Source organism: Eubalaena glacialis, chromosome 4 (genome assembly GCF_028564815.1).
Source record: "Eubalaena glacialis isolate mEubGla1 chromosome 4, mEubGla1.1.hap2.+ XY, whole genome shotgun sequence".
Lineage (NCBI taxonomy): Eukaryota > Metazoa > Chordata > Mammalia > Artiodactyla > Balaenidae > Eubalaena > Eubalaena glacialis.
In genome coordinates, this window is record NC_083719.1 from 181273449 (window position 1) to 181395344 (window position 121896).

Genomic DNA, 121896 nt, shown 5'->3' on the forward strand with positions numbered 1-121896 from the left:
ATAATTTCCAGCCAAGATGCGGTACCAGCTCCTGGTTGAAGTAAGTGAGAAACTGGACAAAGTAAATGAAAGAATTATTTTCAGTTTCTGGAGATAAGTGTAATGCAGTGGTCCTTGAAAGGGGAGAAACAAGGTGAGCCCTACAATTGGCCCAGCTGACTGCCTGGAAGGAGTTTCCAGTTTGCAGTGCAGGGAAGGTAAACCCAAGCAGAGCTCTGAGTTCTCACTGGCTTAAGGAGATAGAGTTGGTAATTCAGGCAGGCTGGAAAGGCTAGAATTCAACAGACAGAGTCCCAAGAAGAGAGAACTGAATAGAGAGAGCTCTAAGAATCTGCTGACGGTCCCCATTCAATCTTTTTTTTGGTGGGGGGGGCGCTGCATTGGGTTGTCATTGCTGTGCTTGGGCTTTCTCTAGTTGCGGCGAGCGGGGGCTACTCTTCTTGTGGTGCGCGGGCTTCTCATTGTGGTGGCTTCTCTTGTTGCGGAGCACAGACTCTAGGTGCGCGGGCTTCAGTAGTTGCGGCACGCGGACCCTAGAATGCAAGGACTTCAGTAGTTGTGGCTCATGGGCTCTAGAGCTCAGGCTCAGTAGTTGTGATGCACGGGCTTAGTTGCTCCGCAGCATGTGGGATCTTCCCGGACCAGGGACTGAACCACGTCCCCTGCATTGGCAGGTGGATTCTTAACCACTGCGCCACCAGGGGAGTCCCCCCCCATTCAATCTTTGGTGGAGTTTTGATTGGTACATGCATGGGGAGAAATTATATGAGGCCAAGAAAGAACCACTCAAGAGCTTTAGAAGGAACGATACCCCAGACTCACATATGGCTGGGAATATCAGAAGCCCACCCTCACAGACCTGTCATATAAGCAAGCAATACCTTTTGTTGTTCTAAGCTGTTTTGGGATTGTTTGTTACTGCAATGCAACCTAAGCTGACTGATGCATGTTCCTGGGTGTACCAGCCCCCACACATCCAATGCCCAGCATCTGAGACACTTGGCCACCTAAAGACTTTTCCTGACCATCAGAGTCCTCCCTGCCCACGCCACGTACAAGGCAGCCAGGAATGCCCAAGAATGATGATGCCACCACATCTCCAATGACTGATCAGAGTTAATGGTTAAATACTCTAGCTCACTTATCCTTCTGGAAGGAGGACTCTGAGGCAAAGTCTTCAGCCTCAGTTGCCCACCATCATTACTTCCTTATTAACATCCTCATTATTTGTTCCCTTCCCTTCCATTTCTCACATCCGCACTGCCTTTGTCATGCTTCCCAGGGTCATGTCCCAAATAAATTACACCTGAGTCTCTACCTTGGAGCTCAGCTGGTGGAGAAACCACTAAAGGCACAAACTCAATAGAAACTTTGCATTGAGATAAAAGTTATGAGTTAAAGAAGTGCTGGATGCATTTATTTATTTTACTCTGTACTTTGAAATGATTTTAAGACTTACAAGAGAAGTTGGGGAAAATACACAAGTTCCTAAATACTCTTCATCCACCTTCCTCCAGGGTTAACATCTTATGGACCACAGTATAATGATCAAACCAGGGAACATCACATTGATACACTATTATTAACCCAACTACAGACCTTATTCGGTCCTTTTCCTGGCTCAGGATGTCACAAAGCATTTAATTGTCATTCTTTAGTTTCCTCCAGTCTGTGAGGGTTTAGTCTTGTCCTGTCTTTCATGCTCTTGACATTTTTGATGAGTGATGGTCAATTTTTCTGTAGACTGTCCCTCAGATTGAGTTTATCTGGTGTGTTTTTTTTTCTCTTGATTAGATTGAGGTTATCCTTTTTGGCAAAAATACCACAGAAGTGGTGTTGCATACTTCCCAGTGCCTCATCTCAAAGGTTACGTAATGTCGCTATGTCTATTATTGTTGGCGTTAATCGCAGTTATCTGGTTAAGGTGGTGCCCACCAGCTTACTCCATTGCAACGTGAGTCTTTTCCTCTTTGTAATGAATAAATATCTTGCGAGGAGATAACGTTGGGAGTTAGAAAATATTCCCTTTGTCATCAAACTTTTATCCACTAATTTTGGTATCTTGTGGTTTAGGTGTGCTTTGATATTGCTGGGTCCATTGTTCTAGGTCTTCTTGGGAGACAGAGCTCGGAAACACATGCGTGTGTACAAATAGGCATACATAGACATACTATATGTCTGTATTTCTGTATCTACTTATCTGTACACATATATTAAAAACCATGAGTTCAAAGCAGGTTGCAATTACAGTGCTCCGTTTTCGTGGAAGTACTGACATAATCCTGCTGAAAGAAAATCTGTGTTGATCATTTTTGATTTTGCCTTTTATGGGGGTAAAATCATGGCAGATCGACATGAACATTTCTGAGATAGCCTTAGCTCTGCAAATCACTTGGCTCTGGTATTGAAGTGACTGAGGGTGTTAATGTATTATTAAAATTATGCAAGGGCTTCCCTGGTGGCGTAGTGGTTGAGAATCTGCCTGCCAATGCAGGGGACATGGGTTTGAGCCCTGGTCTGGGAAGATCCCACATGCCGCGGAGCAACTAGGCCCGTGAGCCACAATTACTGAGCCTGCACATCTGGAGCCTGTGCTCCGCAACAAGAGAGGCCGCGATAGTGAGAGGCCCGCGCACCGTGATGAAGAGTGGTCCCCACTTGCCGCAACTAGAGAAAGCCCTCGCACAGAAATGAAGACCCAACACAGCCATAAATAAATAAATAAATTTTAAAAGAATTTAAAAAAAATTATGCAAGAAAAAAAAAACAAACCATGAGTTCATATTGATACCCTACTTGTAGTCCAACATCACAGAGTTCATTCTGGTCTTCCTCCTCCCCCACCCCTTTTATTTTGGCTTCACCACACGGCTTGTGGGGTCTTAGTTCCCTGACCAGGGATCGAACCCATGACCCCTGCAGTGGAAGCTCAGAGTCTTAACCACTGGACTGCCAGGGAAGTCCCTAGCCTTTCCCCTTTCCTTATTTGTAACACCTTTTCTCCAACTGTGAGAAATGTGGTTCTCATTAACCATAATATATTTGCTTATTTGTTCAGCCAGAGGAAGGAGTTTCAGAATTTCTTTTTTCTTCTGCAAAAAAAAAAAAAAAAAAAAAAATTATTTTTATTTTTTATTTATTTATTTTTTAAAAAAATTTTTATTGCATTTTAATTTATTTATTTATTTAATATTTATTTTTGGCTGTGTTGGGTCTTCGTCTCTGTGCTAGGGCTTTCTCTAGTTGCGGCAAGTGGGGGCCACTCTTCATCACGGTGCACGGGCCTCTCACTATCGCGGCCTCTCTCGTTGCGGAGCACAGGCTCCAGACGCGCAGGCTCAGTAGTTGTGGCGCACGGGCCCAGTTGCTCCGCGGCATGTGGGATCTTCCCAGACCAGGGCTCGAACCCATGTCCCCTGCATTGGCAGGCAGATTCTCAACCACTGCGCCACCAGGGAAGCCCTATTTTAATTTTTTATACAATTTTTCTGGTAACGTCTTTAATGTTTTCTGTGTATGGTATCATGTCATCAGCAAACAGTGACAGTTTTACTATGTCTTTTCCAATTTGGATTCCTTTCATTTCTTTTTCTTCTCTGATTGCTGTGGCTAGGACTTCCAAAACTATGTTGAATAAAAGTGACAAGAGTGGGCATCCTTGTCTTGTTCCTGATCTTAGAGGAAATGCTTTCAGCTTTTCACCATTGAGTATGATGTTAGCTGTGGATTTGTATTTTTTATACAAATTTTAATGGTTACTTCCCATTGATAATTATTGCAAAATATTAGATATTTTCCCTGTGTTGTACAATATATCCCTGTAACCTATCTTACATCCAATAGTTTGTACCTCCCACTCCCCCACCCTTATATTGCCCCTCCCCTTCCTCTCCCCACTGGTAACCACTAGTTCTCTATATTGTGAGTCTGTTTCTTTTTTTGTTGTATTCACTAATTTGTTGTATTTTTTAGATTCCACATATAAGTGATATCATACAGTGTTTGTCTTTCTCGGTCTGACTTATTTCACTTAGCATAATGCCCTCCAAGTCCATCCATGTAGCTGCAAATGGCAAAATTTCATTCTTTTTTATGGTTGAGTAGTATTCCATTGTGTGTGTGTACGTATGTATATATATATTTGTATATATATATATATATGTATATATATATGGCACATCTTCTTTATCCATTCATCTTTTGATGGACACTTAGGTTGCTTCCATGTCTTGACAATTGTAAATAATACTGTTATGAACATTGGGGTGCATATATCTTTTTGAATCAATGTTTTTTTCTTTTCAGATAAATACCCAGGAGTGGAATTGCTGGGTCATATCGCAATTCTATTTTTAGTTTTTTGAGAAACCTCTGGACTGTTTTCCACAGTGGTTGCACCAATTTACAAATTTCTAATTCATGCCTCTATGAGAAAAAAATCATCCCATTGTTGGATGAAGGGAATCCTCTCAGAGATTCTTCAAGAAAGGCTAGTGGGTACAGAGTTCCTTATTTCTTGTACGTATTTGAAGGACAGCTGGGCTGGATATCGAATCCTTGGTTCACACTTTCATTCACTGAGTTCTTTTTTTTAATGCTCCTCCATTGTTGTCTTGCTTTGAACATTAGTTTTGAAAGTCTGATACCAGTCTAATTCTTATGACTTTGTAAATTATTTGATCTGGAAGGCTTAAGGATTTTATCTTAATCTTTGAAATCAAGTAGCTTGACTGGAATATGTCTCAGAGTTGACCATCTGGGTTAATTTTCCCAAGTACCTGGCCAGCCCTCTCAGTGTGTACTTTCAGGTGATTTTCTATTTTCGGAAAGTTTTTGGATTATGATTTTAAATATCAGCTCTGTTTTCTTGTTTTGTTTTCCTTCTTCAAGGACCACAATAATGCATGTATTACTCCTTCAGTGTCTGAAATTCCACTTCTGTTCATTTCCCCTTGATCCCTTTTCACTTCTTTCTTCATGTCATTGTCACTTTCTTTTCTTTTCTTTGCTTTCTGTTTTTTTTGGGCCGTGCCATGCAGCATGCAGGATCTTAGTTCCCTGACCAGGGATTGAATCTGTGCCCCCTGCATTGGGAGTGTGGAGTCTTAACCACTGGACCACCAGGGAAGTCCCCATTGTCACTTTCTTAGTTGTTTTTCTGCTTTTATCCAATGCTCTTTATTACACTTTCATCTGAGTTTATTCTCTCTTGGGTACCTTATAATTTATTCTGCATTTCTGAAATAATTTTTTCTTTTTCTTCCACTTATTTCCTGAGTTGATTCAAATCTCTCTTCATCTACCCCTGTTTTTCTTTTCTGCCCACATCAGTACTTGGTTCTTTAGTTTTTGAATTTTTGATGTAAGATGATTTTTCATATCCTCAAATGCTTGTTTGATTATATTTAATTCTCTTTAAAGTGTTGACTTACGGTTTTCTCTTACTTCCTGATTCCTTTTCTGGGGGACTTTTTCCTCAGCTGATTTGTGTGAATTTTCATTTTGTGAATCTTTTCAATTACTCTCTCTGAATTTACTATTTTCCTTTTGTTCATATGTGTCATGTATTGGGGATGTTTTATGAGATAGGCAGCTCAATGTCACCTGCTTATGTCAATGCAGCAAAATCGACTTACTTTAGTGGATTTTGTTTTGGTTTGTTTTGTTGGTGGCAGGAATAGGTGGCGAGACCTGCAATTTTAAAAAAATTTTTATTAGAGTATTTTGGTTTACAATGTTCTGTTAGTTTCTGCTCTACAGAAAAGTGAATCAGTTATACATATACATATATCCAGTCTTTTTCGATTCTTTTCCCATATAGGTCATTACAGAGTATTGAGTAGAGTTCCCTGTACTATACAGTAGGTCCTTATTAGTTATCTATTTTATATATAATAATGTGTATATGCCAATCCCAATCTCCCAGTTTATCCCTCCCCCGACCCTGCTTCCCCCTGTGGTAACCATAAGTTTGTTTTCTACATCTGTGATTCTATTTCTGTTTTGTAAATAAGTTCATTTGTACCATTTTTTTTATTCCACCTGTAAGTGATATATGATATTTGCCTTTTTCTGACTTCACTCAGTATGACAATCTCTAGGTCCATCCATGTTGCTGCAAATGGTGTTATTTCATTCTTTTTTATGGCTGAGTAATATTCTATTGTATATATGTACCACATCTTCTTTATCCATTCATCTGTTGATAGACATATAGGTTGTTTCCATGTCCTGGCTATTGTAAACTGTGCTGCTATGAACCTTGGGGTGCATGTGTCCTTTCAAATTATGGTTTTCTCTGGATATATGCCCAGGAGTGGGATTGCTGGATCATATGGTAGCTCTACATTTAGTTTTTTAAGGAACCTCCATGTGGTTCTCCATAATGGTTGTACCAATTTACATTCCCACAAACAGTGCATGAGGGTTCCCTTTTCTCCACACCCTCTCCAGCATTTACTGTTTGTAGACTTTTTGATGATGGCCATTCTGACTGGTGTAAGGTGATACCTCATTGTAGTTTTGATTTGCATTTCTCTAATAATTAGTGACATTGAGCATCTTTTCATGCACCTCTTGGCCATCTATATGTCTTCTTTGGAGAAATGTCTATTTAGATCTTCCGCCCATTTTTTGATTAGGTTGTTTTAATTAATTAATTATTGTCTGCTTTGGGTCTTCGTTGCTGCACGTGGGCTTTCTCTAGTTCCGGCGAGTGGGGGCTACTCTTTGTTGTGGTGCACGGGTTTCTCATTGCAGTGGCTTCTTTTGTTGCGGAGCATAGGCTTTAGGCATGCAGGCTTCAGTAGCTGTGGCACGCCGTGCTCTAGAGCACAGGCTCAGTAGTTGTGGCGCATGGGGTTAGTTGCTCTGAGGCATGTGGGATCTTCCAGACCAGGGCTCGAACCCGTGTCCCCTGAATTGGCAGGCAGATTCTTAACCGCTGCACCACCAGGGAAGACCCTGTTTGTTTGTTTTTGATATTGAGCTGCATGAACTGTTTGTATATTTTAGAGATTAATCCCTTGTCGGTTGATTCATTTGCAAATATTTTCTCCCATTCTGTGAGTTGTCTTTCTGTTTTGTTTATTGTTTCCTTTGCTGTGTACAAGCTTTTAAGTTTAATTAGGTCCCATTTGTTTACTTTCGTTTTTATTTTCATTACTCTAGGTGGGAGACCTACAATTTTGTCTTGAAGGCCCTACATTTCCCCCCTTTGCTTCTGTTCCTTTTTTGCTTCTGTTCTTCCTCAGAAGAAACCAACCCTGCTGACACCTTGATCTTGGACTTCCAGCCTCCAGATCCAAGAAAATTAATTTCTGTTGTTTAAGCCCCCCAGTGTGTGGTACTTTGTTATGGCAGCCTGAAAAAACTAATACAAATGAAACAGGAGGGAAGGGGACAGGGCACAACCTTTAAAGGAATGACATAGCTCGAGGACATGACATAAACTGATTAGAACCAAATAGGTCCAAGATGGCAGATGAGTCAACTTCCACTAGACCTTGAGCTTCAGTATACGCTCATTGTAACACATCAGTAAGCTAAATGACAAACCCACAGGCATCATGACAGTTCCAAGGCTGACCATAAAGGTCAAAAAGTGGGCGGTGGCCCAATTTCTGGAAATCCCCACCCCTTCCCCAAAATAGCTGGAATTCTCCTCCCATTCATTAGCCTTTGAAATTACCCACCTCTACAAAAACTGACAACCCCATACCCTGGTGCCACTCTCGCACTCTGAGATGATCCACACTCTGTGTGTGGAGAGTGTTTCTCTCTAAATAAATCCACTTCCTACCTATCATTTTGTCTCACTGAATTCTTTCTGCGATGAGACATCAAGAACCTGAACTTCGTTAAGTCCTGAAACCAGGTGTGTGTTCTCAGTTAAATGACTGTGGGTTCAAGTCCCAATCTGGGTTTGGGCTGGGTTTGAATCCCAGCGTGTGGGTTCAAATCCCAATATGAGTTACAGGGTTTCACAATGACTAAATATAGTGTGGAATCCTGGATGCAATCCTATAACAGAAAAAGGACATTGGTGGAAAAACATGAAATCTAATGAAGCCTGGAGTTTAGTTAATAGTATTGTACCGGTAAGAGTTTTCTCGCCGTGACAAATGTATGACGGTAACGTGAGACGTTATTGACAGAGAAAGCTGGGTAAAGGGTACACCAAACTCTCTGTATTGTGGTAGCAACTCATCTGTGATTCTAAAATTATTTCCAAATTAAGTTTCTTTAAAAAGACTCAAAAAAGTCTATTTAAGATTCTACTTATATGAAGTACTTAGAAGAGTCAAATTCATAGAGACAGGAAGTAGAATGGTGATTGTCAGGGGCTGGAGGAGGGGGATGGAAAGTGAGTGTTTAATGGGGACAGAGTGTCTGTTGGGGATGATGGAAAATTTCTGGAGATGGATGGTGGGGATGGTTGCACGACAATGTGAATGTACTTAATGCCACTGAACTGTTCATTTAAAAATGGTTAAAATGACAACATTGTGAATCAACTCTACTTCAGTTTTTAAAAAATAAATAAAATGGTAGATTTTTATGTCATGCATATTTTACCACAATAAAACAATTTTATCAAAAAATCTATTTTTGATAGGATTTTAATTGGGATAGCATTGAATTTATAAATTCATTTAGGGAGAATTAAACTCTTTAAAATACTGAGTGTTCTTTTGGGGAACTCACTTTTTGTCTTGATTTGTTCAGACACATTCTTAGGAGAACAACAGCTTTATTCATAGTCTTGTTATGATTATTCTTTAACGTTCAAGGGATTTTCGTATATTAGGTAGAGGATTTGTTTCTTATTTTCCAATGTTCACTGCTAGAACATAGAAACTTGCTCCCTTATACATTAATCTTGGTGAGTCCTTTAATTAGTCCAGAAGTTAAGTCCCTAGGACTTTCTGGAAATAGGATCACTGTTAACATTCACCCTTCCTTTCCAATATTTTTAGGTCTTATTTACTATCGCACTGGGAAAATAGCAAGACGGGCATCCTTATTTTGTTCTTGATTTTACCAAAAATGTTCTTCATAATTCACAAGTAAGACATTTCTGTGGGTTCCTGGAAATTGACACTTATCAAATGAAGGAAGTTCTATCCTGTTCTTTGTTTACTTCAGCATTTGTTTTCTTGTGTTTATCTTTTTTTTTTAAGATGAGGAATGAGTGTTAAATAGATATATTTCATAATTGCAATGTGGAGGGGACAAAAATAAATTGTGGAAGGATGTAGACCACATGGTACCGTTTTTTTGTTTTTGTTTTTTATAAATTTATTTATTTATTTATTTTTGGCTGTGTTGGATCTTCGTTTCCGTGCGAGGGCTTTCTCTAGTTGCGACAAGTGGGGGCCACTCTTCATCGCAGTGCGCGGGCCTCTCACTATCGCGGCCTCTCTTGTTGCGGAGCACAGGCTCCAGACGCGCAGGCTCAGTAGTTGTGGCTCATGGGCCCAGTTGCTCCGCGGCATGTGGGATCTTCCCAGACCAGGGCTCGAACCCGTGTCCCCTGCATTGGCAGGCGGATTCTTAACCACTGCGCCACCAGGGAAGCCCCATGGTACCGTTTAGGTAAAGCTTCCAGATGTGCAAAACAACTCCATATATTGTCTAAATGCACACATAATTCAGATAGGTTTTAATAGAATAAACACCAAGTTCGGGAGGGCTTTTTCCTTGGGAAAGGAAGGAGAGAAATAAGACCAGAGGGGGCATATAGGGCTATCAGCTATAATTTATTTACTTTTAAGAAGATCTCAAAAACACGAAGAAGTCAAAACCTGATAAAGCTGAGTGAAAGGCATGCGGGTTTTCATGTTTTTCTCTGGCATACCTTTGTGCGTGCTTAATAAATAAAGCACGCCCAAAGCAAAGCCAAAACTAACAGCAGCAACCGAAGCATAAGATACCCTTTGCACTGAGCTGGGTTCCCTGGTGAGTAGTGAGCTTCCTGTCTCTGGAGAGAATGGAAATCACAGAGTGGTCTTGGTCTTGGGACTGAATCCCGTGACTTTCACCTTCCTCCCATACTAGTCCAAACCCCTTGTCTCCACGATTCAAGTCCTTGTATGATCTGGCCCCAGCTGGCACCCCAGCCTCAGACTCCTACCCCTGAATTAGTCTCAGCTTCTCTGAAGAGTCGTAGGCCCTCTCTCCTCCCAATCTTTACAAGTGTTAATATCATGCTAGGAACACTCTTTCATCCTCCAGAATAATTCTGCCTTTTTCTCCAGGCATCACCTCCTCCCGGAAGTCCTCCAGGATCCTCCAGGCTGGGTCAGATGCCTCTAGGGGTCCTTATAGTCCCCTGTGCCTCCCAGACTCATCACGTGGTTTTAAAGTGCCTGGTCAGGTGACCTAAATGGGAAGGAAATCCAAAAATGAGGGGATATATGCATACGTGTAGCGGATTCACTTTGCTGTACAGTAGAGACTAACACAATATTGTAAAGCAACTATACTCCAAAAAAAATTAATTTAAAATTCATTTATAAAAAAATGGTATTCTAAAGTCCCTGGTCACATGTTTCCCACCTCCCTGCTCCCCGCCCCCCCGCCCTCCCCCCCAATTGGGTCTCCCTTCCCTGGAGTGGGCCAGGGCTAAAGGTTAGAGGGCTGTGACCAGGCTTGTGCCTGGGACCTCCCTTTCCCTTTAATTTCCCCTGTGACAAATTCTGGGCACAAGACAGGGAGAGGACAGCCTTCTGGTTGCCTGGCAACACTGGACATCTCCCCCGACCTCCCCAAGGCATCTTCAGCTACAGGTATATACAAGAGAGACCCATGTTCCTGCCTCCTTGCCTTTGGCTTGGCTGTGTCCTCTGCCTGGTAGACCCTTCCTTTTTCTGTCAACAGTGCACAAGTCCTTGATGGCCCAGTTCCCGTGCTACCTCTTTCAGAAAACCTCTTCTCATGCCCCCAAACAAATTCATTGTTTCTCCTCCATATGGGCTGATGAATCCTTTCCATCTAGATCCTTTCCTAAGAACATATTCTGGTGAGATTGTGCAACACTTGTGGATTTTTTTTTTTCTTCCATTTCCTCCCACTGAGCCCTCATCCCTCCTGAGTACTGCTGTCCTGGAGAGCCCCAGGAGGAGGGTGTGCCCTCCCTGAAGGTCTTGCCCCACTGTAACCTCCTGCTGGTAAGGCAGCTGTCAGCCCCTGTTGATTCAGGTTCCATTTCTGATGACAAAAGCAAGATGGATCTTGTGTTCCGGAACCAGAGGACTTCTAGGAGGAGGAGCGGGACCCTCCCATTTTGTGGGCAATAACTTTCCTCAGCCCTGCATTGGTCTCTGAGTACTGCTGACTTTTAATGTCTAACCATTCTTCCCCACTCTGTACTACAGGCAGCCTCTCTGACTGAGGCAGGAGATAGATGGGCTCCAGATTAGGTATTTACAACTGGCCTCCTGTTTGCACTTTGAGATGGAAATAACAACAGAAACAGGGTAAATAGCCAGGCTTTGTCCCCTGAGGACACTTTAAGATAACAGTCATGGCAGGAACAGAGAGGGGCTAAACCCTGCTTGAGGAAAAGATCAAGAGGTCATATATGTCCCTTCCTTGGGGCAAGGGAGACACTGCACCTGTGCAGAAGAGCTCCTTGGGGGTCAAAAAAGAGGGGGCACCACCCCATGATAGGTGATGTCAAGGCCCCCCCATAGGCCTCTAGGCTGGAATCCATCTTGGAAAAAAGTTGTGCATGCGTGTTGGGGAGGGTCCTAGGGCAGGTCAGGTGTGGAAAAAGAAACCAGGTAATTGGCCAGAGGTAAACAGAGACCCGGAAGAACTGCCCTATATAAATGATGGAACAGCCTCTTAACTGCACTTCTTCTCATTAGGGAGGATGCCCACACCCTTTTCTCTACAGGTGTGTATCTCTGCCTTGCTTCTGTCTTCACTAAACAAACTGTCTATGTGCTCTCCCACTTGTGCTGTGCTGTGTCTCTAATAATAAACTTTGTGCCTGTTTTTACAGTTTTTGCCTCCTTGAGAAATGCATTTTTCAATGGGAGTAAGAGCCAGGGGAAATTTGCTTCTAGTCTCTAGCCCTCGCTGGCCTAGTGGCTAGGAGTCCTGGTTTTCATCCAGGCTACCCAGGTTCAATTCCTGGGCAGGGAACTAAGATCTCACTTCAAGCCACCGCTCACTGCCGCTGCCTCTCCAAGATCATGACGTGGGCGATACACATCCTTACACACTTGGTGTGATTGTGTGTGTAAGTTACAGAAATGTCCTGGCGCTATGCATCTCAAGTGGTTTCTGCTTCTTGCCATCCTAGGTTACTGGGATCTAGACCACGGCTGCTTCTGCAACTAGTTTATTACTTGTTTGTTTCAGAGTGCGTGCCCACCAAGTTTTACTTATTCACTAGTGAAGTTCTATAAATTAATAAGGAAAAAAAAAGAAAAAGAAAAAGAAAAAGATGGGTAAAAGGGTACAATTTATAGAAAATCAAACCAGAAGAGTGAATCAATATATACTGATACTCAAAATCTCCAGGAGTCAGGGAACACAATCAAAAGCCACAATGAGATTCAGTGAGAAGGAGCAAAAGGAATTAAAACATAAACAGTGATAAAAACGTAAAGACTCTTTTTTAACTAAGGGGGAGAAAAGAGAGAGAGAGAGAAGGTGGGGAAGGGGGGGATAACAAGGGATTGAAAATGAAGCCACTAAGGATTTCACTTGACAAATCAGGTTTTTTTAATAGAATTTTAATTTTTTAAATAAATGTATTGTATTTATTTATTTTTGGCTGCGTTGGGTCTTTGTTGCTGCGCGGGGGCTTTCTCTAGTCGTGGCAAGTGGGGACTACTCTTCGTTGCGGTGCGCGGGCTTCTCACTGCGGTGGCTTCTCTTGTTGCGGAGCACGGGCTCTAGGCACGCGGGCTCAGTAGTTGTGGCTTGTGGGCTCTAGAGCGCAGGCTCAGTAGTTGTGGCACAAGGGCTCAGTTGCTCCGCAGCATGTGGGATCTTCCCGGACCAGGGCTCGAACCCGTGTCCCCTGCATTGGCAGGCGGATTCTTAACCCCCAGGGAAGTCCCTGTGAGTCTGTTTCTAAGAAATCCTTTCTACCGGATATTTTCCCCAAAGTTTGGCTTTGCAAATATTTAGATTTAGATCCAGCTGGGCTGGGGTTGATTGTCTTATTTGCCATGACATGGCCTTCAACAGGGGATGGCACATAGTAGGAACTCAAGAAATATTTGTTAAATGAATGCATAAGAGGCCATAGTAGGCAGTCATTAAATATCTGTTCAATGAATTTGTGTGAAATTTAAGATGAGGAGTTCCTGCCATGGTGGGTACCTGGTCTGTATCTCAGCCCACATGTCCCTTGGAGAGACTATAATCGTCCTCCTGCAAAGGACTGCATTGCCTTGTGGGTATCTGGACCCAAAAGGCTGCCCATCTCATTGGTCAGACCCTGGAGACCAGTCTTCAACAGCGCCACTGTGTGGTTTGGAGAGGAACTGCAAGAATGGTCTGATTCAGACCCAGTCTCCACTTGGGGTGGAAACCTTTCTGCTCCCTCTCCTCGCACACTTGGTTTTTAGGGTCCCTAAAGATTCTTGGACAATTCAAGAGAAAGGAAGGAAAACCTGAGCTGCTTGCGAATCAGGAAAGTAAGAGAGAAAGCCATTGATTAGAAAAAGAAATGAGTTTATGGAACATTTTGTTTTAGTAACATAGTCATTGGAATTCTTGGTTTAATGTGTGACTTCTACAAGGGCAGAAATTGCAGCTGCTTCTTTGCAATATCCACAGCCGTTGGACTGTGTCTGGTACCTAGGAGGTGTTGAATAAATGTCTATTAAATAAATGAGAGTAAATCTCTGAGCCTTTGCACCTGCTAATTTTCTTTGGCTGGAGTGTGCTTCCTCCAATATGTTCATGGCTATTCCCTTGTTTCATTTGGATCTCTGCTTAAATGTTGCCCCTTGCTTCCTTCACTCCTTCCTTCCTTCCTTCCCTCTCTCTCCCTATCTTCCTGGTTTTATTGAAATATAGTTCACACACCATATAATTCACCCTTACAATGCAATGGTTTTTATTATATTCACACAGTTGTGCATCTATCACCACAACCAATGTAAGAACTTTTTATAATCCTGAAAAGAAACCCCATAGCCCGTAACCATTACCCTCCAGTTTCCCCCATCACTCCTGGCCTTAGACAATAACTAATCTACTTTCTGCCTTTATAGATTGGCCTATTCTGGACATTTCTTATACATGGAATCATACAATATGTGGTCTTCTATATCTGATTTCTTTCATTTAGCATAATGTTTTCAAGGTTCGTCCACGTCATAGCATGTATTGGGACTTTGTTCTTTTTTTTAAGACTGTATGATATTTCATCATTTGGATGTACCCCATCGTGTTTATCCATTCATCAGTTAATGGACATTTGGCTTAGTTCCACTTCTTCATGATTATGAATCACACTGCTATAAGCATTCATGTACAAGTTTTTGTGTGGATGTAAGTTTTCATTTTTCTTGGGTACATACCTATGTGTGGAATTGCTGGGTCACATGGTAATTCTATGCTTAACTGACTGAAGAACTGTCAAACCATTTTCCAAAGAATATTGCATTTTCAGAAAGACCTTTCCTGATCATCCTAAAACAGCTGCCCCAAATCACTCACTATCTCCGTACACTACTTCAAACAAATCACCCTACAACTTGGGGCTTAAAACTCACAACTCCATGGGTTTACCCAGCGGCTCCTTTCCTGGTCTAGCCTAGAATCGGTGGCATTGTTGCGCTGGGATGGCAGCTGGAATGGCTGGAAGAGCCAAGAGGATCTTTGCTGCTGGCCGCCAGCTGGACTGCTTTCCCCTCCACGTGGCCTCTCATCCTCACGGATCAAAGCCAGGCTCTCTAACAAGGAGACCTGTAGCATCCCAGGAGCTCGTGTGTGGAAGCCGCAAAGCACCCTGGGGCCCAGACCCGGAAGTCACGTGGTGGCTCTTCTGCACACCCACTTTTGAAAGCAAGCCACGTGGATAGTTCAGATTCTGAGTGAGAGGAAATTGATTCCACGTGATGTGAGGAGTAACAAAGTCACGTCGCAGAGAGGCTTGTGTAGGAGATGGGTGGGATTTGGCTGGGATCTTTCAGTCTCCCACAATAACTAAGAGAATTGTCTCTGTGGCGGAGGAACATGGCTTTGGGTCAGGGCACCAACACCTCTTGGTTGGGTAGCCTTGGGCAAGCCACCTGTCCTGTATGAGCTCCGGATTCCTTCCCGTGAAGTAGAAGCAATCCAGTTTTATCATCACCTGACAATCCTCCTTATAGTATACCACCAGGAAAACAGGCTACAAATCAGCAATTCTAAGATCTTTTCTGGCAGACTCTCTCCATGAACCTGGACAATTCATTTAACTAGAGGTCCCAGTTGATGTTGGATGGCAACCATGGAAAGATCATAATATCAACAGCAAAAATAATAGCAGCTACCTCTTATGGAGCCCTGCCAGGCTGAGTGTATTACTCTGCTGGTCTGTAGAAACGGCCAAGGAGTCTTTGGGTCACCCCGGAAGCAGAGCCTGAGATAAGGATTTGAGGACTTGTAGTTTACCTGGGCGGTGGTTCTAGAAGCCCCTGGAGGAATGTAGGGAAGTGGGAGAGGGAAGGGAAGGAGCCAATACAGGATGTGCTCAGGAGCTGAATCCCACTGGGGACCTTGGGAAGACGGTGCAGAACACGTGACTCTGAGTTATACTAATGAGTGTCTTCCTTTTTTAAAAAAAAAATTCTCGTCTTTTCATTTTATTTGATCATATATGTCTCTCTCATGCCTTCCTGAAACAAGGCAAGAGAATAGGCATCGAATAAAATTTCTAAACACAAAGTGGATATGGTTTGTTATTTCTGAGGGTTGTTGAGAGGATGCCAGAAGGTGTGTGTAGGCATTTACAAGGGGGGCTGCAATGCAAGAAGTGCTCCTTACAAAAAAACAAAAATAAAAACGTTTTTCCTTCTCAGTGAGCCCAACCCTGGCCACCCTACTTGCTGGTCACTGCCCCAGCCCAGCACTCCAGGGTCCTTTATCCAACTTGACTTGTCTTCCTTTAATTTTTTTTTTTTCGTAGCACTTGTGACTTTTTAATACACAATATTAGAGGTCTCATCCTCAGCATATGAACACTGGGGACTGATCAGTCTTTGCTTGTGGGGGCCTGTCCTGTGCATTGTAGGATGTTGAGTAGCATCCTGAGTCTCCAACCCACTAGATGCCAGTAGCACACCCACCAACTGTGACGAGCACAAATGTCTCCTGACATGCTCTATATCCCCTGGGGAGATTAATTGCCCTCAGTTGAGAGCCACCATGCTATTCAACTTACCTTTTATTTTTTATTTTATTTTATCTGAACTTAAAATGCTTTATTTTTTTACCAGCAAATGGTAACACTTTGACATATGCCAGGCTGGTGGCTTGGGTTTTCCTCAAGATTTGTTGTTGTTACACTTATTCATTTGGTTTTTTGGTTTTTTTTTTTTTTAATGTTTATTTATTTATTTATTTATTTTCTTATTAGTCATCCATTTTATAAACATCAGTGCATATATGTCAGTCCCAATCACCCAATTCATCACACCACCATCACCACCACCCCCGCCGCTTTCCCCCCTTGGTGTCCATACGTTTGTTCTCTACGTCTGTGTCTCAATTTCTGCTCTGCAAACTGGTTCATCTATACCATTTTCTAGGTTCCACATATATGCGTTAATATACGATATTTGTTTTTCTCTTTCTGACTTACTTCACTCTGTATGACAGTCTCTAGATCCATCCACGTCTCAACAAATGACCTAATTTCGTTCCTTTTTATGGCTGAGTAATATTCCATTGTATATATGTACCACATCTTCTTTATCCATTCGTCTGTCGATGGGCATTTAGGTTGCTTTTAGGGAGTGTTCTAATTTCATTCTTTTACATGTAGCTGTCCAGTTTTCCCAGCACCACTTATTGAAAAGACTGTCTTTTCTCCATTGTATATCCTTGCCTCCTTTGTCAGAGATTAGTTGACCATAGGTGCGTGGGTTTATCTCTGGGCTTTCTATCCTGTTCCGTTGATCTATATTTCTGTTTTTGTGCCAGTACCATATTGTCTTCATTACTGTAGCTTTGTAGTATCGCCTGAAGTCAGGGAGTCTGATTCCTCCAACTCCAATTTTTTCCCTCAAGACTGCTTTGTGTATTTGGGGTCTTTTGTGTCTCCATACAAATTTTAACATTTTTTGTCCTTGTTCTGTAAAAAATGCCATTGGTAATTTGATAGGGATTGCATTGAATCTGTAGATTGCTTTGGGTAGTATAGTCATTTTAACAATATTGATTCTTCCCATCCAAGAACATGGTATATCTCTCCATCTGTTGGTATCATCTTTAATTTCTTTCATCAGTGTCTTATAGTTTTCTGAATACAGGTCTTTTGTCTCCCTAGGTAGGTTTATTCGTAGGTATTTTATTCTTTTTGTTGCAGTGGTAAGTGGGAGTGTTTCCTTAATTTCTCTTTCAGATTTTTCATTATTCGTGTATAGGAATGCAAGAGATTTCTGTGCATTAATTTTGTATCCTGCAACTTTACCAAATTCATTGATTAGCTCTAGTAGTTTTCTGGTGGCATCTTTAGGATTCTCTATGTATAGTATCATGTCATCTGCAAACAGTGACAGTTTTACTTCTTCTTTTCCAATTTGTATTCCTTTTATTTCTTTTTCTTCCTTGATTGCCGTGGCTAGGACTTCCAAAACTATGTTGCATAATAGTGGTGAGAGTGGACATCCTTGTCTTCTTCCTGATCTTAGAGGAAATGCTGTCAGTTTTTCACCATTGAGAATGATGTTTGCTGTGGGTTTGTAGTATATGACCTTTATTATGTTGAAGTAGGTTCCCTCTATGCCCACTTTCTGGAGAGTTTGTATCATAAATCGGTGTTGAGTTTTGTCAAAAGCTTTTTCTGCATCTATTTAGATGATCATATGGTTTTTATTCTTCAGTTTGTTAATATTGTGTATCACATTGATTGATTTGCATATATTGAAGAATCCTTGCATCCCTGGGATTAATCCCACTTGATCATGGTGTATGATCCTTTAAATGTGTTGTTGGATTCTGTTTGCTAGTATTTTGTTGAGGATTTTTGCATCTATATTCATCAGTGATATTGGTCTGTAATTTTCTTTTCTTGTAGTATCTTTGCCTGGTTTTGGTATCAGGGTGATTGTGGCCTCATAGAATGAGTTTGAGAGTTTTCCTTCCTCTGCAATTTTTTGGAAGAGTTTGAGAAGGATGTGTGTTAGCTCTTCTCTAAATGTTTGATAGAATTCACCTGTGAAGCCATCTGGTCCTGGACTTTTGTTTGTTGGAAGATTTTAAATCACAGTTTCAATTTCATTCCTTGTGATTGGTATGTTCATATTTTCTATTTCTTCCTGGTTCAGTCTTGGAAGGTTATACCTTTCTAAGAATTTGTCCATTTCTTCCAGGTTGTCCATTTTATTGGCATAGAGTTTCTTGTAGTAGTCTCTTAGGTTGCTTTGTATTTCTGTGGTGTCTGTTGTAACTTCTCCTTTTTCATTTCAGATTTTACTGATTTGAGTCCTCTCCCTCTTTTTCTTGATGAGTCTGGCTAATGGCTTATCAATTTTGTTTATCTTCTCAAAGAACCAGCTTTTAGTTTTATTGATCTTTGCTATTGTTTTCTTTGTTTCTATTTCATTTATTTCTGCTCTGATCTTTATGATTTCTTTCCTTCTGCTAACTTTGGGTTTTGTTTGTTCTTCTTTCTCTAGTTCCTTTAGGTGTAAGGTTAGATTTTTTATTTGAGATTGTTCTTGTTTCTTGAGGTAGGCTTGTATAGCTATAAACTTCCCTCTTAGAACTGCTTTTGCTGCATCCCATAGGTTTTAGATCGTTGTGTTTTCATTGTCATTTGTCTCTAAGTATTTTTTGATTTCTTCAGTGATCTCTTGGTTATTTAGTAACATATTGTTTAGCATCCATGTGTTTGTGTTTTTTACGTTTTTTTCCCTTGTAATTGATTTCTAATCTCATAACGTTGTGGTCAGAAAAGATGCTTGATATGATTTCAATTTTCTTAAATTTACTGAGGCTTGATTTGTGACCCAAGATGTGATCTATCCTGGAGAATGTTCCATGCACACTTGAAAAGAAAGTGTAATCTGCTGTTTTTGGATGGAATGTCCTATAAATATCAATCAAATCTATCTGGTCTGTTGTGTCATTTAAAGCTTGTGTTTCCTTATTAATTTTCTGTTTGGATGATCTGTCCATTGGTGTAAGTGAGGTATTAAACTCCCCCACTATTATTGTGTTACTGTCGATTTCCTCTTTTATAGCTGTTAGCAGTTGCCTTATGTATTGAGGTGCTCCTATGTTGGGTGCATATATATTTAGAATTGTTATATCTTCTTCTTGGATTGATCCCTTGATCATTACGTAGTGTCCTTCCTTGTCTCTTGTAACATTCTTTATTTTAAAGTCTATTTTATCTGATATGAGTATTGCTACTCCAGCTTTCTTTTGATTTCCATTTGCATGGAATAACTTTTTCCATCCCTTCACTTTCAGTCTGTATGTGTCCCTAGGTCTGAAGTGGGTCTCTTGTAGACAGCATATATATGGGTCTTGTTTTTGTATCCATTCAGCGAGCCTGTGTCTTTTGGTTGGAACATTTAATCCATTCACTTTTAAGGTAATTATCATTATGTATGTTCCTATGACCATTTTCTTAATTGTTTTGGGTTTGTTTTTGTAGGTCCTTTTCTTCTCTTGTGTTTCCCACTTAGAGAAGTTCCTTTAGCATTTGTTGTAGAGCTGGTTTGGTGGTGTTGAATTCTCTTAGCTTTTGCTTGTCTGTAAAGCTTTTGATTTCTCCATCGAATCTGAATGAGATCCTTGCCGGGCAGAGTAATCTTGGTTGTAGGTTCTTCCCTTTCATCACTTTAAGTATATCATGCCACTCCCTTCTGGCTTGTAGAGTTTCTGCTGAGAAATCAGCTGTTAACCTTATGGGAGTTCCCTTGTATGTTATTTGTCGTTTTTCCCTTGTTGTTTTCAATAATTTTTCTTTGTCTTTAATTTTTGCCAATTTGATTACTATGTGTCTCAGCATGTTTCTCCTTGGCCTTATCCTGTATGGGACTCTCTGTGCTTCCTGGATTTGTTTGGCTACTTCCTTTCCCATGTTAGGGAAATTTTCGACTATAATTTCTTCAAATACTTTCTCGGGTCCTTTTTCTCTCTCTTCTCCTTCTGGGACCCCTATAACGTGAATGTTGTTTCATTTAATGTTGTCCCAGAGGTCTCTTAGGCTGTCTTCATTTCTTTTCATTCTTTTTCCTTTATTCTGTTCTGCAGCAGTGAATTCCACCATTCTGTCTTCTAGGTCACTTATCCGTTCTTCTGCCTCAGTTATTCTGCTATTGATTCCTTCTAGTGTAGTTTTCATTTCAGTTATTGTATTGCTCATCTCTGTTTGTTTGTTCTTTAATTCTTCTAGATCTTTGTTAAACATTTCTTGCATCTTCTCGATCTTTGCCTCCGTTCTTTTTCCGAGGTCCTAGATCATCTTCACTATCATTATTCTGAATCCTTTTTTTGGAAGGTTGCCTATCTCCACTTCATTTAGTTGTTTTTCTGGGGTTTTATCTTGTTCCTTCATCTGGTACATAGCCCTCTGCCTTTTCATCTTGTCTATCGTTCTGTGAATGTGGTTTTTGTCCCACAGGCTGCAGGATTGTAGTTCTTCTTGCTTCTGTTGTCTGCCCTCTGGTGGATGAGGCTATCTAAGAGGCTTGTGGGAGTTTCCTGATGGGAGGGACTAGTGGTGGGTAGAGCTGGCTGTTGCTCTGGTGGGCAGACCTCAGTAAAACTTTAATCCACTTGTCTGCTGATGGGTGGGGCTGGGTCCCCTCCCTGTTGGTTGTTTGGCCTGAGGCGACCCAACACTGGAGCCTACCCGGGCTCTTTGGTGGGGCTAATGGCGGACTCTGGGAGGGCTCACGCCAAGGAGTACTTCCCAGAACTTCTGCTGCCAGTGTCTTTGTCCCTTGGTGAGCCACAGCTGCCCCCCACCTCTGCAGGAGACCCTCCAACACTAGCAGGTAGGTCTGGTCAGTCTCCTATGGGGTCACTGCTCCTTCCCCTGGGTCCAGATGCACACATTACTTTGTATGTGCCCTCCAAGAGTGGAGTCTCTGTTTCTCCCAGTCCTGTCGAAGTCCTGCAATCAAATCCCGCTAGCCTTCAAAGTCTGATTCTCTAGGAATTCCTCCTCCTGTTGCCAGACCCCCAGGTTGGGAAGCCTGACGTGTGGCTCAGAACCTTCACTCCAGTGGGTGGACTTCTGTGGTATAAGTGTTCTCCAGTTTTGAGTCACCCACCCAGCAGTTATGGGATTTGATTTTATTGTGATAGCGCCCCTCCTACTGTCTCATTGCGGCTTCTCCTTTGTCTTTGCATGTGGGGTATAATTTTTGGTGAGTTCCAGTGTCCTCCTGTCGATGATTGTTCAGCAGTCAGTTGTGATTCCGGTGTTCTCAAAAGAGGGAGTAAGAGCATGTCCGTGTACTCTGCCATCTTGAAGCAATCTCCAACTTACCTTTTAATTATGTTCATTATTGGCTGTCTGTCTCTCCCTACCCCCTACTGGAATGTTAACTCCAAGAAAAAAGGAGTTTTCTTCTTTAGTTCATTGATGTATGCTCAGTTCCTTGATCGATGCCTGGCATGTGGTAGGTGTCCAATGTTAGTTGAGAGAATGAATGACATTTGGACGGTTTTGTGCTTGGGGATGGTGCCAAGGCTTGCCGTGCATAACCTCATTTCCTGATCACAGCATCCCTTGGAGGGAGGCCTTGTCACTGTCTCCCCTTGCACAGAGGAGAAAAACAGAGGCTTCTAGAAGCTGCATATGGACACCCTACACACACACCCAATAGTAGAGTCCAGAAGCTTAGCTGGCCTCCATGCAACAACCGGCTGTGTTCTCCCTTCTAGTCGAAGAGGACTGAATAAAGGTCAGGGTCGAAGGTAGCTTCTGGCAGGCACCTGCAGGGGAGTTGAGGAGCCATGAGCAGCTGGCGTGGGGTTGGAGGGGGCACACCTGAAGGGGCTTCCTCAGGTACCCGCAGGGAGCTGCCTTGAACTTGGCTGGGTTCATCCTGTCCCTCTCAGGAGGAAGGCCAACGCCAGACCTATAAGAGATGCAGACCGAGCTCCAAAGTGAAGCCCCAGCAGAGCCTGGAAATTGTTGCTGGAGCACGTGCCTGGTGATGGTGGGGGCTGGGGATGAGCGCCCAAGAGGCTGGGACTACACGCACACACATCCACACCCACACCCACACACACACACACACACACACACACACTTCACTCCTCCCACTCCTTCTACCCTCCCTCAACCCCCCTCAACTCCCCACTTCCCCTCCCCACCCCACCCTTACTGCAGTCCAGCCCAGCTCAGCCCAGCCCAGCCCAGAAAGGGCCCATCGCTGTGATTGGTCAGTGGTTCTCTGTACCAGGAATTGAGACACAGGAGATGGGAAGGAAGGAAGAGGGTGGGTGGGGCGGAGAGAGGGATGGGGTTACTTTTGTGTCTACTCCCAGAGCTGGGTGCCTGCTCACCATGGACACTGTCGGTTACAGCAAGTGGGACGGCAGGCTGGAGGAGGTCCACGGAGGTATGAGCAATGGGGCTGCCTCCCAGGTCCCCTTGGGTCCCTCTCTGACCAGTGGTTTGGGGTTTGATGGGAGAATGGAGAGGATCAGCCAAGAGAGGGCTTAAGTAGTGAGTGCAGGAGAGACACCACAGGCCCTAGAGCCAGCTGGACCTGGATTCAAATTTCAACTCTGCCACTTAGGGGCTGTGTGACCACAGGCAAGTTACCGTACCTCTCTGAATCTCAGTTTCCTGGGAGGAACCCAAGCATCCAGGGCTCAGTCCTCAGGGCCCAGGGATCCAGGGTGGTCCTGGTACCGGAGGAACTCAGGAGTCCATCCGTGTTATCCCAGGGCACTGGGGACGCTGGGGACAGAGACCCCTCCTCCTGGCCCTGGCTCTCTTGGTGGTCACAATCCTGTGGGCCCTCGTTCTGAGTGTCCTGTTTTCCAAGGGTGAGTGACTGGATGATGGGGGAGGTCGTGTCCAGCCCCCCTGGGGACATAGACCTTTTCTCCGTCCCTGAACACACCAGCCAGGTCCCAGGCCCTTGCCTGGGTCTGAGTGTGAACACCTCGGAACAGAGTTTGTGTGCACCCACGTGTGTGCATATGTGCCTGTGAATGTGTTTGTCCTTTGTCGGTGTGTGTGCACATCACGTGTTCTGCACGCCTGTCCACCCACTCTGTGCGTCCGGTGATCGGGGTCCCCGCACCACTCGGGCCGCGGGGAGAGTTCCCGAGTCCCCCTCTCTCCGCAGCCTCCACAGAGCGCGGGGCGCTGCTCGGCCAACAGGATCTGCTGAGGACAAACTGTACGTGCAGAACAGGGGCTCTTGGGTCCCCAAAGTTCGGGGGCGGAAGGGTCTTGGACCCTGGCGTCGGGGTAGTGGGTGGGTCGGTGGGGATCTCACAGTCTGCAAGGCGGGCCCTGGAGTTGGGCAGGGTCCTGTGAGTCCCCGAGGGTGACCTGGAGTGTGTGGGGCGGACGGGGGATCGTTCCAGCCTCGAAGCAGACGGCGGTGCTGGGTGTCTTGAAGGAGGAGGTCCGAGCCTGCAATAGCTGCTGTGAGACTGGTGGACCGAGGGGGCGGGGCTTGTGGCCGGGATTGGAGGAGGCGAGTGGGAGCGGGGCTCCTGGCGCGTAGTGGGGGCGGCGGGCTGGTCTCAGATGTCCCGCCCCCATCCTCGCCCCCCTTCCCAGGCCTGGGGACTCAGGCGCAGCTGCAGACCGTGCGCACCAAGCTTAGAGAGGCACAGTCGAAGCTGATCCAGCAGGAGAGCGCCCTGAAAGAACTGAGCGAGCGCGGTGAGGGCGGGACATTGCCATGATCCCTGACCCCTCACCCCGGCTGTTACCCTACCCTTGATTCACCTCCGGACCCCTCTGTGACCCCCACCTATCCTGTGATCCTGACCATTGACCCCAGTCGTGTCCTCCATCCTGACCCTGACCTCTGGATTCTGACCTTGACTGCAACTCCTAACCCCAACCGCAACTGGACCCTACCCAGCTATAACAGTCCTTGACCGTGATGTCATTCTTGACCTTGGCAATGACCACGGAAGTGGATGCTGACCTTAACTAATCATGACCCTATTACTGATGCTGAGCCTAGCTATAATCTGGACTCCTTTTACCTCGCAGTGACCCAGAGTTTGGCTGAAGCCGGTAGGGACCGTGAGAACATCCGCAGTGAGCTCTTCCGGGCGCTGGAAGGAGTCCGGCTCGGGAACCGTGAGCACGATCCGGAGGGGTGGAGGGGAGAGGAGAGGACAAGTGGATCCTGCCCTTGGGCCCCAGGGTTCCCTGATCCGCCTGGCCCCGCCCTTTGACCTTGGCCTGGTCTCAGTGTCTCCGCCCCTGAGCCCGGGGGTCCAACACTCCCCTCCCCAGTCCTCACCATCTGCTCCATTCGGGAGCAAATCATCTCTTTGATCTTCGCCACACTGCAGGCTCCTGCGAGGAGTGCCCCAAGTCGTGGCTGCCATTCCAGGGCTCCTGTTACCTTTTCTCCACCCAACGGGCCACGTGGGTGGAGGCGCAGCGCCACTGCGAGGGCGCCAGAGCGCACCTGGTGATTGTCGGGGGCCTGGATGAGCAGGTGCGCAGCTCCGGCTTTGGGGGGCGGGGGGGGCGGGGAGAAGGAGTTTACCTGAGGGGGCGTGGTTGGGGGCGGGGCGGGACGGACGCGAGGCTCAGTCTCCCCTCTTGCCCAGGGCTTCCTAAGTCGGAACATTGGTAGCCGCGGTTACTGGCTGGGCCTGAGGGCCGTGCGCAGGGCGCGCAGGATCCAGGGCTACCAGTGGGTGGACGGAGTCCCGCTCAGCTTCAGGTGAGGGAAGGGACTTGGGGAGGCTGACAGTTCGGATCCTAGGAGAAGCGCTTCAGCCAGATCTCAGGGCCTCCTTAGGGATGGGCGGGCTAGACCCCAGGAAGTGATTAGGGTTAAATTCTGGTGTTAGAAAGCTATATCCCAGGTGCGTGTGCTCAGGTTAGACCCTCAGGATGTCTAGGTTAGACCCAAGCAATAAACAGGCTAGACCCCGGAAAGGAAGGCTGGACCCCATGGCCATCCTCAGCCTAGCCTCCCAGCAACACCTCCGCCAAACCACTGCAGCTACTGGAATCAGGGGGAGCCCAATGACTCGCTGGGGCGCGAGGACTGCATCATGATTCTCCGCACGGGGATGTGGAACGACGCACCGTGCGACAACAGGGACGACAGCTGGATCTGTGAGAAGAGGCTCAGCTGCTGATCTCCCCCAGTGCCCCAGAGTCACGCCCACTGGCACTTGTCCAATCGCCTGAGCCGCTCACCGTCCTGGCTCCGCCCACCACCATTAATTTCCCACCCCACCCACAGCGTAGGCCAGTAACTGCACTCTGAGACCTCTGCTCCAGCCTCACTGCAACCCCTCACCCGTGGACCGCACCTAGTCTCCACCCACTCCAAAATCTGAGCTCCCCGGCCGTGTGATCTGACCCTATCGCCCTCCCTAACCAAGGTCAAGTAACTCAGGGATGGAGCTGTTTGATTTACTTGTATTTTACCATGCAGATGGAAGGCCTCAAAGATAGGGATTTTGAGAGCTTTCTTCGCAGCCCGAGGGAGCGTCAATAAATGAGAAATGAATCTTGGCTCCTGGCTCTGGTTAGCTGTTCTAAGCTTTATCTCAGAGACTCTGATGTCATCCATGTGAGTGACCCTGACCTCAGGGGCCTATGATGCCCCCCAAACCCAGTGGGTAACCTGCATTGGGCTGTAGGGCACTGGGGACACAGGAATGAGTCTGACCCCCATCCCTACCCCTGGGACAATGTGACCAGTGACCCGACTGAGGAACACATGAAGGAGTGATACGATGCATTTGAAGGAGCCACCTGTGTCCCCAGGGAGAGGAACTCTGCTGAGATGCTGCAGTGCTGGCCCTGTTCCTTGAGGAGACTGTCACCCTATTGCGGAGACTACAGGCAGCCTGACACAAGGCCCTGAGACAGGTGGGAGAGGGGCTGCCCGGATCTGATGGGCATTGTCCCTTTTGTCTCGGGCACCCAGGTTCTGTGGGATGTTCAGGAAATACATCCAGAGAAGATGGACTTTCCAAGAACAATGGGATTTCAGCACATGGAGCTGGGAAGGGAGGGCTTTGCAGGCAGAGGGTGTTGGAAAGTGTAAGGCATGGCTGAACCCATTTGGGGGGTGTGGGGTGCACACAGCCTAGCTTTGTCAACTGGAGACTTTTGACCTGAATTTACCCAGCACTCCCAAAGCTTCCTGCTCCCGTCTTGGGGACCTGGGGGCTCTCCCAGCATTTCCAGTGGAGATGGGTCCAACTGTCCAACTGAGGGGAGTGACGGGCTAGCAGCTTTTAGTTCTGTGCAGAGCTGATTCCAGAACCAAAGCTGCTCGGAGCCCCCAAGCTGCCCAGCCCTGAGAGCATTCACTGAGTAGGAATAGGAGGCAACAGCACCCAAACTCCCTGGCCAGGTGGAATCTTTCAGTGCTGTAACCAGGAAACCCCCAACCCTTCTCTGAACCCTCTAAACTGCAGCCCAGGGGACTTCCCTGGCAGTCTAGTGGTTAAGACTCCACACTTCCACTGCAGGGGGTGCAGGCTCGATACCGGGTGGGGGAACTGAGAGCCTACATGCCAAGTGGTGTGGCCATAAATAAATAAATAAATAAACTCTAGCCCAGAGCAAGGCATTGACCTTTCCCAGGAGCCATCTGACTTCCGGACAGATAAAATACCTAGTAGACTGTTGACCAGACTGATGGATTTCCAGACAGTCAGCTTGGAAGAGTGTATGAGTTTCCTACTGCTGCTGTAACAAATGCCCGCCAACTTGGTGGCTTGAAACAATATACATCTATTCTACAGCTGTGGAGGTCAGAAGTCCAAAAGTAGTTTCATTGGGACTTTCCTGGCGGTCCAGTGGTTAAGACTCCATGCTTCCGCTGCAGGGGGCCTGGGTTCGACCCCTGGTCGGGGAACTAAGATCCCGCATGCTGTGCAGTGCAGCCAAAAAGAGAAAATAAACAAACAAAATTAGTTTCACTGGGCTGAAATCAAGGTCACGAGGATCAGGCTCCCCCCAGAAACTCCATGTGACCCAGCAGTTCCACTTCTGGATAGATATCCAAAAGAACTGAAAGCAGGGTGTTGAAAAGATATTTGCATACCCATGTTCATAGCAGCATTATTCACAATAGCCAACAGGTAGAAGCAACCCAAGTGTCCATCAATGGATGAATGGATAAACCAAATATACTCATCCATATAATGGAATATTATTCAGCCTTAAAAAGGAAGGCAATTCTGACACATATTACAGCATTATGCTGCGTGAAATAAACCAGTCACAAAAGGACAAATACTGTTGTTCAATGGGTACAGAGTTTCAGTGTTGCAAGATGAAACAATTCCGGAGATCTGTTGCAGAACAATGCGAATATACTTAACACTCCTGAACTGTCCACTTAAAAATGGTTAAGATGGGCTTCCCTGGTGGCGCAGTGGTTGAGAATCTGCCTGCTAATGCAGGGGACACGGGTTAGAGCCCTGGTCTGGGAAGATCCCACATGCCACGGAGCAACTAGGCCCGTGAGCCACAATTACTGAGCCTGCGCGTCTGGAGCCTGTGCTCCGCAACAAGAGAGGCCACGATAGTGAGAGGCCCGCGCACCGCAATGAAGAGTGGCCCCCGCTTGCTGCAACTAGAGGAAGCCCTCGCACAGAAACGAAGACCCAACACAGCCAAATAAATATATAAATAAATAAATAATAATTAAAGGTGCTAATAATTTAAAAAAATGGTTAAGATGGTAAATTTTATGTTGTTTTACAACAGTTGAAAAAATTTTTTTATTTTAAATGCACTTATTTCAAGCTTACAATTTAACAAGTTTTGAGAAATGTATACAGCTGTGTAGCCACCACTGCAGAGCAGATGTAGAACATTTCCATCACCTCCTAAAATTCCTTCTTGTCCCTTCCCAATCAATCCTCACCTCCTCGCCTCCCCCAGGCCACCTCCTCCCCTCCCCCAGGCCACCACTGACCTGCTTTCCATCACTATTGACGAGATTTGTCTTTTCTCAAATGCCACATACATTGAATCCTACAGTGTGTAGTGCTTTGTGCCTGGATTCTTTCTCTAGGTATAGTGTTTTTGAGATTCACCCACGCTGTTGTAGTTTGTTTCTTTTCATTGCTGAATCATCTTCCATTGGCTGGCTGGACCACCATCTGTGTATCCAGTCACCTGTTGACAGATGTTTGTGTTGTTTGAATGTGAGAGTATGAATCAAGCTACTGTGAATAATCTCATACAGAACTTTTTATGGATTTAAGTTTTCACTTCTCTTGGGTAAATACCTGGGAGTGGGTCAGATAGTAGGTAAGTGATTAACTTTGTAAGAAACTGACAAACAGTTTTCCAAAGTGGTTGCACCCTTTTTGCTTCCCCAATACTCAGCGATGTCTCCAGGCTCTGGTTGCTCGGGGAGGGTATTTTTGACCCAAGAGAGGCTTTAGCAGTTCTAGAACCAGGTGGAGGTGCTTATCTAGAGAAGAGCAAGGGGCGGAAATGAGGCTGGAAATTGAAGCTGATATTGTGGGAAGGCAGGAAGCACGGGTTTACATGTGCCTGATAACACGTGTTTTCATGGGAAGAGGAGACGGGGCAGGGGGCTGGGAAGCAGGAGGTGGGGGAGGGGTCTCTGATATTTGGAATTACAGCCCCCTGAACAGAGACAAATAGAAGGGTTGTTGACTGCACCCCAAAGAGGGGTCTTCTGGGGGTGACAATAGTGCTTCAGCAGACCAAGGAGGAGGTTGGCCAGAGAGAAGCTGGAGAGGGGAGAGCTGATGGGAGAGCAAGTCTCCGTGAACAAGGAGCAATTTCTTTCATTCATTCATTCATTCAATGCAATCATTTTCTCACTCAGAAACATTTCTTGTGCACTTACTGAATGCCAGGCACTGGAGTTCCAATGGACAACAAGAGGTAAAAAACCTTAGACTGAGCGGAAGCAGCCACCCACAAAATAGTATAGACGCTATGAGCCCATTTATATGAAGTTCTAGAATAGGCAGAACTACTCAAGCTTGGAAAATTGTGGGCACAATGGTTCCCCGGGAGCAGAGGCAGGGACTTCCTGGGAAGGGCCATGAAAGAACTTTCTGGAATGATGGAAACATTCTGTACCTTGATAGAAGTTTGGATTACACAGGTGAATGCATTTGCCAAAGCTCCAAGAAAACAGCTGGAATTTGTGTATTTCATTCTAAGTTATTTTACTCAAAAAGGAAAAATGTTAGGAGAGCAGCCAGCGAACATTGACCTCTAGTTCACGGTCTGTGGGTTGGAGCATTTGGGGGGGGGGATTTAGTATTGATATTTAGGGGGCTGGAGTGGGCTAATGTCTGCACCTTACTTTGAAATTCATGAAAAATAAAATGGATTGAGGGGTGAATGGATGAACAGATTTGTAATCAAGCAAATATAGACAGTGTTGATTGTAGAATCTAGGGATGGATTTTCATTCTAAAACTCCACTTTTCTGTATGCTTGAAAATTGTCATAATGAAATGTTGGGGTTCAGGTTGTGGTTGCTGCCTTCTTGGGGCTCACAGTCTGGCAGGTGATGAAGAGGAGGTGATGAGGAGAAATAGAAGGTGGTGTGCCCACGTGGTGAAATTGGAAGTGGAACATTCTGGAAAAGCAGTCCCCCCCGCTCCCTATACTTCTATCCTAAGGAGTGAGGTGGGGGAGGAAAAGCAGGGTCTGTCTTGGAGAGGCCAAAGGGGATTGCTCTGGGAAGCAGGGGGTTGGGGGCAGAAGAGACCCCTTCTGGCCACCCTCTTACCCTTTCCAAGTAGGTGTTCCCACCAGCAGCCCCCTGAGTGACCACATGACCCCACTGTCTGGGGCTGACTCAGCAAATCAAAGGTGACCTTGGAGCCCAGCCAGGGTTTCCTGGATGGAACGGCCCTATCTGTCACCCCACTTTCCAAGGAAGTGAACTTGGGACAGAGTAGCTTGTCTTTTCCAACCTCCCACATCCCTCCCCCCAATTCCAGGAAACCCCCTGGGATCCTGAGGCATCTTACTGGGTTGGCTGAGGTATCCGGGGAAGCCCCTACGGTAGGACAGAACACACACTCCTCCTGTCCCCTTGGCAGCCCCTTTGCCATCCACCTCACCACCCCGCCCCCAACTCTTCCCTCTCCTATGTCCCCACGTCCACTCACAGGTGGCTCAAATGGATGGATTTGGCAGATGCAGAGAGAAAGACCAGAGTCTAGAACCTGTGCTTGCCACTTACTCGATGGGTGAGCCTAGGCACCTTTGCCTCCCTGAGCCTCAGTTTTTGCATCTATCAAGTGGAAACAATAATAACATCTACCTCCTCAGGTGCTGTGGTCAGCTGAACGATGGCCCCCAAAGATGTTTCCGTCCCAATCCCTGGAACCTGTGAATAGGCAACCTGACAGGGTGAAAGGGGCTTTGCAGGTGAGATTAAGTTAAAGATCTGGAGACGGGGAGATGATCGTGGGTGACCCAGGTGAGCCCAGTGTTATCCCAAGAGCCCTTATAAGAGAAAGGCAGGAGGATCAGAGTCAGAGAAAGGTTGAAAGATGCTACACGGTTTGCTTTGAAGATGGAGGAAGGGGCCACAGGCCATTAAAAGTGGGGGGCCTCTAGAAGCTGGAAAAGCTAAGAAAACATTCTCTCTAAAATGTCCAGGAGGAGAGCAACCCTGTCCACGCCTTGATTTTAGCCAGTGAGACCTGTATTGGGCTTCTGACCTCCAGAACTGCAAGATAATACACTTACATTGTTTAAAGCCAGCCAGTTTGAGGTAATTCCTTACAGCAGTCATTAAGAAACTCCTACAGATGTGATGCGTGTAAAGCACCTACTGTGTGCCTAGCCCTGAGCCACGGGCTGGGGACTCAGTGGTGACAACAGGCACTGCCCCTGCACTTCTGGAACTCGTGTTCTAATGGGCACCGTGCAAGATATAAGCAAACCAGACACCTTCACAGGTGGGGGTCATAGAGACCATTGACAGGGTGACTGAGGGGCTAGGGGCTGGTTTAGCCGGGACCACGTCTCTTGGAGGGCAGAGAACTGGAGGATGAGGAAGGGCCAGCCAGAGGGCTCAAAAAACAGAAAAGTGTGCAGATGTGGCTGGAGCTGAGCAAAGGAACGATGCAGGCAAGGAAGGTGCCAGCCACACAGGGCCCTGCTGGCTGCAGGGAGTTTGGGTTTTATTCCAAGAGCCTTTGTGCTTTGTGGCAGGGGGCGGGGGGGGGGTATTAAATTAATAATGGGAGATACGCGACGGCGATGTGTTTAGGGAAATAGTGCTAACAGCGCTCCCATTTGTTGCTGGCTTCTCTCTATCCTGCGGAAGAGACTTTTTTTTAATTGTGTGGAAGGACTTACGCACACGACAACCTACGTGGGAGAATTGTGCATATCCCCACTTTACAGATGAGGAAACTGAGGCCCACAGGAGAAGGGGGTGGAGCTGGGACTCCGTGGCCTTCTCTAACCCACGCGGGTTGTGGGGGGTCACCCAGTCGGGGGAAGCAGTGACCAGGTATATCCAGCAGAGGGCAGCACTCCTACCGTCCTGACCAACCTAGGGAACCAGCCCTAGAGCAGAAAAACCTCACCATCTTAGACCAAAGTACTTAAGGTCTAGGGGTCTGGTCCCTGAGGGACTGAGGACCTGGGGTCCTGGATTTCTAGGTTCCTGAGGGTCAAGACTGGGATCTTGGGGAATTCCCTGGCGGCCCAGTGGTTAGGACTTGGCGCTTTCACTGCTGTGGCTGGGATTCAATCCCTGGTCGGCAAACTAAGATCCTGCAAGCCATGCAGCATGGCCAAAAAACTGGGAATAAATAAATAAACAAAGAAACAAATAAATAAATAAAACAAAACAGAGCCAGTGTTAAAAAAAAAAAATAGGGTCTTGGCTTCCTGGGTCCCTAAGGGGCTGGGGGCCTGGGGGCCTGGATTTCTGTGGGCCTGAAAGTCAGGACTGGGGTCCTGAAATCCTGGATCTCCAAAGAGCTAGGGGCCTGGGTCGCTGAGTGTAGGGCTTGGGGTCCTGGCTTCTTGGGTCCTTAAGGGTTTGGATTCCTGGGTCTCCAGGAAGGTCAGAGCATGGGTCCCTGATGGTGGAGCCTGGGGTCCAAGATTTCTGCATCTCTAGGGGGCTGGGAGCCATCCTCTAACCTGGTCCCCACACAATATCCCATCCTCTCAGAGAACCATGGGCAATGTCAGAGAGAAACCCCCGAATCTCCCAGTGCAGTCCTGGAATGCTCTCAGGATTCCCAGGATGGGCTAGCTCAGCCCCCTGGTCCCTGGGGGTGTGCTGGGGCCTGGAGGGGCTGGAGGGAGTGGGCATTGGGCCTGAGAGTCTCTCCAGAAGGAAGGATGTGGACAAGCCAGCCTCTGTGTCCCCCTCATCCTGAGCCCCCCCTCCAACCCCTCCCCACCCCCAACAGCACAAAAAACCACAATCAGCCACGTGAGGCTCCAGGAGGTGATAATGCAGAGCCAGCCCCTTCCCATCCCACACGTGCCTTTCCTCTTCCTGCTGACCTGCTCTCTGCATGGATGATGGTTGGGAAGGGGAGTAAGGAGGGGCGCATTTGCCTGTGAGCTCAGGGCCCCTCCAGGAAGGGTGCCCAGGTCCTACCCGCGGGGAGCTCCGGGTCCCAGGAGAGGCCCACCTAACACAGATGGACTGGGTAAGGGGAATACAGAGGACTGTGGGGTCTCAGAGGAGGTCCCCAGCCCGGCCTCTGCAGTCAGGGAGGCCTCCGTGCAAACTGTCACTGCAGGCCAGCTTGGCACCCCAGGAGCAGGAGCTGCCAGTGCAAAGGCCCTGAGGTGTAAGAGTGCACCTGGGGAGTCTTGAAGAAAGTGGGGGTGGGGGGAGGTGTGGCTGGAGAGGCTGAGCAGGTAAAGCCCTTGAACTCCAGGCAGGGGAGGCATGGAGGGTTGGAAGCGGGGGAAAGTGTGGTCCTGTGGCTGATGGAGAGGCGGCTGCCACCATTGTCCAGGAGGGAAGATGGTGACCGGGGGTGGGGTCGTGGAAGAGGAGAGACAGGACCAGTCAAAAGATAAGGAATGTGGGTGATGGGGTGGGGAGAAGGCAGGTGGTGGTGGGCAATGCTGTGCTCAGCCCGGGGGAGGGGTCGCATCTGGGCTCACTCTGTTCATCACACCTGCCCCCCTCGATTTCCTCCAACAGACCCTGCTGCCCAGGGGATCCCCAGGCGTGTGCAGAAGGGGAAGGTGGCAGCTACACGGGGCCTTGCGGGCTGTTCTTTGCCCTTTGCACGTGCTCTTTCCCCTGCTGGGGATCCCTCCCCCCATCCGTGAGCTGGGGGTCTCATTCCCTGCAGGGGTTCCGGCTAAACGTCACCCACTCAGAGAGCTTTCCTGGATCACTATTTAAATAATGCCTCTGGCACCCCCTCCTCCTATCTCCTTTATGTCTCTGACATCCGTCACCATCTGACATTTGTCTGTCTCCCCGGATAGAACGTCAGCTCCAAGGGTAGAGTTTTTGTTCAGCTTGTTCATGACATCAGCCCCAAGGGCCCATCATGGTGTCCAGTGTCTCACTGAATGCATGAATGAATGAATGAGTGAGTGAATGACAGTGATGAAATAAAAATTCACATTTTAAGGCGAGACGAGAAAAATTTAAGCATAAAACTTTTCCTCTGCCCTTTGGTCTCCTCCCTCGCCCTCTTGTGTGTATCGTGCATCTGCATTATGCGTGAACCAGACCTCCCCAACGGCAGAAATACCTGCTCAACCATAAAGATCAATTTTCTCCTTCTGGCGCCAGCCCTGTAACTCCTTAGACGGTGACATTCCTTCCACAATCTGTAAGGGGTCACGACGAGCCACCACTCGCCTTATAGGTGCAGACATCTTCGGTGAACTTTCCATACAATGCTAATATACCATTTTCCTTAAAGATAGAGATGGATGCAGAACAGACTGGTCAGACAACCTGGGGCAATCCTGGACGGTACCTAATGGTAGTTCTCAGCTTAAATACTTACTTATGACCTCATTAATGCCACTAGCTATATTACTTGTATTCTGCCTATTTTACCAGATTATTGTTTCTTGCATTACCAAATGTGTAATCGACGGACTTCCCTAGTGGTGCAGTGGTTAAGAATCTACCTGCTAATGCAGGGGACACGGTTCAAGCCCTGGTCTGGGAAGATCCCACGTGTTGCACAGCAACTAAGCCCATGCACCACAACTACTGAGCCTGCGCTCTAGAGCCCACGAGCCACAACTACTGAGCCCATGCGCCACAATTACTGAAGCCCGCGTGCCTAGAGCCCGTGCTCCACAACAAGAGAAGCTACCGCAATGAGAAGCCCATGCACCGCAGCAAAGAGTAGCCCCCGCTCGCCGCAACTAGAGAAAGCCCATGTGCAGCAATAAAGACCCAACACAGCCAAAAATAAATAAATAAAATAAAATAAATAAATTTATTAAAAAGAAGACTTTAAAAAAATGCGTAATCGAGCCTCAGGTAGATTTAATCATGATTAGGTGACTTGAAACGGTTGATCAAATATATAGTCTTATAAGATCAGTGATTGTAATAGTGTAACTCTAGCTATGGGAAGAAGCAAGAGGGAACCATTTCCTGGACCATAATGAGCTAGTAAGACAGGTAGTCCAGAAGCTTTTGGCTACTGTTAACAGCCCACTAATAGCACATTAAGTGGCTCTATCCGTGAAATCTTCGCCAGACCTGGGAATGAGCATTCCTAGCACCATGGGACAAATTGGTCACGAAATGCCTCCCAAACTTTGGTCGAAATTAAGACCGAAAGGGAAGGGATTGTAAAACAAAGGATGTTTGTTGCCCACCATCCAGTTCTACAAGAATCAAGTCATTAGCCACCGCAGTTGCCGACCTACAACAAGGAATTCAGGGCGAAGATCAGGATGAGGCCCTTTGTGCTGTAGGAAAATTGGCAGAACTGGCCCTCGGATAGACAGAGATTTCCAGGAGACAATTTTGTGAACTCAGTTTCTTGCATCATCCCATCCTTAGGAAACCACTAAAACCATTAACTAAGATATCTGTCCCTCGAGAACAGCAACAACCTTCTACCAAGATGAGTACTCAAATATGAAATGTGAAAAAGAATATATATGTGTAAATGAGTCACTTTGCTGTATAGCAGAAATTAACACAACTTTGTAAATCAACTATACTTCAATAAAATTTTAAAAAAAAAGATGAGGGACTTCCCTGGTGGTCCAGTGGTTAAGACTCTGTGCTTCTAATGCAGGGGGCGTGGGTTCCATCCCTGGTTGGGGAACTAAGATCCCACATGCCGCGTGGCGCGGCCCAAAAAAAATAAAATAAAAAATTTAAAGTTAAAATTAAAAAAATTAATAAAAAGATGACTGCTCGATTGCACGAACCCCCCTTCTCCAAAATCACATCTATACTGGCTTCCCCCTTTACCTCTTCGGAATAGCCCTCAGAGCTCTCTGAGAGACTGTCTCCCGGGTTATAATCCTCAGGTTGGCTCCAATAAAATTTCCCGTTTCTTTCTTAGATTGACTATTGATGAGTTTTTTCGTCGCATGAACGAATGATGCACAGGAGATGCACGGGGCTGAACACAGAGATGTGGGAAGTAGCAAGGATTGGGGGTGATTGAAGCCGGGCGGTGGTACAGAGGTGGAGGGAGAGGTCCTAAGGGGAAACTGAGGCCTGTGGAGGATGGGGGTGGGGGGAAGAGGACCAAGTCCAGCCCTCCTCCCCTCCTCCCGCAGGAGGGCTGCTGGAGGAGGGCCCTGCTTCTGTCCATCAAGCCCTCTTTGGAAACAGTTCTGCAGAAGACCGGTAGAGGGCGTACGTGTGTGTCTGTATGATCGTGTACTTGCGCGTGTGCGTGTGTGTTGCATAGCTGTGGTGTGTGTCGCTATGTCTGTGCGTTTTGTGTGTGTATGTTTCGGTACACTTGTATGTGCGTTTGTGTTTATGTGTGCATGTGATTACGTTGTGTGTGTGCACATTGGGTGCATCTATCTTGCATCTGTAGTTCCACTGTGTGTTGTCTCTGTGTGTTTAAGTTGTGTGTGTGTGTTGTGTGTACCTCTGTGCATTTCTGTGTATTTGTCTGTGTCTGTGTATATCTATGTGTATGCGTTGTGTACGTGTGTGGTTTGGTGGTATCCTGTGGTCTGTATCTTTGTGTGTGTGTTGTGTAGATGCCTCTGGGTTGTGTCTGTGTGCACGTGGGGCATGTGCAGTTTTGCATTGTGTAGGTATCTGTGGTTGGATAGTGTTGTTTGTCCGTGTGTCTGAATCTTTGTATGTGTGTTGTGTGGATGTCTTTGCATGTCGATTTGTACTTTTGTGGTGTGTGTGTGTGGGTGTGTGTGTGTTGTGTGGGTGTCTAAATTGAGTCTTGGCAGGAACCTAGCATCATGCAAGCCGTCGATTCCCAGTTAGAACATGTAGGGCCACTGGGCATCAGTATGGCCTGGGGCTGGGGCGCCTGGGCCTGCAGAGTTGTCAGAAGCTCGGAAACACCAGATTCCATCACAGGCCCAGCCTCTATCCGGAACCCTGTCCTGTGGCTTCCCCACAGCCCAGCAGGACTTGTTCCCAAACTTTCTCCTCCTCCTTCCTGTGTCCTCACTGCCCAGCTGTTCACCCACACTGGTCATTTTCCATAGCATCTTCCAAGCACCCACCCCCACGTCCCTCCCATCATAAAGGCTATCTCATCTCAAACCTACCTGCTTCTCTCCATCCCTATTGCCACCGCCCCAGGCCACCTCCTCTGGCTCCTGGACCAGGTGACAGCCCCCCGCAGTGTCCCCACCCCCAGCTGGCCTCCATGAAAGTCCCCCAGGGTCCCCACCCCCAGGCCTCCTGCCATCTTTGCCCACCCCGTGGCCCCCAGGGACCTCTCTCTGTTGCCCACCTGACAACTTTCTCCCCTGCTAAAAATGTTCCTCGTCTGTCACTCAGCAAAACATGCAGTGGGTTCAGGTCCCCACAATTAGTCCTGATTAAGGTTGAGAGGGACATTTGGGGGCCCAGAATGAACAGCCTCAGGCCACCAGAGTCACTCATTCAGTTGACATGTACTGAGGGCTACCTGTCCTCAAGCTGGGGACACAGCATGACAGATGAGGTAACACGGTGCCTGCTCTCTTGGAGTGCACGGTCCGGGGACATTCCAGCCAGGCCCCTCCCTGCTCGGTGGAAAGCCTGGCCTAGTCCTGGTTGGTAGGTGGAACACGGGGGCACAGGTGGACGTCTTCTTGAGAGGCAGAGCATCAAGCCTGGAGTTGGAAAGCAGCCCATCCAGGAGTTTGGCCCAGGGCGTTCCCCCACCGAGAATCCCTGGGTTAAGGATCACGAGACATGTTTTAAGGAGGAAGAACAGGGTGCGTAACATGTCAAGAAGTCCCTGTCAATACAAGGCTAGGTGCAAGGCGGTGAGGGCTGCAGACTTAGGATCCACACTGCCTGGGTTCAAATCCTGGCTCTGCCATTTGTGAGCTGTGTGACCTTGGCAAGTTACTTAACCTCTCTGTGCTTCACATCCTTCATCCATAAGGCAGCATCGATAACAAAAGCATCTACCTCATAAGGTGGTTTTTTGGGAACATTACATGTGTTAATGGATCTAAGACACTGAAGACTGTGCCCAGCACATGTTGCTACTAAATTAAACCATATAACAAAATTGTCAGTATATGACCGAATGTTATTGAAACAGAGCAGGACCCCAGGGTCCTTGCCCCCCATGTCCTCCACCTGCCTTTTGTCTGTGGAAAAACTTTAGCCAAAGAATAAGTTTATTTAGAGAAGTGAGAAAATGAAGAGACAAAGGGAAACAGTCCAACAAAACTAAATAACGATAGTTTAGTCATTAAGCACAGTCAAGGACTTTTAGTTCCTTCTCAAGGGTTCTAGATAATATTCTGAGCCCTATCCTGTGAGCTGTCTTATAGATACTGAAACCCGACCAGGTGGAAGAAGTTAACCACACGATGACCAGACTGTAGCCATGACATAAGCTGCCACAATTCCAAGAATTGGCCTTAAGGAAATGGGAACAAACCGATCCTGGAACTGAAGATTAACTGTACTTAAAACAATCAAGGCGATGCTGGTCAGATCACTGATGACCAATTTCAAGACGACTGTCAGAGCTGACTGTACTGTTTTTGCATGTAGCCCCCTCCCTCCGCCTATAAAAGCTCTTGCCCACTGATTGTAGTGGGGGACAGTCAGCCTTTGGACATGGGTCCACCCTCCCTCCCCCCACCTCCAGTTGCCAGCATCCAAAAATAAAGCAAACTTTCCTTTCCACCAACCTTGCCTCTTTACTGGCTTTTTGTGGGGCAAGCAGCTGGACCCCACTTTCAGTTACATTATCACATTATCTCATATATCTTTCTTTTTCTTCCCTCCCTCCCTTCCTCCCTCCCTCCCTCTCTCCCTCCTTATTTTCCTCTCTCTCTCTCCCTCTCTCTCTCTCTCTCCCCCCTTCCCAGCATGATGATTTAGTCATTTTTGGTTCGAATCCTGACCCTACCATGTGGCTCCTTCGGCACTTTGGGAAGGTGGCTTAGTGTCTCTGAACTCAGTTTGTTCACCTGAGAGATGGAGATCATCGTAGCACAGACTTGACCAGGTAGTGGGGAGCATCTGAGGAGGCCATGCATGTAACGGGGTTATCCGAGTGGTGAGCCCATAATTAGGTCTGTGAAAATAGAAGTAGTGGGTGAATCTACTTTCAGAAGAAAGTATCTCTCCGGGATCAGCTTCTCACCACAGCCTGTGGCCCCTGCCGGCCTCTCCTATTGGCCCCAGTGGACCAGGAGGACAGCGACACACTCATAACTCATGTGAGTGCACAACATGTGTGATTACGTCTCTGTGCCTCTGAGTCTGTGACTCTGTGTGTGTGTGTGTCGGGGCTGACAGTGGAAAGTGGGCACCGAAGGCTTCCTGGAAGAAGCGACCTCTGGGCTGAGTCTTGAGGGACGACCTTTCCTCCCTTGAGGGAGGAAAGCAGGGGTAGGTGTGGACAGAATTGCCAGGGACCTGGTGTGGGGAAGTGAAACCCGGCTGATTGGCGTGACTGAGCAGGAAAGATGTGCTTGGTGGGTGCATTGGGGGCTGATCGTGCAGGACGCTGGAGAGCCACTGAAGGCCGTAAGCAGGGGAAGGAGCTCTTGTGTTGGAAAAACGGGCTGGCATCGGGGCCCTGCCGCCCTGGCCCTTAGCAGCAGACACCCACCAGGAGGCCGTGTCCCCCAGTTGTGGAGCAAATAGGCTCTGAGGTCACCCATTTTGGGTTCAAGGTCCAGTCCCACCACAGTGTGGTGCGGACAGATTCCTTACCCTCTCGGTACCTCAGTTCACCTACAGAACACCTGCCGTGTGCCAGTACCTCGAATGCCGTATCACACAGCCTCCAGGGGAGAACCAGCGCTGCCGCTCACCTTCAGTTTACAGATGAACAAACTGAGTCGCTCATCCGGGGTGAAGCCAGGACTCAGCCCCAGGTCTGGCCAGCATGGGCTCAGGCATGTCCGGCCGCAGGATGGTGACACCTCTGGCCTCCTCTGGGATGCTGAAAGACCCGGTTTGAGCAGCCGTTCATCGAGCCTGGCTGCCCCCATCTCCATTTCCCTGAGACTCAGAGAGGGGAAGTGACTTGCCCATAGTCATCCAGCAAGGGGGGCAGCTGGTGGCCCCCAGGCTTGTCAGACCCCAAAGCCCATGCTCTTTGGCACATAGGTGCTTTAGAGTCAAGAGACTTTTAAGGACTCCTTGGGCACATTGGCAGAGGAGGAAACTGAGGCCTGGGTGATGGAGTCTGTATTTCCCAGCAGGACCTGGGATGCTTGATAAACATTTGGGATCTGAAGACCCACTGTGTGCAGTGCTGTGCCACAAGCCTCATGTCCATTGTTATCTCATTTGGTCCTACCCCGGCCTCATGAGTTGGGTACTATCATCACCCCCATTTTACAGAAGGGAAAACTGAGGCTCAGAAAGGTTGATTCTTGGGCCAAGGTGGCACAGGCAGCAAGAGTAACAAGAGCTGATAATATTTTTGGTTCTGACTGTGTCCCAAGACTTGTTCAAAGCACATTCATATAGAGCAGACCACCCTCCTCTACCGTGTAGGTATCCTTAATATTGTCATTTTGTGGATGAGGAAATTGGTTTCAAGGTTAAGCCACTTGCCAATATCACTCAGGTGCACATTCATGGAACACCTGCTGTGCACATCGCATGTGACGGGCTCTGGGGCGCCCACCTCTGGTCCCAGGCCTCTGGCCCTCCACACCAGTTGCGTCCCCCAGTTAACCGCAACATTGACTCCCAGTCACGGACTAAACAAAATCAGCTGATGGTCATGGAGTTCCTCAAGTCCCAGGTGCTGTCCTGTGCCAGTAACTGGAGTCTGACATCTAACCCTAACCCTCGTTAAAACCCAGATTCCAGGCAGAGCGGTGACTGTGCCCGTCAAGTGGGCTGCCTTGACAGGTAGTGAGCACCCCATCACTGGGAGAATCCAAGCAGCGCTGTAATGGAGGAAACTTCATACTCAGGTGAGAGAACTCTCTGAAGCTGACCCTGGCAAAAGCAAGAAACCTGACCTCCTGATCTCCCACCTAGGAGAGGAAAAGGGCTCCTGGGTCCCTATCTGTGAAGAAGAGTGAATTTTTAGCAAAAGCCCAGCACTGGAAGGAGGTGAGCCCTGACTGGGTTTCCCGGCACAGAGCCAAGAGAAGGCAGGAGAAGGAAGCTGCGGGTCCCTCCCTTCTCTGACTCAACACGCTCACGACAAAAAAAACCCAAAAAACAAAAAACACCAGCTCCAGTTGGTGCACTAGGAACCTGAGAGAGAGAAGACCACGTGAAGGGGACTCAGAACAAGTGGAATTCAGCATGATGACTCCTCACAGACAGGCTGAGGGAAGGCGGCCTGTGGCTGCAGTGGGGCATCAAGGTAGAGCTTTGGGGGGCCCTGGAGTGGGGTGAGGGAAGAGCTCAGATATGGGGAAGAACTGAGACCCAGTGTCTGGTGTTTAGGGTAGGAGCTCAAAGTAGGGAGCAGGCAACAGGGTGAGGGCTGGGGGTCGGGGGGTGGGCAGGGGAAGGGGGACCCAGTCTTCCTGAGGTGATGCTGGGGACCCAGCATTGGCAGGGGGTAACTGAATCCACACAAGGGAGAAGGGGCACAGGTGAGAGCTGGGTCGGGGTCAGCCACCTGAGGAGGGAGCCTCTGGAGGAGGGGGTCTCACCTCCTGGGCCCAGACCTGTCTCTATGGCCAGTGTCTCTCTGGCCCCAAGTCAGGCTCGCCGGCCGCTGAAGTGTGGGCAGGAGAAGCGGCCATCATTGGGCTGGACCAGCAGAGGGACAGAGTCAGAGATGCACAGACACAGAGATGGACAGACAAAGATCGGGGGCTATGGCTGCTGATGGACATGAATGCAGCATGTAGAGAAAGTGTCCAGAGGAGGCTGGGGGTCCACTGAGACCCTCTGCTTCAGTGTGGGCTCTGGACAAGCTCCTAGGACTCTGGGTTTTGGGAAGCTGGCAGAGCCGGAGCCTAGCCTAACCCTGCGTTCCTCGTTGTTCCCCCCGACTCCTGGCAGAGTTTCTGAAATTTCACAGAAGGCAGAGGCAGTGCTGCAGGAGAGGGATACAGCTGGTGCTGCTGGGGCTGGTGATCGCAGCTCTATGGGCTGGGCTGCTGACTCTGCTTCTCCTGTGGCGTGAGGACACCCTCAGCCCCACAGGGCCCCCTTCTCATGTTCCCTCCCAGACCCCCACTCTCAGATCCTGGGGAGCCCAATATACCCCTCAGAGCCCAATTTCCCCATCGTGACTCCCACCGTGTCCCCAGCAGCCCCTTCCCATGCCCCTCCCACCCCCCCTCGAGGGCACCTTGCCCTGGCCCAGGACACCAGTCTCCCCCCCTTTCGGCACCTCCCACGCGGTATACCCAAGGTCTCCATCCCCCGCTGGCAGGTGGGGTGTGGATGGATGGAGCACCTGAAATATCCTTCCTCTCCTCTCCCTCCCTCTCCCCAGATTGGGAAACTGCACGAAATCTGAAACAGCTGGAGGAGGCCACTGCCCAGAAGGGTACGGAGGGGCCAAGGGGGGCAGGGGGACCGGGCTCTTCTCCTGCTCCTGCCACTGACTGCTGTGGGATGAGAGGGAAGGTCTGGGCTCCAGTGTCTTCCCACCTGTTAATGTTGATAGCTTGACCTCTTCCCATGAATCACCCATGTTCCTCATGGCTTCTAGAATGGTGAATACTTTCCAGAAGGTTTTCAGTTGACTTTGGTCAGAACCATCAGAGGACTCACCATCTATGGCAGCTATAGCTTTACGAAATGTATTTCTTAAAGAATAAGGCTTGAAAGTCGAAACGACTCCTTGATCCATGGGCTGCAGCATGGATGTTGGGTTAGCAGCCATGGAAACAGCATGAATCTCATTGTCTATTTCCCTCAGAGCTCTTGGGTGACCAGGTGCATTGTCAATGAAGAGTAATAATTTGAAAGGAACCTTTTTTTCTGAGCAGTAGGTCTCAACAGTGGGCCTAAAATATTCAGTAAACCGTGTTGTCAACAGATGTGCTGTTATCCAGGTTTTGTTGTTCCATTTATAGAGCACCAGCAGAGTAAATTTAGCATAGTTCTTAATTGCCCCAGGATTTTCAGAATGAGAAATGAGCATTGGCTTCAACTGAAGGTCACCAGCTGCATTAGCCCCTAACAAGAGAGGCAGCCTGTCTGTTGAAGCTTTGAAGCCAGGCATTGATTTCTCCTCTCTATCTATGAAAGTCCTAGATGGCATCTTCTTCCAATATAAGGCTGTTTCAGGTACATTGAAAATCTCTTGTTTAGTGTAGCCACTTCCGTGAGTTAGCTAGATGTTCTGGAGAACTTGCTGCAGCTTCCACACCAGCACTTGCTACTTCCCCTTGCATTTTTAGGTTATGGAGGCGGCTTCTTTCTTTAAACCTCATGAACCAACTTCTGCTAGCCTCACACTTTTTTTCTGCAGCTTCCTCACCTCTCTCAGCCTTCATAGAATTGAAGAGAGTTAGGGCCTTGCTCTGGATGAGTGAGGCTTTGACTCCATGAAATGTTGTGGCTGGTTTCATCTTCTATCCAGACCATGAAAACTTTCTCCCTATCAGCAATGGGGCCGTTTCACTTCCTTACCATTTGTGTCTTTACTGCAGTAGCATTACTAATCTCCTTCAAGAACATTTCCTTTGCATTCACAACTTAGCTGTTTTGCACCAGAGCCTTAGTTTTTGGCCCGTCTCAGCCTTTGACATGCCTTCCTCACTAAGCTTCATCATTTCTAGCTTTTGATTTAAAGTGAGAGACGTGTGACTGTTCTTTTCACTTGAACCCTTAGAGGCCACTGTAGGGATATTCATTGACTTCATTTCAATATTGTTGTGTCTCAGGGAATAGGGAGGCCAGAGGAGAGGGAGAGACGTGGGGGAACGGCCGGTCGGTGGAGCAGTCAGAACACACAACACTTATCCATTAAGTTCACCATATATGGGCATGGTTCATGGTGCCCTGAAACAATTACCAGAGTAACATCAAAGATCACTGACCACAGGTCATCATAACAGAAACAAGCATAATGAAGAAGTTTGAAATATTGCGAGAATTACCAAAATGTGACACAGAGACACGAAGTGAGCAAACACAGCTGGGAAAATGGCACCGATAGACTTTCTCAATGCAGGGTCACCACAGACCTTTGATTTGTAAAAAATGTGATATCCGCAAAGTGTAATAAAACCAGATGTGCCTGTACTTGTGCCCCTGAAATAAAAAACAGTTTTTAATTGTTTTTAAATTAAACAATGGCTGTGGCCATTGTGATTATGTGACAGGGGTCCCTGCGCTTGGGCCTGGGGTAGGGGGGATTCTCGGACCTGTCTTCCTGGCTCCTGAGGACCAGTCTTCTCTCCTGCCTCCCCAGTCTCTCAGGTGTCCAAGGACTTGGAAAGACACAAGGGCGACCAGATGGCCCAGAAATCCCAGGGTGAGTAAGCCGAGCTAGGGTGGAGGAATGAACACATGGACACAGGGCTCCAGACCACCATGAATTGCAAAATGGGCAGGTGACCCTAAAGACTCAGGCGAAGAGGCCAAGGGGGGACTGGGGGGGTGAGTCTGAGAACTTTCTTACCACCAAGTCCCCTCCCCTGCAATCAGCTGCCCAGATGCTGCAGGACATGGAGAGAATCCAAGCTGAACAGAAGAGAATGGAATCTCAGGGTGAGAGACGGGGGTGGGGTTGGGGGGCTTGGTCCTAGAGCCATGGGGGGCTGTGGAGCTGGGGGCCAGGCTCCGGGACTCTTAGCATCATCCCTGACACCAGCCCTGCCCCCCACCCCCATCAGAATCTGAGCTCTCCCGGAACCTGGATGGTCTTCGAGCTGACCTGAGCAACTTGAAGTCCCACAGTGAGCCTCAGGGGAGGGGGGCAGGGAGGTATGCCTAGATTTGTGGCCCCCAAATTAAAAACAAACACATTGACCCCTGCCCACTCCCCACCCCCCCGACCTAACCACCCAAGGCTTGAATGAGAGGCGCGAGGCCTTGGATTCACTGGGGAGACTCCAGGAAGAGGTGGGGAAGTTGTGGATGGAGATACGCGAGTCCATCGGTGAGCAATTGCGTCTGTACACGTGGGGGCGTCGGTGCATGCGGGTGACAACATGGGTGTGTGGCAGTGTGTTCCAAAGTGCAGTAGAGGTGTGAGTGTGACAGTGTGGATGGTGTGTGCTCACGTGTGTGGCAGGGCCGATGGGCGACACCTGAGAAAGCCCTTTCTGATTCCAACAACTCTCCTCCACCGACCTGGGTGCGGGGCTCCCATGCTTTTTCCCTCCTCCAGGAAAAGCTGTCTCGCATTCACCATTGCTGGGTCCTCTTTACTGATCTCGCCTCTGCCTGTCTCCACTCGGGGGAGGGTCGTGGGTAGGATGCCCTCAGCCACAGCCCTTCCGGAGGATTGTCTGACCCAACCCGGGGGCGGACGGGGGGATCACCTCTGCATTAGTGGGGACCAGGGAGACCATGACATCTTCCCCAGGGGTGGCCGTGACGGAGGCAATGCTGGCAGTTCCGAGGGTCGTGGGGGTGGCGCCAGCAGGCTGCAGAGAGAGCAGACATTCAATCACTGTGCCTTTAACCTCGGGTGGGACCTGGGTATTACTGCCTGAAGTCCCCACCCCCTTGCCCCTATCTACCCTTGATTTTTGGCCTCCCACCTCTGGGAAGCCCCAGCTGGGTCAGAGGAGAGGAAGGATCTCTGCTCCGTGTGGAGGAGCGCTGTCCCCTGGGACCCAGTGTGGCTCTGGGAATCCCAGCAAGAAACACTGCTGTGCTCCTCCCGGGAGAGAGGGAGGGGGGATCTGGCTCTCGTTCACTCTGATCTCCAGTCAGTCCTTGAGTTCCTCCCCCAAAGTCCGGCCCCCATGGCCTGGGGTCTGGGTCCAGCTCTGTGGCTGTCTCTCGGTGACGGTGTGACACAGAGCCAGGGCACCAGCCCCAAAGTTTTCTTGAAGGGACCAGAGATGCTCTCTGTTGTGGTTTTGTGTTTTTGTTTTGTTTTGTTGTTGTTTTTTGCCGCACCTTGAGGCACGTGGAACTTCCCCGACTAGGGATGGAACCCGTGCCCCCTGCAGTGGAAGCTCATAAGTCTTAACCACTGGACCACTGGGGAAGTCCTGAGATGCTTGCTTATGTTTTCATGCTGCTCCCCCAGAGGGCTGCCTACTGGCTACTGTTTGATGTGGGAGAAGTCTCCCCAGGGCTCCTCCAACTGCTGTGGACCCCAGACCCCTTAGAAAAATTCCACCCAAGCTATGGAGCCCTCCGTGAACTTCACTCTAAGAAAATCTATTTTAAACCACGAGTGAGTCAGTCCAGTAACAGTGGTTTTAGCCTCCCATCTGGGAGTGGTGGCAATGACGGTGCCTGAGAGTGTCCTTGGGTCTGGGGCAAGGGGAGAAAGACCAAGGTGGTCCCTTATGGAGGCCGTCAGGACCCAGCCCTCCAATCTCCTCCTACCCTGTCCCATCCCCACCACAGGCTCCCCGGACCAACTAGAAGAAAATCGTCTCAATTTCCCAGAAAGTGTCCAAGAGTGCTGGTTTGGGGGGTGCTGGCAGCGACAGTAGCCAGAGCTATGATTGGGGGAACGCGGCTGTCGGTGGGGACAGCAATGGGGAAAGTGATGCTGGCGGTCTTGGCCTCAGCCCTGCCGTCGGCACCGGTGACTAAGCGTGGCTGAGCTGGTGTTGGTAAAGGTGGTGTTGGCCGTGGTGTTGGTGGTGCAGAGATGCTGCTGGCCATCGTGGGCACCTGCAGTGGTGATGCTGGTATTACTGACAGTGGGGGTGTTTGTGCCGTCGGTGTTGGCAGTTGAGGTGCTCCTGCTGTGGAGATGCTCTCACACGTCAGCATCAGACCTCCAGGGAAGAAGGCAACTTGGGAGACTCTCTGTTAGGCCCTGGGGTGGATCTGCTTTCAGCTCAGACCCCAGGAGAGATGCTGCCACCCGCCCTGCCCATGGTACCCACGACACCCGCCACGGCACCCGCCACGGCACCCGCCGTGGTACCCCCCCACCGCTGCCCCCCTCAGCCTCTCCTCCACAGGCTCTGTGTGCAACATCTGCCCCGAGGAGTGGGTCTATTTCCAAAAGAAGTGCTACTACTTCGGTGAGGGCACCAAAAAATGGATCCAGGCCCGGTACGCCTGCAGCAAACTGCACGGGCGGCTGGTTAGCATCCGCAGCCAGGAGGAGCAGGTGGGCCTGGGTTCTGCGGGGAGGACACAGATCCCCGCCCTGACTTCCTGTGTGGTGGTGGTGGGGGGACCCAAGCACATCTCCCCAGCCCTCCAGCCCTGTCCTGCTCCCCAGGACTTCCTGACCAAACACTCCAACAAGAGGGCCTCCTGGATTGGCCTTCGGGACCTGGACATCGAGGGGGAGTTCATCTGGATGGACAGTAGCCCCCTGGGCTACAGGTGAAGAGGGGGGAACGCAGAGGAGGGGGACCTTTCTGTGATGCGAGGGGAGGGTATTTGGGGGCATGCGTCCCCCCGGGCTGGGTCTCGGGGAGCTTCTGGATGGCAACCGAGGGAGATGGTCAGGGTTTGGATGCAGGCTCAGACTGGGGGGAGGGTGTCTCTGGTCTGCAGGGACTTGGGGTGGGAATCCAGGGATGGGGCGGGGAGGGCCCAGGCTTGGAGGGATGTGTCAAGGCTGAAGGCAGTGGGGACCCTTCCCCCTACCCCATCCTCTGACCTGAAGCCTCCTGCTCCAGCAACTGGCAGCCGGGGGAGCCCAACGACGCGGGCCAGGGCGAGAACTGCGTGATGATGCAGGGCTCGGGGCAGTGGAATGACGTTTTCTGCGGCAGCTACCTGAACAGCTGGGTGTGTGACCGGCTGGCCACGTGCTGAGCGCCTGCCCGCCAACCCGGCCCTGGGTCCCCTGGGCTGTGGACCCTCACAGCCCCCCTGCCCACCCGCCAGCTGCACCCCTCTGCATCCCTCTCCCACCTCGAACACGAGAATGGCCGGGCCCACAGCAGGACCCTGAGGACCCCCAACAAACGGAAGCAGCGGACTCATCCCTGAATCCCCGCCAACACCCCGGAGGGCCTGTCCCTTGCCCCTCAGCCCAGCTGGCCGTCACCACTGCCCTGCCCTCAAGTGCTCGGAGTTCCCACTGTGAGAACCTCTGCCCGCAAGCTTGGAGGCTAGAAGCCCCCTCCTCGCCTGGCAGCCCGGCCTTCCAGGGAGCAGCGGAGGACAGCTCAGAGCCCAGCATGCTTCCTCCATCCCCACGTCGCCATCGCTTGGCACCAGAGGACACAGACTTCTGGCTCAAGTAGCCAGTGCTCCCTGCCCAACCTGCATCATGAAATGGGGTGATGATGGCCCCTCACACTGGCCCCTCCTCACTGGCTCTGGTCTCCAGGCACGGAACATGGGAGCTGGGAGTTCCAGAGCCTGGTGTCTGAGGCCACCTCTGAGTACCAGGAGCTGAAGTGGCATTTATACCTCCCTAGTTTTTTTGGGTTTTTTTTCCTACTTTATTACAAGAAGCATTTACTAGGCAGGGCCTGGAGATGAAGACTCTGGGGTCTGATGGAGCAGAGAACACCCCTAGATCCCCAGGAATATTGCAGCACAAGGCAGTGGACCGCCCTGAACCTAGTTCCCAGCCCAGAACAGGGCCCAGTACACAGAAGGGTGGAGAGGCCAATGGGGAGATGGCCAGGTCACCTGGCGGCCAGTTCAGGTCCTGAGCTGCCGGCTCCACCCCCGCTCAGGCAGCACCAGCTCCAGGCTTGGCCCAGGTCAGCCCCACACCTCTGGGAGGTTGTGGAAAGAGGCAGACCAGGATCTCAGGATGCCCCTGGTTAAGTGCCTCGCTGCACACCCCACCCCCAGTTCCTGGCCTAGAAAAGGAAGAGCCAGACATGCTCACGTGATTCTTGGGCCCACTCGAGAAAGAGGAATCCATGAGGAGAGAACCATGCTGGACCACCCAGGACTCTGGGCGTCAAGGGCCAGGCGAAGCCCCAGCCACGTGGACCAGGATGGGGTGGGGACCGAGTTGGCCCCTTGCAGTGAAACATGGGCTAGAACCCCCAGGCACCTGTTAGCTCTCTCCAACCCCCACCCCTAGATTTTTGTCCCCCTCCAGACCTCTCCTCGGAACTCCAAGCCAGCACACAGCTGCCTATCCTGCTGCAGCCTTGGTGTAGCCCCGTCCTCGCTTGCCCAGGTCTCCCTATTCACTGCCCCAAACCTCCCAGAAGTTTCTTTCCAGCTCAGAGAAAATGCCAAAGTCCTACAGGATCCTTTGTGATCGTGTGGACCCTTCCCATGCGCCATATCTCCTCAATTTCACCCACACCAGCCTCCTCACTCTTCCTTCAACTTTCAGACTCACTCCCACCACACGGCCTTTGCACATGCTGCCTCCCCCTCCCTCCCATTTAAAATGACACCTCCTGACTCCCCATCCCTTTTACCCCACTGTATTTTCTCACCACAGCACTCTTCTCCTTTCAACAGAATGTGTAATTTACCGACCTGTTTGTTTCAGGTTGGCAAGGGCCTTTGTTTTGTTCTCAGCTGTGTCCCCAGAGCCTGGCACATAGTAGGCGCTCAATAAATATTTGTTGAATTAAATTAATGTGAGACCTTCTCTCGGAACCTGCTTCGGGGGCCTGTGAAACAAGGGATGCTGCCTGCCTGGTTCACCAAGGGCTGGTGCTGGGTTCGTCCTCCTCACTCCCCCCACCCCACCTATCTGGGGGCTTCAGTCCCAAGCATCCGAAGTCAGAGCCGCTGTGATGGGAACCTGCAGGACCATGGCGGCCGGTTCGTTCTCTCGGTCCTCCCCTTGCCCTAAACAGGTGCCTGGCTACACAATCCTACAGCTTGTTCCAAACCTTCTCCCTTCTCCACGAGTCCCTACTCATCTTCTACAGGAAGCAACAGACCCTGGACCCTCCTCTCGCAGCTCCCGAGCTCTCGAGCATCCCTTGGGGACCAGCCACCTCTCCTCCCCTCCTGCCCTCTTTTTCTAGGGCATCTTTTACTGTTGGCACTCTGGATGGAGCTAGTCCTGCCATCGCTACCTCCTGCCCCTCGCTCCTGCAATCTGGCCCCTGCCCCAGGGGGCCCCGGAAGCCACTCTCACTAGGGTCCCTGAGGACCTCGGGCTGCTCAACCCAAAGGCGACTCCTTCAGCTCCCTCTGAAATCCAGCTTCCCAGGTACAACAGCCGCTGGCTTTACATCCTCTAGGCCTGTGGCTTCTATCTCTGTACTGACACTGCCCCCTCACCCCAGATTCACGCTGCTACCCTGGCCACCCCCTCTCCCAGCTGCCTTGGGCACCCCCCCGGCCCCCAGCCAACAGCCATTTCCTGATCATCTGTGCACTACACAGTGGTAGTTTCATTTATCCTGTTGACACACACTACCTTCTTTGCAGTGTGCTGAGGCCCACCTCTTGCTGAGATGACTAAAAATGCCCCTGACCAAGCCTGGCGCCCACCCCCATTGCCGCCCCATCTCCCCATCTCGTGCTGCCCTCCGAACAGCAAGTTGAAAAGTTGCACCCACTCCACCCTTAAACCCTTCTCATAAGCAGTGAGGGGGACCCAGCCAAAAGCACCTGAGATTCCCCTTCAAAACACACTTGTTCAGGTCTTGGCCAGGGGCGTCGGGGGGGAAGCGAAAATGTGAAGAAATTTTCCCCTCCAAAGTCCTGAAGGGCTTTCATTGGGCTGGCGGGAAGTGTGAGGAGTGATCAAGAGACCAAGGGTGGTGTGCAAAAGGGCAGTTTGCCCGAAATGTAATTATTTTCCTTTTTCAACAAGGAACGTGTGTTCAGGTAACGGGGTCATGTGTTTAGAGATGAACTGCAAACTATTTTAGGCACCCAGATGACTTTCAAGTGACCCCACCTATTTCCCCTTGAGAACCAGGTCTCTAAGGCCAGGGTTCTCAAAGTGCGGCCCCTGGAGTTATCAGAAGTTCCTAGGAACTTGTTAGAGGTGCAAATCCCCGGCTCACCCCGGATCTGCAGAATTGGAAACTCTTGGGGGTTGGAGGGGGGCAGCCGCCCCAGTTTGCACACAGGATTCCCCTGGGGACCTCGCTAAAATGCAGACTCTGAGTAGTTAGTCTGGGGTGGGCCTGAGGGTCTGCATTTCTGACAGGCTCCTGGAGGATGCTGACACCGAGGCCCAGGACCACACTTTTGAGTAGCAAGGGTCTAAAAAAAAGAAAAGGGTTGGGGACTTCCCTAGTGGTGCAGTGGTTAAGAATCTGCCTGCCAAGGCAGGGGACACGGGTTCAAGCCCTGGTCCAGGAAGATCCCACATGCCGCGGAGCAACTAAGCCCGTGCGCCACAACTACTGAGTCCGCGTGCCACAACTACTGAAGCCCGTGCGCCTAGAGCCCGTGCTCTGCAACAAGAGAAGCCACTGCAATGAGAAGCCCGCACACCACAACGAAGAGTAGCCCCCGCTCGCCGCAACTAGAGAAACCCCGCGGGCAGCAACGAAGACCCAACGCGGCCAAAAATAAAATAAGTAATAAATTTTTTTTAAAAAGGGGGAGGGGTTGACAAACAACCACCCTCTGTCTGTTTTCTAGACACACAGCTACTCCCACTCTTTAACCTACTGCTGTCTACAGCACAAAGTAGTTGGACAGAGGCTGCTGGGCGCAAACTATTCACTCTCTGGTCCTTTACAGAAAAAGTGTGCCAGCCCCTGGTCTAAAGGAGTCTCCCTTGGCCTGATCCCTCCACCTTGCTACCCCCCCACACGCCCACCTCCTCAGCCGAGGGATGGCCTCCAACTGCGATTCTGGAAGGTGCCAGCATTCTCCCTACTGCAGCCGTACCAGCAGCTCCTTGGGCCTGGTTTATCTTCCCTCTGCCCCCACCCCACCTCCCCATTGTACTATAAACACACTTGGGGGGCTTCCCTGGTGGCCCAGTGGTTAAGACTCCGCGCTCCCAATGCAGGGGGCCCGGGTTCGATCCCCAGTCAGGTAACTAGGTCCCACGTGCCGCAACTAAAAGATCCCGCGTGCCGCAACTAAGACCCTGGAGCAGCCAAATAAATAAATATTTTTAAAAAAAATAATAATAAATAAACACGCTTGGGCCTTGGCATCCCTCAGCAGCCTGAGGCAGGGGCCTGGGTCAAGGTGTTTGTTTTTGTTTTGTTTGGCCACGCTGCGGGGCTTGCGGGGTCTTAGTTCCCTGACCAGGGATTGAACCCGCACCCTCGGCAGTGAAAGTGCCAAAGCGCCGAGTCCTAACCACTGCACCGCCAGGGAATTCCCGGGTCAAGGTGTTGAGCCGATCTCTGAGGCCCTCACACAAGACACAAGACACGCTTGGGAAGGGGGCTATCTGCATCCTTTATCGGGAGGGGAGGGGCGGGGCGGAATCAGCGGCCCTCCAGGGCCCGGTCTCGGGCGATGACCGCCTCCTCGAACTTGATCATGAGCGTGGTGCCCTTGTGCCAGTGCGCCGTGACCTTGGCGGGGAAGCCACTGTGCGTGAGCACCGCCTCCACGATGCCAGCCGTGAAGCTGGCGCAGTTGAGCGTGCTGTTCTCCTTGGGCACGGAGATGTAGGTGTTGATGAGCGGCTCCCGCTCGATGATGTAGAAGGTGCGGGCGTCGTCATTGGCCTGCTCCAGCTTGTCGGCCTCCTTGCCGAAGAGCGCCTTCCACACGGCGCCCTTAACGAAGAGCAGGGCGCCCAGCACCTTGGTTTCACGCCGGGCGCCCTTTTCGCGAGCCACCAGCGCATCCAGAACGCGGGCGCCCACCTGGCGGCCTAGCGCGGCCAGGCGAGCCTGCAGCTCCGCCACAGAGAAGACGCGGCTCTGGCAGTGCTGCACCAGCTCGGAGAAGAGCAGCGCGAAGGCGCTCAGGCTCACCTCGGTGCGCGGCCGGGCCAGCGCGCGCTCCAGCAGCGCCGACTTCCCGCGCGTGAAGCGCGCCTCCATGCCGCTGCTGCCCTGCGGGGAGACGAGAAAACGTGGGTGTCAGAGGCGGGAAGGAGCCCGTCTCAACCACCTCCCTTGTGCGCTCCATCAGTGATTTCCCACGTGGGAAGAGAGGAGTAGAAGGAAAGGAGGTACCCACCTGCGCGTAAAGCATACCTCCCTTACGCCTAGCCAGCGACGGCCAAACGGGAGAGGGGGTAGGCTTGTACCCTAGGCGAGGAGAGGATTTGGGAGGGAGGGGGGTGGAGGGGGAAGGTGGGAGGAGAGACAAGAGGGGGACCAGAAGGGGGCGCTCGAAACCACCCCCTCAACCCTCGAGTTCCAGGTGATCCTTGTGCGTTCAAAGCACCGTCCTAAGCCCTCCGCCGCCTGTACGAGTAACCAGAAAACTAGTGCGTGGGGTGGGGGGCGTCAGACCTAGGGCAGGAAGGGGACGAGGATGGGGGGCCGTGAGAGTACACTGGCAACTATCCCTCCCCCCGCCATGCGCTCCAGCAGCAACAGCGCTGACTTCCCTGGGTGAAGAGAACTTCCCTGCCTCTCCCCTGCGGAAAGTCAGAGAAACTGGGAGAGAGGAGTAGGGGGTGTGTGGAGACCAACGGCCAGGAGAGTTGGGGGCTTGGGGAACAGGCAAGACACATGGGGCAAGCCAGGAGAGGATGCTGGGAACCCTTCCAAACCCGCACCCTCGGGCAGCACCAATTTGTCATGCACGAAGCATGCCTCTTTGAGTGGGCCTGCGTTTGTAAAAAGACTGGAGGGGCGGCCAGGGAAGGCGTTGGGAAGCCCCCCACCCGCGTGCTTTACAGAAAGGTAGCTGCACCGTGGAAAGAGGGAGGGGGCGGACTGTCGGACCCGGGGGTTAGGGGAGCCAGGAAGGGGCGCAGTGATCCTCCCATCCCAGGGCGTGAAGCCACAGCTGTCGGTGGCGAGAGACCCGGAAGGGGGTTGCTGGGAAAATCCCTAGGGGGTGCTGAGAACAAAAAGGAAAAAAAAAAAAAATGTGGATCAGCGATGGGAATGGCAGCGGGTGGGGCGGGGGGTAATCCCAAGGGCTCTGAGACACACACACCCCTGCTAAGGGTGGGGTCGGGAGGGGTAACTGAGAACCCCGCCCCCACTACGCAGGGACCGGGCCAGAAGCCGGAAGTGTCTGGGGATGCTGAGAGGGCCCCAACCAGGTCTGCGTGGGGGATGAAAAGACCACGGGAGGGGAATCTCAGGAGCTACAGGACGCCCCTGCCCCGGTGCGCAGCTGCCTACATGGGGACTGCCCAGCGCGCGAGAGGGGAGGAGGAGTGTTGAGACCCCTCCACCCACCTGCCATGGGGTTGGTGAGCTAAGCCGTGGAAAGACCGGGATCCCGCGACCCCGGCCCCGGCGTGGACCAGGCAGAGGAACAGGGAAGGAGCCCACCCTCCTCGTGGTCCCCCGGGGTGGGCCGAAGAGGGATTTCGGGGATCGTGGACGCCGACACCCTGACCCAGGACCCAGGACCCAAAGACCCGCGGAAAGGGGTTGGGGACCGGACGCGGCACGGCGCCGGGAGGGGCGGTGGCGGGCGGGGTCTCACCGGGACTTGCGGCAGCCTATTCGGCCGAGCTGCTTTACGGCGCCGTAAAAGGCCCGGCGTGCGCAGGCGCCGAGGCGGGACGGGCGGGGCGCGCTCTGTGATTCCCGAGAGTGGCCGCACGGGGGCGCGCGTGTCCGTGCGGCCCTACAGAGGGGTGCGGCCCGGGCCAGGGACCTCGCTGGCCTTGGTTGGCCCGTGATCAAGGGGACAGTGGCACGGGTCGTCCATCTGCTCAGGAGCACACATTTGATGATGGGCACATGTCTCTGTCTTGGGAACATGTGCGTCCTCGGGCATATGTCTACTTGTCTCAGGGGCACACGTATGCCCATGCACACACACTCACCGGTCTTAGGGACACACATATGTCCATGCGCACATGTCCACTTGTCTTAGGGTCCATGCGCATGTCCGTGGGCACAAGTTCTCAGAGGACGTACATCCATGAGCCGTGGGCATAGTACACTTAAGGGCATGTGCGCTCATGAATACATGCCCTGTGGACAGATATATTCACGAGCACGGTACATACTCAGGGGCTCATACACCGTGGGCCCATGCACACTTAGGGAGACATTGGACATCTCAGGCCACAGACCCTCATGGGCACACACTCAGCGGCGCAGAGACTCAGTCGCTCCCAGGGTACACATTCATGGACACACTGGGACCCACTGGGGACATTGGTTCTCATGCCCCCTCGTGCCCCCAGGGTTCCTGGCATACGTCCACGTGTTCGCCGTGTGACCTTTCTCATTCTCCGAGTCTGAACACTTACAGACCCTCCCTACCAGGTTCCAAAGCTCCCCAGCCACACCAATAACAGATCTGAAAGCCGCGTTGTTTCCCCTTGGCCTTTATCATCATGAATCACGGAATGTCAGTGCAGAAACAAATGGACACATGCGGGTCCACGCTCTGAACACCCTCGGCATAATCAGGCACACTCGTGTTGACACACACCTGTTCAGGCCAGCACAGCGTGACAGGTGGTTGTGACAGGGCACATACCCACAATTACAGTGATACATTCCCATGGTGTGCCCACCCCACCCCCTCACGCCTCCATCACACAACATCCCGCAGGACACACATGTGTTTACGCTGAAATGGGCACGTGCAACACGTGTCACCAACACCCACACCCACAGTGACACACTTCTGTGTCACAGAAGTGACACACTTCTGTGTCACAGAAGTGACACACTTCTGTGTCACAGCCACCCACGGTGACATGCATTACGCTCACAGCACGCTGCAATACACATGTGCATCACATGTACAGTGACATAGGGGTGCACACCACACTCGCTGTGACTCCCACCTTCAACATTCACCCGTAACACCTTCCTGTGGGAAACACTGAAATACCCACCCTCCATGAAGTGCTTACCCCGACACACGAGCACACATGCACACACGCAACTCCACAACACATTCACCAAGACACATGATTTTCTACACGTGGGATGAAGCGCAGCATCAGACCAGGCTGGGGCCCCCATTTTCCATCTTCACTGAGAGGTGCTATCTTGTCCTCCGAGGTGCAGCCAGGGCTCTGATGTCTTTTCTTTTATTGAGGTGTGGGCTCTGCGGGGTGGGGGCGGGGTGAAGGGTGGAGACCCGAGGTCAGACAGATTCCACTCTTGAAAGAGAATCTGGGGCCAAATCCAAGGGGGCCCCTCATTCGCTTCCCCTGGACCCAACTTACTTGGATTTGGCATCTTCAGCATCTGGAGGATTTCCTGTAATGTAGTCTTGATTTCGTTTATGTTTGAGACTGGGGAGAGACAGGAAAAAGCTGAGGTGGGGCTTTCTTAGCTTTAGGAAGCCTTCTCCCTGCCCGGCCCCCAACCTGGTGTGCCACACAGCCCATGTACTTGGAGTTCCCATGCATTTATATACTCCCCAAGTGACTTGGAGGGTGACAACCATCACCTCTCCAAACCTTGTGCTCTGGAAGGGCAGGACCCCTGATGTCCCCTCCCTCGACTCCCCAGCACCCAGCCCAATATTGGGCATGGAGGCAAATTCGCCCAGTGGAGGTCTATAAGGGCACCTGTCGCCAGCGTCCTCAGTTTCTGGTTCCCTTCATGGACCTTGCTCTTGACCGTGTCAATGCCCTGCTTGGCCGCCTTGATGCTCTGATCGACACCGCTCCAGCGCTTCTTCCCCTCCTCCTGGCACTCTCCCACCGAAAGAGAGACTGAGGGTGCGGATCAGGGTTGTCTGTGTCACCTCTGCTCTCCCTACCCCCACCCCGACCGAGGTGCTTCCCTCACCATTCTGGAGCTCCCTTTTCAAGACCAGCAGCTCCTGGGACATCTCAGAATCTGTTCAGGATGGGGTGGGGAGGCCAGAAAACCTTAGAATCGCCTCAGGTCTGCAGTTGGGAGCGGCACTGGACCGCCCCAGCTCCTGGGAACCCCTCCGCACTGCCCCAGCCCCTTCCTCCACCACCAAAACAAAACAAAACACTCACTCTTCACCAGGACCAAGACTAAGAGGACGACGCAGGACACAGCGAGGAGAACATACAGGTTCATCATGGCTCTAGGCAACCAACGGGGGACCTGGGCAGGGTCAGAGGGTGGCTTGGACTGGGCTGGAACGGGGGTAGAGGCAGGACAGGTCATCTCCAGGGCCCAGCACTGCCACTCAGACCATCAGCGCTGACTATAACACCGGCGACAGCTCTTCACCTACACCCACTGTTCCCGATACCATAAGCAGCTGCGGCCGTCAACAACACTGCCACCAACATGCACCCTGGCCAGTGCCGCCAGCAACTATCCCTAATGCTGTCACCATCACGCCCCCCTTAACATCCCTGTCACCAACACCCACCAACATCAATGCCCGTTGTTGCCAGCATTGTTTCCATCACCAGGACCTCATCAGCACCCTCATCAGCTCTGTCTAGGTGGTTCTGTCCCGATCCACTACTTGGTCCCCTACTCACCATCACCAACACCCAGACCTTCACCAGCACCTCCACCGACACAATCACACCATCATCATCACCACCTCCTCAAAGCTACCCCCCACCGCTGTCACACACAAGCCCTGATGCCACCACACCCCACACCATTGACCCTGACCTTCACCCACTGGCCCTTGTCCCTCCCACGGGCCCCTCCCAAGGCTGTGTGATGTGGGCTAGTGGGTGGCTGCTTACCCTTATTCTTGGGTGGTGAATGACTGCCCTTTGGCTGGTGCTGGGTTTTGAAGATGATATTCTCATAGGCAGGGTCATCTGCACCTGTGGGCAGGTCAGTGAGAGGGATTGAAGAAAGCTGCCGAGAGCGCTGGGGCAAGGGTGAGGGTGGGAGAGGGAGCTCAGACGTCTTGGTTCACGGAGCCCTGCACACAACAAATTTCTGGGTGTAAAGATAAGGAGTGGGGAACTAAGATCTACATCTTGATTAAGTGGAGAGGATGTGAGTGAACATTTGGGTGATTAACAGACACACACACACACACACTTTGGGTGGGGGAAGTCACCCTCTGGCCCCCACTTTCAGCTCTTTACCTCTCCCATCCGAACCTCTCCCTCTTGACCTCTCCCCTCCCCACCCAAGGTGTCTAACCTTCTTTATTGGCTGGGGACCCCCGTTTCTTGTCTTTGAAGGCTGCCGCCTGCATCTTGATCTCCTGGTTCATGTAGCTTTCCTCAGCCTCCGTAGTCCCCAGCCTGCCAATTTGTCTACACACAACCCCTCCCACCAGAAAGTGTCTGGGCAGATGAGGAAATCTCTGGGTTGGGGTGGAGGAGAGGAAGGAGAGGTCAGCCTCCTCTTTTCAGGGATGCAGGACCCTCCCACCCTGGGACATTCTCACCCCAACCCTGGCTAGAGAGGGATCTTAGGAGACCAGAGGTCTCAGGGAGGACCAAGAAGAGATGCCCATAGACATCAGAAACAGAATAGAGTGGTCAGGAACATAGAAACACCCTGGAACTTGGGGTAGAGGTGTTAACTGATGCAATGGTGATCATCATATTGCAATATACAAATGTATCAAATCAACATGTTGTACATCGTAAACTTATGCAATGTCATATGTCAATTATATTCAATAAAATAAGTTTTTTTTTAAAAAGAGGATGGTCAGGAACTTTACAGGAAGCTGTGTGTGTGTGTGTGTGTGTGTGTGTGTGTGTGTCTACCTGGATAAACCTCATCCTCCCATCTCCTCTTGCTCTCACGGGAGATGCTGTGGCACCCCAGAGTCCCACCTTTGGGGGCAGGGGCATCCAGCCTTGGAGGCAGGATTCCTAGGTCCCCACACCTACCTTCCCGCTGCCCTAGTCCCACCCCTCAGCTCCACCCTGAGAAGTTCTACTTCTTCAAGGCCCCTTGGAGGAGAGGAACGGATATGAGGCAATGGGACTAACCACTGGAACTCCACCGCTACATCTGGGACTGACGCCAGACATCACCTTGACCTAACCCTGGAAGTAGCTCCTCCTCCAGCTGGAGACCCCTGACAGAGAAACACTCAGAAACACACTCACCCTCATCCACACATCTGCTCGCCTACCCAGACCCACACACACACTTGCACACACACACTCCTGAATACCCCCAGTCGCATATCTGCTCAAGTGTACACGTGGCATGCTCATTTGCATGCTTATACATATTCATGCGCACACACTGTCTCCACTCTGTCTAGGTGTCTTAAATCTCTCTTTGTGTCTATCTGACCTTGAGAACTGGGGATTAAAATGAGACAAAGTATGTAAGGAAGTTTTTCTTTAAGTCTAGAGCGGTGCCTTCTGATAGAAGTATAATGTGAAACACACGTGGATTTTTGGCAGGGTTTTTAAAAATTGAAGTATAGTTGGTTTATAATATTATGTTAGTTTCAGGTGTACAGCATAGTGATTCAATGTTTTTATAGACTATACTCCATGGCTATATTTCCCTGTGCTGTACCATATATCCTTGTTGCTTATCTACTTTATACATAGTAGTTTGTATCTCTTAATCCCTTAAGTTTACACTGTGCCTTCCGCTTCCCTCTCCCCACTAGTAACCACTAGTTTGTTCTCTATATCTGTGAGTCTGTTTCTGTTTCTTTATATACATTCATTAAAAAAATTTTTTTTTTAGATTCCACATACAAGTGATAACATACAGTATTTGTCTTTCTCTGTCTGGCTTATTTCACTAAACATAATACCCTCCAAGTCCATCCATGTTGTTGCAAATGGCAGAATTTCATCCTTTTTCATGGCTGAGTAATATTCCATTGTGTGTATGTATGTGTGTATATATGTGTATTTATATACACACATATATATCACATCTTCTTTATCCATTCATCTGTTGATGGACACTTGGGTTGCTTCCATATCTCGGCTATTGTAAATAATGCTGCTATGAACATTGGGGTACATTTATCTTTTCAAATTAGTGTTTTCATTTTTTTGGATATATACCCAGGAGTGGAATTTCTGGATCATATATTAGTTCTATTTTTAGTTTTTTGAGGAAGCACTGTAATGTTTTGCATTGTGGCTGGACCAACTTACATTCCTACCAAAGTGTATAAGGGTTCTATTTTCTCCACATCCTCTCCAACATTTGTCATTTGTAGGCTTTTAGATAAAAGCCATTCTGATAAGTTGAGGGGATATCTCACTGTGGTTTTAATTTGCATTTCTTTAATAATTAGTGATGTTGAACATCTTTTTATGTACCCATTAGCCATCTGTATGTCTTCTTTGGAAAGATGTCTGTTTAGGTTTTCGGACTATTTTTTAATCAGTTGTTTGTGAACCACATGTTTATTGAGATATTTTACCTTTTTTGGGGGGGTACTAAGTCTTCAAAACCAAACGTGTATTTACACTTAAGGCACATTTCAACTTGGACTGGCTATATTTCACTGCCATATTGGACAGTGCTGGTCTAGAGTATTATAATTTTCGCCTGTTACTGAACTCAGGTTCGGCATCTCGCCACTCAAAAACCGATACTCGAGAGACAAGTGTTGGTTGAAAAGAAAAGGTTGCTTTATTCAGGAGGCCAGCAACCTGGGGAGAAGGCAGACTCATGTCCAAAAGACATCTCCCAGCTGCCGATCAGGGGGCAAAAGCTTTTAAAGGGGAGTTTCAGGGGTGGATAGATGGAGGGAGGGGGCTACATGCAGAAACAGTAGAGTCGGCTCCGACAATCACCTTGAAGTTGGTCATGCAGTGGTCTGACCAATGTCATCTGGATTGTTTTAAGTACAATTAATCTTCAGTTCCAGGGTTGGTTTGTTCCCATTTCCTTGAGGCCAGTTCTCAAAATTGTGTAAGATGGGGCAGCTTATGTCATGGCTACAGTCTGGTCATCACGTAGTTAACTTCCCCCACCTGGTAGGGGTTTTGGTATCCACTAAGCGGCTCAGAGCCTATGGCTCAGAATATTATCTATAGCCCTTGAGGAGGAACTAAAGGTCCTGACTTTGCTTAATGGCAAAACTATTATTTTGTCCCGTTTGACTGTTTTTCTTTGCTTCTGCATTTTTTCATTTCTCTGATTAAATTTATTCTTTGGCTAAAGTTTTTCTACAGACAAGAGGCAGGCAGAGGACATGGTGGGAGGTGGTGTCTGTCCTGGGAAGGCCCCGTAGGGTCCTGCTCTGTTACACTCCCTTTGGAAAAAATAAGTTTAAAACTTTCTGTGTGTGGAAAGTGAGTATGTTTTAGGTTTAAAATATGTGATTAAATTCTAGATAACTTTGGAATGGTCCCCGAGATCTGGCTGGTGAGGATAATGTTCTCTTTCCTAAAGTATTGCCAATCTTGTCTGTTCAAGGGCGATCAATTTAATAATGATTAGATGCCAGCTCCTCCATCTCCTCTTACAAAGAAGTCAGCCATTGAGAGATGTGACCTGGCCTCTGCTGATGTAATAGCCACAGAAGAGATGGACCAATGGGGAACTGGCTCTGCTCTGATGGACAGGCATATGGGGCGGGGCCGTGGCATTACACATTTCCCTGGCTCCGATGAGGCTAAGACCAGGCTCCAGCCCTCTGGACTTTGAGAAAAAGGTAGCCCCGGAACTGGAAACCCACAAGCAACCATGTCATGGTGGCCTAAGAGGGCTCCATGGGGTTGCCTGACCAGATCCTTTCATGGAGCGACAGTCTCAATTTTCTTTTAAGAAAGAAAATGTGTCCTAACCAGGTATTGGTTTAGGGTGAGCACATGATCCAGGCCCAGCCAATCAAAGTCCAAAATTTGGCACAGGGGTGGGCAAATGAGCCAGACTCAACCAATGAGACTCAGGCCGGAGGCTTTTGGGATTCTTTTGTTTGTTTATTTTGGTTGTGCCAGCATGCATGCGGGATCTAGTTTTCTGACCAGGGATTGAACCTGGGCCCCCTGCATTGGGAGCACGCAGTCCTACCCACTGGACCACCAGGGAAGTCCCCAAGCCTGAGGCTTTTATTGGGTTAACCAGGAAAAAGGGCATTCTCTCTTTTTTCCCCTCTGTCAGACTGCCAGGATATAAGCCTGGTGCTGTGACAGGGGAGAACTTGCTTGAGAGTGAAGCCAACACTAAGGAGAACAGACCTGACAGGGAGTCGGGTCCTGGATACATTATCTGAGACCCTAGATCCAGCCATACCTGAGTCTGTTGTTCTGCGGCACCTGCAACTAGCACAATCTTGGCTACTACAGGGGGCTAGGCAGTTGGCAAATGAAGAAAGAGGCTTAAGAAGGGGCTTTGACTGTCGAAGTCTGCACTCTGAGACAGGATGACTGTGTTGGAACTGAGACCTCTAAAGAGGCTCTTCTTGGGGTCCAGATACAGGGGGACAATTGTGGGTCTTGGAGACAAAGAGGCATTCTCATCAGGGTCGGGGACAGTGAGGGAGCGGGATGGGCAAGGTACTACACTCGCCCTCTCTGGTCCTTAACACTCTTCTGATGCAGCGGTCCCACTCCAACCCCATGGCCAAGGTGGGGTTAGGAGGGAGGACCAGGGAGGGGAATCCCTGGATTGGGGTCTGGTGGGCTCCATGGGCACCAGGAGTGTTTGTGTGATCTCAGCTCATGACTACCATGATCAGACAGATGGGTGTACCATCATAGGGGGTGGTTGTCAGTGGGAAGAGAGTCCAAAACATCCTGAAAACCACAAACCCACCCTGTCACCCATTCTCCAGCCTCTGGAGTGTGCTGCTGGGGTCTGTGACGTTTAAGTCTTGGGTCCCTCTTAAGACTGGGCACTGGGGCTTCCCTGGTGGTGCAGTGATTAAGAATCTGCCTGCCAATGCAGGGGACACGGGTTCGAGCCCTGGCCCGGGAAGATCCCACATGCCGCGGAGCAACTAAGCCCGTGCGCCACAACTACTGAGCCTGAGCTCTAGAGCCCACAAGCCACAACTACTGAGCCCACATGCCACAACTACTGAAGCCTATGCACCTAGAGCCCGTGCTCCATAACAAGAGAAGCCAGGACAGTGAGAAGCCCGCGCACCGCAAAGAATAGTAGCCCCCGCTCGCCGCAACTAGAGAAAGCCCGCACACAGCAACGAAGACCCAACACAGCCAAAAATAAATAAATAAATAAATAAATTTTTTAAAAAAGAATAATTAAAAAAAAAAAGACTGGGCGCTAAGTGTTCTGAAGTCTCTGTCTGCATCTCTCAGGGGCTGTATTTTGAGACTCCTGGGTTAAGATTCTCAGGAAACCGGACCTTGAATCACCTGGATTTGTGCCCACAGCAATGCTGACGATTTGCCTTCTAGGGCTTTGACTCCAGACTGAGACCAACGTCATCCAAGCTGGGGTGGGGACTTGATATTGGAAGCACGAGTGTCTGTCCAAGGCATACATGTGTCTATGTGTCCCTAGGTCCCTCTCCACAGTGGGCATGTGTGTGTCTGTGGGCCTGGTGTCTTTGTGTGACAGTGGTAACTGGGTTGTGTACTGTGTGTGCACATGGCTGTGTGTAACTGTGTACATACGTGTAGTGTGTGTACCTAGGTGATGTATTCACCTGTGTGTGTGGTTATTTATTCAAGACATTTTCCTGAGCACCTACTATGTGCCATGCTCTCTTCTAAGCGCCCGGATATACCAAAGAGCAAACAAGTCCCCTGCCCTGTGTTTTCATATTTGAGTGTTCATGAGGGGTATGAATGTCCCTTGATGCAGGTGGGGAGTGAGGGATGGCGCTCCGGACTCTGGACTCAGCAATGGATTCAGGGATGCACCCTGACCCTGGGGCTGCTGGTGGCTTGAGGCCCTGGAGTGTATGTGGGGTAGGGGGCGGGGGGGTTCCTGTCCTGTCCAGACCCAGATCCCAGATGAGGCTTCATTGTGAGCAGTGGAGGAGAATGGCCCAGCAACTTCCCAGGAGGCCCGAGACCCTAGGGTGACCGTCAAGGTGGCCTCAAAGGTAACACTCTCGGGACCTCCCTGCTGGTCCAGTGGTTAACACTCCGCGCTTCCAATGCAGGGGGCGCGGGTTCGATCCCTGGTCGGGGAACTAAGATCCCACATGCCCACCCGGTGTGGCCAAAAATAGATAAATAAAGGTTACACTCCCTTCCCCTCCTGAAGAAGGCCATGAGCCTTGGGTGTGGTTGTCATTACAGGAAGTTAAGGCCCCATTTTCGGAAGTAGAAGTGGCGGACAAGGGAGGAGGGGGGAATGGGGCAGAAGAAAGTCACGGCTGTCCCCCACCCCCCTCCCTCCGGCGCCTATGCGCCTTGCTCTTTTTGAAGATGCCAGCTCAGTCACCCACACCCCACAGAAGACACAGCACAGGGCCCGGGCTTTCTCCATCATCTTCTCGGAGGTTTATTTCCAGCCCCGCCCCTCTGAGACAGGACCCCGCCCCTCCGAGGCCTGGCCACGCCCCCAGGCCCGCGCCCCGCCCCCGCAAGCGCAACCTTAGGTTATTCAGCCCGCAGGCGACAGCAGCGAGCTCCGGTCCAGTCCATGCCGGCGCACTGGCAGTGGCACGTGGCCTCGGCGCGCACGTCCCACGAGCCACAGGCAGAGCCACAGGTGCAGCCGGTGACGGCGAAACCTGCGAGGGGGAGCGAGGAGGAGAGAGCTTGGACTCTGAGCCAGAGGCTGCGGGCCTGGGGTTCCAGGGGGCTGGCAGCGTGGGCGGCGGGGAGGCCGGGGGCCTGGACACCAGTGTCCTGAGGAAATGGGGTCCGGGAGTTGGGGGAAGGGACAAGGCTGGGAGTGCAGACCAGGACATTGCAGAAGTAGAGGCTGAGACTCCGTGGTCCTAGAGAAATAGAGGCTGGACGTAGGGGAGGGGGTTATGGGGTACTGAGAACAGAACTGAGAGCCTGGACAACGGGTTCTGTACTCACCTGAGGGGCAAGTGACCAGGTCCCCCCTGGAGGTGACACTCCGGCAGTCCAGGCCAATATTCCTTATTGCCTCAGGAACTATGGAAGGAGTGACGGAGGTAACTGTGAAACCGAGCTGCCCCTCCCCCAATCTCATGCTGCCCAGGCCCTGGTGGTTTGGAGATGGGCAGGGGGCTCAAGAAAACGCCCCTGGGGAAGGCCCAGGTGGTCGGGAGCGCATCACCTCCCAAGATTCTGTTTTGAGGTGGGTGTTTTGGAGGAAGGAGGGTTTGGAGCTGTTAAACGTGGAGCTGGGTGGGAAATGGCGTTGGGTTGGGTTTGGGGTTGAGATTTGGTTGGGGTTGGAGTTGGGGTTGGCTTGATGTTCGCTCCATGTCAGGAATCAGAGGGGCCCCTGAGGCCCCTGCCGAGGTTGGGTGCGAGGGCGCTCACTTAGGGAGCTAGTGACTTCCTGGATCTTCTCACTGATGGCTTTATCCATGGGACACAGAAACTTGCCACACACCAGCAGCCCCAGGACTGGGAGGAGGAGGAGGGAGAGAGCCTTCATCCTGTAGGTGCTGCAAGAGGGAACCGAGAGGCCCCAGCTGGGTCAGCCCCTCTCCAACCTGGGAAGGGTCAGGCCCACAGAATGTGTGGGATCGGAAACCCTGGGTCCCCATGGGGGACGGGGCTGGAGGCCCAGCTTTGCCCCTAAAGGCGGGAGCCACTGTCACTTACCCTCTCCGTGGACTCAGCAGGCCAAATTTTGGACACGAATGACATGCCTCTGCCTCAGCTCTCTCTTTCAGGCCTCCGAGTGTGGGGCTTCCTGTCTTGGCTAAGACCCCTGGCATCCTGGGCCTCCCCTGGCATCCTGGGCCTCCCTTCCCACATCCGGGGCTAAGAGGAAGCCCCCAGGGTAGAGTCCAGGGACCTAGTGGTGCCACAGCCTCTCCTTCAAGAGCCTTCCCTTCCCGCATCCAGGTTGGGACTGGTCCAGAGGGTAGAACCTGCGGGATAATTCCAGGAATCACAGTCGACAGGGCAGGGAGAGATACAGGAGCTTGCACGGAGGGGAGGGGGCACACAAACGTGACCAAAATAATGTCCTTGTTTGAGAACTGCATGCATGTTCATTCCCAAATACCTATCACCATAGAAGAGATAGATAAAATCATGGTTTATTCCTTCGATAGAATAATCGACAACTGAAGTGTGCAAACTACGGCCCATGGGCCAGATCTAGCCCACCATCTTTTTTTTTTTTTTTTTTTTGGCCACACTGAGCATCATGAGGGATCTTACTTCCCCAACCAGGGATCGAACACCCGTGCCCCCTGCAATGGAAGCACGGAGTCTTAACCACTAGACCACCAGGGAAGTCCCGCCTACCATCTATTTTTGTACGACTCATGAGCTAAGAATGGTTTTCACATTGTTTGGGTTTGTTTTGTTTCCAATATGGATGGATTTTTAAAAATTGTGGTAAAACACACGTAACATAAAATGTACCATTTTAACCATTTTCAAGTGTAAATTCAGCAGCATTAAGGCAGTGTGACCACCGAGGCAGACCCTGGAATGCTGTGGCCACAAGCCAAGGAATGCCAGAAGCCACCAGAAGCTGGAAGAAGCAAAGAACCGACTTTTCCCTAGTCTTTAGAGGGAGTATGGCTTGATTTCAGCCATACAGTGTTGTGTAATCATCACCCCTGTCCGTTTCCAGAACTTTTTTTCTATCATCCTAAACTGAAACCTTACCTATTAAACACTAACTCCCACTTCCTCTTCCTGAAGCCCCTGGTAATCTCTAATCTAGTTTCTATTTCTATGAATTTGCCTATTCATATAGCAAATAAGTGGAATCATACAATATTTATCCTTTTGCGCCTGCCTTATTTCACCGAGCATAGCATTTTAAGATTCATCCACGTTGTAGCATGGATCAGAACCTCATTCCTTTTTAAGGCTAATATTCAATTTTATGTCCATACCGCATTTCATTTATCATCTATTGATGGACAGTTGGGTTGTTTCCACCTTTTGGCTATTGTGAAGGATGCTGCTATGAACCTAGGGGCAGGACAGGATAAAGACACAGACGTAGAGATGGACTTGAGGACACGGGGAGGGGGAAGAGTAAGCTGGGGTGAAATAAGAGTAACATTGACATATATACACTACCAATTGTAAAATAGATAGCTAGTGGGAAGCAGCTGCATAGCACAGGGAGATCAGCTTGGTGCTTTGTGACCACCTAGAGGGGTGGGATAAGGAGGGTGGGAGGGAGACGCAAGAGGGAGGGGATATGGGGATATACGTATGCATATAGCTGATTCACTTTGTTATACAGCAGAAACTAACACAACATTGTAAAGCAATTATACTCCAATAAATATGTTTAAAAATTTTTTTAAAAAAAAGCTTTTGAAGGATGCAAAAGAAGTGGGCAGCTCTAACAACAGGCAGGGTGAAAAGCAGAGAGAATGTGTGGAACCCCCTGGGGCTCCCCAGGGATTCAGTTTGAAAACCCTTAGTTCAGTAGCAGGAAAGAGTTATATATGCCCTGATAAAGAAATGATCACATATTGAGGTCTGGGGAAGTCATTCTGGCTTATACATGAGTTAACGTGAATTTTGTGCTAGCTAAAACAGCCTGCTTGTGGCCTATGAAAACTACATTGTGCATCTGCTTTAATTATTAAAGAAAAGGGCACACTGACCAGAAGTCAAGAATGTCCGTGTTCAAAATAAAGATTAAATGCCTCCCTTCCTGGGATGCCAGGGCTGGTCCTCCTTTGATGATAAGACTCCCTTCCCAGGTGCCAAGGTCATACTGACTTGCTGTGTACATGCTGATCTGTTTTTCTGAAACCTTGAAGGAGTGTCTCCATGACTTGTTTGATGTTCTTTGTTCTGACAAGATATAAAACTGTGCTGAAAATCCTGCTTCTCCGGAGCAGTTTCTCAGAGTTTTCCTCTGAGAAGCTGTCTTCTGGGCTATAGACCTCAGTTTGGCTAAAATAAAACTCTTTCTATTACTATTATTGATTATTGTCATCGATAGCCCCTTAATTCTCTTAAAAAAAAATTCCTTTATTCTTCCTGATTTCTACCAGCAAAACTGAGCCCTAGTGACCGTTTACATCTAATACTACTTAATAAAATTCTAGAACCAGGGTTTTAAAAAGTACAATAGGGCAATCACATACCCACAATTTTTAAAAATCAATCTTATTGAGGTATAATTTCCATATAATAAAATGCATCTAAAGTGTTCAGTTGGATACATTTTGACAAGTCTATATACCTGCATACTGCATGAATGTTTTGTTTTTCCCAAGGATTGCTTTTTTTAAAAATCAGGTGTAATTTACATACAGCAAAATTCACCCTTTTTACTGAGTTCTATGAGTTTTGACAAATGCATACAGTTGTGTAACCACTGCCACCAAATACTTATCATTTAAATTATAATTGGAAAAAAAAAAGTTTCCCAAAGATCTGAAGGAAAACTGTGTCCTGAAGTCACAGAGAGGGAGATTTTTCTACCCATACAACTGGCTTTCCTGTGCACTGCAGATCTTGTGAATATTCATAAGTGTTACCAGCTTGTTCTCACCTCTGTTAATATACATCTGTCCTTGAAGTAATTTTGAACAAAGAGGCCTGTATCACTCAGAGGACTGGAAACTGTTGCCACTTCTTGTGAAACTGACTTCCAGAGGCAACCTACGCTTCTGATTGGTTGCCTTGCTACATAACTTGGCCTAGTGATGATGTCACAATGACAGGTAGCTCTGCCAATCAGAAAAGAATCATTGACACTTGCTTCCTGTCCCACAAGAATGACAGAAAATAAAAGTAAAAGCCTTGATAATTATTAGAGAAATGCTCATCAAAACCACAATGAGGTACCACCTCACACTGGTCAGAATGGCCATCATCAAAAAGTACAAACAATAAATATCATATATATATATATATCTCAACACTGTATCACTGTGTTGTACACCTGAAGCTAACATGACATTGTAAATCAACTATACTTCAATAATAAAAAACATAATAAAATTTAAAAATTTTAAAAAACTGTTGGTGGGAATGTAAATTGATAGAGCCACTATGGAGGACAGTATGGAGGTTCCTTAAAAAACTAAAAATAGAACTACCATATGACCCAGCAATCCCACTACTGGGCATATACCCTGAGAAAACCATAATTCAAAAAGAGTCATGTACCACAATGTTCATTGCAGCTCTATTTACAGTAGCCAGGACATGGAAGCAACCTAAGTGTCCATCGACAGATGAATGGATAAAGAAGATGTGGCACATATATACAATGGAATATTACTCAGCCATAAAAAGAAATGAAATTGAGTTATTTGTAGTGAGGTGGATGGACCTAGAGTCTGTCATACAGAGTGAAGTAAGTCAGAAACAGAAAAACAAGTACCGTATGCTAACACATATATATGGAATCTAAAAAAAAAAGAGGTTCTGAAGAACCTAAGGGCAGGACAGGAATAAAGACGCAGACGTAGAGAATGGACTTGAGGACACAGGGAGTGGGAAGGGTAAGCTGGGATGAAGTGAGAGAGTGGCATGGACATATATACACTACCAAATGTAAACTGGATAGCTGGTGGGAAGCAGCCACATAGCACAGGGAGATCAGCTCGGTGCTTTGTGACCACCTAGAGGGATGGGATAAGGAGGGTGCGAGGGAGGTGCAAGAGGGAGGAGATATGGGGATATATGTATATGTATAGCTGATTCACTTTGTTATAAAGCAGAAACTAACACACCATTGTAAAGCAATTATACTCCAATAAAGATGTTAAAAAAATTAAAAAAAAAAGAGGAATGGTGTGGAGGCGGGAGGGAGAGTCTGACCACAGCTTCCTGACAGCCTCCACCTCGTGCCCCATTTGACAGATGGGAGAACTGATGTTGGGTGAGGCTGAGTTACTCCCGAAGGGGAAATTTCAGATCCAGACTTGTTGGATGCCGAAGTCCTTATTTATTTGTTTATTTATTTATTTATTTGGCAGCAGCTCTTGGCTTGTAGGATCTTACTTTCCGGACCAGGGATTGATCCTGGGCCCCCAGCAGTGAAAGCACTGAGTCCTAACCACTGGACCGCCAGGGAAGTCCCTCAAAGTCCTTACTTTTAACCAAGGCATTTTCCCACCCGTACCATGAGGTGGGGGGTACATGGAGTAGGCAGGGTGTGGGGGGAGAACACGTGGAGGGCAAAGTAAAGGGCAGGTAGGCACAGTTTCCTAGAACCCCTGCTGACCAGCCCAGCTCTTGGGGCCATGACCACCCAGGATGAGCTGTCTCCCCAGCCCCTTCCTGTGGTACCTGCCCACTCTCCCCTGCCCAGCATATCCAAGCAACAAGAGCAGATGCCAAGGAGCTTCAGGGATGCTCTGGTGGTGATGCCCGCGGAGGCTGCAACCCCCTTCCTGGGAGTCCCAGCTCAGCCACTGACTAGCTGCATGACTGAGCAAGTGGCTAAAGCACCTCTGGGCCTCAGTTTCCCCATCTGTAAAATGGGATTATTCTCAGTGACTACCTCACGGGGCCTGGGTGACAATTAAGTGAGTACTCCCACCCCCGCAGCTTTATTGAGACACAACTGACATATAACACTGTGTGCGTTTAAGGTGTATTACGTGATGATATGATACATGTGTTATGTTGCAACACGATTACCACATAAGGTTAGATAACATCTCCATCACCTCACATAAGTACCTCTTTGCGTGTGTGGTGAGAACACTGAAGATCTACTCTCATATCAACTTTCCAGTACACAGTACAGTGTTACCTGTAATCACCATGCTGTCCATTAGGTCCCCAGAATTCATTCATCATCTAACTGAAATTTTGTCTCCTTTGACAAACATCTCCCCATTTCCCCCACCTCCCAGGCCCTGGTCACCACCATTCTGTTCTCTGCTTCTATAGCTCAATGTTTTTAGATTTCACATATAAATCTTTAAAAAAAAACCCCAAAAAACAAACCAAACTCACAGAAACAGAGATTGGCAGTTGCCAGGGGCTGGGAGGTCGGAGAAATGGGTGAAGGTGGTCGAAAGGAACAAACTTCCAGTTATAGGAGGAATAAATTCTGGGGGTGTAATGTACAACATAATGACGATGGTTAACAATACTGTATATTGTGTATTGAAAAGTTGCTGAGAGAGGAGAATTTAAAAGTTCTCACCACACGCACGTGGCAACTATGTGAGGGGATGGATCTACTATCTGACCTCATTGTGGTTATCATTTTGCAATGTATTGTCGACGAAAATAATCAATAAACCATCTATAATAGGAATAGAAAAGAGGGGTTTTTTTGTTTTTGTTTTTTTTGGGGCCGCGCCACAAGGCTTGTGGGATCTTAGTTCCCCGACCAAAGGTCAAACCCGGGCCCACAGTAGTGAAAGCGCCGAGTCTTAACCACTGGACCACTAGGAAAGTCCCAGAAAAGAGTTTTATTTGAGCCAAACTGAGGACTATAGCCTGGAAGACGGCCTCTCTGATAACTCTGAGGAACTGCCCCAGAGACGCATGGTTTTCAGCACAGTTTTATATCTTGTCAGAACAAAGAACATCAAACAAGTCATGGAGACACTCCTTCAAGGTTTCAAAAAAAACAGATCCTCATGTACACAGCGAGTCGGTATGACCTTGGCACCTGGGAAGGGAGTCTCATCATCAAAGGAGGACCAGCATTGGCATCCCAGGAAGGGAGGCATTTAATCTTTATTTTGAACACGGACATTCTTGACTTCTGGTCATTGTGCCCTTTTCTTTTTTTTTTTTTAAAAAAAAAGACACATTTATTCAGCGTCATGATCAGACTATTACATTTAGTAATCAATAGCATGGGTGCAAAAAAAAAAAAAAATCTACATTAAAACCCTTTGTTGGAATGCTTTACACTTTCCACAGAACAGAAACTAAAATAACCTGTTATACAATTAGTCACAAATACAGTCCTCGAGTTTTTTTGCCCATACACGAGTATTGTCTAAAACATGTCTTCTTTGTAGCAGCTAGGCCCTGCCACCACTGTGCTTGGCTGAGTTCACAAATCTGTTGTAACCTGTAGTTTCCCTGTCACTTCTCTGGCTCTCCTCTCCTGCTAAGCTTTGTTTCCTGGCAGTAATCAAAACCTTCTGCCACTGCCATAGCTACTGCTGCTGCTGGAACCACCACAGCCACCTTGGTTTCGGGGTTTGGCAAAGTATTGGCCTCCACCACCATAGGGGCCAGAACTTCTGCCTCCAAAGTTTCCTCCTTTCATGGGTCCAAAATTTGAAGATTGATTGTTGTAACTGCCAAAATCATTGTAGCTTCCACCACCTCCAAAATTGCTTCCATCATTACCAAATCCATTATAGCCATCCCCACTGCCACCATATCCACCACCACCACGGCTGCCACCAAAGCCACCTCGACCACTGAAGTTTCCTCCACAACCAAAGTTGTCATTCCCACCGAAACCACCTCCACGACCACCACCAAAGTTTCCAGAACCACTTCGACCTCTTTGGCTGGATGAGGCACTAGCCATCTCTTGCTTAGATAGGGCTTTTCTTACTTCACAGTTGTGGCCATTCACAGTGTGGTATTTCTGAATGACAATCTTGTCTACAGAGTCATGGTCATCAAAGGTTACGAAAGCAAAGCCTCTCTTTTTGCCACTGCCTCGATCAGTCATGATTTCAATCACTTCAATTTTCCCATACTGTTCAAAATAATCTCTTAGATGATGTTCCTCAGTGTCTTCTTTAATGCCACCAACAAAAATCTTCTTCACAGTTAAGTGGGCACCAGGTCTTTGAGAATCTTCTCTTGAGACGGCCCTCTTTGGTTCCACCACTCTTCCATCCACCTTGTGTGGCTTTGCATTCATGGCCGCATCCACCTCCTCCACAGTGGCATATGTGACAAACCCGAAGCCTCTGAAGCGTTTGGTGTTTGGATCCCTCATTACCACACAATCTGTGAGCGTTCCCCACTGCTCAAATTGGCTCCTCAGACTCTCATCGGTTGTTTCAAAGCTCAAACCTCCGATGAAGAGCTTCCGCAGCTGTTCGGGCTCTTTGGGTGGCTCTGACTTAGACATGACGGCAGTGGAGGGGGGGAGACGTCAACGATGCTTACTCGGCGGCGTCCACGGGCAGAAAGGGCCCTTTTCTTTAATAATTAAAGCAGATGCACAATGTAGTTTTCATAGACCACAAACAAGCTGTTCTAGTTAGCATAAAATTCAAGTTAACTCATGTATAAGCCAGAATGACTTTCCCTATATCTCAATATGTGAACATTTCTTTGATCAGTATATATGTATTAAATCACTACGTTGTACACCTTAAGCTTATCTCAATGAAGCTGGGGGGAAAACAGATTCCACATTTAAGTATTTGTCTGTCTCCATCTGACTTATTTCATCCAGCAAGTACTTTATGTAAATCTATGTAGATGATACAGGATGAGGCACGGTATGTAGTGGATGCTTCAAACGTCGCTTTTTTTCAGGGGGGGGGGATCAATATTTTCCCAGAATTTCCCCAGCCACAGACAGGGATCAAGGCTCCAAGTGGTCATTCAATGTGGAGGGGCCACCAGCCAGGACTTCCTCTTCCTGTCCTGTCTCCTCAATACCTCAGCCCTGGGGACCCCATCTCAGCCCAACAGGAACAGAACTTTCCCACTTCAGGGCTATTTCCTCACCTCCAGGAGTCTTTGCACAATATTCTTGGCAGTAGCTGTTGGTTAACTTGTGTTTTCAGATTTTGAGCAACTTTACAGAAAAAAAAAAAAAGGGGGGAAGCTTGCCTTGCTTCCTTAACGTCTGCTGGGTTCCCCGGGGCCACTCAGCCCCTCCCCCAGAGGCCTCAGGCAATTCTTGCTTTGCTAGGGTCCTGGGGGTTTCACCATCCCACCTCCACCCCTCTCCGCCCAGCCAGCAGCTCCACCATGTCTGGGACCCTCACTTTTTCGTTCTTTTTTAAAGCAGCTTTATTGAAGTATAATTTACATACCACATTCATCCATTTCAATTGTACAACTCAATGATCTGTAGTAAGTTTCACAGGGTTGCACAGCCATTACCACAATCCAATTTTGGAAAGTTTCTATCACCCCTAAAAGGAATCTTGTGCTCCTTTGCAGTCACTCTCTATTCCCACCCCCACCCCTAGGCAACCACTTTCTGTCTGTGAATTTGCGTATTCTGGACATTTCATATAGATGGAATCGTACACTATGTGGTCTTTCGCATCAAGCTTATTTACTTAGCATAGTGTTTTGAGGTTCATTAATGTTGTAACATGTATTTTGGTCCTTGACTGAGCTGCATTCCATCGCCTGGATGTACCACATTGATTTCCATTCACCAGTTGATGGGCATTTGGATTGTTTCCACCTTTTGGCTATTATGAATAATGCCATGAACATTCCTGGACACGTCTTTGTGTGGATGTATATTTTCCTTTCTCTTGGGTGAATTCTTTTTAATGCAGGGTCAGTTTCCATTGTCTAAATGTACCGTAAAGTATTTAAACTTTTATTTTTTTAGCTTTTTAAAAAAACTGAAGTAGAGTTGATTTACAATGCTGTGTTAGTTTCAAGTGTACAGCAAAGTGATTCAGTTATACACACATATATATATATATTCTTTTTCAGATTCTTTTCCATTATAGGTTATTACAAGATAATGAATATAGTTCCCTGTGCTATACAGTAGGTCCTTGTTGTTTACCTATTTTATATATAGTCGTGTGTCTATGTTAATTCCAAACTCCTGGGAATTCCCTGGTGGTTCAGCGGTTAGGACTCCGCACTTTCATTGCCGTGGGCCCGGGGTTCCATCCCTGGTCGGGGAACTAAGATCTGCACAGTGCAGCCAAAAAAAAAAAAAAAGAAAGAAAAGAAATCCAAACTCCTAATTTATCTCCCCCACTCACTTTTTTTTTTTTAAGTAGAGCAAATTCAAGACCACAAGCTTTTCCCTCCTGTTAACTTGGATGAGATATAGTTCTAGAAGAGACCCCTGCCCTGCACAGCGCGGGCTGAGAACTCTCCCTGCTATGACGTGTCCCCATGTCCCCACAACCAAGAACATCAGTGCTCATGACCCCAGGGGTGCCCTCCTGACCTTCCGAAGCCCTGATGCTGACCTGAGGAATTCTTTTTTCTCACTTTGTGGAGTCCTCCTTCTTAGCACATGCTGGGGCCAGACCATTTTACAGTATTAAATAATAATGATGTATTATTATATTAATACTATATTATCGTGGTATATATTAATATTATATTAATGTATTATTATTGTGGCAGTCAGTGGTTCCTGGATGTTGCCTCTAAGCTTATACCATGACCACCGGTGACTCTGGGGTCTGTTCCCACCCCAGGCCTCCCCGATGAGCCCATGTGTCCAGCTGCCTCCCCGGGATTCAGCGACCTAATCCACACCCACAATAACACGTAACAAAACGCGCTAGGTTGTAACTTTCCATACGAACCAACTTCAGTAGTTGCTGAGAGTCCTTTCAAGAAGGATCCCAGCTGATTCCAGTGGGAGGAATGACAAGTTTGAAAATAATCTTCAAGAGATATTGGCAATAAATAAATAGATAAAATTTTAAAGTACAGAAAAAAAAATTGGGGAATTCCCTGGCAGGCCAGTGGTTAGGACTCTGCGCTTTCACTGCGGTGGCCTGGGTTCAATCCTTCGTTGGGGAACTAAGATGCCACAAGCCTCGCAGCGTCGGGAAAAAAAATAATAAAATTAAATTAAAAAAAAAAAAAGGAGAGATCGGAGGGAATCCATGGCTGCTAAAACCTTTATGTGGAGAGTTGCTGGAAACCAGGGACACCTGCCCCCGGCCCCCAACCCACCGACCAATCGTAGGGACATGACATCATGGAGCTCCTGACATGAGGCTTCATAGGATGCAGAGAGAGAGGGTGGATTTTACTCTCACACGAGGGTTTTGAGAATTCTGTGTAATGCGTGTGGAGGGCTTGGCAGGATGCCTGGGACGTGGTCAGGGCCTGACACTACCGGCTGCTGTGGCTCATTTGCGGGGGCGGGGATGGGGGTGGTCCGTGAATATTTGTACAAAATGTCCTGAGGTGGGAGACTTTACAACATCATCTACGTACAAATGAGGGCCAGAGGCCGAGGCGATTTAAGCAACAGAGTTTCGCTGGCGCTGAGAACTATTGAGTAACTCATGACCTTCTCCCCCTCCCCCACCCCCGCCGTCTCTAATTAGGGTCACCCAAGCTCAGGTTACAGACGCTAAAGATCAAAGCAGCCGGCAAATTGAGCCACAGCGCCCCCTGGCGCTCAGAGCGCTGACCTACCTTAAGCGGGTTCCGGAGGAAAACCGCGGCTTCCCAAGGAGGCGAGTTTAAAAGTTAAACTTTTAAAAAATTAATTAATTAATTAATTGATTTTTGGCTGCGTTGGGTCTTCCTTGCTGCGCGTGGTGGCGTGGCGGCTACTCTTCGTTGCGGTGCGCGGGCTTCTCATTGCGGTGGCTTCTCTTGTTGCGGAGCACCGGCTCTAGGCATGCGGGCTCAGTAGTTGTGGCTCACGGGCTCTAGAGCTCAGGCTCAGCAGTTGTGGCTCGAGGGCTTAGTTGCTCCGTGGCATGTGGGATCTTCCCCCACCACGGATCGAACCCGTGTCCCCTGCATTGACAGGCGGATTCTTAACCACTGCGCCACCAGGGAAGTCCCTAAAAGTTAAACTTTTAAAACCATCTCCCTCCCACTCCGTCTCCCAGTCGAAAGGCTTCCCTGCCAAGGCCGCAAGTGGGGGGGAGGGGGGTCATCCAGGGCCGGCCGTCTCAGTGGTCTGAGATGACCCACTTTCTCCCCTGCACCCCATCTACTCGACAGCCTTGCACGTCCATCTTTCTGCCCTATTAGGCGTTTCACATAAATCTTAGTAGAATTGCTGAATCGGAGGGGTTTTTTGCTTCTCCAAGGCCCTACCTGCAAAACTGTCCGTGTGATTTTTCTGGGAAGAGTGTCTTTAGATTTCTCTGAAGTCTCAAAAGTATAGGTGACCTCAAAATCAGGGCCAAGTCTTCCGTGGGCAGGGAAGGAGGGTCCCAGTTGTCCTGTGTCCGCCCACGCCACACTGGTCCCAGCCTTGGAGGGGCCACAACTCCAGAGGTGACAGGATGGAAATGAGTAGCGCTCCACTGGGGGGGCGCTATACCCAATTTACCCGCCCACCAGGGCCCCCTCCCCAGGCACTCATCCCAGCTGAGCCCCATCGCCAACATTAGACTTGGGGTCCCCACCTGACCCTGCTCAGATCCTTTCTGTAGTTTCCCATCACCCCAGCAGGGGCCAAATCCTCACTCAGGCCCCAGGTGGCTCTCAGACCTTGTCGTCCCTCAAGACCTTTCCCTCTGGCTCCATTCTGCTCTCTTGCCTTTGCCTCCATTGTGCCCTCCCCTCCCTTCCCAGACTCCTCTTCACTTTCATTCTCGTAAGTGCCACCTCCTCCAGGAAGCCTTCCCCGGCTGCCCCTGACTGAGTGGATTACCGTGTTCTTGGGGCTCCCACAGCCACCTGTGCCACAGACTGCCGGCCTGGCTGTGTGTCTGTGCCCCAGAGAGAAGGGCCTTCATCTATCTTATTCAGGCTCTGAGATTCACATCTCACTTTAGCTGAGTGTTATGGGCTGAACTGTGTCCCCAGAAAATTCATATGCTGAAATCCTAACCCCCATGCCTCAGAAAGTGACTGTATTTGGAGACGAGACTTTTAAAAGATAATTAAGTCAAAATGAGGTCATTAGTGTAGACTTTAAGCCAATATGACTGGTATTCTTATAAGAAGAGGAGATTAGGGGCTTCCCTGGTGGCACAGTGGTTAAGAATCCGCCTGCCAATGCAGGGGACATGGGTTCGAGCCCTGGTCCGGGAAGATCCCACATGCCGCCGAGCAACTAAGCCCGTGCGCCACAACTACTGAAGCCCACGTGCCACAACTACTGAAGCCCGCACGCCTAGAGCCCATGCTCCACAACAAGAGAAGCCACCGCAATGAGAAGCCCGCGCACCTCAACGACGGGTAGCCCCCGCTCGCTGCAACTAGAGAAAGCCCACGTGCAGCAACGAAGACCCAATGCAGCCAAAAATAAAATAAATTAAAATAAATAAATTAAAAAAAAAAAGAAGAGGAGGAGATTAGGACACAGACACACAGAGAGGAAAGATCATGTGAGGACACAGGGAAAAGATGGCCATCTACAAGCCAAGGAGAGAGGCTTTAGAAGAAATCAACCCCGCCGGCACCTTGATCTTGGACTCCCGGTCTCCAGAACTGTGAGAGAATAATCTCTGTTGTGTAGGTCACCGGAATGTGGCACTTTGTTATGGCAGCCTTAGCAAACTAACACACCCAGTGAAGGGTCTGATAAGTCGTGCAGTTAGGAGCCCCTGTGAACAGCCTGGAGAAAGTGGGGTTGGGGAGGATGATAAGCAGGGGGAGTTCCTACTCTCTGGGGCGGGAACTGGGCATCATTTGCTGTGTTCCTATCCTCACACAAATGCAGATTCTGATCCTAGGAGCCTGAGAAGACCCCCGGCCTTGTGTGGCTCCAGGCCCCACTGAGACAGTTCCTGAAGGGCTGGGGGTGCTGGGATACAGGGCCTGTTCTGCTTGTTACTACTACTACTGATGGTCCCATCAGAGCAGCCGAGATAACCCTAGTACCAGTAGAGGAGCAGCTGCTGTCATTTTCCCGTGCCGTCAGCTTTCGGCGCCATTCCACCTCCTCTGCGAAGCCACTGCCGTCATCGGCCCCCATGTTTTTGGAAGGGGAACCCAAGAAGTTGGCCAAAACCTAGCAGCTAGTACATCTTGGAGCCAATATTCAAATTAGAGCTTGGGATGCCCTCTGGAAGGACCACAGGGTGGGGTGGGGCCTGAGGCACAGGTCAGGGAATGGGACCCAAGGGTGGCAGTCCCCGTTTAGCTCCCATGGAAAGAAAGTGAGGTGGTGCCAGCTGGCAGAAAGATGGGAGTTTATTTCTCTGAAAAGGGAGGGGGGCGGGTCAGGCGGGGGCGGGAGGGTCAGGGCAGGGAAATGTCCTCCAGCTTCTGGTCCAGCGTCTTGAGGTCATCCAGGAAGCGGGTCGGAGTGAGGATGTGTGAGGAGCCTGGGCAGGAGGATGGGGCTGGGGGAACGGCCTCGGCCCCTGACACCCCCCAGGTGGGGTGCTCGGGAAACCAGGCCCTGACCCTAAGGACTCAGAAGGCTCACCCCTTGGAAAGAGAGGGATCCACTCCTAGGTGACCCCTTCCCTGGGAAGCCAAGCCCTAGCCCCTCAGGTATCCGGTATCCTCTCACCCAGGCCCTGCAGAGGCTCTAGGCTTTGGGGACCCAGAAGGCACGCAGCTGTCAGTCCCCCAGGGACCCACACACACAGGGGCAGGCTCCCGGCCCCACCCCAGCCCAGGGGCCCCAGTCCTGGCCACTCACCAATAAGTACCTCCCACTTGCCATCAGTGGCCCTGGTCACCTCATAGGCAGCCCGCATCTCTGACATCGCCACACCGCCCATGATGTAGACGATAAGCCGGGGCCCTGCCCGTGCCTCCACGCCCGTCTTGTTCTTGTGCCAGTGGCCGAAGCGGGCGCTGTCCAGGGGAGACAGGGGAAGGTCAGTCTCAACAGCAGACCACCACCCCCATACCCAAGCCTCACCTCCCACAGGCCTGGGCACAGTGAGGGGGGGCATCCCTGGGCCTCACCTGACGGCAGCCTGGGAGCTGGGCATGGGTGCAGGGTCAGACACGAAGGGCCACACCTTCCGGTCCAGCCGGTCCTCCACGGCATCCTGGGGCCAGAGGAGGAGGGTGAAGAGAGGGGCCCGGGCGACGGGGCTCAGGGTCTGGAGCCCCCTCCATAGCGTGTGTTCATGGGCCAAGGTCCTGGCAGACAGGAGCCACCATCTGTATCTCCAGCCCCTTGGCGACCCAGGACCCTGGGGCCCTAGCTTCTTAAGGACCCTGCTCCCGCTCAGCTCCTCAGGGACCCAGGAGTGTGGACCCACAGACCCATGGGAACCCAGGATTCTGAGCTCCCTGCCCCTCAGGTACCCAGGAGTCTCAGCATCCAGAGTCCATGGGGATACAGGGGCCAAGGTCACTGGCCTCCAAGCAGGCGGAGGTGCCAGGACTCCACACAGACGGCAGGAAGCCAGGAAGCCAGATCCCTGGCCTGGTCCTTTTTGTTGTCGCTGCTTTTGGTTCCCAGAATGGGCAGGGACTGGCATGGGGAGGGCAAAGGGGGACCCAGGGAGCTTTCTGGGGGGCAGGAGCGAACAGAGGGGGACAGGGGAGGGGACCAGCAGGTGGAGAGGAAATGAAGCTCCCCTATGAGGGACCCCTCCGACACCCCACTTCCTCCAGTGTGGGCTTGGGATGCCCCCATGACAGAGCAAATCGGATGCCACAGGGATGCCCATAATGAAGGATTTCCCCTTAAGCCCGGGGGCTTAGGACGGTGAGCAGGAAGAGGGCTGAGCGTTGCCTGCATAGGGGCGGGGGGTGGGGGTCAGGCCCCAACCCCCCACCAGCGGTACCTCCATCACATCCTTGATGATCGGGGTCCAGCGGGACAGCTGATAGGTGGGCTCCGAGCGCTCCCTCCGCTCCAGCCGGCTTGCGGTCCCAGAGCCCTACAGGCGGGGCGGGGCGGGGTCAGTGGGGGAATCAGGGAGAAGGAGGCGGGTCATAAATGGGGCTGGGGGCTTGTCGGACTTGGGAAGGTTGCAGACAAAGATGGAGAAAGGGAACAGAGAACCAGAGAGAAAGACAGAAGGAGGGAGACAGAGAGAGAAACAGACACAGAAAGAGCGAGGAAGGGAAAATGAGAGAGAGGGAGGAAGAAATACAGAGGCAGTGAGACAAAGATGCGACAAAGAGAAAGCTCAGGACTAAGAGAGAAAGATGGAGACAGATGTGGGAGGACACAGAAACAAGGGAACTGAGAGGTGGCGGACAGGGCGACAGACGGGCGCCTGGGAGAGAGACGGAGGACCAACCGGCGAGGGGAGAACATGAGAGATGCGCGTGGCCAGAGGCGGAGGCAGGGTCAGGGGAAGCGGGATGTGTGGAGATCGGAGCACAGGAAGCTGCCATGTGTGTCCCGGCCGGGTTGGTGGCCCTCAGACCTCTGGGAGCCCAGGGTCAACTGTGTGCCCCATGCTGGTGACCCGGCTATCCACCCCGGGGACTCGGACCACACGGACTGGGGCTCTGACTATGCCTCACCCGCCCTGTTTCTCCTATGACCGCCGAGGCTGGGGACAGCCCTGGTGGCCCCCGGTCCCCAGACCCCACTCAAGCCTCCCTGTCCTCCAAGAACCACATCATGCCCTGCGTATCCCTGCCCTGGTGATGCGCCCTCCGCCCCCAGTCACTGCCCTCTGACTCGGTGCCCGCTCCCCAGGCGGCCCCACCCCCATATCCGCCTCCCCCTCCCCCTCCCAGTCTCTGGCCCAGCGTACCCCGGAGTTGGTGACAGTGCCCCCCAGCTGCTCCAGGTTCTGGATGAGGCTGCTGTGTGCCTGCACGTTGGCGTGCTGGATCAGCTTGGCCAGGTTCTCCTCGCTCACACCTGGAGGAGGCCGATGGGCGGGCGGGCGGACGTGGATGGGATGCTCACGGGGTGGTGGGGGGGAGGGGCGGGGGGTGACAGAGGTGGCCATGCACGCTTCTGGGTTGAGGGGCTTGCGGTGGGGTGAGGAGGTGCCAGAACCATGAGCAGCCTACAGTTCAGAGGCCCTCGGGACCAGGGGAGCCACCCAGGCTGGCGCGGGGGGATTCCTGATGTTAGAATTCTAGATGCGAATCCCAGAGGGGGTAGTGGACTGGGGGATCCTCTGGAATCAGTTGAGGCGGCCAAATTTGGAGACGTCATAGATTTGCAGGCTCTCCATGCCAACGGAGGCCAATGGAGGGAGGCCCAGGGTCCAGAGGGGTATCTGTGGGGTTTGGGGGCATCCTGAGGACAGGGCAACTGCGGGGTTTAGAGAGTCCCAGGATCACTGGAGACTGCGGTGAGTGGCGATATACCAAGGCCCCCCCCTTGCCCCCTACCCACCATTCCGTAGAAGAATGTAGAGCAATAGAACCCGGATCTTGTCATAGGCTGGCACCGCGGCGTCCAGAAGCACCGGCACGATCAGCTTCATGGCGTCCTTGATCTTCTCGCCCTCTGCGTCAGAGCCCATGGCTAAGTCCTGTGGGGCATGGGGGTCAGCCACTATGTGGGGGGACGGGGCAGGGCAGGGACATCCCAGGGGCCTCGGCAAGACCTTTGGGCTTCATTTCATCCTACCACCAGGTCTCTGAAGGTTCTACACGTGTTCGCAGAGAGGCCCCACCCCTCACACAGGCCACGCCTCTCCATCGTCCCCGCCCCTTACCCTGGTCCTACCTTTCCATGGGCCTGGCACCCCCACAAGCCATACTCTACCCCAGAAAACGCCCCTCCAAGGCCCCGCCCCCACAGGCCCTGCCTCCCTCGCAGGCCCCGCCTCCCCCACAGACCCCGCCTCCTCCACAGACCCCGCCCCCACACGCCCAGCCTCCCCTCCACAGACCCCACCCCCACACGCCCAGCCTCCCCTCCACAGACCCCATCCCTGCCCTGGGCTCACCCCACCTGCTCCACACTGCACAGCTTCTCCACACAGCCCTTGAAGTGCTTCATGCAGTCATCGGCTAAATGCAGGTGCGTAGAATACTGAGGGGCAGGGGTGGGAATTGGGGTAACAGAGGCTGAGTCAGGTGGAGACGGGGTGGCAGTTGGAGGGCGCAGGTTCCCCGCCCCCGCTCACCTTGTTCAGCTCCTTCTGGTACTGTGGCATCTTTTTCAGGATGTGGGACAGGTCTTTGATGTTGGCCTGGGGACAGGGAGGGGCGTGAGCCAGGCCCCGCCTACCGGAGGCCCCTGCTGCAGGCTAGGGAGCCAGACTGAGGCCCCGCCCCCATCCTTGGGGGGGGCGTGGGAGGGGCGTTCCTCCCAAGCTGCCCACCCTGACACAGGCCCACACCCTACCTTGTCTGTGGTCAGCCTCTTGCTCTCACAGAATGTCTTCAGGAGCTCCGTGACCTTCCTGGCGGTGAGAGTGGGCAGGGGGGAGGGTGGGGACGGGTGCCAAGACCACAGTTTGACAGCAGAGTGGGGGGGGGGGCATTGCACGGCCAGGGGATGGGAGCCAGGAGACACAGGCCACGTGCGAGCCCACACTGGGGACGCACCGGGGAGGCCAGCGGAGGGGTGTGGCTCATGGAGGGGCGCTCACCCAGAGCGGGAGGCCATGTGCCCGGTCCACAAAGGGGGGGAGGGGGTGGGGACCGCGTGCGGAAGGGCCCACACCCCCGGCGCCCACCACGTGCCCGTACTTGGACACATCTGCGATGTGCATGTGCCGCAGGTCCACCCACAGGTCATCGTCCTCGTCCAGCAGCACGGCCTTCTCCCGGGCCTCGCTGAGCCCCGTGGTCTCATACCTGGGGGAGCGGGAGACATGAGGGTCGGGAGCACTGGCTGAGGACCCAGGGCCACAGTGATGGCAGATGGCGAGTCCCGGGGTCCACCCACCTGTACGTGTCCTGCTCGATGTCCAGCAGGTCATAGGCCATGGCCTGGAAGGTGAGCTCGTGCAACAGTGGGGACACGGGGTCGGCCGCCCGGTCCATGATGAGTAGCTGTGAGCGACTTTTCTCAGGGCCCTGGGGTGGAGGGGGTGGGCAGGGATGAGGACATTGACCCTGACCCTGGCTGGGCCCTCCCCCCACCTCCCCAGAAAGCCCCCTCACCTCGCCCAGACTGGGAGTGTCTGCCTTGAAGGCGTTCAGCTTGGCTAGGACAGCGTGGGCCAGCTGGGCCGTGTCCTCTGGGCCCCTGGGGGTGGGGTGGGCAGATGTGTGTGGGGGAGCTCAGGGCGTGGGGTTGGGGAGGGCCAGGCGCAGACTGGGGGTCGGGGATGGGGCTAGGGACCAGGGTGAGGACTGGGGCTGGGGTTGGAAACAGGATGGGGTCAAGGTCAGAGGGTGGCATCCAGGTGGGGTCCCCACTTGTGGTAGCGGATGGCCGGGTACTCTTGCAGTGTGGCGCACAGGGTGGCGATCTGCTGGGCCAACGTTTCGAGCTGCCGTGCCCGCTCGCCGGCCCGGAAGGGGCAGTAGAGATTGTAGGTGCTGTGCGGGGCATCCAAGGAGAACACCTGGGAGGGCACAGAGCCACCACTGGAGGTGTACCCCTGCCCAACTCCAGCAGCCGCCATCTGCCACTCCCTGGGGCTTCCTCTGGTCTCTGGAGCCTGCTCTGCCATCTAGGAGGCAGGCCTGGGGCAGCCCCCAACTCCTGTCTAGAGGAGGAGGTGGAGAAATACCTCAGCCCCCTCCAACTTGGGTGGGACGACGCTGAGGTGAGCTCTATGCTGCCCCCTGCCGTTGCCCAGTGGGCCAGAACTCTGGGTGCCACAGCGCTACGAGCTCATCCCGTCCGGTGTTGGCTCCTTTGCTTTCTGATTCAGTGTCCCCTTTACTTGTCTCGGTGCCTGTTTCTGAGGGAACCTGGGACGTTTAGTGACAGACCCCCACCCCTGCCCGGGACTAGGCTGGGCTGTACCTGAGCCTCGTACGGGAGGAAGGCAAGGTGGATCTCTTTCAGCGTCTTCACCACCTTCGCCAGCCGGGAGCGGCCCAGCTCACAGAACAGGGGCTCGGGGCAGGCTGGGGTGGGCAAGAGGGGGCATCAGGCCAGGGCAGCCCACACACCCCCTCGCCCTGACCCCCACCCCACTGGCTCTCCTCACTCACTGTCGGTGAAGAAGACGTGTGCCGCTTTGTAGGTGAAGGTCGGGGTCCCCTGGAAGTCTGCGATCAGGGCCTGCACTGACTGAGGAATGCGGATCACCCTCCAGGCCTGGCCCCTAGACCGACCATCCCCTGCCCCAGCCTCCAGCCGGCTGCCTGTCCCCCATACACTGCAGACATGCACGCACACACCCGTTCACATAGGCACCTTCTCCGTGGGGCTCAGCAGATAAATGGCCTCCAGACTGGGGATGGGTTCTCGCCGTTTGTTGATGTCCTCCACAACTAGTAGGAACAGAGGAAGGGGCACATGCGGATGGCAGTGGGGCCAGGGCACATGGGGAGTCTCTGACTCAGGGAGCTGGACACTTGGGAAGGAGGGTCAGATCCTGGGGTGAAGCAGGGGGACTGCACTCCCTAAGGGTCCTAAGCAGGAGGTGCACACCCATGGGTCACACGGCTAAGAGCTACATGGGCAGGGTTCTGCACATTCGGGGGTCACATAGTCATACCCCCTGGGGATTGCCCATAGAAAGTTATCCATTCTGGAGGTCACGCACTGAGAGTCCTACATGGGGTTCTACACACAGGGGCTGCACAGCCAGGGAGGCTGACCCCTTAGAGATCACAGCCAGGGAGCCCTGAATGGGAAGTCTGCCTATCATGGACTCCCAAATCAGGGCTGTCTGTGCAGTAAGCTGCATATTTGGGAGTTCTGGAGAATTTGAGGGGATCCCACACTCAGGTCCCATCTGGGCAGCATGGGGTGGGAGTGTCCACTCACTGGTGATGCCCTCAGCCAGGATGTCTGACATCTTGCAGCAGGACGACAAGATGCGCATACTCGGGTGGTCCATGATGAGCACCTGTCCAGATGGATGGACAGATGGACCGGTGGACAGACAAGAGGGCGGGAGAGGCTGAAGCTGTCCCTGAGGAGGGGCTGGGGCAGTGGGCAGGCCTGACAGCTTCAAGAGCTGGTTGAACACGAGGACCCAGGACACCATCCCCACTCCACCCCATCCCAGACTGGCCCACCTGACCCCACCTCTGTGGACCAGCAACCTCCTCAAGGAGTTGGAGGGAGTCCCACATTCAGGGCCCCCCACATGGGTTTGGACAAGGCATTCCAAGTCTCAGCCCTACCTTCCACTCCCCATCCTTCTTGACGCTCCGAATGACTCCGCTCAAAATTTCTGCGGGGAAGTGAGGGGCAGGCTCAGGATGCCAGGTCCTCTGGCCCCACCGTGCCCCCAAACCTTCTGGGTCCCGGGCTGGACCTCCATCTGAACTCCCATTTACTCCTCCCCCCCAGTCCTGTGAGGTAGCTCCTAGTCACCCCCAATTTATAGACAGGGCCACTGAGGTTCAGAGAGGAGAAGTAAGTTGCATAAGCACCCTCAGCACTTAAGTGGCGCGTGCCTGAGGCATAAGTAGCCACTGGATAACTAGGCTTTAGATAAACGAATAACTGGAAAGCCAAGACTCACATAACAGGTCTACCTGCCTCCAGAGCTGGGCTCTCAGCCTCCCTATCTGCTACTCAGGTACTCCTGGCCTGTATATTTCAGCCACACCCTTATTCCACCTCCGTCAGTTTCCCCTGGACCAGAACGCAGGACCCCTGGATCCCTAGTCTGAGGCATGCCTGGCTGTGGTCATCCCATTACCCAACATCCAGCCTCAGTTTCCTCATCTGTAAAATGGAATCAGCGATTCTCCTGTCTCCCCATTAACTCCTATGTAGGAGGCTCCTTTTTCAGTTGGAGTTTTGGGGGTTTGAGCCATACTGGGCCCTGCCTAGTGGAGGGAGTGGATAGGCAGCCCCGCCTGGCAAGAGTGTCGTGTCCACAGTTATCATGACGGCCAGGGCGGAAGGAGCCGCTGAGGCCGGAACTACCGGAGGTGGGGGAGGGGGCGACCTCCACCCCTCCCCCAAGAACCCAGCCTGCGGGGCCTGGATGCCTGGGTCCTCACGCTGCATGGGGCTCTTAGCGACCGGGCAAGGAGGAAGGCGTCCCCCACCCATGGACCTGGATAGGGGCCCGGACGCGCCCCCTGAGCACTCTCACCACCTGGGGTCGCTGACCAGCGCACCCAGGCCCGGCCCCCGTCCGCACCATGGGGCCCCAAGAGTCCAGCTCGCCAGACTTTGCCCGGCTCAGAGATCCGGGAGTCTGGATGTCCAGCTGTGCCCTCCCCCCGCTGGCACCCTAGGGGGCCCAGGAGTCCCTGCCCAGCGCCTGTCTACGCCACCCTTAGTCTGATTCCTTTGGGTCCCCGGAGTTCTGTCTCCCAACTTTGTTCCGCTCCCTCAAAGGAGAGACGGGACATCCAGCTGAGGCCAAGTCCCCGTTCGCCCCCTCGAGCGTCAGGTGCTCGACGCCCAGCCAGGCCCCCAACTCCCCGCCGCTTGGGTCCCAGAGTCCGTGCGCACCCGGCCCCCCGCCCCCAGGGGGCGGCACTCACTTTCCCCCACCACCGCCTTCAGCCCCGAGGGCGCCATCTTCCCCTAGGGGCGCCGCCGCTTCCGGGTCTGTTCCAAGGTGGGGGCGTGGCCCTGAGCGTCATCCACGTGGACTCCGCCCCGCGGGGCCTGGCTCCCGCCCCCTGCGCACCTGGCCCCGCCCCGCCGTCGGTTTTCAGAGAGGAGGATGGGTTCCGTGTGGAGCCGACCCGCGAATGAGTCCACGCAGACGCGCACCAAGTCGCCGGACGACGCACTCACAGACGTGAGCTCAGACACACTTCCCTAGCTTGTGTGGAGCGAGAAAGTGGGATCGCAAGGCAGTAATAACCTCTTCATCTTTCCCAGGCACAGCTCCACCCTGCCCGAAGTTTCTCTCTGTCTGAAAGATACTGTGTGCCCACCCGGAGCCGCGGGGCCACAAACCCGTGACCCACTTATCTAATGTCCCCGAGTTTAGCAGCAGCAGCGGGCTTGGGCAACACTTGATAAACTGGGGAGGAGGCCTGGAGGGATGGTTGAAGCTAAGCCTGCACCTACTGTGTGCTAGGGACCTGTGCCAGGTCGATCCTGCCAGAGACCGTGACGGGAGATGCGGGATAGACAATGAAACAGCGGCTCGGCCGGACCCTTGTCCAAGGCCACGTGATGAGTAGGCCTATTGCAATCTGAAACACGAGTCTGTCCCAGGAGGTATGCTGGTCATGGCCTTGCTGATACGCACGTGGATTCAGTGGCATGCTCAACCGCTTGCATACTCTCTCTCTCACACACACACACACACACACACCCCTCAATTCACGCTCGACTAGAAATTTCAGGGCCTGCCCCTGCTGTGCACCAGCAAAGGGCTGACACCTTGTCATTGCAAAGGGCCCAGTCCAGCAGCACCTCATCCTTTAAATGAGGATTTAAAGTGTGACACACGTGTGTGAATGGAGTCCTAAGCTGGTTCAGTCCTGAACCCGTGCTTTTATTTGGCCGTGTTTCTTAAGAGTCGGCCAGGTGCCAGGTCCTCTGCCACTTTCATGGGACAGGCATGGGACTGACCACAGTGAATAAGACCAGAAAGCCTGCCAGGCAGCACTTAAAGTTGAATGGAGGAGGAGGGGATAGAAAATAATCGGTTATGCCTTAAGGAAATAAACAGTGACCTGATAACAAGTGCCCCGGTGGGGGGGGCACTTTATTGAGGGTGGTGCCAGAGGGGTACCCTATGGGTGTGGCCTTTAGGCTTAACCCTGAATGACATCAGGGAGCAACCATGCAGAGAGAAGGGAGGGATGAGCTCAGAGGAGTGGCTGGAGTGAGGTGAGGTTGGAGGGGCCACGGAGGCCAGACCTCTGTGGGACATGGTAGGACTAACCCGATTTGCCTTGGATTGAGAGGTTCACAGGACCCAGGACTGGAACAGTCCTGGGAAAACCAGGATGGCTGTTCTATGTAGGAGTTTGGTGTTTTCTTTCCTTTTTCCTTTTATTTCTTTCTCTTTCTCTTTCTTGCTCATCTTCTCTTTCTCTCTCCCTCTCCCTCCCATCCTCTCCTTTTCCCTCTTTCTTTCATAGTTTTATTGCAATATAATTCACATACCATACAATTTGATCACTGAGAGCATACAATTTAATGGCTTTTAGCATATTCACAGTTGTGTATCCATCACCAGTCAATTTTGTTTTTTTTAATTTATTTTATTGACGTATAGTTGATATACAATGTTAATTTCTGCTGTACAGCAAAGTGATTCTGAGAATATACATGTATGTATATATATATATATTTTAAATTAATTAATTAATTTTTGGCTGCATTGGGTCTTCCTTGCTGCGTGCAGGCTTTCTCTAGTTGCGGCAAGTGGGGGCTACTCTTCATTGCCGTGCACAGGCTTCTCATTGCGGTGGCCTCTTGTTGCAGAGCAGGGCTCTGGGAGTGCTGGCTTCAGTAGTTGTGGCACACGGGCTCAGTAGTTGTGGCTCACGGGCTCAGTAGTTGTGGCTCATGGGCTCAGTAGTTGTGGCTTGCAGGCTCTAGAGCGCGGGCTCAGTAGCTGTGGCTCACGGGCTTAGTTGCTCCAGGGCATGTGGGATCTTCCTGGAGCAGGGCTCAAACCCGTGTCCCCTGCATTGGCAGGTGGATTCTTAACCACTGCGCCACCAGGGGAGTCCCTATGTATATATTCTTTTCCATTATGGTTTATCACAGGATACTGAATATAGTTCCCTGTGCTGTACAGTAGGACTTTGTTGTTTATCCATTCTATGTATAATAGTTTGCATCTGCTAATCCCAAACTCCCAATCCATCCCCCATTCCCCGCCTTGGCAACCACAAGTCTGTTCTCTATGTCTGTGAGTCCATTTTTGTTTTGTAGATAAGTTCATTTGTGTCCTATTTTAGATTCCACATATAAGTGATATCATATGGTATTTGTCTTTCTCTTTCTGACTTACTTCACTTAGTATGATAATCTCTAGGTCCATCCATGTTGCTGCAAACGGCATAATTTCATTCTTTTTCATGACTAATATTCCATTGTATATATTTACCACATCTTTATCCATTCCTCTGTCAACGGATATTTAGATTGCTCCCATGTCTTGACTATTGTAAACAATGCTGCAGTGAACACTGGGGCGCATGTATCTTTTCAAATTATAGTTTTGTCTGGGTATATGCCCAGGAGTGGGATGGCTGGATCATAATGTAGTTCTATTTTTAGTTTTTTGAGGAACCTCCACACTGTTTTCCATAGTGGCTGCACCAATTTACATCCCCACCAATGGTGTAGGAGGGTTCCCTTTTCTCCACACCCTCACTAGCATTTGTTATTTGTAGATTTTTAAATCATGGCCAGCATAACCAGTCAAGTTTAGAACATTCCCATGATCCCAAGGTGCTCGGGTTTTCTCCTGAGGACAATGGGGGCCAAGAGTGTTCTGAGCAGGGGAAGGAGGGGACCCTTGCAGCTCCTGGGAGGAAGGATGGATTGCAGGGGCAAAGGAGGGAGCTGGGAGACCCTGAGGAAGCTGGGACCACCTCTAGCTGCTCAGCCTGTCCCCTGGTGGTGAGGCTCTGTAGGGTCTGCCACCTCTCATTATACTCAGTGAGAGTGACCAAGGTCTTCTGCTGTTATGGGCTCAAGGCTGCCCACGGAACAAAAAAGCGTGTTGAAGTCCTAACCCCCAGAACCTTAGAACGTGCTCTTATTTGGAAATAGGGTTTCTGCAGGTGCAATTAGTAAAGATGAGGTCGTGCTGCAGGAGGGTGAATCCCTAAAGCAACGTGACTGGTGCCCATGTCTTATGACAGCCATGTGAAGGACACAAGGGGGACATCTGTGACAACAGAGGCACAGACTGAAGTCCTGCTGCTACAAGCCAAGGGACACCAAGGACTGCCGGCAGCCACGAGAACCCAGGGAGAGGCAAGGAAAGACCCTCTCTTCCATGCTACAGGAGTATAGCCCTGCCAACACCTCGATTCTGTACTTCCGGCCTCCAGAACTGTATGACAATAAACGTCTGTTGCTCTAAGCTACCCAGTTTGGGACACTTTGTTAAGGCAGCCTGGGAAACTAATATGTCCGGGGAGGAGCAGGACATCACGTTGGCATCTGGGTCTTGGGGCCATGGAGAGGGTGTGAATGGGGGCTCCGGATGGTGGAGGGCTGCCTGGGGAGGAGGACCAAGCTTTTCAATTGAGCAGAGGTGATGAGAGCGTGGCCCATGTATTCCGAGAAGAAACTTTAACTCGTTTCCAGAAAGGCATCCTGGGGATGGGGTGGGGTGCAGGTGGGATCCTCCCAGCAGCACCCTCTCCCGGGGCGCTGAGGGAGAGCCATAGCTGCTCAGCGGAGGGGGCAGGGGCTTTCCTCCCCAGGAGTCTAGCCTCCAGTCCCTAGGCCGGGCTGGGGGGAAAGATCAGAGGAGACAGACCAACTTGGCATTGGCGGTGGGGAGACAGGAGCTACCAGACCTTCCTGTTTTGGGAGTCGGGGGTGGGCAACCAGACCAGGGGAGAGTGAGTAGAGGAAGGGTGGCCAGGAGACAGAGGCCAGCCGGTGGTGCCTCAGGGGTCCTCGGGCCCAGCTTCCTCTCCTCCCACCACCTGTGGATGGCAACTGCCTTTCTGGCAGATATGGGTGGGCAAGCTGGGTAGCTTCAGACCTCACCTCGGCTGCCCTATGGCCCTGTCCTCTCCCTAGGGGACCCAGCCAGCCCAAGCTCCCCACTGTGGGGACGCTGCTTTGGCCGACTGCTGCACCCCACCTGAGAGTCTTTGGGGCCCAGCGAGTCCTGCTGGGCCAACAATGTCCGAACCCAGGTCACCCTGCCTCCTACCCCCCCACGGCAGCCCCGGCCTCACGCTGCAAAAACAATTATCTGGATCATCTTTATGGAGCTTAAGCTTGGGTGGGAGCAGATGGGGCGTGAACTGGGGATTTGGGGCTGGGTATCCACTCACCGCCATGTCCCAGTCTCTTAAAAAGCCTTCTCTGGCACGGGGCCAGGGCAGAGGCCAGTGGAGAGGTGGACAGGACCCAGGGGAGGGGCGCAGGGACAATGATGGACCAGGAAGAGAAGGAGGATGGGGGCTCGGCCTCCTGCAACAAGGTGAGCAGGCCCCGCCGCCCCCCCCCACACCGCCAACTCAAGGACCCGTGAATGACAAGGCTAATTAGTTTGTAGGGCACCTAATTAGCAAGTGAGTCTCCTGGGACCCCCGACCCAGTTGCCGCCCAAGAAGGTGCTGGTGGGCGGGAGGGTCCGAGTGCCTAACCCAACCCCAGGGCAGAGGTCAGGGCTCTCAGTGCTGACCTCCTGTGAGGTGAGGGATGCTGGGATTTAGGAGCTGTCAGGGGGACGTTCCCCTGGCTCGTGTCCCAGCCCCCGGGCCACCCTGCAGTCAGGCCCCAATCTAGGACGGTGGCCCTCTCCCTTGGGGCAGCACCATGTGACATGGCACTGCTGGTGGGGCCCCTGGGGCGGGGGCCGGGATTGAGGAGACTCATGTCTCATTTGGAGCAGCTCTGCAGAGCAGCACACCAGCGGGCACCATGGTGAGAGCCACAGAAGGGGCAGGGCAGGCCCGGGGGTCGGGGGGAAGCTGGCCGGCCAGGAGGGGAGTTGAGGGCTCCTCCAGCTGAGGGGCCGGCCGGACTGAGTGTGTCTGTCCCCCAGGCAGGCTCCCCAGACCAGGAGGGCTTCTTCAACCTGCTGAGCCACGTGCAGGGCGGCCGGATGGAGGAGCAGCGCTGCTCACTGCAGGCGGGGCCGGGCCCAGCCTCCGAGAGCCGTGAGAGTGGGCAGGGAGGTGTGCGGAAGTGGGTGTGATGGGGGGGGTGAATGGGGCAAGTGGCCATCTGGGGGACCAGTGGGCAAGGGTCTGAGAAAGTGAGCAGGCAAGTGGGGACAGAGATGCCTGTGGGTTGCGGGCAGATGTGAGCATGCTTCCTGGAGGGTGTGAGTCGGGGTGGAGGGGTGGGTTGGGGGCCTCCAGCTGGGCTGTCTGAGTTCTTCCCCACGGCCTCCGCTTCATGCAGAGAGTGGCCCTGCACCCGAGATGGACAGTCTCATGGACATGCTGGCCAGTACCCAGGGCCGCCGCATGGATGACCAGCGTGTGACAGTCAGCGCCTTGCCTGGCTTCCAGCCTGTGGGCCCCAAGGTAGGTGATGTTCTGCCAGGGCTGAGGAGAGACCAGCCACACTGATCCCTCTAACCCTGCCTCCCACCCCCACCCCTGTCCATCATCTGCCCCTGGGGATGAACGCCTGGTAGGAGCGCCCACCCTGCGTACTTGCCAGTCACAAGACCCCGGCCAATCCAATACCCCAGTTCAGAGGTAGGACAAAGGCCCAGACAGGGCTGGGAAGAGATCAAGATCATGCAGGGGGCATGTTAAAGTCAGAGCTGTGGCCAGAACTTGTGGCTCCTGCTCCCAAGTCTGAGAACTTCAAGGAGGCGAGAGAGAATAGACCCGCTCCTGAGAAGACACCTTGAGGGTGGAGGGCACGCGAGCTCATGCCCAGGACACATCTAGACACCCATGTGTCCATGTCACACGTACTCACCCACAGCTTGGGTTCTGATCAGGATCCCAGGGATGTCCCCAAGACCCATCAGCTCCCAAATACCACCCTAAATGTTGAGTAACTGAGGAGTGGAGAAGCTCAGGGATGGTGGGGGCAGATGGGGGGAGGTGGGACTCCGGTTGTCACCTGCACTGGCCAGCACTGCCCTTGGCCCTCTGGCTGACCCCTCTGCATCCACAGGATGGAGTGCAGAAACGAGCCGGGACCCTCAGCCCCCAACCCCTCCTCACCCCTCAGGACCCGACTGCACTCAGCTTCCGTCGAAACAGCAGCCCCCAGCCTCAGACACAAGCCCCATGAGGGCCTGAGGCGTCCTGGGCCCCACTTGGCCCCCAAAAGCAGACAATAAAACACTTCCACGAGCAACAAAGAACCGTGTATGTGTGTCATTCTGTGGGCGGAGAGGCAGGGATTCAGGCACTTGGAGGCCTCAGGACCTCTGCTGGGCAGCACGAAGGAGCTTTTCCTCCCGCTGCTTCCGTATCCTTTCTTTGAATTCTTCTAGCTCTTGGCGCTGGGTAAGGGAGTGGGATGGGAACAAAGGAGGGGCGTACACACCTCAGGGCCTGGACCTCTTTCCCAGCATCCCTCCCCTTAATCCCCCAGACCACCACTTCACAGTTCAGTGTCTACACTGGAAGCCTGTGCCAATTATAACCCGGGTCCAAGTGGGATTAGCTTCAACCTTCAGGGAGAGGGCAGTAAGGAAATCACGTGTCCCTCCACTCTCAGTTCCCTGCCCATGACTGAGGGTCCCATCATGGCTACAGGAACCCAGGCTCCTCCCTCCTCTGATGGGAGAAAAAGTAGGTTGCTTACCTGGTCTTCCTTCTCAGGGGGCCACAGCTCCCTCTGTAGGGACAAAGTCACAGCTGGATACACAAGCCAGGAGCCTCCAGAGCGCCACATCCGGGGCAGGGTTGGCTCAGGGGAGGCAGACACTGGTCCCCATCAGGTTGGTGCCCCATACCCTCCCCCACCCCCGGAATGAACCTGTGCCCACCTTGCGCTGTACGACATAGTCCTCAAACCACTCGGCCTGATTGGCAATCCAGAACATAGCCACAGGGAAGGTGAGGTAGATGGTCATCTGGAAGGGCAGGGGCGGGATAAGAAGAGCCAGGAGTCACCCCCACCCCCCAAAACTGTGCAGATGCTGCTTAGAGCCTGGAGGACCATCCCCTGACAGAGACCAGTGGTGCTTCCCCAGCGCCCCCAGAACCTCAAAACTCCCATCAAGGGTACAGAAGCCACACACCTTAAAGCCTAGCCTCCATAGTCCAAGAGCCCCCTCCAAAAGCCCCCTCCGAGTCTGGGAGACTCCCTCTCAAAGAAAGACACACACACTCTCTCTCTCTCTCTCTCTCTCTCACACACACACACACACACACACACACACACACACTCGCCCCAGGAACAGAAAAACTCGTACTACAGTAAAGCCATCTCTTTGAGACCTCATTATCCCACCCCAGTTAGATCCCGGAGCACACCCAGACCTAGGCCTCATTCTTCAGTCTACTCCTCTACCTCTAAGTGTATGCCTACGAGAAAGACGCACACCCACTATGACCCCGAGAGCTCCCCCAGAACCTGAAGCCTTCCTTCTTAGAGCCCCCTCCCCAGATCACCCTTCTCAGAAGGCTTTCCTCACACCAGCCCTCCCAGAGCCCCGAACCCTGTGCCCCCTTCTCTGGGGTTCCAACCGTAAAGGTCCCTCTCAAATCTCAGGAGCTTTCGCTCCAGAGTGCCCTCTCTCAGAGGTCCCCCTTTTCAGAGCCTCCTCCTCAACCAGGAAGACCCCGCGCCCAAGCCTGCAACCGCTCCATTGCTCACTGACCCGAAACACCTCCAGCTTCACCCCCATCTTGCTCTTCTCAGGCTTCAAAGCCGCTTCCGCCCAAAGCCAACCATCCAGCAAGACAGCAGCTCATTGGGAGTCCGAGGGTTCCATTGCTGAATCTGATTGGTCCGATGAGCTTCGTGATGACGTCATATTCGGGCGCTTCTTCTCTGCTTCCGGTAGCTGTTCGTCTACGTGAAAGTCAACAATGCAGGGCGTGCAATCGGGAAGGGTTCAACCAATAGGAAATGGGCCTGGTTCGAGGGGGCGGGCCTTCGGCCGGAGACGTCATTATAACGCGACTCCTGCGCGTACCTGGAGTGCCAGGAAAATGGTGGTGATGGCGCGCCTCTCGAGGCCCGAGCGGCCGGACCTTGTCTTCGTGAGTCCGCGGCGGGCCCGGGGGTGGCTTCCCTGGGGGCACTGGGGCTTAGATGCCTCAGGAGATTCGGGCCTGGCCGTCCGGGGGATCTAGGCCAAAGTTATGCCGGTCTGAGGGCAGGAGGACCCTTACGGGCCAGAGACCGGATCATGATGTACGGACCAGGCTGGTCAGGAGCAAAGGTCTGGTGCTAGAGCCCAGGTGACCTGAGTAAAGAGCAGGTGGTTGAAGTTAAGGGCCTGGCGTCCCGGGCCTGGGGCGGAAATGGGAGTGGGCGAGAAGGGAGACTCGCGTAGCTCAATCTTGAGAGGCCTGGTGTTTGAAGTAAAGGCATGACGACCAGTCCAGGTCTCTGGTTTCAGTGGTAAAGTCTTGGTGTCTTGGGTAACGATCTAGGTTTGGTCTTGAGTGTTATAGTTTTTGGGATAAAGGTATGGTGTCTGGACCGGGAGAACCCTGGAATCAGAAGTAAAGACCGGGTGATGTGGAGCTGATCAGGCGATGGCCCGTGGAATCCTGAAGAGTCAAAGGCTTGGTGTTTGAAGAGTCAAAGGCTTGGTGTTTGAAGTAGAAGCCTGGCATCTTCACTAGATTCTTGGTGTCTCGAGTTAAAGGCTAGGCATCTTGTACATACCTTTTTTTCTGAGATAAGGGTCTAGCTTCCAAGTTCTGGGGCAGAGTTGAGCTAGACTCTGGCTAGTGGGGGCCTGAGGTGCCAAACGTCTGGTGTCTGGGAAGAGCCATGTTGTTGAGGAGGTGACACTTGACGTCTAGGGCAGAGGCCTGGCGTCGGACCAGGGTCTTGGTGGCAAAAGAGTCTGGTGATCTGGGCCAGAGAGTGGATAGCTTGATTAGGAAGGCCAAAAGAGTGATGTCTGGGTGACAATCTCATATCTGGCCTAGAACGCTATGACCAAGGAGTCTGATGGTCTGGGTCAGATTGTAGGCAGTAGTATTCTGAAGGGTCTGGACCAGATTCCTGGTATCTGGGTGTCTGGTGACCGGGCTCCCAATGGTGGGGAGTGGGATCTGGGACCTGGGGAGGGGTCTGGAGTTTGGAGTGGAGTCGTGCTGCACGCAGGCTCTGAGAACAGGTCTGTCTTCTCCCCGTACCCCGGCCCTGGCAGGAGGAGGAGGACCTCCCCTATGAGGAGGAAATCATGCGGAACCAGTTCTCTGTCAAATGCTGGCTCCGCTACATTGAGTTTAAGCAGGGTGCCCCGAAGCCCAGACTCAATCAGCTGTATGAGCGGGCGCTGAAGCTGCTGCCCTGCAGGTGAGATTGGTTGCAGCTGCCCTGCCTGCCCCAGCCCCACACCCACCCCACCTTATCCAATCACCCCAGAACTTGCTAGTAGGTCCCACGTGACTGCTATGTGTTGTGTCGCCGAGTATACATCCCCTGATCAGTGAGCACACCTTCCCTGACGTCCCGGCCATTCCCCCATCGCAGAGACTTGTCACCCCTCCCTGGGCCCCTTCTCCCAGCACTTGTCTCGTGGGGCAGAGTGAAGGGTCCCGAGGTCCATAAAGCTGACCAATCGCTGTCTGCCCCTCCCCTCTCCCCCCACCCCCCCAGCTACAAACTCTGGTACCGCTACCTGAAGGCGCGCCGGGCACAGGTGAAGCATCGCTGTGTGACCGACCCTGCCTACGAAGATGTCAACAACTGCCACGAGAGGGCCTTTGTGTTCATGCACAAGGTGGGGAGGGGGCCTGGCTGGGCCAGGGGATGAGTGGGGAGGTGGGGCTCAGAGTCCACGGAGGTGGACAGAGCAGGGGGTTGGAGTCCTGTGGCCTCTGTGCACTCAGGGTTGAGCGAGACTTGGTTCCAGGGGCACGGGAGTTCCGGGTCCTGCTGCAATGGACATCTGGTGTCTTTATGGCCTGGTGGTGGTGCTGGCAGCTCAGACCCTGCCTCTTCCCACACCTCCAGATGCCCCGGCTGTGGCTAGATTATTGCCAGTTCCTGATGGACCAGGGACGCGTCACACACACGCGCCGCACTTTCGACCGTGCCCTCCGAGCGTTGCCCATCACACAGCACTCTCGTATTTGGCCCTTGTACCTGCGCTTCCTGCGCTCACACCCCCTGCCTGAGACCGCCGTGCGGGGCTACCGGCGCTTCCTCAAGGTAAGCCCCTCAGTGGGCGAGATGGGGCCAGGCTCAGGCAGGTGGGCCAGTTCCCCCAGGTCAAGACTTTCCAGAAACTGGCTCGTTGGGACACTGTCTGCCCTAACAGACAGAATATGGGAACAAGGCTTCTTAAGACAGAGTTTTGTTTGTGAGTTCTGTGTTTAATCTCCAGACAGTTTGCTAGCTACCACATCAAGCATTAAGACAGGTGCCGGGGACAGTGTGGCTAAGACAGTCGCTGCCTCCACGGAGCTTTCAGTCTAACTTTGCAGACAGATGCATATGACCTGACCACACAAATCAGAGTAAAAGTGCAACCATGGGAGGGCAGGGAATAGGAGATAAACGACTAGGGAAACAGATAACAGGCAGGGCTGAGAGTCGAGGTGCAAATAGCGGGGAGGCATCGTGCAGTTTTCCTGAACTTATAACGTCTCTTATGCGTCGTGAAATGCTTCGCATAGTATTGTTTAGGGGCTTGTGATGAAAGCAAGTCTTGGCCTGTGCAGGCTGGACCACTGATGTCTAAGCTAGACCAGTCAGGACTGAGACTGGACCAGTGGGGCCCAGGCTGGACCAGTCAGGGCTGGGGCTGGACCAGTCAGGGCTGGCGCTGAACCAGTGGGGCCCAGGCTGGACCAGTCAGGACTGAGACTGGACCAGTCGGGGCCCAGGCTGGACCAGTCAGGGCTGGGGGTGGACCAGTGAGGCCCAGGCTGGACAGGTGTGGCTATGACTGGGTGTGCAGGGCGAGCTCTTGTCCGGGACAGTGGTGGGTGGCTGACAGAGAGCCCAGAGTGGGAGGGGGCACGGTGGCATGGCCCTGTGGCTCCACTGACAGCTGGCGGGTGGGTGGGTGCCCAGCTGAGCCCCGAGAGTGCCGAGGAGTACATCGAGTACCTCAAGTCGAGCGACCGGCTGGACGAGGCCGCACAGCGCCTGGCCACCGTGGTGAACGACGAGCGCTTCGTGTCCAAGGCCGGCAAGTCCAACTACCAGGTGGGCCCCGGGGTGGCGGCTGGGTGGGAGGGCTCGCCCCCTTAGGGACAAGGGTGACGCTCCTTCCCGTGCCTTGCAGCTGTGGCACGAGCTCTGCGACCTCATCTCCCAGAACCCAGACAAGGTGCAGTCTCTCAGTGTGGACGCCATCATCCGCGGGGGCCTCACCCGCTTCACCGACCAACTGGGCAAGCTCTGGTGCTCGCTGGCCGACTACTACATCCGCAGCGGTCACTTCGAGAAGGTGCTCGAGCACGCGGGGCTCCGGGAGCGGGGCGGGGTCTCCCTCCAGCACATAGTATTGGGGGATGCCTGAGGACACGCGTGCGAGCAGAAGACGTGTGCACATGGACCGCTTGGGCACACGTGTGCGTGTGTGCGCCGCGCACATTTGCCTTTCTGAAGGCGGGGAGAGGCAGGCGTCATGGCCCTGCCGGCGAGTGCACCCACCTCAGGCCAGCCGGACCTGGATCTCTCTGCTCTGGCCTTGGACCTGCTTCAGCTTGGGTGGCCTCATTTGCAGAATGAGAGCGACAGTCACTTCCTTGCCTACTGGGACTCAGGCACCGAGCGGGTGTCCGGTGTGAGGGTCCCTCCCGAGGCGTTGGTGTTTCTGTCAGTGTCCGTGTTGGCTGTTCTCCTCATTGGGCCATGGAGTGGCGAGCTTGGGGCCGGGCGGGGGCGGGGTGTGGAGCTCTGAGAGGTCCCCAGAGGGGCTGGCTTGGGACTGGCTGGGGAGGGGGTGGGCCGGGGGGAGCAGAGTGAGAGGGAGGGGCTGGAGTCGGGGCTCAGGGGGTGGTGAAGGACTGGGAAGGGGGAGCCCTGCAGGCTGAGGAGGGGCGGGCTGTGTCCTGCTGCGGGGAGCCGCCAGCCAGCCAGCCGCGAGCAGGACATAGGCCTGACCAGGTGTGTGTCTTACAAAGACCCTTCAGGCTGACACTTTGAGCAGAACGCACAGGCCGAGGCCGGCAGCAGGAGACCGGCCAGGAGGCTGCTGGAGCCAGCGGCCAGGCAGAGGCAGAGGGGCAGGATCAGCCAGGGACAGGGGCAGAGTGACGGGCCCGCCCTTGGTGGGGATGCGCCTCGCCCATGCCAGCACATTCCTTTCATGCTGCCCTCGGGGGTTGTTGGGGGGGATGACTGGGAGAATGTGAGCTGGAGAAAGGGGGTCGGGCAGGCGTGAGGGGTACTTTGTAGCAACGACTGAGCACTCCGTGGCAAGCTGAGGTTAGGGTCCCTGCAGGGTGGCTGGTCGCCTGTTGGGTCTCACTGGGGCCAGACCCTTTGTGCATCTCACTCGAGCCCCACAGTGAGTCTGCATGAGGGGCTGTCACTGTTGGTTTACTGATGAGCCGAGGCCCCCAGCTCACTCTGGCAGAGGAGGGGAGGGGAGCTCCGACCGTGGCTGGGCACTGACGGAGCTGGGCGGGCCCGGGGAAGGCCCTGCAGGGGTGCTGATTTGGGACTGGTGCCAAGGGCCGTGCTGCCGGATGCCCTGTGTCCATGCGGTGGGCGCACGTGCCCCTCCCCTGCCAGCACTTTCCCCATCCCCACAGGCTCGGGACGTGTACGAGGAGGCCATCCGGACCGTGATGACCGTGCGGGACTTCACCCAGGTGTTCGACAGCTATGCCCAGTTCGAGGAGAGCATGATCGCGGCGAAGATGGAGACTGCCTCGGAGCTGGGGCGGGAGGAGGAGGGTGAGCTGGGGGTGTCCCGAGTGGCTGGGTCAGGGGAGACGTGGGTCTTGGAGTCAGAGGCCAGTAGGGAGGGAGTCTGAATGGGCGGTGCGGGTGGGATCTCGGCGGGTAGCCAGGACTGGGAACACATCTCAGTGGGGCTTGGGCCGGACACTGGCGGGAAGGGAGAGCTGGGTGGACAGCAGGGGTGGGGAGGGGGGCCTGGGCCAGAGCTTGGCCAGGAAGAAGGGCTGGGGGGCATGGTGGGGATTGGAGGGGGTTCCAGAGTAGCCTGGCCCCGGGGCAAGCATGGGGTCAGGGTGGCCCTGGGGCAGCTCAGGGAGGGAGTGCCCGGATGGACAGTGGGGGGTAGCTGGGGGCTGAAGGGAGAGAGAGCTGAGAGACGGAGGTGGCCAGGGGGCCGCGTGCTGAGGCCTCCCCCCCTGCTCCCGGCTTTTCCCACGGGTCCCAGACGACGTGGACCTGGAGCTGCGCCTGGCTCGCTTTGAGCAGCTCATCAGCCGGCGGCCCCTGCTCCTCAACAGCGTCCTGCTGCGCCAGAACCCGCACCACGTGCACGAGTGGCACAAGCGCGTGGCCCTGCACCAGGGCCGCCCGAGGGAGGTGCGTGGCGGCCCCGCCCCCAGGGGCATGATCCGCGCCCCGCCCTCCGTCCCCAGGCCCCACCCTCCCCGCCCAGGGCCCCGCCCAGCCTGACCCCACCCCTCCTGCCCAGATCATCAACACGTACACGGAGGCCGTGCAGACGGTGGACCCCTTCAAGGCCACCGGCAAGCCCCACACCCTGTGGGTTGCGTTCGCCAAGTTTTACGAGGACAACGGGCAGCTGGATGACGTGAGTGCCGTGTCGCCTGTGCGCGTTGCATGTACTAGTACTTACAGGTCCTCCGTCCCGCGCCCACAGGCGGGCGGGCGGGCAGGGTCTCAGCCTGGCCCCTGCCCGCCCCACAGGCCCGCGTCATCCTGGAGAAAGCCACCAAGGTGAGCTTCAAGCAGGTGGACGACCTGGCCAGCGTGTGGTGCGAGTGTGGCGAGCTGGAGCTGCGGCACGAGAACTATGACCAGGCCTTGCGGCTGCTGCGAGTAAACACAAGCCCGGGTTGGGGGGAGTGGGGGAGCCTCAGGGTGTGTGATCTGGTCCTGGACACCCGCCGTGGGTTTACCCCTGCTGGCACTGCCCGTGCAGAAGGCGACGGCGCTGCCCGCCCGCCGCGCCGAGTACTTCGACGGCTCGGAGCCCGTGCAGAACCGCGTATACAAGTCTCTGAAGGTGTGGTCAATGCTGGCCGACCTGGAGGAGAGCCTCGGCACCTTCCAGGTGAGCTGCCAGGATGGGATGGGGGCGTGGGATGGGACACGCCCCGCGGGGGGCCGCTGACTCCGCCCCCGGGACACGCTCTGACTGGCCCCCTGCCCCACAGTCCACCAAAGCCGTCTATGACCGCATCCTGGACCTGCGCATCGCCACGCCCCAAATCGTCATCAACTACGCCATGTTCCTGGAGGAGCACAAGTACTTTGAAGAGAGCTTCAAGGTGAGGGGGCCCCGGATGGCATTGTCCCCTACCCGGGCTGCCATCACCGCCGATTGGGAGGCTTAAACAGCAGAGATGTGTTTTCTCAGTCCTGAAGGTCGGAAGCCCGAGATCAAGGTGTCGGCAGGGCTGGTTTCCTCTGAGGCCCCTCTCCTTGGCTTGTAGAGGCTGCCTTCTCACTGTGTCTTCACATGGACACCTTTTTGTGTGTTTCTGGTGTCCCTCGTGTGCCCAGATCTGCTTTTGTGAGGCTGTCAGTTGTATTGGAATGAAATTTACCCTAATGATCTCGTTTTTTTTTTTTAATTTATTTATTTTTGACTGCATCGGGTCTTTGTTGGTTGGCTCGGGCTTTCTCTAGTTGCAGTGAGCGGGGGCTACTCTTCGTTGCGGTGCGCGGGCTTCTCATTGCGGTGGCTTCTCTTGTTGCGGAGCATGGGCTCTAGGCGCGCGGGCTTCAGTAGTTGTGGCACACGGGCTCAGTAGTTGTGGCTCGCGGGCTCTAGAGCGCAGGCTCAGTAGTCGTGGCGCACGGGCTTAGCTGCTCCACGCCATGTGGGATCTTCCCGGACCAGGGCTCAAACCTGTGTCCCCTGCTTTGGCAGGCAGATTCTCAACCACTGCGCCACCAGGGAAGTCCTCTCAGTTTAACTTAGTTCCTCCTTTAAAGATCTTATCTCAGAACACAGTCTCGTTCTGAGGTACGGGGAGTTAGGGTTTCGACTTGAACTTGGGGGGACACAGGTCAGCCTGTCACAGGCACGGAGGTCTGCCTGTGTGTGGGGGGGTGTCCCTGCCTTGCTGCTCAGGCTACGGGCTGTAGGCACGTGGGGTGTTTTCCACGTGCATGTGTACGTGTGGCGGGGCTTTGCCCCACTGTCTTGAGGTTTTGTCGTGTACACGTGGAGACTGTGCACATACATGGACGGGGAGGTCATACACGCACGCGAGTGCCGCCGCTGCCTGAGTGGCAGGCCCCGCCCCTCTGCCTGGGTGGTGAACCTTCCTCCAGGACACCGGGCCCCAGCGTCTGCCGAGCTGAGGTTCCACGCGCCTCTTCAGCCATAATGTCACTGACTGATCTTAGTGAGTCCTAGTCCAGCTCTGTCTTTGGGGTCCTTGCAGTCTGTCCAGGGAGACAGGCAGCGCACAGACCCTTCTGGCTGGGCTCTGATCGCGTGATCACAGGGAGAAGTGGGATGGGGAGGGGTGGGCAGACAAGGGGCCCACTTGCTGAGCTCTAAGGAGTCTCCCCCTGCGGACTCACACGACTCCCCCTCGGGGCAGGCGTACGAGCGCGGCATCTCGCTGTTCAAGTGGCCCAACGTGTCCGACATCTGGAGCACCTACCTGACCAAGTTCATCGCCCGCTACGGGGGCCAGAAGCTGGAGCGGGCACGGGACCTCTTTGAGCAGGCACTGGATGGCTGCCCTCCCAAATACGCAAAGAGTGAGGAGGGCCAGGCAGGCTCAGTGGGGGGGTGGGGGGGGGGATCACGGGCCCAGCCACTGACCTCTGGCCCCCCACCCCCACCCCGCTGCATCCTGTCACAGCCCTGTACCTGCTGTACGCGCAGCTGGAGGAGGAGTGGGGCTTGGCCCGGCACGCCATGGCCGTGTACGAGCGCGCCACCAGGGCCGTGGAGCCTGCCCAGCAATACGACATGTTCAACATCTACATCAAGCGGGCAGCCGAGATCTACGGGGTCACCCACACCCGCAGCATCTATCAGAAGGCCATCGAGGTGCCCGCCGCAGGTGGTGGGGTGGGGAGCTGGGGGTAGGGAGGGGGAAGAAGGGGTCCTGTAGGTAAGGGATCCGAGCGAGCTTGCGCGCGGCGTCTGTGGGGAGGCCCGCCCGCCCAGGGGCCGGCCTGGTGTGCTGGGAACCACCGGGGCTCCCCGAGAGGGGCGGCCCCCTCCGCCTCACATCCCACCCTCCCTGATCCCTCCCGACCCCGCCCAGGTGCTGTCAGACGAGCACGCCCGGGAGATGTGCCTGCGGTTCGCGGACATGGAGTGCAAGCTCGGGGAGATCGACCGCGCCCGGGCCATCTACAGCTTCTGCTCGCAGATCTGTGACCCCCGGGTAGGGACGGGTCCCGGACCCGTGGGTGTGGGAGTCTGCGGCTGAGCCAGCCGGCTCACGTCCCCCGGCCCCGCCCCTCTGCAGACGACCGGGGCCTTCTGGCAGACGTGGAAGGACTTCGAGGTCCGGCACGGCAACGAGGACACCATCCGGGAGATGCTGCGGATCCGCCGCAGCGTGCAGGCCACGTACAACACTCAGGTCAACTTCATGGCCTCCCAGATGCTCAAGGTGTCGGGCAGCGCCACGGGCACTGGTGAGCAGCTGCGGCCCAGTGCGGGTCTCCCGGGTCTGGGAGCATCAGGGTCTCCTCTGCCTTCCGTGCCTCAGGCTGGGAACTCCTCGAGGGCCGGGGCCTCAGGCCCAGGTCGGGGGGCGCCCAGCGGCACCCAGACCGACACAGGCACCTAAGGCAGTAGTTGAGGACAGCCTGCCCACGGCATCTGACCCCCACGCTTCCCCCCGCAGTGTCCGACCTGGCCCCCGGGCAGAGCGGCATGGACGACATGAAGCTGCTGGAACAGCGGGCCGAGCAGCTGGCGGCGGAGGCTGAGCAGGACCAGCCCTCGCGGGCCCAGAGCAAGATCCTGTTTGTGAGGTGAGGGCGGGGCGGTGGAGCCAGGGCTGGGAGCGAGCCAGCTCTTCAGGAGGGGAGGCGCGGGGAGGTTGGGGGGCTGCCGGGCCCAGCTGAGCGGTGTGGCCCCCTCCCCCGGCCGCCTACCTTCCCCAGGAGTGATGCCTCCCGGGAGGAGCTGGCCGAGCTGGCCCAGCAGGCCAACCCAGAGGAGATCGAGCTGGGCGAGGACGAGGACGAGATGGACCTGGAGCCCAACGGTAAGAGGCCGGCTGGCCAGGCGGGGTGGTGGGCGGAGGCGGGGGCAGGACCCCCTCCTGGAAGGTGACCGAGTCCTCCTCGCCTCACCCCCAGAGGTGCGTCTGGAGCAGCAGAGCGTGCCGGCCGCCGTGTTCGGGAGCCTGAAGGAGGACTGACTCGCACCCCCTGCCCCTCCACCGCTCCCCCAGTGAAGCTCGTGTTTGTACGTTCTGGTCTGAGCCTCCTTCCTCCCCGACCTCTCCTACTGCCTCGGTGCCCGCGGGGATTGCCAGCTCAGTGCCGCCCTGCCCCCCACCCCACCCCCCAGATTGGCCGGTGTGGGGAGGTGGGGCAGCTGGGCTCCGGGCCAGGGCACACGCTCCACCCTAACCCCGCAGAGCCAGTTCTGGGCTCTGAGAGGCCAGTCTCTCTGCCGCCTGAGGCCCTGAGCCTGGAGGGGGCCCCTGTCCCCCTCCCTATCAGCAAGTAGAGATACTTAGCCTCCTCACCACTAACCCTTCTTCCCTGGGTGAGGGCACCCCCTCCCCTTGGGCAGAGACTGGGCTGAGAGCTCCGGAGGCAGGCGGGCCCCAGCCGCTCTGTGATCTTAGCGAGGCGCTTCTCTCCCTGGACAGCTGCCAGGAGCCAGACCTCAGCCATGGGCCGTGGCCTAGGTGTGGTCCTTAGTCCTAAGCTCTGGGAAGCCATTAGCGGGCTCTAAGCTAGTAAAGGATTTTAAGCATTCAGGGACTTAATCAGATTTGTGCCCTGAACAGGCCAGGCAGGCTGCTGTGGGGACCGGCTTGTGGCAGGAGGTGACTGGGGGCGCAGTCACGGGGACAGAGAGAGGCGAGCGAGCCAGAGAGGCCCTCGGGAGGAGAATGTGCGGGATCCGGTGGCGTTGGAGAGGCTGAGCTGCAGGGAGACCCGAGCTCTGCCCGGCTCGAGCTTGTGATGTAGCTCCTCCACCTGAGACGTCCAGCGGCCATGCCAAGGCGGCAACCAGACCCTTGGACGTGGAGCTCAGAGGAGGGAAACAGGAACCCCCGGCCCAGAGGCGGTCACGGAGCCTAGAAACGTAGGCAGACAGCTGGAGGAGAGATCACGTTTAGCAGTTGGCCAAGGACCAAATGCCAGGAGGGGCCGATAACAACAGCCGCACTGAGAAAAGTGAAGCGGGCGGGGTGGGGAGGGCTGGCCAGAGGCCTCAGGTGCCCACAAGTCAGTTAAGAGGCAGCTGGGAAGCGGCCATGGGGCCCTGGGGGGCGGGTCGTGTTGAGGGGGCAGAGGAGAGGCTGGAGCAGGTTCAAGAGGGAACGGGAGACAGGGAACAGCCGGCGAGTGTGGGAAACCGTCTCGGGCAGAGATGTCACCGGGCACCCCAGCCAGCCTCGGGGAGACGCCAGCAGTTGAGCTCTCTTTAAATTACTTTATTCGAGAAGGTGGGGAGGACAGACGGGGGACTGAGCTGAGCCCTGAGTCCCTGAACCTCCCAGCTCAGCCCCCACAGCAGGACGGGACCAAAGTTAGGGGGTGGGGACTCCAGCCCCACCCAGGCGAGGTCACGGGGGGACAGACAGGACCCGGGCATACCGACGGACTGTCCTCTGGGCTGTCCCCCAGGAGGGCGGTGGCCAGAGCACATGGGGCCCGGCCTGCGGAGCACCCGGGACGGGGCTATTTGGGGGTGCTGCTGCCCTTCTTGGGAGTGGTGGGCTTCTTGCTCTGCCAGAGGTGCCCCTGGATGGTGAAGGCATCCACGCTCATGGACATGGTCTTGGCGGGGATCTGGGTGAAGCGCTTTCGGTCCGAGTTGTACTTGTAGATGCCCTCCACCATGGCGGGCGTGACCGTCCGGGGGCCGTAGCCCGTCAGCCGTGATAGCTCCTCCGTCTCCCCGGACGGCGTGTACAGGGCCCGGAACTGACAGCTTGAGTCGCGGAAGAGGATCAGGAAGTGGTTGGCCTTGCTCTTCTCGATCTCCTGGCGGGGGCGGAAGCAGTTAGCCAGGCCAGCAGGGCCCCGGCGACCCAGCCGCCGCCATCCCCCAGCCGCGCCCCAGGCCCACCTCGAGAATGCGGTTCTTCTGCGGCTCGTTCACCTTGCCCGCCAGGCAGCAGTGCGACAGGGCATTGTGGATGATGAACTTGTTGGACTTGGCGCTCGGCTCCTTGTACAGCCGTGGACCTAGGGGGCGGGGCGGTCAGCAGGGACGACCGGGGGCGCCGGTGGGGCCCGGTGCTCACCCCCCGAAGCCCCACCTACCCGTGTACTCAGGCACTGAGGCCGGGGAGGAGGCGTTGCTGCCGTTCTCCCACTCACGTTCTCGGCTGCCAGGCAGGCGGCTTGGGGACATGAGGCTGGATGGAGATGGAGCCCTGCGGGGGGAGGGGTGGGGTGGGGTGCGGTCAGCGGCGGACGAAGCCTCCCAATCAGTGTGCGGTGGGACCCGGGAAGGGCGAGCCCAGGACACAGCCGAGCAGGCAGGACGTGTCCACTGACATCATCTGGGCTCCCAAGTCCACGCAGGGCCCTCTTCCGGCCCCGGGCACATTGAACACGGGAGCAGAGAGGCACGACCTTGGGTCCCGTCTATCTCAGGTGTGCATCCTTGCATCTTTGGTGGCAGATACACACCCTCGTGCCCTATCACCCTCCTAAGGCACACACACACACACTCTCTCTCTCTCTCTCTCTCTCTCTCTCTCTCTCTCCTCTCTCTCTCTCTCTGTCTGTCTGTCTGTCTCTGAGAGGCCACCTGGGACACAGATGCCTGCCCGCCCAGGCTAAACTCACCGAGACGTGGGCCTCCTCACGCCGAGGTTACTGGGGGCCTCGCTGGCCACGGTGGACAGAGACAGCGTGGACTGGGAGTAGACTTTGCTGAGCCGAGAGCCTGGAGCAGAGGGCGGCGGGTCAGGCCCCCCCGAGTCCCCTCGCCTCCACATTCGCCCAGGGGACCTTAGTTGGGCGGCTGGGGAGGGATGTGCGGTCAGCCCTGTCCAAGACCCTCGCCCTGCGCGGCCTCGCTGGAGAATGACCTCCCCACCTCACCCCACCGCGCCAGGCTGTGCAAAGCGGCCCTTCACCTGTTAAGCTGTGGAGGGAACCCCAGGCCAGCTCTGCCCACGGCCCTCACCCCGCTGTGGCCCCACATCCCTGTGGAAGCCTTGACCCCTGTGAGCCCACGCTTCGGCCCTGCGGACGTACCGTGCACCGCCCGCCCCACGTACCCACGGGGGCCTCACCCAGCAGGCCGCGGGCTGGGCTCCGCGCCAGGGCCGAGTCATCACAGCAACCGGAGCGTGGCCGGGGGGCCCTCCGACCGCCCCGGCCTGGCCCCCCGCTCCCCGTCGCCCGGGGCCGCAGCACCTTGTCGAGGTCATCCATCAGCTTCAGCTGGGCCCGGCGTTCATACTCGAGCCGCGTGAAATCCCCCCGCCGGGGGCCCACGTCCTCCTCGGCTGGGGCCCAGCCGGCAGGGGCTGTAGGGGCGGGGGGCCCGGGGGCTACTTCCTCCTGGGCCAGCCTGCAGATTGAGGGGATTGAAGCGGTCAGGCTGTGGGCACGCCAGTGGCAGGGCTCCCCAGGCTGGTCCCAGCCTTACCTGGCAGCCTCCTCCCTCCGCTGCTCCTTCTCGGCCTCCTGCCACTGCTTCCGCCGCCGTGCGTCCTCCACCCGCCGCTGCTGACGCTCCAGCAGGCTGGCCCTCTTCTGGGCCATCTCGTCCTCGGGCTTGTCTTCATCCTGGGGGCAGGCACCGAGTGTAGCTGGCTGTCCCTCCCCTGGTTCGGCTGGAGTCTGATCTTGTGTCGACCCAGCCTGCCAACCGCTCGCCTGTCCTTGAGTTTTTGTAATCGGTCTGAAGGCACTGGGTGGGCACCTGCTGTGCGCACAGCCCCATGCTGGGTTCTGGGCACACCAAGCGCTTAACCCAGCGAGGAAGGCAATCAGGTATCGCACCAACACTGGTGAACACCAGCAGAGGCTGCTGTTAGTCTACACTGTGGGGAGGGACCTATCCTGGCCTGGGGACACCGAGAGGGGCCTCCCGGAGGAAGCAACCTCGGAGAATCATGATGAGGACTGAACTGGGTAGGGGTGAGCGGTGAGGAGAGCATTCTGGGCAGCGCGAATAGCAAGTGCAAAGGCCCTGAGGCCAGAACAAGCCTAGCAGGTGTGGAACAGCAGGGAGGCCAGTGTGGCTGGGATGCAGAGCTGGGGAGGATGCCATAGGATGAGGTCAGGGGCGAGCAGAGCCTACGGCCATGGGAAAGACTTTTATTCTAAGAGCAAAGAGGAGCTACAGAAGGGTTTTAAATAAGGGGGTGACAAGGTCCAATTTACATTTTAAATAAATCTTGCTGACCGCTCAGTTGAAAATGGCCAGGGATTGGTGTGTGGTGAGGGGTGGGCAGTGGAGACCAATCAGGACGTGACTGCAGGTGTCCAGGTAAGAGGTGGTGGCCCAGGCTGGGGATGCCAACAGGAAGAAGAGTGATTGGATATGGAAGAGTCAGGAAGGGGAGCCGGTAGGGGATGAAGGAGGGAGCAGGAGGGAGGGGATGCCATAGAGGACCCTAGCCCCATCTGTCTGTATACCCACTCCTGTCCATCTGTCCGTCACCCACCCATCCATCCATCCGCCCACCCCTGTCCAACTGTCTACTACCTGCTCTCCCTCTGTCTATCCACCCACCCCATCTGTGTGTCCATCTGGACATACACACCTTGTCTGTCTGCCGGCCGCCACCTGGCTCACCACCCATCCACCTCTGTTCCCCCACCACCTCCATCTGTTTGTCCATCCACTGGGAAAGCCCTATCCATGCGTCCACCTGTCTAGCCACCCGCCCACCCATCCACACCCCCATCCCTGACCATCCATCCATCCACCCACCTGGCCTCTCCCCCACCTGCTCAGGTGACTCTCACCTTATAGAAGAATCCCAGCCCGGGCCGGGGCTCTCCCTCTGAAGATGCCTCTTCTTCTAAGGAATCCTCAGCACCAGGGGGGCTCCCATCTCCCTCATCCTCAGCCGTGGGCTCTTCCAGGCTGCTCAGCGGGATCTCGACGAGGCCAGGCCGGGCCGCGGGCTCCTCGGGAGGCGGCCCCTCCGCCAGAAGGATAGAGGAGCGCGTCTGCATGGGCACCTGGCTCGGCGAGAACTTGCGCAGGTGGGGGAGGCTGTCCACGTCGTGGGGAGGCGTGAGCACTCTCGTCAGGGGCGCCAGCCGCAGCTCCGCCGGCCGCGCGTGCTTCGGGCTCCGGGGTGTGGGGCTGGGGCCAGGCCCGGGGCTGCGCCGGGCAGCTGCAGCGCGCCGGGCGGGGCTGGGGGACGCGGCTTTGGGGCCCGTCGTGGGACCAGGGATGAGCCACGCGGCGGGAGGCGGGGCAGGCCCGGAGGGCTCTGGCGGGGCCAGGAGCCGCTGCTGCTGGTCCGTGAGCCTCTGCATGTCCCGCTGCAGCGAGCTCAGCGCTGCACTCAGCTTGCTGACCGCCCGGTTATACTCCCCCAGCCCTTCGGGGGGCACCGGGCCCAGCTCCGGCGAGAAGGTCACTGCTTTCGGCCGCGGCGACGGCTCACCCTGGCCCTCGCCTGCCGGCCGCTCCCCACCAGGGGCCAGGCCTGGCTCCGCCTCTGTTTCCCCGCCGGCCTCCCGCGGCTGCACCTGCAGGAATGCGCTCTTGCCCAGTCGCTGGCGGTGCTTGGCAAAGATGGCCTCGATCCGTCGCTTCTGAGCCTCTATGGCCCGGCGTTTCTCCTCTAGCCGGGCTCCAAGCTCACTCATCTCCGAGCTCAGGGCCTCTGGTGCCACTGGGGTGGCTGCCGGGGACCCTGCCTCAGCCTCGGCCTTCACCAGCTGCTTCTTGCGTTCAGCAAAGCTGGTCATCTTCACTTCAGAGTTGCTGGCCACTGGGGACGAAGCCGCCGCCTTCGGGGAGCCCTCAGACAGGGCTGGCGGTTTCGATACCTCCCCCGCTGGGCAGAGAGACGGTTTCGAGAGGCCCTCGGGGTGGGGCGAGTAGGTGGGTGCTTTGGTGGGCCCATCGGGCAGTGGTTTTGAGGCCCCCTCGGGTGGGTAGGGGGAAGCCAGTGGCAGTTTGGAGGACCCCTCGGGAGAGTGGAGGTAGAAGCTGCCGTCGGCAGCCCCATCCGGGAGCAGCCGGGGCTCGGCACTGTGGATGATCTGCAGGGCCTCCTCGATGGTAGGCAGGTCGCCAGTCTCCGGGGGTGGTTGGGTGGGGGTCCGGGCTGGCACGGAGCGCGGGGGACCCAGGCTGTCTGAGCTGACGGAGCGGAGTAGGACGGGGTCTCCCATGACAACATCCACGTCGCTGTCCAGGCCAAAGGGAGTGCTGAACGACACGGCCTGGGAAAGGGGACGGCTGGGCGGCCGGAGGGAGGGGTCAGCCCCTGGGACAAGCCTGGGCCCCACCCGCTCCACCGCCCCGGGCCCTTGCGATGCGCTCACCTGAGCTGACGGTTCCAGGCTTTGCCGAGGGCCTCCACGTGGGACATGGACGGGGAGGACTTCAGCGAGCCTGGGGAGGGGCAGTGAGTGGTCACTCAGTGCTCACTCTGGGGGGGTCACTGGGGACCCTGGGTGGGGTCAGCCACGGGTTGTCAATGGGTGAGTCGCTGATGGGTCATTATGCGGATGGATAACTGTGGGTGGTGTCACTAGGGGGTCCTGTTGAGCCACTGGGGAGGTCACTGTGGGGGCCAATGAGTGTCACCAAGGAGTCATTCAGGTGCCAGAGGGACCCAATGGAGGGGTCTAGAGGGACAACATGAGGTCAGCTGGGGTGGTCTTTGGATGGGGGTCTCCAGTGACAAGCCATCTCCCTGCCCTCACCTGTGGATCCTCGGAGTGGGGACTGGGGGCTGCCGTGCGACAGGAGTGGATGGCGGAAGTTGAAGACAGGAGAACTGCCAAGAGATGCGCATCAGCCGAGGGGCCCCCTCTCCCCCTCCCTCGCCCCTCCTGGGAGTGGAGACCAGATCATCTCCCTTCCCCGTCCCCACAGGAGGAGGAGCCCACTGTGGCTGTGTAGTCTTAACCCAACAGGGGAGTGGTACCTGCTGCCGCTGTTGTTCTGAGGTGGGGAGGCCTCCGTGGCCCTGTGGGAGGCAGCTGCAGCACAGAGCGGAGGGTCAGGCAGGGCTTAGCCTCCCCCGCCCCCATGCCCCCCGGACCCAGGCTCGGGCCTCACCATGACCATCAGGCAGATCCTTGACCTGCACGAAGTCGGGTTTCAGCACCTCAAAGCACATGAACAACTCCGCTAGCAGCACCATCAGGTTGATCTGGAGGTGGAAAGCAGGGTCAGCCAACCAGGCGCACGGCCCCCGACACCCCTCCTCGGCCCACAGGGCCCCGAGATGGCCTTACCTTGAGGGGCGGTGGGACATAAAGCAGGTCCTCGAGAGAGAGCGGGCAGCCCCGAGGAAGGCGGGAGGCGCAGAAATCCTGCACCAGCTGGAGGTTGTACAGGCTGTCCGCCACAGACATGGGGTCCTTGAGGCACACCTCTGTAAGGACAGGATGCCTGCGTCCCCAGCTCTAAGGGAAGGAGGATGGGGCCCCGGGGAAGCGGGGGCCCAGCAGCCAACATGCACAGAGGACCTCTGACGAGCCAGGCTAGGCCCCCTTCACAAGGTGTGTACCGTGACAGGCTGTTCCTCAGGCCTTTGCATGCGCTGTTCCCACCACCTGCAGTGCTAGTACCCCAAGAACTCAACTCAGAAAGCTTATCCTGACTAGCCAGTGCCCTTCAGAGCACCTAACATCCGGAACATTCCTCTCGATGAACTTATTGTCTTTCTCTCCCAACTAGGATGTGAGCCGCCTGAGGTCAGGAACGTGTCTGTATTGTTCTGGCTGGATCTCTGGCACCTAAAACAGGATCTGGCAGTTTGTACTCTATCAGTATTTGCTGCAGGAGTGAATTGTATAAAGTGCAGAGAGGTTTAGACACTTGTGCAAGGTCACACAGCTCATTACGGGAAGAGAGAGATTCAAACCCAGGTCTGCCAGTTCTGGGAGCTGCACTTATAATCACTGTACTACTCTGGGGACAGACGCCAATGCCTGGGTGCCAGGCTTGCAAGGACGGGGTCTGGCTCAGGCGCATTCACTCACCCTCGAGTCGCAAGAGCTGGGGACAATAGCAGTGGATCGTGGCGGCCAGCGCAGCCCCACTTGCCAGGTCCTGGAGGCTGGTCACGGTCGGAAAGCAGGGGGCGCGTCGGGCCACGGCGCGGTCCTTGCGATATCGGATCTGTGGGTGGGAGCTGGGTCAGGTCAGAGGTCAAGCTGGCTCCCCCCAGGTCAGCAGTCATGCAGGCTGGGCGGGGAGGCCTGGGGTTTCCGCCACGAGGGGGCGTGAAGCCGGGGGTCCCAGAGCCAGAGTGGGGGGGCCAGCCTGGAGCAGGGGAAGGGCAGCAGCAAGAGGCAGAGGAGGTGTCTGCGAGCAGCCAGGCCAGCAGCGGGGGCTGGGGACAGGGACTCCTGGGACCCTGGGGTGGGGGATACATTACCATGGGGGGTTTGCTCCCCGACTCCTTCAAACAGAAGGCAATTGCGTGCTGGGGGGAGAGGAGCAGCTGTCAGCGGGGCGGGAGGGGTGCTGACTTGCTGGGCCCCCAAGCACACCTCCGGCGGGGGAGGAGATAGCCCTGACCCCTGTCCTGAGCCCTGGCCATCCAGCTCCCTGACTGCGCCCTGGCCGGCTTTGGGGACCCCAGCTCCTCCCAGCCAGAGGGACCCCACAGAGCAGCCACTCATGCAGGGAATCCTCTCCCCCCAACAAAAGACCCAGGTCCCAGCTGGGGGAGGGGATGCAGAGGAAGCAGGAAGGCAGGAGAGGAACCCCCAACCCAGGCCCTAGTGTGGGGGGAAGGAGGCCCTGAAGTGAGCAAAGGCAGGGACTTCAGCCTAAAACCTACCCCCGCCACTTGCAGTGGTCACTTTCCCCTTGTTGCACTTCAGGGATGGACACCCCACTGCCCCCAAAACTGAGACCAGGGAGCTGTCCTTAGGGAAGCTGGAGTCTCAGTTACGAAGGTTCTTCTACCCTCTTTTGGGTTTGAGGATCTTTCTCTTGGCTAGAGGGGTCTTCTCCATGTGCCCTGCCTGTTGGGGTCAAGATCCATGTGTCTGATGGGCTGGGGTCCTCCCTCTCCCCACCTTGGCTCAAGTGGACAAGCCTCTTGATTACTGGGAGGTGAGTCATGTACCGGGGAGAAGTCTGTCCTTTCAGGAACAGCAGAGATTACCCCCTTCCCTTGGTTCCCAAAGGGTTTCTCTCTGTCCCCCCAGGGCTGGGGTCCTACTTCCTTTGCTCATATCTGGGGAGAGATAGGAGAGGGAGCAGGACAGGCAGGCAGAAACAGACACACAGACAGCGACAAGCGGGGCAGGCAGACGGGGCAGAGAAACAGCCCCACTTACAGGAACCAGCTTCCAGTACCAGCGTGTGGGACACTGATGCCAGAGAGGCAGAGAGGAAAGTGGCAGGGGTGGCAGAGGGGAGAGGGCAGAAAGAGAGAGAGTCACCTCCAGCACCCCCAGTGCAGGAACGGCCTCGAGGCACAGCTCCAACCTGCCCACCCAGCCCTCGAGGGCCCGCCCTTCCTTCCTTCCTTCCATCCATCGCCCCAGGCTCACCGAAGCCTGCGCTGGGGCCACCCCATCGGCAGGGGCCGTGGGAGATGCTCTCTGGGCAGCTTCCTGCTCCGTCTTCTCCTGCAGCCGCCGGATGGTCTGGGGAGCAGGGAGAGGTCAGTGCTCCAGTCACTGGGTGATCCTGGCCCCCGCCAGCCCCCCTTGGCCCAAGCCCCACCTACCGTGTCCACCCAGAAAAGGAGCTTGTGCTCCAAGCTGGCCAGGGCCAAGGGACCAGGCAGTGTCTTTGTCCACTCAAAGGCGAAGGCAACCATGAGGGCATCAATGACAGCGAGGTGGGCTCCCTGTGGAGGCAAGAGCTGAAGGGTGAGACCAGAGCGCCTCCCAGGGAGAAGAAAGAGGAAGAACCTGGCGGTGGGAGGGGCTCGAAGTGGGAGGGACTTGGGAGGCAGTCCAAGCTTTGAGGTTACAAACTAGGCCTTTGGGATCTGGTGGGCCGGGTAGGCAAGTCCTCAGGAGCCAGAGTTAGCGCCTTTGGGAGGCGCCAGGCTTGGTAGGAGGAGCCTGGCCTGGTGGGAGCAGCCATGAGGGGAGGAGCCAGGCCTGGTGGGCGGGACCTAACGAGGTAGGGGCGTGGCCTACCATGAGGATAGGCTGGTGCCTCAGGTCGGCCTCCTGCACCGGGCGCTCGGGCAGCGCGGGCACCATGCCCCTCCGCGCCAGCAGGGCCAGTAGCGCAGAGGGGCTGGGGGGCGTCTCGAGCTGCGGCAGCGCCTGGCGCCAGGCCCGGCAGTAGAGCTCAGCCGAGAGCAGCAGCCGCGTCACCGGGGGCTTCACGTGCTCCTGCGCATACTGGTCGGTGTAGAAGGGCTCCCACAGCTCCGAGGGCACAAGCTCTGCCGGGGCGAGGAGGGGGGGTGGATCACGGCGGGTCAGGGCCACCGGACATAACCCCTCCGCATACATACAATTACATGGACCCAATTAAAGGGGGGAGGGGGTCGTTGCGGGTCTGGACCAGGGAGGACGGCACCGGGACGGGAGAATAGGGCACCTGGGCTGAGACACGAGGCGCAGGTGTGGGGGAGTTTGCCAGAGGAAGGGGTGACGGTGTTCCAGGCAGGGGGTCTGCATACAAAGGCGAGGAGGTGGGAGAGAGCACGTGCCTCGGGGAGATGGCGGGCTCTTGGACCCGGAGGAGAGGCGGCGGAGGCCAGATGGGCGGGGTCTTGTAGCCACCCCTCTCGCCCTCACCTAAGGACTGCACGACAATGGACAATGTGACTTAATCGATCTCCCTGGGTGCCCTACACCACCCCAACGGACTCGCTTTGCCTTAAGGCAACCCTAGGAAGAAGCAGCCAGGGCACACGTGGTAACTCCGCTTTACAGATGAGGAAACCTAGGCACCAAGAAGGCCACACAGCTCTGGACTGGGATTCAAACCCAGGCCTTAAGCAGGGGCTGGGATGAGCTGTGGAGTGGGGGGCTGGCTGGCAGGGCATGCAGTGGGGGAGGGGGACAGACTGCAGACACTTTGTTGGGGGGTGAATGGCCTGAACTTGGTGACTGAAGGGGAGGGGGCGAGAGGCACCCAGGACCCCATTGGGAGTGAGGGGGAAGAGAGACAGGGAGGCGGAAGGCAAGAGAAAGAGGGTGGTGGCTGAGATGGGGGTACAGGAGGGGCTGGGGCTTAGAGGCAGCCACAAAAACCCTGAAAGAGAGGGGCAGGGTAGGAAGAGGCTTGAGGAAGCCCCATGTGGAGGGAGGAGGGGTGGCAGAGCCCCAACCAAGTGGGACCCAAGGGTGGGGAGGAGAAAGGTCAGAATAAGCCGCCAGGAAGATCTGGGAGGTAGACAGGAGGCAACAGAGGCCAACGCGGTTGGATGTGCCCTTATGGGTCTTCCAGGGAGGCCCCAACTCATCCCAATCAGAGCTGCTGCTTTGTATACTGGGGTTCTGCGTGTGTTTGAAAGGATGGGAGGGGGCAGGATTCTACTGCTTAAAAACATTTGAACGTGTCGTACCAGGCCTTCCTCAGGTGCCTGAATTCACAGCGATGCTCTCCAGAGGCCCCTGCCCTCACCTACAAGGACCCAGGCACCCTGGCTTTCAGCCCCTCCCTGCCCCCCCCCCGCTCTTTCCCTACCCCCTAAACTCACACTTGACCTTCCTACTTAATACCCAAACCCTGTGTAGAGTTGGGCCATCTCTCTGCCCCTTGAAAGAAGAGTTCTCCAGACCTAGAGATTACCATATTATGTGAAGTCAGTCAAGGACAAATATCATATGATATCACTTATAAGTGGAATCTTAAAAAAATGATACAAATGAACTTATTTACAAAACGGAAATAGACCCACAGACATAGAAAACAAATTTAGGGTTACCAAAAATGATGGGCGGGGGAGATAAATTAGGAGTTTGGGATTAACATATACACACTACCATATATAAAACAGGTAAACAACAAGGATCTACTGTATAGCACAGGGAACTATACTCATTATCTTGTAATAACCTATACTGGAAAAGAATCTGAAAAAGAATATATATATGTATAACTGAATCACTTTGCTGTACCCTTGAAACTAACACAACATTGTAAATTAACTACACTTCAATTAAAAAAAAAAAAAGTTCTCCAGGTTTTCTTTCTTTCCACCCTACGCCCGTCCCAACCTCCCTGATCTGCCCTTGCCCTCCTAGCTCCCGGCCTCCCCAAGGCCAGCAGTGGCCTTCCAACGCCCACTATCTTGCCTGGGCTCTCTGCCGAGTACCTCCTTCTTCCGGAAAACTTCCTCCCCCTGGCATCTTTTTCTCTCTCTCCCACCACTCAAGCCAGGCCACCTCCTGACATGCCTCTTTGATGCTGGGCTCCCAACAGCTCTGTCCGAGCAGCCCTGTCAATGGACTTGCCCCCGCTACTATGATGGCTTCCACGGCCATCTGAGCACTGCCACCTGCCGCAGCCCAGGCATCGCCCATCGTGCTCAGCGTCTTACTCCAAACGTGCTCCCTCTCTCTGTTCCCATCACAGTGAGAGATCACCACCTCTCCTTCTCTCTCCCCGCTCCAACATCCAATCAGTCATCTGGTTTCAGCTCCTGGCATCCCCTGAAGCCAAACCCTCCTCCCCCTCTCTCCAGCTCCCGGTTGCTTCCTGCTCCCATCGGCAAAATTAAAGTCTCTTTCCTGCAGGGCTTGTCAGGGCCTTGAAGATGACAACCTGAGCTAGAGCTACCGATAGCTAATGTTTATCAAGTCCTTCCTTACTTTACACCAGTCTGTCTCCACCTCGGCACAATTGGCATTTGGGGCTGGATAATTTTGTGTTTAGTGGGGCTGGTGGTGTGGGGAATTGGGGCGGGGGGGGGGGGTGCTGTCCTGTGCATTGTTAAGATGTTTAGCAGAATCCCTGGTCTCTCCTCACTAGATGCCAAGAGTACTGTCCTCTCAAGTAGCAACAACCAGAAATGTCTCCAGACACTGCCAAATGTCCCTTAAGTGACAAACTCATCTTTGGCTGAGAACCACCGCTCTATACTATAAAGTGTTCTATTGAGCATTTACTGTAGAGCAGTCCTGTCCGATAGGAATAGAATGTGAGCCACACAGGAAGTTTAAAATTTTCTAGTCGCTACATTAAAAAAGTAGCAACAAGTAACATTAACTTAGTAATATACTTCACCCAATATATCTCCAAACTATCATCGTTTCAACACGTCATCAACATAAAAACATTATTAACGAGATATTTCACTTTCTTTTTTTTTTTTGGAAGACACAAAGTCTTCCAAAGCCACTGTGTATTTTACATTTACAGCACCTCACAATTCCGACCGGCCACACGTTGCTCGTGGCTACCACACTGGGCAGCACAGCTAAAGCGCAGCTAGCCCTTGGACCACCACCGCCGCCTTGTGTGCATTTGCTCATTGCATTATTCCGAGACTTATTCTTATCTGTTGTACAGGCCCAGAGAGCTAAGATGACTTGGCCAAGACCACAGAGCTAGTAAGGGTCAGAGCCGATGGGACCCTAGTTCCCTAAGCATCACCGGGAGGTTCTGGCGGCCTAAGGGACTGCATGTGGTGTTTCCCAAACTTGCATAAAGATGCCACCCTTCCTTATCTCTGAGCTTGAGTTCTGTGGAGCCCACTAGCCTGCATTCCTGCCCAGCCTCTTCACGCCTGTACCCTGGGGCCATCAGAACTACCCCTTCCCCTCAGCCGTTATTCCCCCGGGGCAACTGCATATCTGATCTCATCTGGTCAGTCCCCAAACACCTTCCATGGCTCCCCAGGGCCCTGAGATTCCCCATCCAATGCCTGAGAGGCCCTCATCACTTGCACCAGACTCCCTCATCTCCCTGGCCACCACTGGGACCTGTACACTCTTCTCGGAGAACTCGCTGTTGGTCTCCTCCCCCTGGCAAACTCCTACACACCCTTCAAGGTTCAAATGCTCCCTCCTCTTGGGAGCCTTCCTTTCTCCTCCTTTCTCCTGGAAGATTTCAGGGATTTCCTCCCCCAGCCTGCTCGCTGGAAGGCCCGCAGCACGCCTCGACATTAACTGGATATCACCGACTTTATCACTCTAAGCAGCAATGATCTGGTTTCAAGTCTCATCCCCCTTTCTCCATCCTGAGCGCCCAGCACTGGCCTGGCACCCAACAGGCATCAGTAAAGAGACCCAGAGTTTATGAACCAAGCAGGGCTCTGCTCCCCACTTCCCGCTCAGAGCCTGGGGTCCCACCTTCCTCAGTCCCCCTCTGTTTAGAGAACGTGGGTGGGAGACAGATGCAACGTGACCTTCGGGGAGGGTGTCACACAACGCAGGGGAGCTGGGTCAGTGAGAACAGAACCGGGTGAGTCAGGGCGTCCCCCAGGGACCTGACTTTTCCTTCTGGGAAATGGAATAGTAATTTCTCTTCTGTCCCCTGACCAGATGATGAATAATATTATCATTAATAAAAATACCACTGGTCACGGCAGCAGGAATAGCAATGTCCACGTAGTATGTACTGTGTGCCAGAAACAGAATAATCCTGTGGTCAGTCTCTCTCACCTTGTGAAAGAAGGAACTGGGACCCCAATCACCCCAGCACTGCCCTGGCACTTAGTGGGTGCCCCGCAGACATTTGTGAAATGGATAACAAGGCGAACAAATGCCTTCTTTTATAGAGGACTAAACAGAAGCTTAGAGAATTGGGTTAATTCGTCCACATTCTGGTGGAGCGTGGGACTCAAAGCCAATTCTGATTCTCAAAGTTGAGTCCTCTGTGGCCTCATAACCTGGGATGCGAGGGGCTGGGGCAGACCTGGGTCTCTCCCTGCCAACCATCCCCCCACCCCCCACCCCCTTTATCAAGCAGATCCTTGTGGGTAGGTGAGCCCCAGAGTGGGCCCTGCTTGGGAGGGTGCAGGGAAAGAGACTGGGAGAAAGACAGGCTCAGGCGGAACCAGGAGACGGACAGCTGTCACCAAGACCCACACCCAGAACAGGTTGATCTGGGAAGGCCACTGAAGGGAGGATGGGCTGTGCTCAGCTGGTGCCAAGACCAGTGGGCAGGACCAGTGGGACGGCAGGGCGTCCCCCCAGAAGGCCCAGACCTTAATTAATTAACTCGTCTTCCCCACGGCCAGGCCCTGACTCTCAGCTCTGGCATGGGGCCATTACTGAGCCTTCCCTGGGCCGCAAATCCTAGGGACCCATTCGCATCCTCCCCGGTGGGATGGCCTGAGTTCTTCACACACGTGGACCCGGGGGGAGGAAGTGGGAGAAGGCCCTGCACCTGGGCCCCCACCCCCGGCGATCTTGGATAAGCCATTTCCCTTCTGCTGGGCTCGACCGCCTCCTAAGCAAAATGGGGCAATAAGTCACAGCTGCCAGCCGCCGGCCGGGGCCGTGGAGGCGAAACAGGGGCTTCCCGCTCCCCTCACCGCCCGCAGAGCAGGCAGGGCCGACGCGGGTTGTGCGTCCGGGCTGGACGGGGGCGGGGGTCCTCGCGGGCGCGCACGATATGAGTGTGTAGAGGGGGGGAGGGCGGCCAGGCGAGGCCCGCAGTGGGAGACACCACTCGGCCCGCACACCCTGCCTGGGTCACCTGGGGGCCGGGACGCCCGGGTCCCGGCGCGGAGCTGGGCCGCCGGCCCCACCCCCACCGCGCTCCCGCAGCCGGCCGGGCAAAGTCCACCGCCTGGGCCGAGCAGGAAGCCCAGAGGCCCGGCGCGCAGGGGCCCGGGCCCGGGGACCCCCGGCGACCGGCGCTATTGTTCCCACGGCCCCGGCCTCCCCGGCGCGGCGCCCCGCCCCCCGCACCTGCCGCCCCCTCTCCCCCGGCCTGGTACCTGCACCCCCGAACGCGGCCCGCAGCACCCACGCCAAGCTGGCCGCCGCCTTGGCCCGCGAGAAATCGTACTGGTCCAGCGATTTGATCTCGGGCACCAGGAAGGTCCTCCGCAGCGGCCCGGGCCCGGGGGGCGCCGCCTCCACCATGGCGGCGCCGGGGCTGCGGGCACCGGCTCTGCGCTCGCTCCGGCTGAGCTGGGCTGGGCTGCGCCGCGCTAGCACCCGGGCCGGGCCCGCCGTCACCACCACCGTCACCGCCGCGGCCGCAGGCGAGCCAGGTGCGGCCGCTCGCGCTCGCGACGCTGCGTCGGCCCCGCCCCGGGGCGGAGCCCAGGTGCGCCCCGCCCCCGGGCCTGTCCCCCGACCCTGTCCCCCGACCCTGTCCCCTCGCCTCTCCCGGCCCCTCGCCGCCGCAGGGTGGGGCGGGCCCAGACTGCGGTGGTGGCGGGGGAGGCTGCGGAGGAGTGTGTGCGCGCGCGCGCGCCTGTGTGCGCGCGCGCGCTGGGGAGGATGAGGGACCCTCTGCTTGCGGGTGTGTGTGCCTGCCGAAGTGTTTCCTTAGATGTGAGCGTGAGCTTGTCATTCCCGGCCTGGAGGCAGCGCGCGCGCGTGTGCACCTGTTTCTCATTGTGTCTTGTGAGCGTGCAAGAACGTGTGTCTGTGTTCGCATCAGTGTGTGCATCTCTGGACGTGTTTGGGTGGTGAAGGAGGCTGTTGAGTGTGAGGGTGTCTGCGTGTCCGTATCTGTGCGAGTGTGACAACGCGCGCGTTTGGGTGTCCTTGTGTTTCATGTGTGTTGTGTGTACAAGGATCTGTGTTGTGTAGGTGTTGGTGTCCTGAGGATTCAGGAGTGTGTGTGTGTGTATTTGTGTTTTGTCAGTGCATTTGTGAGTTTGCCTATTTGCGAGCATCTGAATGTACTTCTCTTTTGTGTCAGGGTGTGACGAATGTCAATGAAGGAGTATGTGCAAGAAATTGAGAGTGTGTGTAATTATGCAGGAGTGTGACTGCTTGTATCTGTGAGTGTGGTTGAATGGCTGTTACTGGGTATATTTGCAAAGGTGTGTGTGTGCATTTGTGGTATCAACAGAATTTGTTGGGGGCCGGGCTCCGAT

The 121896-nt window shown here is 53.6% G+C and overlaps 10 protein-coding genes, 1 non-coding gene and 1 pseudogene across 18 annotated transcripts; 5 read left to right on the forward strand and 7 right to left on the reverse strand.

Annotated features, from left to right (window-relative positions):
• The first annotated feature begins 2230 nt into the window (after nucleotides 1–2230).
• LOC133091609 (small nucleolar RNA SNORA69) lies at nucleotides 2231–2364 on the forward strand. Its single transcript, XR_009700943.1, has one exon. It is a non-coding gene; the product is annotated as a small nucleolar RNA SNORA69 (small nucleolar RNA).
• Nucleotides 2365–22714: 20350 nt separating this feature from the next.
• Nucleotides 22715–25766, forward strand: CLEC4G (C-type lectin domain family 4 member G). Its single transcript, XM_061188820.1, has 9 exons — nucleotides 22715–22769; nucleotides 23101–23202; nucleotides 23508–23561; nucleotides 23752–23814; nucleotides 23951–24055; nucleotides 24395–24484; nucleotides 24703–24851; nucleotides 24967–25082; nucleotides 25368–25766. The coding sequence occupies exons 1-9, from the start codon at nucleotides 22715–22717 to the stop codon at nucleotides 25504–25506; spliced, it is 873 nt and encodes a 290-aa protein (XP_061044803.1). The 3' UTR covers nucleotides 25507–25766.
• A 15142-nt stretch (nucleotides 25767–40908) lies between these two features.
• Nucleotides 40909–47849, forward strand: FCER2 (Fc epsilon receptor II). Its single transcript, XM_061188821.1, has 10 exons — nucleotides 40909–40930; nucleotides 41982–42101; nucleotides 42421–42474; nucleotides 44350–44412; nucleotides 44586–44648; nucleotides 44774–44836; nucleotides 44950–45039; nucleotides 47039–47190; nucleotides 47305–47411; nucleotides 47711–47849. Exons 1-10 carry the CDS (start codon nucleotides 40909–40911, stop codon nucleotides 47847–47849), a joined length of 873 nt encoding a protein of 290 aa, XP_061044804.1.
• A 4480-nt stretch (nucleotides 47850–52329) lies between these two features.
• TRAPPC5 (trafficking protein particle complex subunit 5) lies at nucleotides 52330–54557 on the reverse strand. 3 transcript variants are annotated; one of them, XM_061188823.1, is made up of 2 exons: nucleotides 54519–54557; nucleotides 52330–52957 (listed from the first exon to the last, which is right to left on the reverse strand). In XM_061188823.1, exon 2 carries the CDS (start codon nucleotides 52943–52945, stop codon nucleotides 52379–52381), a length of 567 nt encoding a protein of 188 aa, XP_061044806.1. In that variant the 5' UTR covers nucleotides 52946–52957; nucleotides 54519–54557; the 3' UTR covers nucleotides 52330–52378. The 3 variants fall into 3 exon arrangements, with proteins under 3 accessions (XP_061044806.1, XP_061044808.1, XP_061044807.1); XM_061188825.1 differs by having other exon boundaries at nucleotides 52330–52952; nucleotides 54519–54547; XM_061188824.1 differs by lacking the exon at nucleotides 54519–54557 and adding an exon at nucleotides 54266–54482.
• Nucleotides 54558–55385: 828 nt separating this feature from the next.
• MCEMP1 (mast cell expressed membrane protein 1) lies at nucleotides 55386–58202 on the reverse strand. Its single transcript, XM_061188826.1, has 7 exons — nucleotides 58109–58202; nucleotides 57697–57780; nucleotides 57001–57123; nucleotides 56801–56851; nucleotides 56578–56724; nucleotides 56230–56298; nucleotides 55386–56108 (listed from the first exon to the last, which is right to left on the reverse strand). Exons 1-7 carry the CDS (start codon nucleotides 58179–58181, stop codon nucleotides 56092–56094), a joined length of 564 nt encoding a protein of 187 aa, XP_061044809.1. The 5' UTR covers nucleotides 58182–58202; the 3' UTR covers nucleotides 55386–56091.
• Nucleotides 58203–64431: 6229 nt separating this feature from the next.
• Nucleotides 64432–65413, reverse strand: RETN (resistin). Of its 2 annotated transcripts, XM_061188827.1 has the most exons (3): nucleotides 65296–65413; nucleotides 64864–64941; nucleotides 64432–64598 (listed from the first exon to the last, which is right to left on the reverse strand). In XM_061188827.1, exons 1-3 carry the CDS (start codon nucleotides 65411–65413, stop codon nucleotides 64432–64434), a joined length of 363 nt encoding a protein of 120 aa, XP_061044810.1. The 2 variants fall into 2 exon arrangements, with proteins under 2 accessions (XP_061044810.1, XP_061044811.1); XM_061188828.1 differs by lacking the exon at nucleotides 64864–64941 and having other exon boundaries at nucleotides 64432–64565.
• Nucleotides 65414–71774: 6361 nt separating this feature from the next.
• Nucleotides 71775–73009, reverse strand: LOC133090411 (heterogeneous nuclear ribonucleoprotein A1-like; annotated as a pseudogene).
• Nucleotides 73010–78909: 5900 nt separating this feature from the next.
• Nucleotides 78910–87291, reverse strand: STXBP2 (syntaxin binding protein 2). Its single transcript, XM_061190596.1, has 19 exons — nucleotides 87208–87291; nucleotides 85885–85934; nucleotides 85523–85604; nucleotides 84947–85023; nucleotides 84742–84820; nucleotides 84551–84654; nucleotides 83995–84143; nucleotides 83737–83821; nucleotides 83519–83649; nucleotides 83320–83427; nucleotides 82973–83030; nucleotides 82752–82817; nucleotides 82577–82657; nucleotides 82013–82151; nucleotides 81417–81526; nucleotides 80490–80585; nucleotides 79657–79742; nucleotides 79385–79542; nucleotides 78910–79061 (listed from the first exon to the last, which is right to left on the reverse strand). Exons 1-19 carry the CDS (start codon nucleotides 87242–87244, stop codon nucleotides 78976–78978), a joined length of 1782 nt encoding a protein of 593 aa, XP_061046579.1. The 5' UTR covers nucleotides 87245–87291; the 3' UTR covers nucleotides 78910–78975.
• Nucleotides 87292–91763: 4472 nt separating this feature from the next.
• Nucleotides 91764–93595, forward strand: PCP2 (Purkinje cell protein 2). Its single transcript, XM_061188830.1, has 4 exons — nucleotides 91764–91814; nucleotides 92382–92496; nucleotides 92744–92868; nucleotides 93476–93595. Exons 1-4 carry the CDS (start codon nucleotides 91764–91766, stop codon nucleotides 93593–93595), a joined length of 411 nt encoding a protein of 136 aa, XP_061044813.1.
• Nucleotides 93596–93649: 54 nt separating this feature from the next.
• LOC133090413 (protein PET100 homolog, mitochondrial) lies at nucleotides 93650–95249 on the reverse strand. Its single transcript, XM_061188831.1, is given in 4 exon segments — nucleotides 93650–93809; nucleotides 94115–94147; nucleotides 94299–94385; nucleotides 95136–95249. Coding segments are annotated over 4 exon segments (318 nt in total). The 3' UTR covers nucleotides 93650–93725.
• Nucleotides 95250–95448: 199 nt separating this feature from the next.
• On the forward strand, nucleotides 95449–105587 carry XAB2 (XPA binding protein 2). Of its 2 annotated transcripts, XM_061190598.1 has the most exons (20): nucleotides 95449–95520; nucleotides 96648–96796; nucleotides 97100–97223; nucleotides 97457–97654; nucleotides 98522–98656; nucleotides 98736–98900; nucleotides 100213–100357; nucleotides 100809–100960; nucleotides 101073–101192; nucleotides 101309–101440; nucleotides 101544–101675; nucleotides 101779–101892; nucleotides 103180–103342; nucleotides 103447–103637; nucleotides 103858–103980; nucleotides 104065–104236; nucleotides 104449–104578; nucleotides 104711–104814; nucleotides 104909–105017; nucleotides 105571–105587. In XM_061190598.1, the coding sequence occupies exons 1-19, from the start codon at nucleotides 95470–95472 to the stop codon at nucleotides 104968–104970; spliced, it is 2562 nt and encodes an 853-aa protein (XP_061046581.1). In that variant the 5' UTR covers nucleotides 95449–95469; the 3' UTR covers nucleotides 104971–105017; nucleotides 105571–105587. The 2 variants fall into 2 exon arrangements, with proteins under 2 accessions (XP_061046581.1, XP_061046580.1); XM_061190597.1 differs by lacking the exon at nucleotides 105571–105587 and having other exon boundaries at nucleotides 104909–105024.
• A 616-nt stretch (nucleotides 105588–106203) lies between these two features.
• On the reverse strand, nucleotides 106204–121043 carry CAMSAP3 (calmodulin regulated spectrin associated protein family member 3). 4 transcript variants are annotated; one of them, XM_061190600.1, is made up of 18 exons: nucleotides 120781–121043; nucleotides 115070–115323; nucleotides 114649–114771; nucleotides 114470–114565; nucleotides 113341–113388; nucleotides 112943–113081; nucleotides 112193–112332; nucleotides 112014–112107; nucleotides 111880–111934; nucleotides 111656–111729; nucleotides 111272–111341; nucleotides 109730–111185; nucleotides 108402–108541; nucleotides 108043–108323; nucleotides 107591–107690; nucleotides 107060–107172; nucleotides 106863–106981; nucleotides 106204–106777 (listed from the first exon to the last, which is right to left on the reverse strand). In XM_061190600.1, the coding sequence occupies exons 1-18, from the start codon at nucleotides 120926–120928 to the stop codon at nucleotides 106472–106474; spliced, it is 3756 nt and encodes a 1251-aa protein (XP_061046583.1). In that variant the 5' UTR covers nucleotides 120929–121043; the 3' UTR covers nucleotides 106204–106471. The 4 variants fall into 4 exon arrangements, with proteins under 4 accessions (XP_061046583.1, XP_061046582.1, XP_061046585.1 ...); XM_061190599.1 differs by having other exon boundaries at nucleotides 108028–108323; XM_061190602.1 differs by lacking the exon at nucleotides 113341–113388.
• Between the last annotated feature and the right edge of the window lie 853 nt (nucleotides 121044–121896).

Excerpts from the sequence above, each read along its gene's own strand:
- CLEC4G (XM_061188820.1), top strand. The coding sequence starts at position 22,715 with ATGGACACTGTCGGTTACAGCAAGTGGGACGGCAGGCTGGAGGAGGTC. Across the intron at positions 23,203-23,507 it reads GAGTGTCCTGTTTTCCAAGG|CCTCCACAGAGCGCGGGGCG; the intron begins GTGAGTGACTGG and ends CTCTCTCCGCAG. Across the intron at positions 23,562-23,751 it reads GGATCTGCTGAGGACAAACT|CCTCGAAGCAGACGGCGGTG; the intron begins GTACGTGCAGAA and ends GGATCGTTCCAG.
- FCER2 (XM_061188821.1), top strand. The coding sequence starts at position 40,909 with ATGGAGGAAACTTCATACTCAG. Across the intron at positions 42,102-42,420 it reads GACTCTGCTTCTCCTGTGGC|ATTGGGAAACTGCACGAAAT; the intron begins GTGAGGACACCC and ends CCCTCTCCCCAG. Across the intron at positions 44,837-44,949 it reads GAGCAACTTGAAGTCCCACA|GCTTGAATGAGAGGCGCGAG; the intron begins GTGAGCCTCAGG and ends TAACCACCCAAG.
- TRAPPC5 (XM_061188823.1), bottom strand. The coding sequence starts at position 52,945 with ATGGAGGCGCGCTTCACGCGCGGGAAGTCGGCGCTGCTGGAGCGCGCG.
- MCEMP1 (XM_061188826.1), bottom strand. The coding sequence starts at position 58,181 with ATGAACCAGGAGATCAAGATGCAGGCGGCAGCCTTCAAAGACAAGAAA. Across the intron at positions 57,781-58,108 it reads GTCCCCAGCCAATAAAGAAG|GTGCAGATGACCCTGCCTAT; the intron begins GTTAGACACCTT and ends ACCTGCCCACAG. Across the intron at positions 57,124-57,696 it reads TTCACCACCCAAGAATAAGG|CCCAGTCCAAGCCACCCTCT; the intron begins GTAAGCAGCCAC and ends CCCCCGTTCCAG.
- RETN (XM_061188827.1), bottom strand. The coding sequence starts at position 65,413 with ATGAAGGCTCTCTCCCTCCTCCTCCTCCCAGTCCTGGGGCTGCTGGTG. Across the intron at positions 64,942-65,295 it reads GGAAGTCACTAGCTCCCTAA|TTCCTGAGGCAATAAGGAAT; the intron begins GTGAGCGCCCTC and ends CTCCTTCCATAG. Across the intron at positions 64,599-64,863 it reads CCTGGTCACTTGCCCCTCAG|TCCAAGCTCTCTCCTCCTCG; the intron begins GTGAGTACAGAA and ends TCTGGCTCAGAG.
- STXBP2 (XM_061190596.1), bottom strand. The coding sequence starts at position 87,244 with ATGGCGCCCTCGGGGCTGAAGGCGGTGGTGGGGGAAA. Across the intron at positions 85,935-87,207 it reads GAAGGCGGTGGTGGGGGAAA|AAATTTTGAGCGGAGTCATT; the intron begins GTGAGTGCCGCC and ends ACTTCCCCGCAG. Across the intron at positions 83,428-83,518 it reads ATCGAGCAGGACACGTACAG|GTATGAGACCACGGGGCTCA; the intron begins GTGGGTGGACCC and ends CCGCTCCCCCAG.
- PCP2 (XM_061188830.1), top strand. The coding sequence starts at position 91,764 with ATGATGGACCAGGAAGAGAAGGAGGATGGGGGCTCGGCCTCCTGCAAC. Across the intron at positions 92,497-92,743 it reads GGGCCCAGCCTCCGAGAGCC|AGAGTGGCCCTGCACCCGAG; the intron begins GTGAGAGTGGGC and ends CGCTTCATGCAG. Across the intron at positions 92,869-93,475 it reads TCCAGCCTGTGGGCCCCAAG|GATGGAGTGCAGAAACGAGC; the intron begins GTAGGTGATGTT and ends CTGCATCCACAG.
- XAB2 (XM_061190598.1), top strand. The coding sequence starts at position 95,470 with ATGGTGGTGATGGCGCGCCTCTCGAGGCCCGAGCGGCCGGACCTTGTC. Across the intron at positions 96,797-97,099 it reads CTGAAGCTGCTGCCCTGCAG|CTACAAACTCTGGTACCGCT; the intron begins GTGAGATTGGTT and ends CCACCCCCCCAG. Across the intron at positions 100,961-101,072 it reads ACCAGGGCCGCCCGAGGGAG|ATCATCAACACGTACACGGA; the intron begins GTGCGTGGCGGC and ends CCTCCTGCCCAG.
- CAMSAP3 (XM_061190599.1), bottom strand. The coding sequence starts at position 120,928 with ATGGTGGAGGCGGCGCCCCCCGGGCCCGGGCCGCTGCGGAGGACCTTC. Across the intron at positions 112,333-112,942 it reads CCAGCTCTTGCGACTCGAGG|AGGTGTGCCTCAAGGACCCC; the intron begins GTGAGTGAATGC and ends CTGTCCTTACAG. Across the intron at positions 107,691-108,027 it reads GCTGGGTGAGGCCCCCGTGG|GCTCTCGGCTCAGCAAAGTC; the intron begins GTACGTGGGGCG and ends CCTCTGCTCCAG.